General features: G+C 36.8%; 13 protein-coding genes and 2 non-coding genes across 19 annotated transcripts; 5 read left to right on the top strand and 10 right to left on the bottom strand.

Moving 5' to 3' along the window:
- Positions 1-28705: 28705 nt before the first annotated feature.
- On the bottom strand, positions 28706-32285 carry rabggtb (Rab geranylgeranyltransferase subunit beta). Its single transcript, XM_089131282.1, has 9 exons — positions 32261-32285; positions 31918-32025; positions 31590-31787; positions 31055-31160; positions 30902-30954; positions 30686-30796; positions 30472-30597; positions 29721-29870; positions 28706-29561 (listed from the first exon to the last, which is right to left on the bottom strand). The coding sequence occupies exons 3-9, from the start codon at positions 31758-31760 to the stop codon at positions 29421-29423; spliced, it is 858 nt and encodes a 285-aa protein (XP_088987408.1). The 5' UTR covers positions 31761-31787; positions 31918-32025; positions 32261-32285; the 3' UTR covers positions 28706-29420.
- A 694-nt stretch (positions 32286-32979) lies between these two features.
- Positions 32980-36800, bottom strand: acadm (acyl-CoA dehydrogenase medium chain). Its single transcript, XM_039676327.2, has 12 exons — positions 36655-36800; positions 36061-36163; positions 35868-35965; positions 35717-35786; positions 34905-35005; positions 34718-34798; positions 34485-34615; positions 34307-34415; positions 34035-34175; positions 33846-33941; positions 33482-33730; positions 32980-33399 (listed from the first exon to the last, which is right to left on the bottom strand). Exons 1-12 carry the CDS (start codon positions 36667-36669, stop codon positions 33328-33330), a joined length of 1266 nt encoding a protein of 421 aa, XP_039532261.1. The 5' UTR covers positions 36670-36800; the 3' UTR covers positions 32980-33327.
- Positions 36801-37247: 447 nt separating this feature from the next.
- hectd3 (HECT domain containing 3) lies at positions 37248-44940 on the top strand. The gene is made up of 21 exons (XM_039676325.2): positions 37248-37854; positions 38103-38263; positions 38691-38783; positions 39268-39403; positions 39530-39651; positions 40422-40535; positions 40824-40906; positions 41012-41177; positions 41266-41347; positions 41613-41795; positions 42361-42413; positions 42622-42686; positions 42756-42859; positions 43039-43152; positions 43257-43346; positions 43444-43650; positions 43797-43926; positions 44214-44288; positions 44385-44466; positions 44554-44625; positions 44722-44940. Exons 1-21 carry the CDS (start codon positions 37507-37509, stop codon positions 44804-44806), a joined length of 2565 nt encoding a protein of 854 aa, XP_039532259.1. The 5' UTR covers positions 37248-37506; the 3' UTR covers positions 44807-44940.
- Positions 44941-46209: 1269 nt separating this feature from the next.
- rps8a (ribosomal protein S8a) lies at positions 46210-48817 on the top strand. Its single transcript, XM_039677367.2, has 6 exons — positions 46210-46359; positions 47338-47444; positions 47672-47771; positions 47967-48142; positions 48346-48475; positions 48659-48817. Exons 1-6 carry the CDS (start codon positions 46356-46358, stop codon positions 48766-48768), a joined length of 627 nt encoding a protein of 208 aa, XP_039533301.1. The 5' UTR covers positions 46210-46355; the 3' UTR covers positions 48769-48817.
- On the top strand, positions 47495-47600 carry LOC120483285 (small nucleolar RNA SNORD46). The gene has a single exon (XR_005623577.2). It is a non-coding gene; the product is annotated as a small nucleolar RNA SNORD46 (small nucleolar RNA).
- LOC120483284 (small nucleolar RNA SNORD38) lies at positions 48193-48262 on the top strand. The gene has a single exon (XR_005623576.1). It is a non-coding gene; the product is annotated as a small nucleolar RNA SNORD38 (small nucleolar RNA).
- best4 (bestrophin 4) lies at positions 48658-53053 on the bottom strand. The gene is made up of 10 exons (XM_039677366.2): positions 53010-53053; positions 52777-52937; positions 52597-52691; positions 52280-52513; positions 51331-51485; positions 51170-51247; positions 50940-51089; positions 50771-50851; positions 50548-50684; positions 48658-50159 (listed from the first exon to the last, which is right to left on the bottom strand). The coding sequence occupies exons 2-10, from the start codon at positions 52926-52928 to the stop codon at positions 49874-49876; spliced, it is 1368 nt and encodes a 455-aa protein (XP_039533300.2). The 5' UTR covers positions 52929-52937; positions 53010-53053; the 3' UTR covers positions 48658-49873.
- Positions 53054-55462: 2409 nt separating this feature from the next.
- Positions 55463-60762, bottom strand: LOC120481631 (uncharacterized). The gene is made up of 2 exons (XM_039675374.2): positions 60647-60762; positions 55463-57953 (listed from the first exon to the last, which is right to left on the bottom strand). The coding sequence occupies exons 1-2, from the start codon at positions 60687-60689 to the stop codon at positions 56746-56748; spliced, it is 1251 nt and encodes a 416-aa protein (XP_039531308.2). The 5' UTR covers positions 60690-60762; the 3' UTR covers positions 55463-56745.
- A 1331-nt stretch (positions 60763-62093) lies between these two features.
- glis1a (GLIS family zinc finger 1a) lies at positions 62094-93559 on the bottom strand. The gene is made up of 10 exons (XM_039675677.2): positions 93340-93559; positions 82560-82660; positions 81447-82476; positions 78028-78189; positions 75581-75691; positions 74723-74867; positions 68011-68131; positions 63359-63495; positions 62631-62738; positions 62094-62552 (listed from the first exon to the last, which is right to left on the bottom strand). The coding sequence occupies exons 3-10, from the start codon at positions 82398-82400 to the stop codon at positions 62524-62526; spliced, it is 1767 nt and encodes a 588-aa protein (XP_039531611.2). The 5' UTR covers positions 82401-82476; positions 82560-82660; positions 93340-93559; the 3' UTR covers positions 62094-62523.
- Positions 93560-93955: 396 nt separating this feature from the next.
- Positions 93956-100960, bottom strand: ndc1 (NDC1 transmembrane nucleoporin). Of its 2 annotated transcripts, XM_039676498.2 has the most exons (18): positions 100803-100960; positions 100435-100555; positions 99955-100056; positions 99666-99840; positions 99188-99317; positions 98410-98518; positions 98267-98318; positions 98044-98176; positions 97858-97950; positions 97487-97568; positions 97242-97406; positions 96851-97111; positions 96163-96275; positions 95876-95926; positions 95206-95269; positions 95011-95111; positions 94754-94914; positions 93956-94608 (listed from the first exon to the last, which is right to left on the bottom strand). In XM_039676498.2, the coding sequence occupies exons 1-18, from the start codon at positions 100839-100841 to the stop codon at positions 94545-94547; spliced, it is 2016 nt and encodes a 671-aa protein (XP_039532432.2). In that variant the 5' UTR covers positions 100842-100960; the 3' UTR covers positions 93956-94544. The 2 variants fall into 2 exon arrangements, with proteins under 2 accessions (XP_039532432.2, XP_039532433.2); XM_039676499.2 differs by lacking the exon at positions 95876-95926.
- Positions 100961-101535: 575 nt separating this feature from the next.
- Positions 101536-102551, bottom strand: LOC120482311 (uncharacterized). Its single transcript, XM_039676503.2, has one exon. The coding sequence runs from the start codon at positions 102415-102417 to the stop codon at positions 101668-101670; it is 750 nt and encodes a 249-aa protein (XP_039532437.1). The 5' UTR covers positions 102418-102551; the 3' UTR covers positions 101536-101667.
- A 1447-nt stretch (positions 102552-103998) lies between these two features.
- Positions 103999-107684, bottom strand: yipf1 (Yip1 domain family, member 1). 2 transcript variants are annotated; one of them, XM_039676501.2, is made up of 10 exons: positions 107449-107684; positions 107276-107350; positions 106865-106915; positions 106542-106696; positions 106374-106454; positions 106201-106288; positions 105999-106115; positions 105229-105395; positions 104896-105078; positions 103999-104098 (listed from the first exon to the last, which is right to left on the bottom strand). In XM_039676501.2, exons 3-10 carry the CDS (start codon positions 106896-106898, stop codon positions 104012-104014), a joined length of 912 nt encoding a protein of 303 aa, XP_039532435.2. In that variant the 5' UTR covers positions 106899-106915; positions 107276-107350; positions 107449-107684; the 3' UTR covers positions 103999-104011. The 2 variants fall into 2 exon arrangements, with proteins under 2 accessions (XP_039532435.2, XP_039532436.2); XM_039676502.2 differs by having other exon boundaries at positions 107459-107577.
- A 118-nt stretch (positions 107685-107802) lies between these two features.
- On the top strand, positions 107803-110748 carry lrrc42 (leucine rich repeat containing 42). The gene is made up of 7 exons (XM_039676496.2): positions 107803-108407; positions 108981-109112; positions 109257-109375; positions 109753-109838; positions 109921-110034; positions 110161-110239; positions 110380-110748. The coding sequence occupies exons 1-7, from the start codon at positions 107974-107976 to the stop codon at positions 110646-110648; spliced, it is 1233 nt and encodes a 410-aa protein (XP_039532430.1). The 5' UTR covers positions 107803-107973; the 3' UTR covers positions 110649-110748.
- A 2775-nt stretch (positions 110749-113523) lies between these two features.
- On the bottom strand, positions 113524-117716 carry tmem59 (transmembrane protein 59). Its single transcript, XM_039676497.2, has 8 exons — positions 117484-117716; positions 117177-117282; positions 116979-117073; positions 116706-116858; positions 116257-116329; positions 114434-114566; positions 114234-114351; positions 113524-114145 (listed from the first exon to the last, which is right to left on the bottom strand). Exons 1-8 carry the CDS (start codon positions 117637-117639, stop codon positions 113990-113992), a joined length of 990 nt encoding a protein of 329 aa, XP_039532431.1. The 5' UTR covers positions 117640-117716; the 3' UTR covers positions 113524-113989.
- Positions 117717-118175: 459 nt separating this feature from the next.
- u2surp (U2 snRNP-associated SURP domain containing) lies at positions 118176-135047 on the bottom strand. Of its 3 annotated transcripts, none has more exons than XM_089131280.1 (26): positions 134901-135047; positions 133872-133970; positions 130919-131030; positions 129970-130091; positions 129804-129871; positions 128132-128220; positions 127899-127934; positions 127692-127774; positions 127438-127603; positions 124370-124581; positions 123759-123802; positions 122080-122184; positions 121692-121758; positions 121444-121610; positions 121148-121310; positions 120976-121055; positions 120796-120883; positions 120569-120706; positions 120296-120476; positions 120018-120092; positions 119865-119928; positions 119484-119640; positions 119290-119400; positions 119084-119205; positions 118818-119000; positions 118176-118695 (listed from the first exon to the last, which is right to left on the bottom strand). In XM_089131280.1, exons 1-26 carry the CDS (start codon positions 134943-134945, stop codon positions 118557-118559), a joined length of 2916 nt encoding a protein of 971 aa, XP_088987406.1. In that variant the 5' UTR covers positions 134946-135047; the 3' UTR covers positions 118176-118556. The 3 variants fall into 3 exon arrangements, with proteins under 3 accessions (XP_088987406.1, XP_039532429.2, XP_088987407.1); XM_039676495.2 differs by having other exon boundaries at positions 118818-118985; XM_089131281.1 differs by lacking the exon at positions 127899-127934.
- Between the last annotated feature and the right edge of the window lie 5140 nt (positions 135048-140187).

Here is a 140187-nt window from a genome sequence, read left to right as displayed (position 1 = left end):
AAGTGTCTCCAATCTTCTCAAAACTCTGAATTATGATAGAGGTTTCTGAGACTTTGACCTGAGTGCAAAAATGGATGATCTAGACCCTTCCAGAGCTGAGATATCAAAATTCAAAATTTCGACCCGAAAAAAAAAACGACAGTGTTACCCCTTTCGTTTTTTTTCATTTTTGGGTGAAAAATTAAGTGTCTCCAATCTTCTCAAAACTCTGAATTATGATAGAGGTTTCTGAGACTTTGACCTGAGTGCAAAAATGGATGATCTAGACCCTTCCAGAGCTGAGATATCAAACTTCAAAATTTCGACCCGAAAAAAAAAACGACAGTGTTACCCCTTTCGTTTTTTTTCATTTTTGGGCGAAAAATTAAGTTTCTCCAATCTTCTCAAAACTCTGGATTCTGATAGAGGGCTGTGAGACTTTGACCTGAGTGCAAAAATGGAGGCTCTAGACCCTTCCAGAGCTGAGATATCGAAACTCAAAATTTCGACCCGAAAAAAAACGACAGTGTTACCCCTTTCATTTTTTTTCATTTTTGGGCGAAAAATTAAGTTTCTCCAATCTTCTCAAAACTCTGGATTATGATAGAGGGCTGTGAGACTTTGACCTGAGTGCAAAAAATGATGATCTAGACCCTTCCAGAGCTGAGATATCAAAATTCAAATTTTCGACCCGAAAAAAAAACGACAGTGTTACCCCTTTCGTTTTTTTTTTCATTTTTGGGCGAAAAATTAAGTGTCTCCAATCTTCTCAAAACTCTGAATTATGATAGAGGGCTCTGAGACTTTGACCTGAGTGCAAAAATGGATGATCTAGACCCTTCCAGAGCTGAGATATCAAACTTCAAAATTTCGACCCAAAAAAAAAACGACAGTGTTACCCCTTTCGTTTTTTTTCATTTTTGGGTGAAAAATTAAGTTTCTCCAATCTTCTCAAAACTCTGGATTATGATAGAGGGCTCTGAGACTTTGACCTGAGTGCAAAAATGGATGATCTAGACCCTTCCAGAGCTGAGATATCAAACTTCAAAATTTCGACCCGAAAAAAAAACGACAGTGTTACCCCTTTCGTTTTTTTTCATTTTTGGGCGAAAAATTAAGTTTCTCCAATCTTCTCAAAACTCTGGATTCTGAGAGAGGGCTGTGAGACTTTGACCTGAGTGCAAAAATGGAGGCTCTAGACCCTTCCAGAGCTGAGATATCGAAACTCAAAATTTCGACCCGAAAAAAAAAACGACAGTGTTACCCCTTTCATTTTTTTTCATTTTTGGGTGAAAAATTAAGTTTCTCCAATCTTCTCAAAACTCTGGATTATGATAGAGGGCTCTGAGACTTTGACCTGAGTGCAAAAATGGAGGCTCTAGACCCTTCCAGAGCTGAGATATCGAAACTCAAAATTTCGACCCGAAAAAAAAACGACAGTGTTACCCCTTTCGTTTTTTTTTCATTTTTGGGTGAAAAATTAAGTTTCTCCAATCTTCTCAAAACTCTGGATTATGATAGAGGGCTCTGAGACTTTGACCTGAGTGCAAAAATGGATGATCTAGACCCTTCCAGAGCTGAGATATCAAACTTCAAAATTTCGACCCGAAAAAAAAACGACAGTGTTACCCCTTTCGTTTTTTTTCATTTTTGGGTGAAAAATTAAGTTTCTCCAATCTTCTCAAAACTCTGGATTCTGATAGAGGGCTGTGCAACTTTGACCTGAGTGCAAAAATGGATGATCTAGACCCTTCCAGAGGTGAGATATCAAACTTCAAAATTTCGACCCGAAAAAAAAACGACAGTGTTACCCCTTTCGTTTTTTTTCATTTTTGGGCGAAAAATTAAGTTTCTCCAATCTTCTCAAAACTCTGGATTCTAAAAGAGGACTGTGAGACTTTGACCTGAGTGCAAAAATGGATGATCTAGACCCTTCCAGAGCTGAGATATCAAAATTCAAAATTTCGACCCGAAAAAAAAAAACGACAGTGTTACCCCTTTCGTTTTTTTTCATTTTTGGGTGAAAGATTAAGTGTCTTCAATCTTCTCAAAACTCTGGATTCTGATAGAGGGCCACAAGACTTTGACCTGAGTGCAAAAATGGAGGCTCTAGACCCTTCCAGAGCTGAGATATCGAAATTCAAAATTTCGACCCGAAAAAAAAACGACAGTGTTACCCCTTTCGTTTTTTTTCATTTTTGGGTGAAAAATTAAGTTTCTCCAATCTTCTCAAAACTCTGGATTCTGATAGAGGGCTCTGTGACTTTGACCTGAGTGCAAAAATGGATGATCTAGACCCTTCCAGAGGTGAGATATCAAACTTCTAAATTTCGACCCGAAAAAAAAAAACGACAGTGTTACTTACCCCTTTCGTTTTTTTTCATTTTTGGGCGAAAAATTAAGTTTCTCCAATCTTATCAAAACTCTGGATTCTGATAGAGGACTGTGAGACTTTGACCTGAGTGCAAAAATGGATGATCTAGACCCTTCCAGAGCTGAGATATCAAAATTCAAAATTTCGACCCGAAAAAAAAAACGACAGTGTTACCCCTTTCGTTTTTTTTTTCATTTTTGGGTGAAAAATTAAGTGTCTCCAATCTTCTCAAAACTCTGAATTATGATAGAGGGCTCTGAGACTTTGACCTGAGTGCAAAAATGGATGATCTAGACCCTTCCAGAGCTGAGATATCAAACTTCAAAATTTCGACCCAAAAAAAAAACGACAGTGTTACCCCTTTCGTTTTTTTTCATTTTTGGGTGAAAAATTAAGTTTCTCCAATCTTCTCAAAACTCTGGATTATGATAGAGGGCTCTGAGACTTTGACCTGAGTGCAAAAATGGAGGCTCTAGACCCTTCCAGAGCTGAGATATCGAAACTCAAAATTTCGACCCGAAAAAAAAACGACAGTGTTACCCCTTTCATTTTTTTTCATTTTTGGGCGAAAAATTAAGTTTCTCCAATCTTCTCAAAACTCTGGATTATGATAGAGGGCTGTGAGACTTTGACCTGAGTGCAAAAAATGATGATCTAGACCCTTCCAGAGCTGAGATATCAAAATTCAAATTTTCGACCCGAAAAAAAAACGACAGTGTTACCCCTTTCGTTTTTTTTTCATTTTTGGGCGAAAAATTAAGTGTCTCCAATCTTCTCAAAACTCTGAATTATGATAGAGGGCTCTGAGACTTTGACCTGAGTGCAAAAATGGATGATCTAGACCCTTCCAGAGCTGAGATATCAAACTTCAAAATTTCGACCCAAAAAAAAAACGACAGTGTTACTTACCCCTTTCGTTTTTTTTCATTTTTGGGCGAAAAATTAAGTTTCTCCAATCTTCTCAAAACTCTGGATTCTGATAGAGGACTGTGAGACTTTGACCTGAGTGCAAAAATGGATGATCTAGACCCTTCCAGAGCTGAGATATCAAACTTCAAAATTTCGACCCGAAAAAAAAACGACAGTGTTACCCCTTTCGTTTTTTTTCATTTTTGGGCGAAAAATTAAGTTTCTCCAATCTTCTCAAAACTCTGGATTCTGATAGAGGGCTGTGAGACTTTGACCTGAGTGCAAAAATGGAGGCTCTAGACCCTTCCAGAGCTGAGATATCGAAACTCAAAATTTCGACCCGAAAAAAAAACGACAGTGTTACCCCTTTCATTTTTTTTCATTTTTGGGTGAAAAATTAAGTTTCTCCAATCTTCTCAAAACTCTGGATTATGATAGAGGGCTCTGAGACTTTGACCTGAGTGCAAAAATGGAGGCTCTAGACCCTTCCAGAGCTGAGATATCGAAACTCAAAATTTCGACCCGAAAAAAAAACGACAGTGTTACCCCTTTCGTTTTTTTTCATTTTTGGGTGAAAAATTAAGTTTCTCCAATCTTCTCAAAACTCTGGATTCTGATAGAGGGCTGTGCGACTTTGACCTGAGTGCAAAAATGGATGATCTAGACCCTTCCAGAGGTGAGATATCAAACTTCAAAATTTCGACCCGAAAAAAAAAACGACAGTGTTACCCCTTTCGTTTTTTTTCATTTTTGGGCGAAAAATTAAGTTTCTTCAATCTTCTCAAAACTCTGGATTCTAAAAGAGGACCGTGAGACTTTGACCTGAGTGCAAAAATGGATGATCTAGACCCTTCCAGAGCTGAGATATCAAAATTCAAAATTTCGACCCGAAAAAAAAAACGACAGTGTTACCCCTTTCGTTTTTTTTCATTTTTGGGTGAAAAATTAAGTTTCTCCAATCTTCTCAAAACTCTGGATTCTGATAGAGGGCTGTGCGACTTTGACCTGAGTGCAAAAATGGATGATCTAGACCCTTCCAGAGGTGAGATGTCAAACTTCAAAATTTCGACCCGAAAAAAAAAACGACAGTGTTACTTACCCCTTTCGTTTTTTTTCATTTTTGGGCGAAAAATTAAGTTTCTCCAATCTTCTCAAAACTCTGGATTCTGATAGAGGACTGTGAGACTTTGACCTGAGTGCAAAAATGGATGATCTAGACCCTTCCAGAGCTGAGATATCAAAATTCAAAATTTCGACCCGAAAAAAAAAACGACAGTGTTACCCCTTTCGTTTTTTTTCATTTTTGGGTGAAAAATTAAGTGTCTCCAATCTTCTCAAAACTCTGAATTATGATAGAGGGCTCTGAGACTTTGACCTGAGTGCAAAAATGGATGATCTAGACCCTTCCAGAGCTGAGATATCAAACTTCAAAATTTCGACCCAAAAAAAAACGACAGTGTTACCCCTTTCGTTTTTTTTCATTTTTGGGTGAAAAATTAAGTTTCTCCAATCTTCTCAAAACTCTGGATTATGATAGAGGGCTCTGAGACTTTGACCTGAGTGCAAAAATGGATGATCTAGACCCTTCCAGAGCTGAGATATCAAACTTCAAAATTTCGACCCGAAAAAAAAACCGACAGTGTTACCCCTTTCGTTTTTTTTCATTTTTGGGCGAAAAATTAAGTTTCTCCAATCTTCTCAAAACTCTGGATTCTTATAGAGGGCTGTGAGACTTTGACCTGAGTGCAAAAATGGAGGCTCTAGACCCTTCCAGAGCTGAGATATCGAAACTCAAAATTTCGACCCGAAAAAAAAACGACAGTGTTACCCCTTTCATTTTTTTTCATTTTTGGGCGAAAAATTAAGTGTCTTCAATCTTCTCAAAACTCTGGATTCTGATAGAGGGCCACAAGACTTTGACCTGAGTGCAAAAATGGAGGCTCTAGACCCTTCCAGAGCTGAGATATCGAAACTCAAAATTTCGACCCGAAAAAAAAACGACAGTGTTACCCCTTTCGTTTTTTTTCATTTTTGGGTGAAAAATTAAGTGTCTCCAATCTTCTCAAAACTCTGAATTATGATAGAGGTTTCTGAGACTTTGACCTGAGTGCAAAAATGGATGATCTAGACCCTTCCAGAGCTGAGATATCAAAATTCAAAATTTCGACCCGAAAAAAAAAACGACAGTGTTACCCCTTTCGTTTTTTTTCATTTTTGGGTGAAAAATTAAGTGTCTCCAATCTTCTCAAAACTCTGAATTATGATAGAGGTTTCTGAGACTTTGACCTGAGTGCAAAAATGGATGATCTAGACCCTTCCAGAGCTGAGATATCAAACTTCAAAATTTCGACCCGAAAAAAAAAACGACAGTGTTACCCCTTTCGTTTTTTTTCATTTTTGGGCGAAAAATTAAGTTTCTCCAATCTTCTCAAAACTCTGGATTCTGATAGAGGGCTGTGAGACTTTGACCTGAGTGCAAAAATGGAGGCTCTAGACCCTTCCAGAGCTGAGATATCGAAACTCAAAATTTCGACCCGAAAAAAAAACGACAGTGTTACCCCTTTCATTTTTTTTCATTTTTGGGCGAAAAATTAAGTTTCTCCAATCTTCTCAAAACTCTGGATTATGATAGAGGGCTGTGAGACTTTGACCTGAGTGCAAAAAATGATGATCTAGACCCTTCCAGAGCTGAGATATCAAAATTCAAATTTTCGACCCGAAAAAAAAACGACAGTGTTACCCCTTTCGTTTTTTTTTCATTTTTGGGCGAAAAATTAAGTGTCTCCAATCTTCTCAAAACTCTGAATTATGATAGAGGGCTCTGAGACTTTGACCTGAGTGCAAAAATGGATGATCTAGACCCTTCCAGAGCTGAGATATCAAACTTCAAAATTTCGACCCAAAAAAAAAACGACAGTGTTACCCCTTTCGTTTTTTTTCATTTTTGGGTGAAAAATTAAGTTTCTCCAATCTTCTCAAAACTCTGGATTATGATAGAGGGCTCTGAGACTTTGACCTGAGTGCAAAAATGGATGATCTAGACCCTTCCAGAGCTGAGATATCAAACTTCAAAATTTCGACCCGAAAAAAAAACGACAGTGTTACCCCTTTCGTTTTTTTTCATTTTTGGGCGAAAAATTAAGTTTCTCCAATCTTCTCAAAACTCTGGATTCTGAGAGAGGGCTGTGAGACTTTGACCTGAGTGCAAAAATGGAGGCTCTAGACCCTTCCAGAGCTGAGATATCGAAACTCAAAATTTCGACCCGAAAAAAAAAACGACAGTGTTACCCCTTTCATTTTTTTTCATTTTTGGGTGAAAAATTAAGTTTCTCCAATCTTCTCAAAACTCTGGATTATGATAGAGGGCTCTGAGACTTTGACCTGAGTGCAAAAATGGAGGCTCTAGACCCTTCCAGAGCTGAGATATCGAAACTCAAAATTTCGACCCGAAAAAAAACCGACAGTGTTACCCCTTTCGTTTTTTTTTCATTTTTGGGTGAAAAATTAAGTTTCTCCAATCTTCTCAAAACTCTGGATTATGATAGAGGGCTCTGAGACTTTGACCTGAGTGCAAAAATGGATGATCTAGACCCTTCCAGAGCTGAGATATCAAACTTCAAAATTTCGACCCGAAAAAAAAACGACAGTGTTACCCCTTTCGTTTTTTTTCATTTTTGGGTGAAAAATTAAGTTTCTCCAATCTTCTCAAAACTCTGGATTCTGATAGAGGGCTGTGCAACTTTGACCTGAGTGCAAAAATGGATGATCTAGACCCTTCCAGAGGTGAGATATCAAACTTCAAAATTTCGACCCGAAAAAAAAACGACAGTGTTACCCCTTTCGTTTTTTTTCATTTTTGGGCGAAAAATTAAGTTTCTCCAATCTTCTCAAAACTCTGGATTCTAAAAGAGGACTGTGAGACTTTGACCTGAGTGCAAAAATGGATGATCTAGACCCTTCCAGAGCTGAGATATCAAAATTCAAAATTTCGACCCGAAAAAAAAAAACGACAGTGTTACCCCTTTCGTTTTTTTTCATTTTTGGGTGAAAGATTAAGTGTCTTCAATCTTCTCAAAACTCTGGATTCTGATAGAGGGCCACAAGACTTTGACCTGAGTGCAAAAATGGAGGCTCTAGACCCTTCCAGAGCTGAGATATCGAAATTCAAAATTTCGACCCGAAAAAAAAAACGACAGTGTTACCCCTTTCGTTTTTTTTCATTTTTGGGTGAAAAATTAAGTTTCTCCAATCTTCTCAAAACTCTGGATTCTGATAGAGGGCTCTGTGACTTTGACCTGAGTGCAAAAATGGATGATCTAGACCCTTCCAGAGGTGAGATATCAAACTTCTAAATTTCGACCCGAAAAAAAAAAACGACAGTGTTACTTACCCCTTTCGTTTTTTTTCATTTTTGGGCGAAAAATTAAGTTTCTCCAATCTTCTCAAAACTCTGGATTCTGATAGAGGACTGTGAGACTTTGACCTGAGTGCAAAAATGGATGATCTAGACCCTTCCAGAGCTGAGATATCAAAATTCAAAATTTCGACCCGAAAAAAAAAACGACAGTGTTACCCCTTTCGTTTTTTTTTTCATTTTTGGGTGAAAAATTAAGTGTCTCCAATCTTCTCAAAACTCTGAATTATGATAGAGGGCTCTGAGACTTTGACCTGAGTGCAAAAATGGATGATCTAGACCCTTCCAGAGCTGAGATATCAAACTTCAAAATTTCGACCCAAAAAAAAAACGACAGTGTTACCCCTTTCGTTTTTTTTCATTTTTGGGTGAAAAATTAAGTTTCTCCAATCTTCTCAAAACTCTGGATTATGATAGAGGGCTCTGAGACTTTGACCTGAGTGCAAAAATGGAGGCTCTAGACCCTTCCAGAGCTGAGATATCGAAACTCAAAATTTCGACCCGAAAAAAAAACGACAGTGTTACCCCTTTCATTTTTTTTCATTTTTGGGCGAAAAATTAAGTTTCTCCAATCTTCTCAAAACTCTGGATTATGATAGAGGGCTGTGAGACTTTGACCTGAGTGCAAAAAATGATGATCTAGACCCTTCCAGAGCTGAGATATCAAAATTCAAATTTTCGACCCGAAAAAAAAACGACAGTGTTACCCCTTTCGTTTTTTTTTCATTTTTGGGCGAAAAATTAAGTGTCTCCAATCTTCTCAAAACTCTGAATTATGATAGAGGGCTCTGAGACTTTGACCTGAGTGCAAAAATGGATGATCTAGACCCTTCCAGAGCTGAGATATCAAACTTCAAAATTTCGACCCAAAAAAAAAACGACAGTGTTACCCCTTTCGTTTTTTTTCATTTTTGGGTGAAAAATTAAGTTTCTCCAATCTTCTCAAAACTCTGGATTATGATAGAGGGCTCTGAGACTTTGACCTGAGTGCAAAAATGGATGATCTAGACCCTTCCAGAGCTGAGATATCAAACTTCAAAATTTCGACCCGAAAAAAAAACGACAGTGTTACCCCTTTCGTTTTTTTTCATTTTTGGGCGAAAAATTAAGTTTCTCCAATCTTCTCAAAACTCTGGATTCTGATAGAGGGCTGTGAGACTTTGACCTGAGTGCAAAAATGGAGGCTCTAGACCCTTCCAGAGCTGAGATATCGAAACTCAAAATTTCGACCCGAAAAAAAAACGACAGTGTTACCCCTTTCATTTTTTTTCATTTTTGGGTGAAAAATTAAGTTTCTCCAATCTTCTCAAAACTCTGGATTATGATAGAGGGCTCTGAGACTTTGACCTGAGTGCAAAAATGGAGGCTCTAGACCCTTCCAGAGCTGAGATATCGAAACTCAAAATTTCGACCCGAAAAAAAAACGACAGTGTTACCCCTTTCGTTTTTTTTCATTTTTGGGTGAAAAATTAAGTTTCTCCAATCTTCTCAAAACTCTGGATTCTGATAGAGGGCTGTGCGACTTTGACCTGAGTGCAAAAATGGATGATCTAGACCCTTCCAGAGGTGAGATATCAAACTTCAAAATTTCGACCCGAAAAAAAAAACGACAGTGTTACCCCTTTCGTTTTTTTTCATTTTTGGGCGAAAAATTAAGTTTCTCCAATCTTCTCAAAACTCTGGATTCTAAAAGAGGACCGTGAGACTTTGACCTGAGTGCAAAAATGGATGATCTAGACCCTTCCAGAGCTGAGATATCAAAATTCAAAATTTCGACCCGAAAAAAAAAACGACAGTGTTACCCCTTTCGTTTTTTTTCATTTTTGGGTGAAAAATTAAGTTTCTCCAATCTTCTCAAAACTCTGGATTATGATAGAGGGCTCTGAGACTTTGACCTGAGTGCAAAAATGGATGATCTAGACCCTTCCAGAGCTGAGATATCAAACTTCAAAATTTCGACCCGAAAAAAAAACCGACAGTGTTACCCCTTTCGTTTTTTTTCATTTTTGGGCGAAAAATTAAGTTTCTCCAATCTTCTCAAAACTCTGGATTCTGATAGAGGTTTCTGAGACTTTGACCTGAGTGCAAAAATGGATGATCTAGACCCTTCCAGAGCTGAGATATCAAACTTCAAAATTTCGACCCGAAAAAAAAAACGACAGTGTTACCCCTTTCGTTTTTTTTCATTTTTGGGCGAAAAATTAAGTTTCTCCAATCTTCTCAAAACTCTGGATTCTGATAGAGGGCTGTGAGACTTTGACCTGAGTGCAAAAATGGAGGCTCTAGACCCTTCCAGAGCTGAGATATCGAAACTCAAAATTTCGACCCGAAAAAAAAAACGACAGTGTTACCCCTTTCATTTTTTTTCATTTTTGGGCGAAAAATTAAGTTTCTCCAATCTTCTCAAAACTCTGGATTATGATAGAGGGCTGTGAGACTTTGACCTGAGTGCAAAAAATGATGATCTAGACCCTTCCAGAGCTGAGATATCAAAATTCAAATTTTAGACCCGAAAAAAAAACGACAGTGTTACCCCTTTCGTTTTTTTTTCATTTTTGGGCGAAAAATTAAGTGTCTCCAATCTTCTCAAAACTCTGAATTATGATAGAGGGCTCTGAGACTTTGACCTGAGTGCAAAAATGGATGATCTAGACCCTTCCAGAGCTGAGATATCAAACTTCAAAATTTCGACCCAAAAAAAAAACGACAGTGTTACCCCTTTCGTTTTTTTTCATTTTTGGGTGAAAAATTAAGTTTCTCCAATCTTCTCAAAACTCTGGATTATGATAGAGGGCTCTGAGACTTTGACCTGAGTGCAAAAATGGATGATCTAGACCCTTCCAGAGCTGAGATATCAAACTTCAAAATTTCGACCCGAAAAAAAAACGACAGTGTTACCCCTTTCGTTTTTTTTCATTTTTGGGCGAAAAATTAAGTTTCTCCAATCTTCTCAAAACTCTGGATTCTGAGAGAGGGCTGTGAGACTTTGACCTGAGTGCAAAAATTGAGGCTCTAGACCCTTCCAGAGCTGAGATATCGAAACTCAAAATTTCGACCCGAAAAAAAAACGACAGTGTTACCCCTTTCGTTTTTTTTCATTTTTGGGTGAAAAATTAAGTTTCTCCAATCTTCTCAAAACTCTGGATTCTGATAGAGGGCTGTGCGACTTTGACCTGAGTGCAAAAATGGATGATCTAGACCCTTCCAGAGGTGAGATATCAAACTTCAAAATTTCGACCCGAAAAAAAAAACGACAGTGTTACCCCTTTCGTTTTTTTTCATTTTTGGGCGAAAAATTAAGTTTCTCCAATCTTCTCAAAACTTTGGATTCTAAAAGAGGACCGTGAGACTTTGACCTGAGTGCAAAAATGGATGATCTAGACCCTTCCAGAGCTGAGATATCAAAATTCAAAATTTCGACCCGAAAAAAAAAACGACAGTGTTACCCCTTTCGTTTTTTTTCATTTTTGGGTGAAAAATTAAGTTTCTCCAATCTTCTCAAAACTCTGGATTATGATAGAGGGCTCTGAGACTTTGACCTGAGTGCAAAAATGGATGATCTAGACCCTTCCAGAGCTGAGATATCAAACTTCAAAATTTCGACCCGAAAAAAAAACCGACAGTGTTACCCCTTTCGTTTTTTTTCATTTTTGGGCGAAAAATTAAGTTTCTCCAATCTTCTCAAAACTCTGGATTCTGATAGAGGTTTCTGAGACTTTGACCTGAGTGCAAAAATGGATGATCTAGACCCTTCCAGAGCTGAGATATCAAACTTCAAAATTTCGACCCGAAAAAAAAAACGACAGTGTTACCCCTTTCGTTTTTTTTCATTTTTGGGCGAAAAATTAAGTTTCTCCAATCTTCTCAAAACTCTGGATTCTGATAGAGGGCTGTGAGACTTTGACCTGAGTGCAAAAATGGAGGCTCTAGACCCTTCCAGAGCTGAGATATCGAAACTCAAAATTTCGACCCGAAAAAAAAAACGACAGTGTTACCCCTTTCATTTTTTTTCATTTTTGGGCGAAAAATTAAGTTTCTCCAATCTTCTCAAAACTCTGGATTATGATAGAGGGCTGTGAGACTTTGACCTGAGTGCAAAAAATGATGATCTAGACCCTTCCAGAGCTGAGATATCAAAATTCAAATTTTCGACCCGAAAAAAAAACGACAGTGTTACCCCTTTCGTTTTTTTTTCATTTTTGGGCGAAAAATTAAGTGTCTCCAATCTTCTCAAAACTCTGAATTATGATAGAGGGCTCTGAGACTTTGACCTGAGTGCAAAAATGGATGATCTAGACCCTTCCAGAGCTGAGATATCAAACTTCAAAATTTCGACCCAAAAAAAAAACGACAGTGTTACCCCTTTCGTTTTTTTTCATTTTTGGGTGAAAAATTAAGTTTCTCCAATCTTCTCAAAACTCTGGATTATGATAGAGGGCTCTGAGACTTTGACCTGAGTGCAAAAATGGATGATCTAGACCCTTCCAGAGCTGAGATATCAAACTTCAAAATTTCGACCCGAAAAAAAAACGACAGTGTTACCCCTTTCGTTTTTTTTCATTTTTGGGCGAAAAATTAAGTTTCTCCAATCTTCTCAAAACTCTGGATTCTGAGAGAGGGCTGTGAGACTTTGACCTGAGTGCAAAAATTGAGGCTCTAGACCCTTCCAGAGCTGAGATATCGAAACTCAAAATTTCGACCCGAAAAAAAAAACGACAGTGTTACCCCTTTCATTTTTTTTCATTTTTGGGTGAAAAATTAAGTTTCTCCAATCTTCTCAAAACTCTGGATTATGATAGAGGGCTCTGAGACTTTGACCTGAGTGCAAAAATGGAGGCTCTAGACCCTTCCAGAGCTGAGATATCGAAACTCAAAATTTCGACCCGAAAAAAAACCGACAGTGTTACCCCTTTCGTTTTTTTTCATTTTTGGGTGAAAAATTAAGTTTCTCCAATCTTCTCAAAACTCTGGATTATGATAGAGGGCTCTGAGACTTTGACCTGAGTGCAAAAATGGATGATCTAGACCCTTCCAGAGCTGAGATATCAAACTTCAAAATTTCGACCCGAAAAAAAAACGACAGTGTTACCCCTTTCGTTTTTTTTCATTTTTGGGTGAAAAATTAAGTTTCTCCAATCTTCTCAAAACTCTGGATTCTGATAGAGGGCTGTGCAACTTTGACCTGAGTGCAAAAATGGATGATCTAGACCCTTCCAGAGGTGAGATATCAAACTTCAAAATTTCGACCCGAAAAAAAAAACGACAGTGTTACCCCTTTCGTTTTTTTTCATTTTTGGGCGAAAAATTAAGTTTCTCCAATCTTCTCAAAACTCTGGATTCTAAAAGAGGACTGTGAGACTTTGACCTGAGTGCAAAAATGGATGATCTAGACCCTTCCAGAGCTGAGATATCAAAATTCAAAATTTCGACCCGAAAAAAAAAACGACAGTGTTACCCCTTTCGTTTTTTTTCATTTTTGGGTGAAAGATTAAGTGTCTCCAATCTTCTCAAAACTCTGAATTATGATAGAGGGCTCTGAGACTTTGACCTGAGTGCAAAAATGGATGATCTAGACCCTTCCAGAGCTGAGATATCAAACTTCAAAATTTCGACCCAAAAAAAAAACGACAGTGTTACCCCTTTCGTTTTTTTTTCATTTTTGGGTGAAAAATTAAGTTTCTCCAATCTTCTCAAAACTCTGGATTATGATAGAGGGCTCTGAGACTTTGACCTGAGTGCAAAAATGGATGATCTAGACCCTTCCAGAGCTGAGATATCAAACTTCAAAATTTCGACCCGAAAAAAAAAACGACAGTGTTACCCCTTTCGTTTTTTTTCATTTTTGGGTGAAAAATTAAGTTTCTCCAATCTTCTCAAAACTCTGGATTCTGATAGAGGGCTCTGTGACTTTGACCTGAGTGCAAAAATGGATGATCTAGACCCTTCCAGAGGTGAGATATCAAACTTCTAAATTTCGACCCGAAAAAAAAAAACGACAGTGTTACTTACCCCTTTCGTTTTTTTTCATTTTTGGGCGAAAAATTAAGTTTCTCCAATCTTCTCAAAACTCTGGATTCTGATAGAGGACTGTGAGACTTTGACCTGAGTGCAAAAATGGATGATCTAGACCCTTCCAGAGCTGAGATATCAAAATTCAAAATTTCGACCCGAAAAAAAAAACGACAGTGTTACCCCTTTCGTTTTTTTTTTCATTTTTGGGTGAAAAATTAAGTGTCTCCAATCTTCTCAAAACTCTGAATTATGATAGAGGGCTCTGAGACTTTGACCTGAGTGCAAAAATGGATGATCTAGACCCTTCCAGAGCTGAGATATCAAACTTCAAAATTTCGACCCAAAAAAAAAACGACAGTGTTACCCCTTTCGTTTTTTTTCATTTTTGGGTGAAAAATTAAGTTTCTCCAATCTTCTCAAAACTCTGGATTATGATAGAGGGCTCTGAGACTTTGACCTGAGTGCAAAAATGGATGATCTAGACCCTTCCAGAGCTGAGATATCAAACTTCAAAATTTCGACCCGAAAAAAAAAACGACAGTGTTACCCCTTTCGTTTTTTTTCATTTTTGGGCGAAAAATTAAGTTGCTCCAATCTTCTCAAAACTCTGGATTCTGATAGAGGGCTGTGAGACTTTGACCTGAGTGCAAAAATGGAGGCTCTAGACCCTTCCAGAGCTGAGATATCGAAACTCAAAATTTCGACCCGAAAAAAATACGACAGTGTTACCCCTTTCATTTTTTTTCATTTTTGGGCGAAAAATTAAGTGTCTTCAATCTTCTCAAAACTCTGGATTCTGATAGAGGGCCACAAGACTTTGACCTGAGTGCAAAAATGGAGGTTCTAGACCCTTCCAGAGCTGAGATATCGAAACTCAAAATTTCGACCCGAAAAAAAAAACGACAGTGTTACCCCTTTCGTTTTTTTTCATTTTTGGGTGAAAAATTAAGTTTCTCCAATCTTCTCAAAACTCTGGATTATGATAGAGGGCTCTGAGACTTTGACCTGAGTGCAAAAATGGATGATCTAGACCCTTCCAGAGCTGAGATATCAAACTTCAAAATTTCGACCCGAAAAAAAAACGACAGTGTTACCCCTTTCGTTTTTTTTTCATTTTTGGGTGAAAAATTAAGTGTCTCCAATCTTCTCAAAACTCTGAATTATGATAGAGGTTTCTGAGACTTTGACCTGAGTGCAAAAATGGATGATCTAGACCCTTCCAGAGCTGAGATATCAAACTTCAAAATTTCGACCCGAAAAAAAAAACGACAGTGTTACCCCTTTCGTTTTTTTTCATTTTTGGGCGAAAAATTAAGTTTCTCCAATCTTCTCAAAACTCTGGATTCTGATAGAGGGCTGTGAGACTTTGACCTGAGTGCAAAAATGGAGGCTCTAGACCCTTCCAGAGCTGAGATATCGAAACTCAAAATTTCGACCCGAAAAAAAAACGACAGTGTTACCCCTTTCATTTTTTTTCATTTTTGGGCGAAAAATTAAGTTTCTCCAATCTTCTCAAAACTCTGGATTATGATAGAGGGCTGTGAGACTTTGACCTGAGTGCAAAAAATGATGATCTAGACCCTTCCAGAGCTGAGATATCAAAATTCAAATTTTCGACCCGAAAAAAAAACGACAGTGTTACCCCTTTCGTTTTTTTTTCATTTTTGGGCGAAAAATTAAGTGTCTCCAATCTTCTCAAAACTCTGAATTATGATAGAGGGCTCTGAGACTTTGACCTGAGTGCAAAAATGGAGGCTCTAGACCCTTCCAGAGCTGAGATATCGAAACTCAAAATTTCGACCCGAAAAAAAAAACGACAGTGTTACCCCTTTCATTTTTTTTCATTTTTGGGTGAAAAATTAAGTTTCTCCAATCTTCTCAAAACTCTGGATTATGATAGAGGGCTCTGAGACTTTGACCTGAGTGCAAAAATGGAGGCTCTAGACCCTTCCAGAGCTGAGATATCGAAACTCAAAATTTCGACCCGAAAAAAAACCGACAGTGTTACCCCTTTCGTTTTTTTCATTTTTGGGTGAAAAATTAAGTTTCTCCAATCTTCTCAAAACTCTGGATTATGATAGAGGGCTCTGAGACTTTGACCTGAGTGCAAAAATGGATGATCTAGACCCTTCCAGAGCTGAGATATCAAACTTGAAAATTTCGACCCGAAAAAAAAACGACAGTGTTACCCCTTTCGTTTTTTTTCATTTTTGGGTGAAAAATTAAGTTTCTCCAATCTTCTCAAAACTCTGGATTCTGATAGAGGGCTGTGCAACTTTGACCTGAGTGCAAAAATGGATGATCTAGACCCTTCCAGAGGTGAGATATCAAACTTCAAAATTTCGACCCGAAAAAAAAAACGACAGTGTTACCCCTTTCGTTTTTTTTCATTTTTGGGCGAAAAATTAAGTTTCTCCAATCTTCTCAAAACTCTGGATTCTAAAAGAGGACTGTGAGACTTTGACCTGAGTGCAAAAATGGATGATCTAGACCCTTCCAGAGCTGAGATATCAAAATTCAAAATTTCGACCCGAAAAAAAAAACGACAGTGTTACCCCTTTCGTTTTTTTTCATTTTTGGGTGAAAGATTAAGTGTCTCCAATCTTCTCAAAACTCTGAATTATGATAGAGGGCTCTGAGACTTTGACCTGAGTGCAAAAATGGATGATCTAGACCCTTCCAGAGCTGAGATATCAAACTTCAAAATTTCGACCCAAAAAAAAAACGACAGTGTTACCCCTTTCGTTTTTTTTCATTTTTGGGTGAAAAATTAAGTTTCTCCAATCTTCTCAAAACTCTGGATTATGATAGAGGGCTCTGAGACTTTGACCTGAGTGCAAAAATGGATGATCTAGACCCTTCCAGAGCTGAGATATCAAACTTCAAAATTTCGACCCGAAAAAAAAAACGACAGTGTTACCCCTTTCGTTTTTTTTCATTTTTGGGTGAAAAATTAAGTTTCTCCAATCTTCTCAAAACTCTGGATTCTGATAGAGGACTGTGAGACTTTGACCTGAGTGCAAAAATGGATGATCTAGACCCTTCCAGAGCTGAGATATCAAACTTCAAAATTTCGACCCAAAAAAAAAACGACAGTGTTACCCCTTTCGTTTTTTTTCATTTTTGGGTGAAAAATTAAGTTTCTCCAATCTTCTCAAAACTCTGGATTATGATAGAGGGCTCTGAGACTTTGACCTGAGTGCAAAAATGGATGATCTAGACCCTTCCAGAGCTGAGATATCAAACTTCAAAATTTCGACCCGAAAAAAAAACGACAGTGTTACCCCTTTCGTTTTTTTTCATTTTTGGGCGAAAAATTAAGTTTCTCCAATCTTCTCAAAACTCTGGATTCTGATAGAGGGCTGTGAGACTTTGACCTGAGTGCAAAAATTGAGGCTCTAGACCCTTCCAGAGCTGAGATATCGAAACTCAAAATTTCGACCCGAAAAAAAAACGACAGTGTTACCCCTTTCATTTTTTTTCATTTTTGGGCGAAAAATTAAGTGTCTTCAATCTTCTCAAAACTCTGGATTCTGATAGAGGGCCACAAGACTTTGACCTGAGTGCAAAAATGGAGGCTCTAGACCCTTCCAGAGCTGAGATATCGAAACTCAAAATTTCGACCCGAAAAAAAAACGACAGTGTTACCCCTTTCGTTTTTTTTCATTTTTGGGTGAAAAATTAAGTTTCTCCAATCTTCTCAAAACTCTGGATTATGATAGAGGGCTCTGAGACTTTGACCTGAGTGCAAAAATGGATGATCTAGACCCTTCCAGAGCTGAGATATCAAACTTCAAAATTTCGACCCGAAAAAAAAACGACAGTGTTACCCCTTTCGTTTTTTTTTCATTTTTGGGTGAAAAATTAAGTGTCTCCAATCTTCTCAAAACTCTGAATTATGATAGAGGTTTCTGAGACTTTGACCTGAGTGCAAAAATGGATGATCTAGACCCTTCCAGAGCTGAGATATCAAACTTCAAAATTTCGACCCGAAAAAAAAACGACAGTGTTACCCCTTTCGTTTTTTTTCATTTTTGGGCGAAAAATTAAGTTTCTCCAATCTTCTCAAAACTCTGGATTCTGATAGAGGGCTGTGAGACTTTGACCTGAGTGCAAAAATGGAGGCTCTAGACCCTTCCAGAGCTGAGATATCGAAACTCAAAATTTCGACCCGAAAAAAAAAAAACGACAGTGTTACCCCTTTCATTTTTTTTCATTTTTGGGCGAAAAATTAAGTGTCTCCAATCTTCTCAAAACTCTGGATTCTGATAGAGGGCCACGAGACTTTGACCTGAGTGCAAAAATGGAGGCTCTAGACCCTTCCAGAGCTGAGATATCGAAACTCAAAATTTCGACCCGAAAAAAAAAACGACAGTGTTACCCCTTTCGTTTTTTTTCATTTTTGGGTGAAAAATTAAGTTTCTCCAATCTTCTCAAAACTCTGCATTATGATAGAGGGCTCTGAGACTTTGACCTGAGTGCAAAAATGGATGATCTAGACCCTTCCAGAGCTGAGATATCAAACTTCAAGATTTCGACCCGAAAAAAAAAACGACAGTGTTACCCCTTTCGTTTTTTTTCATTTTTGGGCGAAAAATTAAGTTTCTCCAATCTTCTCAAAACTCTGGATTCTGATAGAGGGCTGTGCGACTTTGACCTGAGTGCAATAATGGATGATCTAGACCCTTCCAGAGCTGAGATATCAAAATTCAAAATTTCGACCCGAAAAAAAAAAGACAGTGTTACCCCTTTCGTTTTTTTTCATTTTTGGGTGAAAAATTAAGTTTCTCCAATCTTCTCAAAACTCTGGATTATGATAGAGGGCTCTGAGACTTTGACCTGAGTGCAAAAATGGATGATCTAGACCCTTCCAGAGCTGAGATATCAAACTTCAAAATTTCGACCCGAAAAAAAAAACGACAGTGTTACCCCTTTCGTTTTTTTTTTCATTTTTGGGCGAAAAATTAAGTTTCTCCAATCTTCTCAAAACTCTGGATTCTGATAGAGGGCTGTGAGACTTTGACCTGAGTGCAAAAATGGATGATCTAGACCCTTCCAGAGCTGAGATATCAAAATTCAAAATTTCGACCCGAAAAAAAAAACGACAGTGTTACCCCTTTCGGTTTTTTTTTCATTTTTGGGCGAAAAAATTAAGTGTCTCCAATCTTCTCAAAACTCTGAATTATGATAGAGGGCTTTGAGACTTTGACCTGAGTGCAAAAATGGATGATCTAGACCCTTCCAGAGCTGAGATATCAAACTTCAAAATTTCGACCCAAAAAAAAAACGACAGTGTTACCCCTTTCGTTTTTTTTTTTCATTTTTGGGTGAAAAATTAAGTTTCTCAAATCTTCTCAAAACTCTGGATTATGATAGAGGGCTCTGAGACTTTGACCTGAGTGCAAAAATGGATGATCTAGACCCTTCCAGAGCTGAGATATCAAACTTCAAAATTTCGTTCCGAAAAAAAACGACAGTGTTACCCCTTTCGTTTTTTTTCATTTTTGGGCGAGAAATTAAGTTTCTCCAATCTTCTCAAAACTCTGGATTCTGATAGAGCGCTGTGAGACTTTGACCTGAGTGCAAAAATGGATGATCTAGACCCTTTCAGAGCTGAGATATCAAAATTCAAAATTTCGACCCGAAAAAAAAAAACGACAGTGTCACCCCTTTCGTTTTTTTTTCATTTTTGGGCGAAAAATTAAGTGTCTCCAATCTTCTCAAAACTCTGAATTATGATAGAGGGCTCTGAGACTTTGACCTGAGTGCAAAAATGGATGATCTAGACCCTTCCAGAGCTGAGATATCAAACTTCAAAATTTCGACCCGAAAAAAAAAACGACAGTGTTACCCCTTTCGTTTTTTTTTCATTTTTGGGTGAAAAATTAAGTTTCTCCAATCTTCTCAAAACTCTGGATTCTGATAGAGGGCTGTGAGACTTTGACCTGAGTGCAAAAATGGATGATCTAGACCCTTCCAGAGCTGAGATATCAAAATTCAAAATTTCGACCCGAAAAAAAAAAAAACGACAGTGTTACCCCTTTCGTTTTTTTTTTCATTTTTGGGAGAAAAATTAAGTTTCTCCAATCTTCTCAAAACTCTGGATTCTGATAGAGGGCTGTGAGACTTTGACCTGAGTGCAAAAATGGAGGCTCTAGACCCTTCCAGAGCTGAGATATCGAAACTCAAAATTTCGACCCGAAAAAAAAAAAAAAACGACAGTGTTACCCCTTTCGTTTTTTTTTCATTTTTGGGTGAAAAATTAAGTTTCTCCAATCTTCTCAAAACTCTGGATTATGATAGAGGGCTCTGAGACTTTGACCTGAGTGCAAAAATGGATGATCTAGACCCTTCCAGAGCTGAGATATCAAACTTCAAAATTTCGACCCGAAAAAAAAAACGACAGTGTTACCCCTATCGTTTTTTTTTTCATTTTTGGGCGAAAAATTAAGTTTCTCCAATCTTCTCAAAACTCTGGATTCTGATAGAGGGCTGTGAGACTTTGACCTGAGTGCAAAAATGGATGATCTAGACCCTTCCAGAGCTGAGATATCAAACTTCAAAATTTCGACCCAAAAAAAAAAACGACAGTGTTACCCCTTTCGTTTTTTTTTTCATTTTTGGGTGAAAAATTAAGTTTCTCCAATCTTCTCAAAACTCTGGATTATGATAGAGGGCTCTGAGACTTTGACCTGAGTGCAAAAATGGATGATCTAGACCCTTCCAGAGCTGAGATATCAAACTTCAAAATTTCGACCCGAAAAAAAAACGACAGTGTTACCCCTTTCGTTTTTTTTTTCATTTTTGGGCGAAAAATTAAGTTTCTCCAATCTTCTCAAAACTCTGGATTCTGATAGAGCGCTGTGAGACTTTGACCTGAGTGCAAAAATGGATGATCTAGACCCTTCCAGAGCTGAGATATCAAAATTCAAAATTTCGACCCGAAAAAAAAAACGACAGTGTCACCCCTTTCGTTTTTTTTTTCATTTTTGGGCGAAAAATTAAGTGTCTCCAATCTTCTCAAAACTCTGAATTATGATAGAGGGCTCTGAGACTTTGACCTGAGTGCAAAAATGGATGATCTAGACCCTTCCAGAGCTGAGATATCAAACTTCAAAATTTCGACCCGAAAAAAAAACGACAGTGTTACCCCTTTCGTTTTTTTTCATTTTTGGGCGAAAAATTAAGTTTCTCCAATCTACTCAAAACTCTGGATTCTGATAGAGGGCTCTGAGACTTTGACCTGAGTGCAAAAATGGATGATCTAGACCCTTCCAGAGCTGAGATATCGAAACTCAAAATTTCGACCCGAAAAAAAAACGACAGTGTTACCCCTTTCATTTTTTTTCATTTTTGGGCGAAAAATTAAGTGTCTCCAATCTTCTCAAAACTCTGGATTCTGATAGAGGGCCATAAGACTTAGACCTGAGTGCAAAAATGGAGGCTCTAGACCCTTCCAGAGCTGAGATATCGTAACTCACAATTTCGACCAGAAAAAAAAACGACAGTGGTACCCCTTACGTTTTTTTTTTTCGGGCGAAAAATTAATTATCCCCAATCTTCGCAAAACTCTGGATTCTGATAGAGGGCAATGAGACTTAGTCCTGAGTGCAAAAATGGAGGCTCTAGACCCTTCCAGAGCTGAGATATCGAAACTCAAAATTTCGACCAGAGCTGAGATATTGAGATTTTTATAGTGGCATAAATGCTACGTGAGATCTCAATATCTCAGCTCTGGGAGGGTCTAGAGACTCCATTTTTGCACTCAGGTCTAAGTCTCATGGCCCTCTATCAGAATCCAGAGTTTTGAGAAGATTGGAGAAACTTATTTTTTTGCACCAAAAAAAACCAGAAAGGGGTAGTACCACTGTCGTTTTTTTTTTTTTTTTTGGGGTCGACATTTTGAGTTTCTCTGATCTTTTTGAAACTCTGGATTCTGATAAAGGGCCATGAGACTTAGACCTGAGTGCAAAAATGGAGGCTCTAGACTCTTCCAAAGCTGAGATATTGAGATTTTTATAGTGGCATAAATGCTATGTGGGATCTCAATGTCTCAGCTCTGGAAGGGTCTAGAGACTCCATTTTTGCACTCAGGTCTAAGTCTCATGGCCCACTATCAGAATCCAGAGTTTTGAGAAGATTGGAGAAACTTATTTTTTCGCACCAAAAAAAAAAACAAAAAACGAAAGGGCTACCACTGTCGTTTTTTTTTTTTTTTGGGTCGAAATTTGAGTTTCTCTGATCTTCTTGAAACTCTCTATTCCGATAGAGGGCCAAGAGACTTAGACCTGAGTGCAAAAATGAAAAAAAAAACGAAAGGGGTACCACTGTCCTTTTTTTTTGGGGGGGGGGGGGGGGGGGGGGGGGGGGCGAAATTTGAATTCTGATAAACGGCCATGAGACTTAGACCTGAGTGCAAAAATGGAGGCTCTAGACTCTTCCAAAGCTGAGATATTGAGATTTTTATAGTGGCATAAATGCTACGTGGGATCTCAATATCTCAGCTCTGGAAGGGTCTAGAGACTCAATTTTTGCACTCAGGACTAAGTCTCATTACCCTGTATTAGAATCCAGAGTTTTGAGAAGATTGGAGAAACATATTTTTTCGCACCGAAGAAAAAAAAACGAAAGGGGTACCACTGTCGTTTTTTTTGGGGGGTCGAAATTTTGAGTTACTCTGATCTTCTTGAAACTCTCTATTCCGATAGAGGGCCAAGAGAATTAGACCTGAGTGCAAAAATGGAGGCTCTAGACCCTTCCAAAGCTGAGATATTGAGATTTTTATAGTGGCATAAATGCCACGTGGGATCTCAATAGCTCAGCTCTGGAAGGGTCTTGAGACTCCATTTTTGCACTCGGGTATAAGTCTCATGGCCCTCTATCAGAATCCAGAGTTTTGAGAAGATTGTAGAATTTTATTTTTTCACACCGAAAAAAAAAACCGAAGGGGTACCACTGTCGTTTTTTTTGGGGGGGTCGAAATTTTGAGTTTCTCTGATCTTCTTGAAACTCTGGATTCTGATAAAGGGCCATGAGATTTAAAAAAAACGAAAGGGGTACCACTGTCGTTTTTTTGGGGGGGTTGAAATTTGAGTTTCTCTGATCTTCTTGAAACTCTCTATTCCGATAGAGGGCCAAGAGACTTAGACCTGAGTGCAAAAATGGAGGCTCTAGATCCTTCCAAAGCTGAGATATTGAGATTTTTATAATGGCATAAATGCTACGTGAGATCTCAATATCTCAGCTCTGGAAGGGTCTAGAGACTCCATTTTTGCACCCAGGTCTAAGTCTCATGGCCCTCTATCAGAATCCAGAGTTTTGAGAAGATTGGAGAAACTTACTTTTTCGCACTGAAAAAGGAAACGAAAGGGATACCACTGTCGTTTTTTTTTTTTGGGGGGGGGGGGGGGGGGTCGAAATTTGAGTTTCTCTGATCTTCTTGAAACTCTCTATTCCGATAGAGGGCCAAGAGACTTAGACCTGAGTGCAAAAAAGGAGGCTCTAGACTCTTTCAAAGCTGAGATATTGAGATTTTTATTGTGGCATAAATGCTACGTGGGATCTCAATATCTCAGCTCTGGAAGGGTCTAGAGACTCCATTTTTGCACTCAGGTCTAAGTCTCATGGCCCTCTATCAGAATCCAGAGTTTCAAGAAGATTGGAGAAACTTATTTTTTCCCACCGAAAAAAAAAAAATAACGAAAGGGGTACCACTGTCGGTTTTTTTTTTTTTGGGTCGAAATTTGATTTTCTCTGATCTTCTTGAAACTCTGGATTCCGATAGAGGGCCATGAGACTTAGACCTGAGTGCAAAAATGGAGGCTCTAGACCCTTCCAGATTTGAGATATTGATATTTTTATAATGGCATAAATGCTACGTGAGATCTCAATATCTCAGCTCTGGAAGGGTCTAGAGACTCCATTTTTGCACTCAGGTCTAAGTCTCATGGCCCTCTATCAGAATCCAGAGTTTCAAGAAGATCAGAGAAACTCAAATTTCGACCCCCCCCCCCCCCCAAAAAAAAACGGTAGTTAGTGGTACCCCTTTCGTTTTTGTTTTTTTTCGGTGGGAAAAAATAAGTTTCTCTGATCTTCTTGAAACTCTGGATTCTGATAGAGGGCCATGAGACTTAGACTTTTTATTTTTGGGTGAACTATCCCTTTAAAGGGAAGCTTTTAGCCCTGCTGTATAATTTTGGATTATTTTGTCCAATGTCCTGAAAGACCACCCTCAGGAAACCTCTTACCTAGACCATGAAAAACATGATGAAACATGTTTAATACTTTAGCAGAAGCTATTCAGCTTATTTAACAGACATTTAAGATGTGATTGCTTTGACGCGGTGTTTTTGGATGCGGGACGGATGGAATGAGTCATGGTCATACATGACTTGACATTCAGGCGGGTGTCTGCTGATACCGGCTCTAGGCTTTGGCCTGGATGCTCATCCAACTATTAGGTGAGAGATCAGTAGCTTGGCTGGGCTCAGAAAAGTGAATGTCCTATCTGAATATTTTATGCAATGTAGACTATGATAAAAAATAGATGCGCTAGAAAAGCATCAGTGCAGGATTTGCACACTTGGAGATGGTGCTGCAGATGCAAACCAAACCGCCAGTTTGAGGCGGATATTAGAGGCATTCAGAATGATTATTACTGATGATTAAAATGGCTTGTATAAATGGTGAGTAAAAGATTTATGACTCATATTCGGTCTGTGTCACAGCATGATGCGCCATTTGTTTTATGCTGTCATTTTTAATAATAATTTTAGATAATTTTAATGAAATGTTAGACTCAATATGAGCAACACAACATGTGTGTTACATGCTGATTTGCCCATGAAAAATAGACGTTTGCTGCCCCCTTGTGAATAACACCTTTTATTACCCTTGGTCTGTTGAGTGTTTTCTCCATGTTTGTATTGTCATTCATGCTACATATAAAGCTAATCTCACGCAGAGCTTTACTTTTGATTCATATTTCAAGTATTCAAAGGAATAGTCAACCCAAAAATGGAAATTTTGTCATCATTTACTCACCCTCATGTATTTCCCAACCTGCACATTTCTTTCTTCTGGTGAACACAAAATGGGATATTTTGAAGAATGTTGATAACCAAAGAGTTTCAGTTTCTATTGACTAACTTTACAATTTTTGTCCATGTAATGGAAGGCGATGGAAACCAAAAAAATCTGTTATCAACCTCCTTCAAAATAGCAGCAGAATATATAACATCATTTACTCACATAAGGGTGAGTAAATGACAGAATAGTATTTTTGGATGGACTATTTCCTTTTAACCAATGTCAATGTCATATGCCTCTATCTCTGCGGCACATACAGTCTCCAACAGTTCCCTAAGGTACAACACAATTACACACGTCTCAAGGCTCCAGAACAGTCATTACATGTTGAATCTGTCTGAGGCATGAGTTCTTTGAAAGCGAGAAAAGCGAACACATCGAGAATTGAACATCTACAGAGAGCACACTTCAAAAACTATTATGAAATGAAAAGGTTTGTGGATGAGTGAGAAATTCTGTGCAGAGATCACAGGAGATCAATGTTTTTGATCAACAAAGAAATACAAGAGCTTCAAAAGACCTTGATGGACATAAACCTGATAAGCGGATATTGTCATGAAGCCTGCACTGCTCATCTGAGATCAGTGAGTATTGCCTTTTCAACTTGTAAAGAATCCAAGAAAGAAAACACATGTGGTAATATTGACTTCAATGCTAAAAGCGGTGACTCAGTAAAGTCCAAACGCTTGTTTAGCCAGAAGCATGATGGTTTGGGTGATGAAACGTCTGTTGATTGTGAAAGAGATCTGTAAGAAGTCAAAAAGCATAAATTGACTCAAAAATCCAACGCTAATACTTACATTTCACCACATAAGGATGTAAAAAAACAATGATTACATAAAAGCCCCATAGCCCCATTGTCCCATGTTGAGATCTTCTTAAGGGAATGCAGTGAAAAAGATGAGGATAAAAGTGATGGATGTCCTCAGAAGAGTTTGACGAAGAACCCTTCATATATCGCAGAGACAGATCTGAAGAACAGTTCCTTGACTCCAAGACATTTCACCCTTGACAGAAGAGCAAAACAAGTGCATCAAAGACGACCAAAAGTCACTTCACAAGAGTCCTGCTCCAGGAGTGAGGAACCCTTTGCTTGAACACCATTGTTGTTTTATGGGTGTACAGCATCAAGACCAAGACTGCAAGTCATAGTCAAGATGCTTACAAAATAAAGATGGCATGGACAATAGCCCAAGTCAGATATCTAAAGCAGCCATTAAGCACGGTCTTGATCTGCTCATCAAAGAATACAATCATTCTCAAAATGCTGATATGGTGAGCAAAAACGAGCAGAGGGGTTTGCATGAAAAGGTGTCTAACTTTCTGTCAGACCTTTCAGAGTTCAAGTGTGACACGTAACATTCTGTAGTTCTTCTGTTTGACTTTAAATAAACAGCACATAAAGACCCAGAGAACACGGGTCAGATAACGATGATAACCTTCATCCTAAAGAAGAGTAATCCGTTCCTTGTTTTATAGGCTATGGGGTCTTGAATAAACAATTGATTGGTAAATCTTTCCACACTATTACATGAAACTCACTCATCTTCTGAGAGATTCAATTCTTTACTATCGGATTCACACTTCATGGACGGATAGGCATAATGCCCTACATTCATGTAATCAATAGAGGCATCAATATCATTCTGCAATGTTTCCAGGCATTAAAAAGAAGCACAGACATGAAAAATATGTACTTGTTTTATCAGACACCTTGAAAAAGGTGTCTGAGAGAGAGCCTGTTGTTAATGGGATGTCTTTCCAGTTGGCTTGTTTTTCTTATTATAACACTATTATATGCAGAGCTGGGGTTTTTTTTCCTCTAGTGGATGAATAAAATGGTTCAAACAAAAGACAGTGTTTGAAGATTATGTAGGCAAGTGTACTGATTTCACTGTGTCTTATTAATTTATCATAATCAAGTAAATCTCATATTCATAAAGCAAGCCAAATATTTACAGGTGAGTAAACATTAGCTATGAATTACCTCCAGTGCAAACTTATATCAATAGAGAAACCTAACAGGGTAATGCATTTTAAGCACATCTTTGTATCCCTGTCACATAAACCAGTGGTTCTAAACCTTTCTGACTCTTTCCAAGAGACTTTTTTGAAGGGGATCCTAAGTTGATTTATATCTCATCTACTTTATTGTATTATTGTACTTTTTTAGTTTAATGTAATATTACAAATATAGTTCAGTTTAATGTAATATTTATTTTTAGTTTTTTGTAGGATGTAAATTAAGATTTTTCTAATCCTTATTTGCATTACATACAATTTGTTTTTTTTGTTTTTACATACAGCAACACAATTGCATTTAGTCAACTACCCAGAGGCCTTTATCCAAATTGACTTACAAACAAGGAATAGTACAGCAAGTGATTCATCACAAAGATGAAAAATACAAAGTTTCCGTCATTGCTTACAGTAGCATAAGCTAGACAAGGGAGACATAAAAGGAAAAGGAAATTGTACATAATCAACTGCATGAATGTATCTAAGCAAATAGGAAATTGCTTTTATTGTCACAAAGTGACAAAAGGTAATGTGGAGGTTGAACAAGCAGTGGCAAGGATTTCAATTGTGATCTGAGAAATGTACCAAAGCAATTGAGAGAAACTGATAACTAAAATAAAAAAAGTTAGCCTTATTGAGAATCACTATTCCAAACGCCTTATGAGCAAATGCTTAAACTTATTAGACTTGTAGTGTGTTAATAAAATCAATACCCAGTTTTTGTTACTTTGTAACAAAAATGACTTATGAATTACATGTTTTTTTTCCTGAAAAAAAAAAAAGATTAAATTTAAAACGGTTCCTGATGCTTTTGGTGTTATGGTTTCTTAAGTGTTAAAACTGATCCAAATGCCTTTATAAAACTAACAGAGGCAGTAAAGGGTGTTGTGTAACCGCAACAGTGCCAAGAGACAGCAGTGACATGTGGCACATCTCTTGCAGTCACACTCTGAACAGGTTGTAATGAGAGCCAGTGGGGTTTCGGCGTAGCCTAACAGCCCTTGGGTTTGTTTCTGCATATCAGTCAGGGATCTTTAGATTGCTGCTCTCCTGATGATTTCACACACTCTGAATTGATTGCCTCTTCACTTTTCCAACTACGTGTTCATGTACTTGAAAGTTATAGAGATTTTTTTTTCTGAATACAAATTTAAAAGCACTGTGTAAAAATCCTATTTTTAACTGAATATTAGAAAATACAACATCATAAGAAAATGTGTGACATTGAAAGCATGATTGACTAAAACTGGCAATCAATCGCTGAAAGGTGTTTAGATTAGATTAGATATTCTCTCAAATGTTTGCTTTCACTTTAGACATAGCCTGTTTATGTAAACATTGTGTGTATTTAACAGTATTAGCATAATAAGACTCGAGAGATAACTTAGTCCAGTATTCAGGCGCTGTTTGACAGACTTCTAGTGCCTGTGAGCGTCGGGGGGTATGCGGTCAGGAAAGCGCACGTTAGAACAGCGCATCAGCGCGTGAATTAAATGTTTAACCGGCAAGGCTTACGCAAATAATGAACTTTTGTGAATTGCAGTGTCCCGTACCTATTCCTTAACGTGTGATCATGTGTAGGCTACGTCGCGTTGTACAGTTGAGAGACGGAGGCGCCAGAACTGAACTGATAGAATGCACTGTAACACGATACTACGATATTTCTTCAAAAGCAGATCGTGGAAACATTTTAATCGTCCACGATTAAAAATCGTCATATCGCACACCCCTAGTTTAGATTATACAAATTTTTAACCTACAGTGCGCAAAGAAATGTACAAGCACTACTGAGGAACATCACGTAACAGCAGGCCACCGAAATCTCTTCTCAATCTATGTCAGAAGCTTTAGGGGTGATGAACATCAACAGATTAACACCTGACAATCAATTATCCAAAATTACACCAATGAAACAAAATCAGTTGAGTTTTTATTAACATCACATTTATTCCATCCCACACCACAGGTATGTTCACACACTGGCATCAATACCAGAACAAAAGAATAATTCATTCATACCACAACAGCAAAACTATCTCCCAAATCAGTTGCAAACCAAACACAACTTTTAAAATGGTCGCACAATAGTTCTCATCAATGCTTTAGGGATGTGATGACCAACAAAACCTTGACGACTGGTGTGAACAAACTACAGTAAGAGAATATGGATATTAAATTATTTTCTTATGCATGAAAAGTATGATGTAACATATGTAAATGGTAGTTTTGCACACTCACTTTGAAAAAGCCATCAGAGATGAGTGAGTGATCTCTCCCCTCATTGACTAAAGGCTTGTGATACAAAAAAATGACCTGCTGAATTAGTCATATAAATAAAGTTATGTTTCTATACACAGTGAAAGCTGTAATAATATCAGATGTACCTCTTCAACCAGCATCTTTAAAGAAAGAAAGCCGTAAGTTCTGTAATATTGTGGCTACATGGTGACCAGAATAAATCTCTGAACAAAAGCACACAATGTTTTTCTAAAATCCTTGGTCCCTCTAAGAGGTGAGCCGATCGTTAGTTGTGGATGAGAGCTTTCCATGGTTTGCTCGTTTTAAAACAAGGCTAGTGGTGCAGGTGAAGGAGAAGTGTAAAACGGCCATGCTGAAAATGTTAACTTAGCTCAGCAAGTCTGGTTGGAGGCCAATCCTCTGAAGCACATCCTCGGGCATGCAAAACACAGGGTTCACCGGTTTGATCTGCTCATCTCCCAGCAAAGACAGACCAGCCACACCAAACAGTGTGTGGAAAGGATCCACCTGGACAGAAAGACGAATGAAAAATATAGATTTTACTCATAACAACGAACTGCAGAGACTGATAAGATCTGTTTAAATAATGGTAAGTCCTATAGAAAAAACAAGCAAAATATTTACGCATATGCAACATCTCTGTGTGACAAACTCCATAGAGCTTACCATGTCTCCAGGCCTGTCAGCGAACCCTCCGGTCTCTTCATCCTGGCAAGCAAGAATAAAATTGCGCAGTTTCGATTTGTCAATCCAGTGAATTCTGCCAATGATCTTCAAAGACGCAAGAACCCACCAGGAGTAGCAGACATCAGGCAGCTGAAATTAGGAAAAAAAAAAAAAAAAAAAAAAATCAGCCACAGTTGTATTTGCTCTTTCAGATATAACATATAGTATCTAGGACATAGTTGTGAAAATGTCATTATTTTCTATTTTGTTTATTTATTTGGACAATTTCAGTTTAGTTTTAAGGTGTACAAATAAATTTAATTTAATTGATTAAAAAATATATATATTTTAATTATTTTTATTTAGTTTCAATAGGCTATAAGGTTCGATTTTAATAATTTTATAACACCACAAATTGTACTCAATTCAACTTTATTTCCAGACTAAAGAAACTATAGAAAATAAACAATAACAGATGATACAAAATACAATATGACACAAAACACTTACAATTACACCATAATACACTATATATATATGATCTCACAACAATGACTGGATGAGATGCTCTCTTCCTGAGCATAATGATAGTCAAAAATCTGATTAAATCATACTTTCCAAAATTGATAGAAAATATGACAACAAATGTCATTTCATCTGTAATACCATTTAGTTTTTATTCTTTTAACACTTTTATATTATATCAATTTAAGTTATTTTTCATGAATACCTAGATCACAAAACATCTTACCTTCTCTGGTCTCCCATTCAGGCCTCCTGATGGCAACTGTCTTTCACAGAGCCACCAGCCCAACAGATCTGCATTTACTTGATGAAGCTGCCCAGTGACGGACAAGAAACCTGTGCAGCAGTAAATCTGAAAACAGGATGAGAAAAATATGACTGAGAGACAGATCGTCACTTAAAAATACACTAAAAGGGCATAACAACCACAAATATCTCACCTGACCAGCATGAGACTCTGAACCAGGCCTACAACCAAACCCACCATCAAAGTTCATACAGGACAGCACAAACTCAACGGCCTTGTCCATGTTGATAGCATCCAACTTGCCCTACAGAGAAATTAGTCTTGTTATATGCATTAAAGGTCCTCAAAGGTTGCAGGAAACACCATAAAAGGCAATTGAATATAATATTTAATGCAAAAGAATTCAGACCAGTAGTGCCAATGTTGCAACCGCACAAAAGGAAAACCGTGTATCTATTTCACCTGTTAAGGAAAAAAAACAGGCCTTCATGTAGTCGTGTACCATTGATTTAAATGTTGCTTATTTAACTAAAGACAGAAAAAAATATATATATAAATGCACCCCATTTGTCCCCGGCGAACGAGCCGTCCTCTTGCTGAAGTCCTCTAACATAGTCCACCACTTTGTCCACATCAATGACATTAATGCAATCATACAAGGACAGGATCTAAATAAATAAATAAATAAATAAATTATTCCCCCCATGAATTTCCACTTCTGTGTAGTAATTTTTGTACAGCCATTTATTAATCATTACGGTGGCCTTGTATGGAATATTGCAGCATTTATTAGAAATAATCTGTTCAATTCGTTCTTTAAAAAAAAAGAAAAAGTATGAGCCCTTGTAATATTTAATCAAAATAACTCCCTCTCCCTCTTGCAGCGAAATCTCTTCTCTTCTCTGACGATGTGTTTACTGGCGTGAGGGGAGGACAACCTGTCACTCACATGAGATCATCCAATAGCAAACCAACGATCTAATCAATTCCTGATAGACAAAATCAACGCCCCACATTTTTTCACTTGAAAGAAATTTCCCTTGGATATGTCACACACTATAGAAGACAATGGCAACTTCTTGCCGATTCCTGCTGACCTGTACAGCACTGAGGGTATAGAGGAGATGAGGGTCGTGGCCGATGCTGGCGCTGATGCCTCCACAGTCGTGCTGGCAGGACTTGATGAAGTCTATGATCTCCTCACGGTTCATTCGCGAGAGCTGACCCATCAGGTCCATTACTGTCAGACCCCAGTAGATGCCACTCATTCTCAAGTACTCTGACAGTGTGTACTCCTGCAAGAGCCAGAGTGAAATTCATGGGAATTAACATCCAATTTAGTTAATTTATTGAAGGGCAAACATTGTGTGTGTGTGTGTGTGTGTGTGTGTGTGTGTGTGTGTATTTCATAAGCCATCAACTTACATAATCATCCTTCTTGGAGCCATAGGCTGCAATATAGTCTGCATGCTTGTCTAGGAAGAGAGTGTTTGGAGCATCAGGTTTAATGATCACGTCTTTAACCTGGGTTCCCTGAAAGAAAATATGTCACTTTTTGATAATTAGCTCAAAAACTGCAGTCTGGTGGTACATTCCTTTTAGCTCAAACTGTAAACTGTGCTGAATGGACTGGGCGGATGACATGACATGCTGCAATCGTCTTTTAATGTGCGCTGTTTTCTTCACAATCGCATGCCCTTTCTTTATGGTGGAAACATCATTTGAAACCCAATTAAATAACTATAAAAGCGAAGTAGTGTGTGTTTACATTACCATCCTGGCGAAGATGTAAGAGAGGACTACAGGCGTACTTCAGCAGTCACACATATTATACATCATCACATTACTCGCCATTTCTACGGGTGCTCGTGAAGGACAAAAAACATACTGGTGACGTTATGCGATTCTGCATTCGCTTCTTCTAAACAGACGTTTATTTTTAGTCATTGTCACAAAGTAGAGAAAGCAAGATAGGTTGTCTTTAACATTTTTTCTCCAGATTATTGTCACAACCTGAACAACATATATTGTTATTATGCTGAACTAGTTTTATGATCCGTTTTTATAGTTTATTTATTTATAAGGAGGTTGCAATGCTGTTAGCAAAATTGTAGACGTTTATATACAACTTAAAATAGTAATTTGTGGGATTCATACCTTTTTCTAATATTATAAAAATTCAGAAAAAAATGCAAAATGCAGTTAACAAAACAATTTATTATTTTTAAGCATTTTTTCTATAGCAAAACAAAACTCCTATCTATCTATCTATATTGCAATAGTAAGTAATTTGATTTTTTACAAGTAATGTTTTTTTTTTTTACTTGTTTACACAAAAACGTCTTAAATTTTCACTATGGGGTAAATCATTAGGTCACACGAGAAATGTAGAACCCAGCTAAATATCACTTTTTAATTTTGTAATTAAAATGTAAATAACACAGTATCTTCTACTAGCCACAATCATTTGGGCATGAAAAGACACACTTTTTCAAAGCATATTTTTATTTTTAGGACATAATCAGTTAAAAAAAAAATCAGAAAAAGTTCTGTAACCATGTTACATTGTTCAGCTTAACATTTGTTAGGAAGAAATATTTGATGTTAAGCTCTGCAAAGCAGTTTAACATTTGATCAACTTGTTTAACGCTACAAGCACAAAGACGGCAAGGCATGCTGATATGACATAAGGCAAAGTGAGTTCTGTGTAGGCAATTTACAATCTATTAGATACAATCCTGAGATCTATTGATCAAATACATCATCATGTGCAAACGATGCTAAACCAAACGATTAACTCATGGCATGGAAGTCCTGGCATGGAAGTTTACATGTTCACTGTTTGAATCTCCCAAGATGTTCTCTTGAGATGATGAGCCTTTGGATTTGAGCAGTCCCTTCGTAAATCTGTGGATTCAGACAATAAGCCATTAATCAAATTTTAGCATCTTCAGAAATTAACAAATTAATAAAGGTCTACAATCCTTACCTGGTAAATCTTAGCATCCCTCATCAGCTTCTCCACAGGATATTCGGTATTGAAACCGTTCCCACCAAAGATCTGGACGGCGTCAGTGGCACACTGGTTTGCAATATCTCCAGCAAAAGCCTTGGCAATCGAAGCATAGTAGGTGTTCCTGCGGCCCTCATCCACTTCCCAAGCTGCTCTCTGATAGGCCATCCTGGCAAGCTCCACTTTCATGGCCATTTCAGCCAGAAGGAATGACACTGCCTGGTGCTGGGGGTCAGAAAACAGAAGCAGTTTATTCATACCAAAGAATTAAGTAGATTTATTTTACAATTTACTGTATTAACTTCATAGTATCAGTTGAGGTTGTCAAACATATTCCTACCTCAGCAATAAATTTGCCAAAAGTCTTTCTTTCCAAAGCATACTTTGTGGCCTCTTCCAATGCTCTTTGTGCAAGTCCCACGGCACCAGCAGCCACCTAAAAAGCATCAAGATGTGGTTAACATGGCATTATGAATAAGCAAAATGCAATTTGTTAGAAGTCCAATAATATCTGCAAAAGGACACTAACTGGTGGTCTGGTCTTGTCAAAGGCACCCATGGCAATCTTGAAGCCAGCTCCTTCTCCAATCAAAACATTCTCCTTTGGGATTCTTACATCCTCAAACGTGATGCCCCTGGTGTCTGAGCATCTCTGGCCCATGTTCAGTTCCTGTTAAACAGGAGAATGTAGACATAAGCAAATAGTGCAAAATCTCAAAGTGGTATTAATAGTGTTTATAGGGTTAGTTCACCCAAAACTTTAAAAATTATTGTCATACTGCGGTTGTCAGCAGCACTTACCTTTCTGCCAGGATGGACTCCTGGGGTGTCAGCTTCAACAATAAAGCCTGTGAAAGCCTTGCTAGCAGGACATTTGGGATCAGAATCTGTGCGGGCCAGCAGGAAGTACCTTTAAATGCAAACAAAAAGGTTTATAATTGACTCAAAAACAGTTATGAATCTAAAGCAGTTCACCTACCAGTTCGCTTTTCCTCCATTGGTGATCCACATTTTCTGACCATTGACCACATACTCGTCTCCTTTCTTCACAGCCCGGGTCTTTATCGCAGCCACATCAGAGCCTGCTCCCGGCTCCGTCACACAGTACGCCTGTCAACACGGTCACATGCAAAAGCGTGTATCTATGTACTTAATATTGCTATGGGAAAGCTTCATAAATATTGATGATTAGAAACATTATGATAAACTTACACACATTAGAGGTTCTTCTGTCATTCTGCCCAAATATTTCTTCTTCTGGGCATCATTACCAGCAATTATAACTGGCATTTGCTGCATGGGAAATATTACTATTTATATAATTAATTTAATAATATAATATTATAATATAATAAAATTAATCAAATCACACTCAAAAATAAGGTCCTATTTTACTTACTCCCAGAGAGTTTGCCTCAATGGCTGTCTGTACACCAGTGCAACCAAAGGCCAGCTCCTCTGTGATGAGACAGGCATCAAATATGCCCAGACCCATTCCACCTGGAACATATTGCAATATCCAACATGGTCAGAATTAAAAGAATAGTTGTCCTCATGTTGATCCAAACTCCTCAGACTTAAATTAAAGAACAACCTAGGTATTTCACTTTTATATAAAAAAGGAGGCCTGAGGCTGCCAAGGTCTATAAAAGCAGGGGTAGATGCCTTGGACCCCCAAATATTTTCATCCTCAAGCAAGGGACACCCATCCTAAGATTTAAAAGGCATCTATATAGTTTCTTGGATACTTAATTTGTAATATGAAATATATTTTTTTAATAATGTAAAAATATTATCTGGAAAATGTTTTGTTTCTATTAAGTTACATTATTAAAAATCTACTCATAGTACTGTAATGTGCATTTATTTATTCAATCAATTGCTTATTTTAAAATTTCAGAGACCCCCTAGCATCCCCAAATACCACTATGAAAACCCCTGCCATAAAAGTAATATAAAACGGGTTCCGTTTGACTTTCTGGATGCATTTCAGCTAATTTCATCTTAAATGTCAGGATGTTCTTTACACAAAGTGTTCATATGGCTTTAGACATATGGACTACTTTATGATATATGGTATAACTGCATTGAAATAGCAAAAACTGTTTTGTTTGGTTTGGATTTGGAATGACATGAAGGCGAGTAAATGATGACAGAATGATAATTTTGGGCATAGGTCACTCAATAATGCTAGGACCTTAAAGTACCTACCACAGTCCTCAGGAATATGTCCATTCATTAGACCCAGCTCCCATGCTCTCTTAATGAGAGGAACTGGATACTACCAGGAGGAAATCACAGATTACAATTTTTGCAAATCATAATATGTATTGTGGTGGAAAGATAGACTTAAATAACTTACTTCACCACTTCTATCATAGGATGGGGCAGCTGGGACAATCTCCTCTCGCGCAAACTTTCTTGCTACCTCCTGGAACTCTTTCTGCTGGTCAGTTAATTCTGTTAAATTTGAGGAATAGTGTTGAGATGGTGTAATGGTGCCTTGACATTTGTGAAAACAGAGTGAGCAGAAAGAACATTATGATCATACATACCAAAGCTGAAGCCGCCATTCAAGCTGCCAGTCGCTGCTTTGGCACTAGCTTGAGGGCCAGAACTCTGAAATCTGAGTCCAGCCCGAACACCTGCCCTCAAAACCTGTTGAACAATGATTAAATATAGGTCATTACAAATGTCTGCACTGACCTGACAATTTTAAGTTATACCACGGTAAATTTACGTCATACAAATAATCCACAATTTAACCTATACAATAGAATTGCATTTTAATCAGTAACGTTACAGTATGCCAGGCACTTTGATTATAGTCAAGATTACAAAAATCCAAGGGAAACTACGAGCAGGAGAAGAGCAACAAACAATAAAAAATCACATTAATTAATAGACTTATCACATTTGTGAAAACTTCATTATCCCAGATGTAATGATATTATCTCTTAACTGCGTAGTTAAGTTAGCAGCTGTTCGTCGAATTCAGCTAAGCTTATCTATCAGCCTTGCGTTAGGCTAACGTTAGCTAGCTCTCAAATTCACCAGATAATTAGACTTGAAACGAATAAAATGGCATTCATATGCAAAATAGTTACAAAACTGTTCGCAAATACGTCAAGAGAAATACGTGTATATACCTTGTTAAAAAGCATCACTATTTCTCAGCTGCAGCAGCTCAGATCCTTCAATGCCCTTACAATGTCCACCAAACAAAATCATGAAGTGCCAACCAATCAACGACCTCTGTTTTATCACGTGATAAAGCACCGTCGCTCTAGTGACTTTTGCCCTACTTTTGTTATAAAACCTCAAAGATGATAAAAATATTTGATGTTTTTATGAAGATTTTTTAATCCTTAAGACTATTATTGAAACTGGGGAAAATCGTGTCCTCAATTATAGTATTAATATTATGTTAAAGAAATAACCTTCAACCATCTTTTCTGTATTTAATACGACATCAAGTCATCAATTAATTTATTCATATACTTGATAAATAAAGTTGTTTTAATGAGATAAATACAATTGTATGTAAATACCATGTATAGAGGGATTGGATAGAATGAGACACCAGCCAATCTTAATTAAATTATTTAAATAATCCTAATGCTTATTTAAAAGGTAGGTTTTAAAATGTTATGACTTTAAATGAATAAGAAAAATAATAAACCAAAATGAGTGGAGTCAGTCTTTCCATTAGGGGGGACGTAAACACACACATGGGCGGGTCGCCCTTTAGACCGGTGACATAGCTGTCTTGACAGATGCCAGTAAACGTAGCTTTGGCGCTAGTAAAAATGCTTAACTGCATCTAGTCTTCTGTCGTACTGTTCGTTTATTACATCGGATCTCAATAAAAGTGGGGAGACAGGTAACCAAAAATATGACAAGCATATGCGAGTGTAATGCTTGCTGACGGCGGAACTGCTCAGTTTTGACACATCCTCAGAGATAGCTTTTCGGCTAGCGCACTCAAACTTGAGGAGGGAATGTCTCCGGACGTCAACTCCAACATCCTCCTGGGGAGAATACGCTTTTTAAACAAATGCATTGAATGTTTCCGAAAGAGTGAACATCTGCCGGAGTCCCTGTGTTACGTGCCGAAAGAGGTTTGCTACAAAATCTGTAAGGATTCGTCGTCGGGCTCCGTTTCCGCGTCCTCGTCAACAGCTGGCAACTCGGGGGGCAAAAGCGTTGTGTCGGTGAGGGAGAGCCCGCATCAGGCGCCACACAAGAAATCATGCAAGTGCAACATCGAGCCCAAGAAATCGACATGTATACGGACAACAGGGGAGGAGTACTGCAACGGCCATGGCCTGTGGGTCAAAATAAGCAAGGTAACGTTAGAACATTTATATGAATTATTAGGTGTTGCCTGGAACTGGTGTCAGACGTTATTCTTATTGATCTGCTGTATCATTATTGATATCAGCATACACGGGGCTTCCTGGTTCATGACGTCACTGCTTGTAATCTGTTGGTGTGGCTCCCGGAATCTTCCACTCTTCAGCTCAATGGACATTCAAATGAGAGTCAGCCTGTTTTGTTTGTCCCTCTGATTGTTTGAGTGCTCTGTCCATCACAGGAGCAGCTGGAGGAGTATTGTGCTGGTCTGGATATAGAGGAGGGCTGGATCCTGGTGTGTAAACACACAGAAGGTGGAGACCGACTTGTGCCTGTGGAATCTCCCGAAACCATCAGCCGCCAACAGCAGCTCTTTGGCTATGACCACAAGCCTTGTAGCAGGTTTGTACATTTTTACATGTCCAACATTCTCTCTTTCCCTGATCCATGTAAACTTACACTTTGAATCTTCAAATTGTGAGCACAATTTTGACATTCAAAAGTACATTTAATTATTTAAAGATAATTGGTTGTATTTGTAATAATATTTCACAATGTTACTGTTTATTTTATCAACAAAAAATTAGCCTTAGTGGTCAAAAGAGACTTTAAAGTAACACTTCAATCAACTATTATAAAATAAGCTGCCATTCAAATTTAACTTGGAAGTCTGGCATATTCAGTTTAGTTGCGGCTCAGTACTTGAATTGACTGAAATACATGTGTGAACATATAAAACTGTTGATAGTAAAAAAAATAAAATAAAAAAAAAATCTGATGATTCAACAGATATATAAATAACCAGCATTTTTCCTTAATGGCTTTGTAGGTGGGAGCAGGTGGTGGATGTGGAAAACTCCTTACACATGGGTGCCAAACCCAGGGTTGCCGAGCCGGACGAGGCAGCTGTTCAAAAGCTGAGGTGAATTGATGCTCTGACACAAAATATTTTAAAATGGCAAAACAATTCTCTATAATATAATTAAACAAACCTCTCTGTGATATTTCCTGTTTTAGTCTAATTAATATTTTCTAATAATAATAATAAGCAAGCAGTTAAGAAGTTTTGTCCAAATATTTATAGGAGTAATCAAATATATGCCCAAAAATATGTGTGTGTGTGTGTGTGTGTGTGTGTGTGTGTGTGTGTGTGTGTGTGTGTGTGTGTGTGTGTTTTTATATATATATATATATATAATTTTTTTAATGAGCCTTTTTTCTTCATATGCTATTTTAGAAAATTAAAAACATACTTTTGTAGAAACTTTTGTACTTTTGAGGTGTATTCAAGTAAAATTTTTAGAAAAACTAAAATAATTGAATAAATGAGTAGATCCATACATCATGTTATTGACACAGATGTGCCCTAATTCTGTGAGGGACTTTATGCAATCTCTGTCTTCAAGGTATGTCCCTCCTACATGGATGTTTGAATGTGATGAGGACCTTGTACACTACTTTTATGACCACATTGGGAAAGAAGATGAGAATCTTGGCAGTGTGAAGCAATGCGTGACCAGCATTGATGTGTCTTCTAGTTCGGTATGTGAGGGCTAAGTATCATTTTGTGTAATAGTGGAGGGCAGAGTGCTGTGAGTGAACATATCAGATGTTGTTGTCGAGTTCTAAGTAGTAGTACTAGTAGTAAATGAGTTTTTATGTTTGAAGGAGGACCCCAGTGGTGGTGCAAGCTGCCTGACAGATGGAGACACTGAGACATTCTGGGAGAGCGATGGCATGCAGGGACAGCACTGGATCCGTCTGCACATGAAGAGAGGCACTGTGGTCAAGTAAGGCCCCGTCCACACTACTGCGTTTTCGTTTAAAAACGGAGACCTTTTGCTACGTTTGCACCTCCCGTCCACACTAAAACGGGAAAAACGAAGACCTAAAACGGAGAAGTTTAGAAACGCTGCAGCTGCATTTTGCGTTTTGAATCTCCGGAGGGTGTTTTAGTGTAGACGAGACAAAACGGAGGACTTCAGAAACGCTGACGCAGAGGCTGACGCTCGGCTCTATGATTGGGTGTATCAGTCATGACGTATCCTTCCCTGATTCGTCATTCACTGTTTGGCACGCGCATGCCTAGTGTTGGTGAATGGTCACGTGATCCGCGTTTTCAGTCGTTTTAATGTGGACGGAGATCATTTCTAATACGCAAATAAAACGCTGGTGTGGACGGTGATCGTATTCGTTTTACTTCTCCGTTTTTAAACGAAAACGCAGTGGTGTGGACTGGGCCTAAGTCATGGCTGATTTGCTAGTCACTCTAATTATCATGGACTTTGTTCACAATGCACTCAAACCTGGTTTGGTTATCAAATTTGAACCTTTGACACTGACTGTCTGAAATCAGAGTTTGCTCAGACCATGTTGTCAGTATTCGGTGTGTCTACATCATATGAAATCCGATCTAATCGTATTCCAAGAATCTGATTTTTATTGTATTTGAACATCATGTCATGTGTTTGTAAACATCATATTTGATCTGAATGTATTTGAGTCCGATTATAAACTCTGAACATAAAAACATAAATTATTTTATTTTCTCTTCCTTTAGCAAACTGATATTAACAGTGGACTCAACAGATGATAACTACATGCCCAAAAGAGTGACTGTATATGGTGGAGAGGGAGATAATCTCAAGAAATACAGTGATGTAACAATAGATGAGTAAGTAATTTTTATTATTTAAAGCCTACCAAACGTTTTTGGTGCAATGTTTTGTTTGGAAAGTGTGCTTGGGATATTTTAATTTTTCTTAAATGTCTTTTTGTTATCTAATTCAACTTTCATATATTTTATGTGTGGTTTAAAAGTCCACTTTTTGGGGCCAGTTATCATTTTATATGTACAGTATATGCTCATGCTATATTAGTAGCATCATTTTCAAGTTAAAAATATGTAGAAGATATATACAGTTTTGAATATTGCAACAGTATGGCTTTATTTCTCTCATAGCAACTTAATAGGAGAGGTTTGTGTTCTGGAGGACATGACATCACATTTGCCTGTCATAGAGATCAGGATTGAGGAATGCAGAGGTAAGATTAATCTTACATGACATGCTGTCATCTGAAAGACAAAGCCAGACTCATTACTGTTCATCTCGATTCCTAAATATTTCTTGTCATGATATTTTGCCGTAGATGAGGGAATTGATGTACGGATCAGGGGTCTAAAGATCAAATCATCTTGCGAGCGTGACTTGGGCCTCAACGCAGATGTGTTCCAGTCTCCTAACCTAGTGCGCTACCCGAGATTGGAGGGCACCCCTCCTGATGTCCTCTATCGCCGTGCTCTGGTCATTCAGAGGTAACACCCAGCAATATGTGATTTAGTAAGGCCTAAATGTGAGCTTTTGTCAACTCTCAGTATTGTTTTTTTTTTTTTATGTGTCTAGGTTCATCACACTCCTGGACAGTCTATTGCCACATATGGTGCCTGCATGGGACTACAGCCTTGGAACATTCAACCAGATCAAAGTTTGTACTCTTTTCTAAGACAAGTGTGTCTCGTTTGTATATCAGAAGTTTAAACGGGCAAGGTTTTAAATCGCATGCAAATAATAAACTTTCGTGATGATGAAAAAACGAGATGATAATCAAAAAAAGCTGTAACCGATAAAATGTGCAGCATGAGACAAATGTTGGAGACATTTTAAATACTCACAATCTAATATTAGCATATCGCACAACCCATGCCAAACTGTTCTTTAACTCTTTCCTCAAACTTTTTGCTGTTCTGTAGTGCATAAAGCAGTTTCTGCTGTTGTCCAAGCGTCGCTCTGCCCTCATCACCCAGTGCCTGAAGGACTCCGAGACCAGTAAGCCTAACTTCATGCCCCGCCTTTACATCAACCGTCGCCTTGCTATGGAACACCGTGACAACCCCACTCTGGACTCCACGTGTAAAAATGCTGTCTTCACTCAGGTAGTCCACAAAACGTGCCAATATATGTACAAAATGTATTTGTTCTGTGTTTGCCTTGCTTATATACTACCGTTTTTGTTTTTTAAGAAACGAGTGCTGCATTCAGCAAAACCCTTTTAAAATGTCACTAAAGATTTCTTTCAAATAAATGCTGTGCGTTTGAACATTCTATTCATCAAATATTCATGAAAAATTGTTTCCACAAAAGTATTAAACAGCTATTTTCAACATTGACAGGAATTAGAAATGTTTCTTGAGCAGAGAATCATCATATTAGAATGATTTCTGAAGGATCATGTGACACTGAAGACTGGAGAAATGATGCTGAAAATTCAGCTTCGCCATTACAGAAATAGCTGCATAGCTTTTTTTAATATATTGAAATAGAAAACAGTTATTTTTGTTGTATTGTTATACAATGTTTACAATACTACCATTTGTACTGTATTTTTAATCAAACAAATGCAGCCTTGGTGAGAATAAGAGACTTAAATATCGTACAGAGATCAAAAGACACCCCAGTCTTTTGAATAGTAATGTTTATAATTTTATTGTCATTATGTAGGTGTATGAGGGTCTGAAGCCGTCTGACAAGTATGAAAAAACTCTGGACTACAGGTAGTCTCTCTCTCTCTTTCTTTCTATATCTGGTGAAATCACAGAAGTTACTGGAATTTACTGTATTTAATGTTTTTAAATGATCAAAATGCTCCAAAAAATACTAATTCTAATAAACAATCACTTAATTATACTTTATACACACAAATATACATATATATATATATATATATATATATAACTATATATAACTTCTTCTATATTACAGGTGGCCAGCACGATATGACCAGTGGTGGGAGTGTAAATTCATTGCAGAAGGCATCATCGATCAAGGTCATAGAGTGATAAACTTATTTCACATGAAATAAAACAGTATCCTCACCTGAGAATTCTTTCTAGCAGGCGGTGGATTTCGAGACAGCCTGGCAGACATGTCGGAAGAGCTTTGTCCCAGCTCATCGGAGTGCCCCGTACCACTTCCATTCTTCACTCGAACCTCCAACCAAGTAACAAACAAGTTATTGCATGCACTGTCCTTTTCTTTCTGTAAAATCATACATAAATGTATTGTTTTAATTATTTTTTTACCCTGCTGTATTCCATTGCAATGTAGTTGACTCTAATGTAACTGACAAGGTAGTTATGAACCTCTCTTTATATAAAGATGAAACTGTTTTTGGATTAGGGAGCTGGAGAGGCCAGAGACTTCTATGTGCCAAATCCTTCATGCAGAGAATTCCACAAGTTTGAGTGGATTGGGCAACTAATGGGCGCAGCTCTTCGTGGAAAAGACTTTCTGGTCAGTTTTGTTGTGTAATTGCAGTGGGACCTTAGTATTCATTTAAAGTTAGCTTTCCTTGGTCATTTGGTAGACAAAGGGATTTCATAACATTTATTCTTTAGGTTCTGGCTTTGCCAGGGCTGGTGTGGAAGCAGCTGATTGGAGAAACAGTCAGCTGGACGAAAGATTTTCCTGCAGTAGATTCAGTGCTGGTAAGAAGCCCATAAATCTCTCCTGCAGTCTTTTCTTGGCATCTTGGTGCTGACTACTGGAATCAATGGAACTGACTGAACTGATGCTGTTTCTTAGGTGAAGTTGTTGGAGGCTATGGAGCATATGGACATGGACACATTTGACTTTAAGTTCGGCCAGGAGCTCGTGTACACCACACCCCTGAGTGACGGGCGGCTGGTGGAGCTGATTCCAGGAGGAAGTGGAGTGGTGGTCCGGTATGAGGATCGCATGGAGTTCATACGCCTAGTACAGAAATCGAGACTAGAAGAGAGCCGGGAACAGGTAAAAAGAAGAGAAAGAAAAAGTCTGTTTAAACTATTGCATTTAGAATTAACAGAAAAAAAAACAAAATCCTTTTTGAGGACGTACTAAGCATATGTTTGTCCATCAGTCCATTAAATCCAAGCTGTGATCCTGCACTATTACAGGTAGCTGCCATGCAGGCAGGACTGGTGAAAGTGGTGCCGCAAGCTGTGCTCGATCTCCTGACATGGCAGGAAGTGGAGAAGAAAGTGTGTGGAGACCCAGAGATCACAGTGGAGGCCCTTAAACGCCTCAGTGAGTCATACAGCAGCTGACATGAGCATTAAATAATTGATATTCTCTGCCTCAGCATGAATTCTCGAAGGCACTGAACCGAATATTGGATGAAAGTATTACAGCTCTGTACAGCAATCATTCACAACTAGTTTTACTTCAGGACCCAAGTTTTATATTGAATCTGAATTGAGTGTTTTGCTAGAATTTTATCAAATGTTTGTTAATGTAATGGAAATTTTCTTATATATTACATTAAATTACTTGCATTTTATATATATATATATTTATATATTATTTTCTATCAGCACGTTATGAGGACTTGGAACAAACAGATGTCCGAGTGCAGTACTTATGGGAAGCCCTTATGAACTTCACCAATGGTTAGTAAGATTCCTTATCGTGCGTGAAACAACTGTTTCTAGTAATTTGCAAAAGTACTTACATTTCTCATGTTGATTTATTTACACTTTTGCCAGAGGATCGTAGCAGGTTTTTGAGGTTTGTGACTGGCAGAAGTCGTCTTCCTGCTCCAATTTACATCTTCCCAGACAAACAAGGGTAAATAGTAAAAAAAAGAACAAGAGATGTTCATTTAGGTAATGTTTAGGTTGTGATCTGAATAAACAAGTGCATTTTTTTTTCAAGGTCCGAAACCACAGATGCACTTCCTCAATCTTCCACATGTTCCAGTACCCTTTATCTACCCAAATACCCAAGGTGTGTTTATGTAATATAATAGTTGATGATTTCGCAATAACTGAATAAAAAGTTATTTCCTTTTTTGACTGCATTTTAAATGTGTTTAATCCACAGTGCTAAAGTTTGTGAAGAGAAGCTTCGCTATGCTGCATATAACTGTGTGGCTATTGACACAGACATGAGCCCTTGGGAGGAGTGACCTGATTTTGCCATGTTTACTAATTTTACACAGCAGGGTTTTGGCATAAATTAACTGTAGCACCGTGCACATGACCATGTCTACACTTTTGCCAATTACATCTGTACAGTATAAATAAATATGTTATAAACAACTCCTGGTTTGCAGTTCTTTCAAGCTTATTAATTAAACATTGAAATTGTGGGAAAATCGACAGTGACCACTCATGACAATTTCGATGTAGGATTTTGTATTTTCTTATGTAATATAAATATTATTATTTTTTTACAAAACATATTTACCAGTATAACAATTTTAAATATTGAACTGAAAAAAATATTTTATTTTGTAATGTCCCCCTTTTGCTTTACTGACAGCAGCACTGAAGCTACATGAACTTTAAGAACGCCATGATCCAACAGAACAGCTTGTGCTTCAATTGAAGTCTGAACATCTGACAGATGCTCACATGAGAAATGTCATATTTGAAAGATGAAATAGTCCAGAATCAAATTTCTTAGTTTTACTAAGAAGTTTACTTAGTAGTTTTAGTAGGGGTGGGGGATGGCACAGTGGATAAGAGTAAGACACATGCCTTTGGTGTGAGAGCCGCGGGTTCGAATCCACTGTGAGACACCAATGTGTCCCTGAGCAAGACACTTAACCCCTAGTTGCTCCAGAGGCGTGCGACCTCTGACATATATAGCAATTGTAAGTTGCTTAGGATAAAAGCTTTGGCTAAATGTAAATATAAAGCCTAAAACTTTTAGGAAAAAAAAGTTGACTAACTTTATTAAAAATCCTAATTCTGACACTATGTGTTCATTAGCTTTGTCCCCATATATTTACTAAAAGTCACCATGTGTTCAAGCCATCAATGTTTAGTAAAGAGAATGTTGTTTCAAGGCCAGACATCCGTTACTGACATATTTTCATAGGCTACTCTTCTCAAAAGAACATTGCTTATGATTGTTTGCAAAAACAGATACATACAAATACTTTTATATACACAAATATAAATACTTAAGAGTGAAACCTAGGTTTGGTATATTTCACAAGTTAAGTTTATTTCCTGTACAAAATAAGACTTATGGTAGAATATATAGGATTTACAAGAAATAATTTTTTTTTTTTTTGCACTTAATCCTACTGATCGAATGCAAAAGGATATGATGTTGTTTCCAATGTGTTCAATAAAATTATTGTAACAATTTGTTCAATAAAAACAAACTTTCATGTAGACTAAGTAAAACACATGATTTAGCGAAATAGTATTACACCATGTTGCACGCCTGATTCACTGCATAAGTCCAGTAGTTCTATGACCTTGAGTGCAGCAAATTAGTGAGAAAATATATATGTAGAGCATGGTTATAAATTATGTTTCTATGTATAAAAACACGAGAAATGCTCGGAGTTATGGCCTACTAACGCGTGGTGGCAGTCAAGTGTTTTTCGATTGAACCCAAAGAGCTACTCTCGCGATTTCTCCAGTATTTCTCGCGATATGTGTTTGCTTGAAACCCGCCCATGAGCCTTTGCTAACCCTCTTTCTAGCCGGCGCCTGAGAATGGGTACGTGTTTTCAGATTCTCATCGCTGGGACAATCCGTCATCATCTGATCTATCCGATTATGCTTTTGTCTAAACTCGTTCTCTGCTAAATCACAAAGGTAGATTTAAAGCAATACAGGCGCAAATTAGACAATGCAATGCTTTTGGTTGAGATATTTTAGCGAGAAAATACAGGAAAGTGACTGGAGCCATTGCACAAGATGGCTGCGCTCGTTCGGAATATTCTCTCAACCTGGGTTTAGGGTGTAGTTAAGGTTGTAGTTCTATGCCGAGACTTGTACAATGCGGATTTATTCTTTGATAAAGGATCTTCGTTTTTCAAAGTAACATTTAGTTGAGAAACCAGTTAACAAGACAGGCTAAACGGTCAGAAGATGCATGTGTTCAATCACTGGAGGCTGCATGGTCCTCTAACGTGACCTGAAAGTTAGATTTGGGTAACGTTATTTTGTAAATCTTAACTAGATGTCGTTTTCTTCATATTGCCCGTCTTAATGGGATGCCGCTTTTACCTACGTTATTTTGGTGGGTAGTTAAGTTAGAGCTAAAGACGCCCAAGCTGTTAGCTTACTGCTAATATTATGTGCCTTTTGACTGTAGTTTTTGAGATCACCAGATTGTGTTCTTAAAGGGCGCAGTTAAGCAAAAAATGAAACCTACCGTATTCTATTACGTTATTACAAGCCTGTATTTCTTCCATAGAGCACGAAAGGGGATTTTTAGGCAGGATGACCAAGTTGTGTTCTGTGAAGAAAGTCATACAGGTGTGCAACGACATGAGGGTCCGTAATTGAAAAGAATTCAGCTTCCTGTTTTAGTTTTACTTTTAAACTTGAGTGTACATGATGAATCCAATTGCGGAATCCGATTTTACATGCGGATAACACCTTGGAGAACTGAACACTCATGCGTGCGATAGAAGTGATTTCTGATTTCTTGAATTTGTTTGTAATCCATCTTAATCTCTTTCCACTTAAGGTATCTCAAGGGACAACTGGCACAAACGCCGTAAAACCGGTGGCAAACGCAAGCCCGTCCACAAGAAAAGGAAATATGAGCTCGGGCGTCCTCCTGCAAACACCAAGGTAAACCTAGCTTAAATATGTGTTACTATCAGAAAGTATCTCTTCATGCCAATGTGAATGATGTAAACACGTCCTTAGGTTGGTCATTTTTGGCCGTTTTGGTCAAAGTCTTTGACCTTCCGATGTTAGGATTAGTCATAGTTACTCTGACACATAGCTGAACTCAAAGTATGTTTTCATGGATCTTTGTTACTTTTATTTCAACATATTTTTGTGCCTCTTCATAGATTGGACCTCGCCGCATTCACACAATAAGAGTCCGTGGTGGGAACAAGAAATACCGTGCCTTGAGGCTTGATGTGGGCAACTTCTCATGGGGCTCAGAATGTAAGTGTATAGCCTAAGCGTGTGGTGCTGCTTAAACAGGTGTAGCTCTTTCAATGAAGATAAACTGTCCAGTTCTGCTACTGAATGTTTATGATGGATAACATTGTTCTAACTCTGAGAAAGATCAATTTAGTCTTTCATTTTTGTTGGGCGTTTAGTTTCAGGCTGTTTTAATGTTTTTAATGACATTTTTAGGCTGTACCCGCAAAACCAGGATCATTGATGTGGTCTACAATGCCTCAAACAATGAGCTGGTGAGAACCAAGACCCTGGTGAAGAACTGTGTGGTCCTTGTGGACAGCACTCCTTACAGACAGTGGTATGAGTCTCACTACGCCCTCCCACTTGGCAGGAAGAAGGGTGCCAAGCTGGTAAATCCAATCAAATTTCTTAATTCAGTTTTTTTTTTTAAGTGATTGTCTTTCTTTGATGATAACATTTGTCAGTTCTGCTACTGAAAGAGAGTGATGCAGTATTAGATTCTGAGGAAGGCTTGTAGTTCATAAACCCTCTTTAATATTAAAATGCACAACGTATCAGCATAATTCTAATTGTGTTTGATTTGTGTATCCAGACCCCTGAGGAAGAGGAGATCCTGAACAAAAAGAGGTCGAAAAAGGTCCAAAAGAAGTTTGACGTGCGCAGAAAGACCAGCAAAATCAGTCCTCTGTTGGAGGAGCAGTTCTTGCAGGGGAAGCTTCTTGGTAAGTTTTGTTAAAAGGTCTTCAAGTGATACTTATGTGTGATCATGATGAAACTTTAACCAGTTCTGCTACTGAGACAACAGTGCTGAGGTTCATACCATTTCTGATACCCATTGAAATAAGTTGACTGCACCAACACTACCCTTCAGTTTAAGTATTTAACCTAAGCTTGTTTCTCTGCAGCCTGCATTGCCTCAAGACCAGGACAGTGTGGCAGGGCTGATGGCTACATCATCGAGGGCAAAGAACTGGAGTTTTACCTGAGGAAGATTAAAGCCAAGAAAGGCAAATAAATGTACAGCTCTGTTTGATACGACCATTAAAGAGAATCTCCCAACTCTGCATGTCTCTGCTGTTGTCATTTCATGCAACACAGTTTTGTCTTTGCCAAGAGGAGACTCGGTCCCTAATGATATCTTGCAATTTTTGCTGGCGTATATTGACATGGCAAGTAAAATGACTCATCTTGCATTTTATTAAAAGGAGGATTGAGAAAGTTAAGCAGCTAGCCTTGTACTGCATTAACTGGTTGTAAACTCCTAGAAAAACCACAAGTGTTGAATGTGTTCTTTTAAATTTACTGTTTGAAAGTAGTCTGCAATACTTGTGTACATTTCTTGATTATCCAAATTGTTTAGTAGTTTACCACATGCATACTGTGATTGGCAGGCCTTGCAGAGTAAAAAAACTTCTAGCTTTTTTTTGTGTGTTTTATTAGATCTGCTCAACTTCAAAATATTCTGAATTCAAGAAAGAACTCCACTACTTTTAGGATTGAAAATACATTTATTTACCTAGGTTAATTTACACATTTAAAATTTGAAGCTGTAATTATCAACCAGACAGCAATGTTGTTGGCCCACATCTTGTGTGTGGAATCCACTGGATGTGGGCAGACACTGTTGCTGTGTGGTTAGGGCAGGGCTTTATAAATTTACTTTGATAAAAGTTGTTAATTTAACACTGGAAAAGTCGAAGTACATAATTGTTAAACCTTAAGGGTTTTAAAAGTTTTTTTTTTAAATGAAGTTATTCATGCTCACTGCAAGGCTGATCATTACAATTTAAAATAAGTTTTCTGTTTATAACTTTTTGATTTATAATTTGCTTGTGATGTTGAAGCTTAGGTTTCACCATTAATGGTACTAAAGAAATATCAATGTTGAAAGATTGATATTTTAGTGAAAATGTTTGTTCTAACATCTCTTTACTGTTACTTTTATGCAATTTAATGGATCATTGATGAATAAATGAATTGATTCTTTTAAAAAATCTTACTGACCTAGAACTTTTGAACAGTAGTGTATATTTGTCAAAAGTGCAAGAAGGGACGACGGTTGAAATATTGTTGCAAGCCAAGTACATAATGTGCGACAAGTCAAATCTGAGCAGATTTATCTATGGGTCAAGGTTTGCTGGTCCTGTAGTTTCAGATGACCCCAAGAGTTTTTCCTGGCGGACTTGTTGAATGGTCATGGTCTGTTGCTGTGGTGATTGGAAGGTCCTGGAAGGCTGATCGTGTCTAAAGTGCTCTCCCTTACACATAGACCTGCAGCAAAGACATAACTGCTGCAAGCTCTTGCTCTTTTGCTTTTTTACTTTGTGTGTAGTTGGCCACACGTTGATGGCAAGCATTTGTGTCTTAGGGGTTGGTACAGATTCCTCATTATCATCTTCAAGTATCCTGATAAATATAGAATTACAAAAGTCAATAATGTAAGAAGACTTTTAGTAAATCATATTTTCAAGGATTTGATGCATAAATACTGACAACAGTGGTTTCATATCATATATCAGTTTCCAGTTGCTGAAAGCTGCTCTTCAGTACCTGTTTTTGTTTAACATGACTTTATTTAATCGCTCACTAAGAACCTACTAATTTATTGGGTTTGATAACAGTTAACATTTACAGTTAAACAACTTGGCAATCCATTTGATTATTCCACAGCAAGTTAAGTTACCAACCGACTTCACGTGATTTTTTTTATGTTTTTCCCTACATACCATTCTGCCCATTTGATATTTACAAATTTGAAGTATTTATGAATTTTAAATAGGTTTCAGTTACCCACCTCATGTCATGTGTAGAACCCATGAAGACAGGTTTCATAGTAGCTAGTGGATATGAAGGACCATTATCCACCCAGTATTTGTCCTTCTCAAGAGGAGGAAGATTTTGATGCATGTCATCTACAGCTAGCATAGAAACCTGTATAAAATAAACAATTTCCATGAGTGGTTATGATCAAACATGTGTCCTTTGAAATGCAGCAGGGTATTTATCAATTTACTGACCTGAATGTTTCTATCTATGAGTTGGTTGGTTTCAAAATCATCGTCGTCTTCTCCAAATGGGTTGATGATAAGTTCACCTACCTTTAGGAATGAATGCACCCTTGATTTTAGAGAGATTGAATCAGTTTTGTAGAAAATAAATTTCCTATTTGCATGCTACCCATAGTACCTTTAACCAGCCCGCGTAAAAGAAGAACTCCAGTAGGGTGAAAATTGGGACATACAAGTCCACAACCTTCTCCTCAGGTTTCTCAGGTTTCACAAACTGCCGCCCAATTAAGCAAAATGTAAAGAAGGAGTAGACAGCCACAGTCACTACCTGCATCCAAACAGAAGTGAGATGACCTGAGGTTAATACTGTAAGCTAAACCCATGAAAAATCTGTGAGATGATCTTCACCTGTGTGTAGACCAAGGGAATGCTGATCCAGTCATAGTGAAAGAGCATACTGCATTTTGACCTGTAGTTGTTCAGCTCCTGACAAAGAGGAAGAAAGTATAACAAATTAGTGTGCTTTTATTGTGCATATGCATTATCTTGACATGTTTAAACACACTTACATCCATAAGCAGTCGCAAGGCTATATCATCTTTCACACGCCCTTCTTTTCTTGCGTGTGATGCCAGGTTTGCAAACCATGCAAGTGGCATCCAGTATTTGTTAAAGTCAGAGTACAGATGGTTTAGTTTCTTGAGCTCCTCTGCAGTCATGAATCCTGCAAAATAGATAATAATAAGAGGATTTCAACCTTTTAGAGGCCATGAGAACACCCACCAAAAAAGATCATCCTTGCAAGCGACACCCATAAAATTCAAAAGGGAACTATGCTCACGGATAAAGACCGATTTAAAGAAATTTTCTGAAAATATTTCATATTTGGGTAGCGCTTCCTTTTACAGTCCAGTTACCCATGTAAATACTATGTACTTATTTTAGTAACTACAATTACTGGGTAATAACTAGTGCTAACCCTGAACCTACCCCAGTTCCATGTACTTACCTTATATTAGCCAGTACTTTCTAGGTAAGTACACTGTAAGTACTGTACTGTAAAAGGAAGCATAACCCATATTTGTTCAGTTAGGCTACAGTTTTACTTACTCTAGTACTGAACTGTTTTATTTATGATCTATTTCAATCACATTTGTATTGTTTCCTTATTTGAACCTAATTTCTAATATGTATTTATTAATCTATTCAATATGAATCTAATATTTATTATTTATTTTATTATTTTTATTATTTATTACAATTAATTAATAATTAATAAATGAATGATTTTTTTTAAATTATTCATCTAATTCATTTTAGTTATTAATTTTAATATATTTTATACTGTTTTTCTCTAAACTTTTTCCTCACGGGTCCTTGAACCCCAGTTTGAAAACCCCCTGCACCGTATACAAACAATGTTCACTTCATTTGTTATGATGAAGATGGAAAACGCCTTAAAAGTACTTCAATTCAAATTCCTCCAAAAACATTATCAGATGGGAATTTAGATCTTACCTGCCTCCACAATGTCCTCCAGGGTTGGGAATCTCTTGCGTACTCGTGTACTGATGGAGCGCAGGATGAGGACCGATGACAGGTTTGCGTATCTCATCAGAGTTCTCCTCAGCAGACGGCCTCTTTCATCTGTGCCATGGACATTCCCGGATACCACCATCATCAGGTTATCTGGCAGGGGAAAGCTTGTGTATTGACCCCACCAGCGTTGAAACGCCTGTGTGACATAGAACCCTAACAAAGTCCACAGACCAGTTCAACTTGTTACAAGGAATCCAAGAAAGTTATGTTACTGTGGTCAGAACTTTTATGCTCACCAAGAACAAATGACATAGGGATGAGTTTAGCAAACTTGTTGCAATGACGTGCAAGTCGCTCAAACATCTCCTGTTGTTCGATATTGAGGACACACCTAAGATGCAACAAAGACTGATCACCTTCTTATGATAGATTATTGTAAAAGTGGATTATCAGAATGATTGGAAATGTCACAATACCTGTATATAACACTGATGAAGCTGTACAGTAAGCAGAAGACCATGAATTCTCTGTATATGAGCTTGTAAATGCTTCCTTTCCATCGGAAGAGTAACTTTGAGAAGCCTCCAAACTTAGCATCGGCCACCTTTACCGTGTAGGATACCGTCATGGTGGAATTCTAAGGAAAAGCCAAGGAATTTAGAAGTCATCAGTTCTGTCACTAGAACAGTAATTTCTTTTTTGTTCTTACCTCAAGCGCTTTTAAGCCCGTCTTCTTTCAGAGAGAAAAAAAACACACACCTCTTGCTTTCACCTTTATATCGGTCTTTAATGTGGACCTATCAATCCATCTTGTGATTTATGGTTTGGGAACATAGTTTAAAAGAATGTGTTTGTGGTCAATGTCAGTTTCACACAGGTCTCATTATGAATGATTACTCTTGAAAACACACAGTAAAGGTCAAATTTATGACTAGGTATTTATCACTTGATTGTGTATTTTCTAAATTATCTTTTGATCAAAATCTTGTTCTTTGTTTATAATAGTTTTTTAGTAAACAAACAAAAAAAAAAGCTTGTGCAAGCCTCAAACTCCATGTCTGGGGAGAATTGTTGGGAATCCCACTGTATAGGAAACCATGTTCTCTGGTGCATGTTAATATTCATTTTAAACAGCAAGTATAACATAATCTAGGAATTCTTGGTTACAGCATATAAAACCTGAATTCTCTGAAAGGCAATATTTACTAAGCTATAAATTCTCTTTTATATCACTGCTGTAAAAGCATTCTCTTGTGAACTGCACATCGACAAACACACCCAAAAGAACAGTGATTGTAAAACCAGTATTGCTTTACATCCATCCAAACATACTAAGAGAGAAGGTCCATGTCTCATCCGCTCATTTGATTTCCAATTTGAAATGAAATAAGCAGAAATGAGAAAACGGCACCTTTATTTGTTTTTTGTTTTTTCGTTTAATCAAAAAAAAATGCAACTTAATAATTAATATTTAGAATTAAAATTTTCCAAAATTTAAGTTGGCCCAACTCAATTTAAATTGTTAAAAATTAAGTTGCCCTAACTCAATAATTAATACTTAGAATTTAAATTTTCTAAAGTGAGTTAGGCCAACTCAATTTTGAAAAAAAAAATACTTTTTTAACTTTTTTTTCAATTTAAATTATTCAAATTAAATTGGCCTAACGCAATTAAAGTTGGCATAACTCGATAATTAATATTTAGAATTAAAAATTACCTAAATTTAGTTGGCACAAATAAATTTAAATTGTTGAAAAAATAATTAATATTTAGAATTAAAAATTACCTAAATTGAGTTGGCCCAACTAAATTTTAAATTGTTGAAAATTAAGTTGGCCCAACTCAATTTAAATTTTCCAAAATTAAGTTGACCCAGCTCAAAAATTCTTATTTAGAACTATTTTTTTTTCCAAAACCGAGTTAGCCCAACGCAATTTAAATTGTTCAAAATTAAGTTGGCTCAACTCAATAATTAATATTTAGAATAAAAAAACTTCCAAAGTTAAGTTGGCCAAACTCAATCAATATTGAGTTGGCCCAACTTAATTTACATTGTTCAAAATGTCAAACATCTATACATAGTCTAAGATCAAAATGTTAATGTCTTCCATAGATCTTATGAGTTGTTATGAACTATATCTTTAATCAAAACACAATAAAAAAAACAGCAACACATTTTTATGATCAAATTTACTATTAATAAGATGGGTGACCCAATGGGTGGTGTGAGGGGTGACCAACACTAGGGGGCGCTAGACAATAATTAAAAGAGAAAGAAAGTACACGGCGGGAGACCATAGAGGGAGACCCCATCATAGTGTTGGAAATTCCAGTTCACTTCATTCGCAGAACACACATTTCCTCCCTAGTTAAATACACCTAACACTTGATCAGATACATTTAATAAGGCGAGAAGAATCAAGATAAACGTTCCTTTTAGTTCCTTTAAATGTAAAATAGATACATCAAGACATTAGGCCTAGTCAAACAATTCCTAAGCTAACTGTCACTGAATTAGAAAAAACTGTAATTGATGAAAAATGTTTGCTCTTAAAGGACATTACATGCATTTTCATTATTCAAACAAACATCTATTTTGAAGAGGCATTTTAGTTTGCTTATTTTATTTCTTTATTTTTGTGTGCGTGAAATATGGCCCTTTCGATAATAACTAAATTAACTGTCTTTGTAAAACTATTACATGTAGTTTGCTAAGCAATTATAAATTGTATTATGGTATGGTCATAATTGCAATGATGGTTTAAATAAAATAATGCTTCTAAATAAAAGAAGCTTTTGTTCTTGAATCTTAGAGATATAATCTTGAGTGCTTTAAAATAGAGATTCACACAAAATTCAGCAGGACAGGTATATAGTCACACAAAATGCAACAGGGCAGGTATTTAGATGCCATTAGAGCGCTGCAGGTTTTACTGGGACTGAGTAACCCAATGCTATAATTACAAACTCCCACACAGGAGGAAATCAGAGCTAGCTTTTTATTACTGTTGAGTGATTTCAGCCACTAATGAATAGGCTGGGTCATTATGGGGACACAAAAGCAGATAAATGGCATCTTGTAAAGGCCAGTGTGAGACTCTGGAAGGGCTCATATACTTACTCCCTTAGGACTCAGTAAAATGAACAAATTCCACTTAAAAATTACGTGAAAAAGCATTTATTCGAAGCCAAGAATGAAATACAATTTACTATTTTCAGGATTCTTTGTTAATGCCAGATCATATTAAAATCATACAGAATGGCATATATCCAGTGTAACTCATGTATCCAAGATTACAAAAAAACATTTTGTTTATTTTGTATGTCATTATCTGTCGTTTTCCCATTTGAGCTATTTTGTAAATATGAGATTGGCAGTGTTATTTTAATATAGGCCTATTATTACAATATTCATTAATACACACAAAAAAAAGTAACCCCCTTTTTTCAAATAAACAAATTTTAATCGTGTAGTAAACTTCAATCAAATTTTAAATTTTCCCTTAATTTTTTAATAATTTTAGTTTTAGTTAACAATAAAAAAAATCATTTTATAGGTAAAAGTTGAGTTTTTTTGGTGTAGGCTACTTACTCGACCTCTTTTTCTTTTATTTAGTCTTTGCACTGAAATCTGCTTTGTTAAATTTTACTTGCTGATTCAGCCTGAAATTATCTGAAAGCCACTTCATTTGATCAGTATATAGCTGTTTCTGTTGATTTGATTATGCACTTTTTTAACTTGCAAAGAGTGAATTAATTATTTACAAGGCCAAAAATAATGATTACATCAGGTGTGGCCAGATACAAGCTAGATACTATTGCATAAATGATCACTGTTTTTAACACACACACACACACACACTCACACACATATAATGTAGAAACAAAAACAGTACGCCTTCATACTTCTGTGAGAAATGGTCCATCATACATACAATTTTAACAAAGTATTGTTTTGATTTATAGTTACCATAGCAGATTTGGTTGCTAATGATATGGGCCAGAGGCTGGACTGTGGTTCTGTCTAACATTCTCTTGTTCCTCTTCATAATATGATATATAAATGATATATGTGACACGAAATCCATCGTTCATTGACACTAAACACGGTAACTGAATTTGAACCAAAGTAATATTTCAATAACAATAAAAACTTCCCATCTAAATTACAGTAGAATACGAAGATATACAAATCTCAATATAACGCAAATATCCAGGCGACAGCTATATGATAGCTTATCTTGACAACAGACTGATTGAGTCTGCAAACGGCTTCGCTTGACACTTTCTCAGTACAGTAATTAATTCACGGCGTATGCAAAAGTTATGGTTTCGCACTGGTGCAGTGACTTCCTTTATCACCAACGTCATGAACGATCATGAACATCAATGACACAAAACTCCAGTGTACTTAAAAGTATTTCAACCAAACGCAGCATTTCATGTCACGAGAGGTCCACACTTTCATACTCTCCGTGATCGGAGTCTTCGATTTCAATCCCAGGAACCAGGCTGTAGTATTCAGTGGACTGGGTCAAGTATGCCTTCTCCCGATCGGCTGAGTCCTTCATCACCTCACTCACGCTCACCGTGTCCAGGTCCTGCTTTCCCACGGTCCCTTCTGTGGAGCAAGTGGACGGCGGAGGAGCCAGCGAGTCCACAGAGCCCAGTTTGACCTCCACCTCCTCATAAATATCCCGAGTGCTGTCTAACAGGGTGGACGAGGGCTGAAGCATCAGCTGGTTCTTCAGTATGACCTCCTTTCCTCTGTCGACAGACACTGCTGACTCCTCAGTGGGCAGTTTGGCATGTGGCCACCGTCCGTTGCAATGGGAGTTGTTGGCTCTTTTGCGAGTTGCACTGAACGAGGTGGTCTCTTTCTTCTTCTTTTTCTTCTTCTTCTCTCTGCCACAGCACCAGCACAGCACCAAGCTGAGGAGGAGCAGCAAGGGAAGCAGGATGAAAAGAGCGGTCAGGTTGGGCAAATGACACACGTCACTAGTCGGCAAAGACCAAAGCGTCCGCCCTGCAAGATTTTGAGGAGAGGCACAGGTCAGATTCCCTACGAGGTCCTGAAGGCTGCTGGAGTTGTCATGCAGACCACCTTGAAGCCCCTTCCACAGCGAGCATGTACAGTCCCAGGGGTTTCCAACGAGCTCCAGATGCTGTAGCGACGGCTTAAGCGCTGAATGAGGCAGAGCGCTCAGCTGGTTCCATCCCAGAATCAGCACCCGCAGTTTGTCAGAGTTCTGCAGAAATCCCTCGGGCAGATCCTTCAGACGATTCACTCCCAAATCCAGCACTTCCAAACTGTAAGCTTTACCGAGGAAGTCAGCTGGGAGAGATGTCAGACTGTTCTGACTGAGATACAGCTCTCTCAGTGAACTGACAGCATCACCGACCTCACTGTGATCAATGTGACTGATATTACAGTTAGTCAGGTCCAGAACCTGCAGGTGTGTATGTGACAAAAAAGCCGACCAAGACACCTGGTTGAATGTGGATCCTGAGAAGTTCAAGCAGCATGTGTCATTGGGTACCTTAGATGGAAAGTCAGACAAAATGCTGGCCGCTGGGCACCCACACCCACCAGTGCTTCCTTCAGTCACACACAGCATTTGGAGAATCCCCAACCCGCATAAAAACACAAGCCCTGCAAAAAGAAAAACAAACAAGGATTAGACACAATTTCAGACTTGTAATAAAACAGTGCATTTCTGTACCACTTGTGGCACCACATGGAATGAAAAAAATAATGATGGTTTCCAAGGACACTCCTATACATTAATCTACAGCCCATTCTCACCCCCAAGGCGTCACTTAACTGACACCTTGGGAAGCATTTGGACATGCTTCAATATCTGACGCTTTAGGCGCTCTTTAGCGTCAGTTAGATGACGCCCTAGGATCGCGTGTACCCTACCCCCACCCCACACCTAAACCTAACCGCGTCCTCTAACTGACGCTTTCCTTTAGCGTCAGTTAGATGACGCCGTAGGATCGCGCGCCTAAAACGTCAAATATTGAAGCATGGTCAAAGGTGACGCCTTGGGGTGAGAATGCTTTGTAATCTAAACATGTACAAATGCTCAAAAAATCCCTATGATATCATATTTATGCATTTTACTCATTTTTTTCATTCTGTTCTATTTAAAATCCTGGTGCCATTCAATTTGTTGAGAAGAATTCTGGCACTTACCCACTTAACCCAACCTTTAAAATGTTAAATTGAATACAAATTTTGTCATTACTTGAAAAAGGACAGTTTAATGCTCTCTAATTATACATCTTCAGAGTGAAATATACTATGCAAGCCAATTCTCTCTCTTTCTGTTATGTTCTAGCTTGACCTCCAGGGATCTGCTTGCTCAGGTTGAGCAGAGAGGTGAGGATCTCATGTGTATAGCAACACTCAGGGCTTCGGCACTGTTGTCATTAGTGTGGGAGTTGGCATGGTGACGAGGTGAGTCTGGGATCAGGAGTCCACGCTTCACGGAGAAACATCTTATCTGGCAACCATGCAGGTCATGGTTGGTTGGGAACTGAACAAATATATCACACACACATCCTATGATGGCTGAGGTGCAAGACAATAAGTGCTTTCCTGTTCACGTTCATTAAACAGAAGTGAAACAATCATAAATGATAACACTGATTATGGACAGCAATCACTGCATCTAACAATATATCCTAAAGAATTAATGCATTTAGGTTTTTTACTACTGCAGTTGTAAAAAAAAAAAAAAAAAGCATTGTTTCACTAATAAAAGTAAAAACATAGGATACTTTTTTGGCTACTTTTTTTGTATTATTAGTAAATGTTTTTATGAGTAGTTTCAGAATCTTTAAGAACTTTACTCCAGTCTCTTTTTCCCTGCTGTGCAGAGGACTGTACATGTTTTGTTCCCTCACAAGTATAGGCCTGGCATCAGACTTTCCTGATGTAAACAATGGAAGTGGAATGTGCAAACCCCCTGACAACACAGACTATCCACATCAGGAACGAGAGCTAGGGAACCAGGCCAATCCAGCCCTGCATTCACTAGTGCTGAAACATTTCATTTAGTTAGTAACAGTATCATCGACAGCTATTTGCTAACACAACACCAGCCCTGGATTTTCTCACTGAAATTATAAAGCATGCAAAAATGTCAAACATCATAAATGTAGATGTATTTAATACAGAAAATCATCTAATATGAGTAAATCTTATAATGAAGTAATGGTAATAGAGTAGCACAATTGAGAGATTTGCAGATGTAATATAATATGTCCAAACCCACATTAAGTCCTTCATGACGTGCCCTAATTATTATTGTTTTTTATTTTTATTTTAAGCACTTTTTGGCTTAAGTTCAGCCTACAAAGCAATCACTTATAATTGGATCTAAGCATCAGATAAGTGATAATCTCTCACTTACATGCACACAGGTTTGTTTTCCTATGATGGCTTTCTATTGACTATTGTTTTATACTGAGCTAATGATATTTTCTATCCTAAGCCAAACCATCACAGAAACCTGTCTTGTGGTCTTGTCTCATTGTAGAAAAAACTATCCCAAACAGACACGCAAACAACTAGATCCTTCCAGCCATAAGTTGTTGTTTTTTTAAACTTAATGTTGAAACAAATCCGGTCTTTGTGTTTCCCTGCTGTTATTTCATATATTAGTGGATGTAGCTAGTCCTCAAACAATAAGCTCACTTGTAAATATGAACTTGATATTTAGGCCAGCAATAATAACCAATAATAAAGAAAAACTGACTGTTTTCTAAAATTATGACCGTTTTTGTGACTGATTAAGTTATCAATATTGTGCAAGGGAGATCAATTCTGTGAGGTTAAAGGTACAGGCCTATTTGGAGTACAAGGTTTATTCCAATTATTAAAAGAGAGTCTTGTTACATATGACATGCATGCAAAAAAGGTTTTTTACTAATGTGTGAACGATGAGATATATATTCCTAAACCTATCCTACATGATCTCATGGCAGAACAATGCGCGGTGTTACACCCAGCCCAGCACTTTCCTCTCAGATAGCGGATCTTTTCCTCAAGCGCAAGCGCAACTTCACAATGTGTCTGATTAACACTGACAAAACAGCAACAATAAGTCAATAAAAAACACAATAAAAGTATATCAGCAAAGCAGAAACGGTCGACATAAGACGTTTCTAATTCATACATTTTTCTTTTTTATTATTGAACACAAACCAACCTCTCTATGTCCAGTCCACCACCATCTGTTACCGGAGCAATTCTAACTTTACTAAAATCCACTCGCGCAAATATAGGATGCGTGCAATAGTAACAGAACAACGGTAAAATGTTAAAGTGACGCTTACCTTCACTTGTCATAATTGTGCTGATGGTATAACTGTCATGCATTCAGATGAGCGCTAGAGCAGCAGTATGTCCCATCGCGTCTCTACTGTACAGTCAGTGTGTGTGTGTATGCGTGTGTGTGTGTGTGAGCGCTGGGTGTGTCCTCATCCACACAACACCGGATGGAATGTGGAAATTTTGCTTCCTCTGTCTGATGCAGAGGAAAGTGTGTGAAACAGAGTGAGAGGGAAACGTACCTGCAGGGGAGACTTCCCTCAGTGTCTGAGTTTGAGGGGTGTATTTGGAGGGTGATGGGGCTATTGAAAAGACCTATTCCCTTTACATGAAACTATATTCTTTTCAAGAGCATTTCAAACAGTAACCAGAAGAGTTGGGTAAAAGTCCACAAAATAGTGTGCTAAGAAGCTCGCGAGAAATTGCGTTCGCCTGATGTGGTAACCATAGCAACATCAACACGCTGCTTGCGCTCTTTCTGTAAAATCAGAATGAATACTTTTATATCCAGTGGCGTAGGTTTGATTTTGAAATTGGTGTGGACGGGGACATCAATGTATAAATATATTTTAAGTTTTTATCGAAATTATTGCTATAGGGATATAGGCTAGCCAACCAGTGTCACTGGATATTGGCAGGGACACCCTGATTCCCAACTTTAGAATAATATATAAGAATAATATAAATACCCAAAGAGTTGGTAGGCTGATTTTGTTTTCCGTTTTTTGGAGTTCTGCCTTTGACTAGGCTGTAGCCTATGGCCCGGTTTTACATCACGCTCAAAACAACCCGCATAGGCCTAATTATAAAAGTCCGACCAATTATAAAACAATTAATTTGCAGAAAGCACATCTACATAAAAACCCGATGACATTATATTTCCAAAGCACAAACAAAACTTAAAAAGCTAAAGAAAGTTATAAAGTTATAATTGCTGTAATTATAATATAGAATGATAATCATTAGGCCTATAGGCTATAGCCAAGTATTAATTTTGCATCTTTGTGCCCCCGCCAAGATATTTATTATTATTATTATTTATTTAGATATGATAGGCTACTGTTATTCATTGCTATAACTAACGTAATAAATGATATTTAAATTAGGCCTAGTTTTTTTTTTTTTTTTTTTGACCAATGAACTAAGAAATGACCCCGGTTTTCATTTCAGAAAGCTGGCCACCTTTTTATTAGCTAAAAGAACGAGTAAGAGGACGAGATTTTTAGGAGTTATTCGAGTTAACCACAAGATGGAAGCATTCTACTAGTAATAGGCCTACTTCCTTCTGTTAGCCTGTGGAGATTGATAGATAGACGGACGCCGGACAGACATACAGACAGACAGACAGGCAGATAGACAGATAGACAGATAGATAGACAGACAGACAGACAGACAGACAGACAGACAGACAGGTTGAACGAAAAACAGACAGACAGATTTTTTTTCCCTCTGTGATTTATTTGAAAAGGAATGATTCATCATATGATGTGATACTGGCATCACACATGAAACTAATGTTTGAAAATACAGCAAAACATAAAGAATGTGTCATGTTACCAACTCAATGTAAACAGCATATCTCTTAACATTCTCTGTGTACACTCAGAAATTTACAGTGTCTGTTCAGCATCAAAGCATAAGGCTCCATCATCATCATCATCATCATCATCACCAGTGCCCATGCCAAGGAGTTTCTTTTTTTCTCTGACTCAATGCTCAAGGAATCTTTCAGTGGATGTTGCTCTCATTCCTACGCTACTGCTCTCAGGTGCAGTGGGTCAAATGTTTGTCTCAAGTCTATAGAGAGCAGATCTGAACCGTGGCAGTGTTCATATTGATCCTGACCGGAGCATGACAGCGAGCAGGGGCGATTCCCACTCACCTACCGTATGTCCTGAGTTAGGCTGTAGCCTGTCAACAAAGAACGAGTTTTGAAGAACTGAACCAGGGATGAAGGTTAGGAGCTGACTGATTTAAACTGACACTTACCAGAAGAGTTTATACAAGTAAAAGGAAATCCATTTTGGTCAAAATTATGCAGATCATCTCTTTCATTACTGGAAATGTGCTCAACACGATTAAAAGTGCCCCGAAAAACTAGACAAAGACACAGAAAGTATCGAATTAGCTAAATACATTGTATTTAATTCTTTTTTTTACATAGTAGTTTGTATTTCACCAATTAAAAAGAACAAACATCTTTTTAAAATTAAATCACCTCAATATTTCATTAAAGGATTTATGAAGCATCCTAAAAACTCACATTTTGTTTACAAAGGGATCTTAACATGCACATGGATCCGATTAAATTATCTAATTTAGTGGTTTTTGAGCTGTCGTTGAACACTGATTTAACAGAGCCAGATTTTAATCATTGCCACTTGTTATTATTAACTAACCACATAGACAATAGGAAACAAGTCAAACCAACTATAAATCTTTAACAGCAACAATGTCCCTCTTCATGAAATGCTCTGAATTCCCGTAAATGAAGGCCTTCCTGAAACAGGCTGTAAAATCAGTTGAAACAAGGTTTTTGTCCCAGACTTACTTTGCTGACTAACGCTGCTGCGTTTTGTAAAGTTAATGCATATTCCAGCATTGGTGCCAACAAGTTGTCAGTTTGCGGAAATATCAAGACTATAACAACCAGCGGAGTGAAGAATGCCTTTCACCAATTTTTAGCTAATGAAGGTAATACAGAATAGCTTTCTTACCGTGCTGATTTATTGGTACTTCATTAAACATCTGGTTGAGTTTTTGATGTGGGTTTAGGAAGGAGCTGTGTTTCTCAGAGACCAACTGGAGCTCATTGGTACCACTGAGGTTGATTCCACAAACCAGTGGAGAAAGTCTGAAAACACAGCATTTGCTTTTAAATTCATGCATGCATGTATAAATGACCTTCAAATTATTACATTTCAAGTCTCATGATTCATTTTTGCATGAATCGAATCATTATTCTTTATATATCAAATATAGAGTGTATCAAGAACAAAAAAATGCATTTATTAAGAATAAAACATATAACATGTATTTATTTTATTGTTATCGATTTAACATTTAGCTATTCATTCTAATGCATTTCAAATTTTGCCAAGAACTGCTTGGAAAAAAAAAAGTCATTAAAGATTGTCATGACATTAAGGCCCTGTTTACACAAGAACGCTCGCAGGTGAAAACTTAAAAATATTTTATCGGATGTGCATTTCGTTTACACGGCGATGGCATTTTGGGGCTTAAAAACGCAAAAAAGTGAAACGTGAAAAAGTGAACCCTCCAGAGTGGAAAATCTTAGGCTATGTTTACACGGAAACGATTCGGAAGAGGAAACGCTGCGTGCGCTTATTCTGCGTTTAGACGAGCGTTTTTAGTGGGAAATCCGTGTGCATATGGTGACGCAAAAGTGTGTGAAATTCAATGTAGTATGCACTCCAGGCGGCTAGGTGGCAATGTGAAGCACTGCCACACAACAACACCAACGCGTATTTCGCGTATTGCACGCGTATTTCCCACCCAAAACGCTGCCTAAACGAGCATTTTGCGTTTTCTCTTCAGAACCATTTCCGTGTAAACATAGCCTAAAACAAATAGTTCACATGCAGTACAAACTAAGAGGGATGAGCATGTCTAATACTACATGAATCCAGTTAGAGTTCAGTAACCAATTAAATAATGTTTTATTTCTAACTCATTCCTCTTGAGAGCCCAGCATAGGCTTTAACTCAGAGGGACTCACAGATAGCCTGCAAAGAAGTATCATTTAAATTATGTGGTCCCTTGCAGAGAGGCCAGAGGGTGTTCGGCCCAAGCATCTTTTGGAAGATCTTCAGTGTTATTCATCAACAAGAGTCTTTTGTCAATATATCTCACATCAGCATAAATAGAGCCACAACCATCCAAGACGTCATATAACAGACCATACGTCAACATCCTCCTTTTTAAGGTACCCTTAAACGTCGGTTAGATGACGTTATCGGATCCTAACCCTACTCCAGACCTAAACCTACCCCGTCACCTAACCGACGTTAAAGATAAAGCGTCAGTTGTATGAACATAAGGACTGTATTCTTTGGTTTTACTCATTGTGATGGATGATTAGGGGAATTTGGCCTTTGTGTTTCCTCATATTTCTAATTCCTGTGAAACAAGAAATCATAGTAAGACAATTTCATGTCACTCTGGAATGCTAAACAAAAGTAAATATTAATGGGAATATACTTAGTTATTTTACTCATAATTTTTTGAGGGGTGCCAATAATTGTGGCCACCCTGTTTTTGGTGAAAAACATTTCATAATGTGATTTCCCCCCCATTTTCAATGATTTTACTTCAATTTAGATTTTTGTGCATTATTTTTTTTAATAACAGATCAAAAGGATAAACAATGCAGGTTTATTTTTTACAGCCATCTTTGATCATATTTAATTTTTATTTTATGCTGTAATCTTTATTTTGTTATAAAATATTTTAACTTATTAACATTTAATTTTCTCAATTTTATTAATTGAATAATATTCATTATTATTTACTGCTTTAATTTATTTAATATGTTGACAACGTTTTGTGTACAGGACCACAAGTCTAAGAAAATAAAATCAGGGAAAAAAAATTCAGTTCAATTTGATTGTTTTAATAGACAAAAATTTGAGTTTGATGTTCTTGAATGATTTGAAAGTAGCTTCAATTTACCCACCACTAACAAAATTGTATCTACATTAAACTTAATTCAATTTGGATTTTAAAAACTTCAAAAGCAATGGGTCAAATGAACACAGAATGAGACGGCCATCCATCCATCCATCCATCCATCCATCATGTTATTGGTCTGTGTTGCTGTGTCCAGTCACAGAGTATAAGAGAAAGATAAGTGCTCTGTGTGTGTTTGCAAGCGGGAAGGGGTTGCCCTGCAGCAATACTCATGTGTTTGGAGCAGAGGGCCGAGTCCCAATAGAGCGGCTGTCAGCACAAAACTCAGAAAACAGTTCCACTCGCTATATTTTTACAGTGAACCTCTCTATATGCATTAATCACAGCCAGCTGCCTGTACGCACCCTTAGGCTGGAATGAGTGGAATCTTTCATGCAGCGTTTAAAAATCCCAATTTACCCATCACATTGATCCTCCTCTTAGTTGACAGTGCGTTACTTTCAGCAAGCACACTGTGAAAGACTTACTTAAAGACTTTATAACATATCCTGTCATGTTTGAGGAGGTCATTAAATAAGTTAATGAAATAACTCAACTTTACAGGGCAGGAACTTTCATCTTGGAAAAGATTTTATGGATCAAACAGTCCTCCTTTTAAACATAAAAGTTATTACTATTATCAAACATTGATAATCTACTAACTACTACAGGCTCTGACTACTAAAGGAGCTCTAAAAGCACCAAGGCTGGATTTATTAGAAATAAAGTAAAAATATGAATAGTGTTTAAATGTTGTCATTCCTGTTACTGAAAACTGGAGTGAAGGCTGCTGAAAATTCATTTTTGCTATGTCACATGATCCTTACATGCCATATTATATGTTGTAATTATATATATATATATATATATATATATATAAAACACCAGTTTACTGTTCAAAAATTCTTTTCATTATCAGTGATGAAAACAACTGTGCTGCCTAACATTTTGTGGAAACTGTGATACAAATTTCAGGATTTTTATTCTTTTTTTATTGAACGTTCAAGAGAACAGCATTTATTTGGAATATAAATATTTTGTAACAATGTAATTACTACTTTTGATCAATTTCATGCATCTTTGATGAATAAAAGTATCTTTTCTTTTCAATGGTATTAAGGAAAAGTTTATATTTTAGAGCTTATGAAAGTTTTCCACAATTTAAATAACTTTTTAACCTACTTTTTAGTAGTTAATTTTAAATGATGGTGTGAAATGATGTATACATTTACAAAAAGTGTGATGTCATAAAACTGCATGCATATCAATTACTGTATAAAATCATGTGGAAAATGCTCAAATAGTTTTAGATGAAGTAAAGCTGGTCAAACTGCAGGACATCATCATTTCACCATATATCTTAATGCAAACATAAATCAAAATGAATTATCTTTTTGGCAGGAAGATCTAATGGCTAATAATGTTTTAAAAGAAAGTCCATCAACATACACACAAAATCAACCACAAGTCACTCAAAATCTCACATTTCATAACAGGGTTTTGAAATAACAAAAATACTCAGTAAGCAAAGTCTCCTAAATGCTTATTTTTTGCCAAACGAAACACATTTTGCAATGGGATCAGATTCGTCTGACGGGAGTTAGAAAAATGATTTAGTTATAAAATGTTTAATATAATTTAAAATGTGCTTTCTTGGGATCACAAACCCAAGTCTTCAATATTTCTGTCACATAGTCAATGGTAGGTTAGCCAGCAACAAATAGTGTGCAGGAAGTGTAGGTTCTGCTGATATGTTTTGTTGTTTGATAAAACACATTTCCTGTTTACAGACACAGAGTTTGTTGCACAGTGTTTTTGTCACATCACCTCAAGAGTGATTGTTGTTTACATACATCAAGTCATGGCATGTGTTCCCTTTCCGGAAAAGTCTGGATAAGCAAACGTTCAGAAACAAACACTGCCTGTTTGTGGTGAGTGACAACATAAAAAATATGTTTTTAAAAAAAAAAAACAACAATGAAGAAAAATGAAATGACAAGAAGAATTATTAAAGCCTTTTACGCAAGACATAGTAGTGACCACAACAGTGACAAAAATTGCAAAAAATCCCTGTGATCTCTGAATTGTCCATATGATTGTATAAAGATCTTAATGCAAGACATCCAGATTAGATCAAATCCCTTCACAATCGGCACATATTTGCGTGACAGCACAACAGTAATATTGAGATAAAAAGGTCATGGGTTAACTGTGTTGTAAAAAAGACCCATGCGAAAGCATAATGATCACATTTTTCTACTGAAGAAACATGTGTTGCCACACATCATAATGTCTTCGTTCTCAGGGCAGGGATGATTTGCTCCCATCTCATCGGCTGTGCTTTTTTAATGTTTCTCATTATAAGCACATGTTGCTAACTGCTGTGGTTGACGCATATATATGCACAGCAGATGGAGTCTTTCAGTCAGTGACAAATAGCCAATTAGACTCAAGAAAAATTGTCCCCATATGTATCAGAGAAGCAAACTGTCCATGCTTTAAGTTTGCAAAAATGTATATTATGTTCTGAGGCAGTGGCATTACTAGGATGCCATTATGGGGTGGCCAAATAATATTTGCCACCGAAATGTCCACTATCATCACAATGGAAAATAGTGCACTCAAAAACATGGGTATCACTTTGTTCACAAAAGAACCATCAAAGATTGCTGATCCTCACCTTGTCTGATTGAGCTTGTTATTGTGCAGATGGTTTTGAAGGTTGATGCTTCTGTGCTCCAGAGTTACACTGGAGGTTCCAGAGAAGACTCTGCTACACGATTCATCCTCTTCCGAGAATGCTGTAAACCAACGGGAACGATTAATGTGATCTCTATACAGTTGCATCACGGTTGTTCCTTCAAGACAGCAAAGCAATTCAATGGAGAAAGTCTTTTGCAATCAGATTTCAATATGAACTCAGACAACACTGAGAATAATAAGAAATATTTCTTGAGCAACAAATCAGACTGAAAAATCAGCTTTGACATCACAGGAATAAATTCTACATTCAAATATATCAAAATAGAGAACAGTTATTTTAAATTGTATTAAAGGGATAGTTCACTTTGAAATTAATGTTTTAGCTTACCTCAAGTGCATCCAAGATGTAGGCATCTTTGTTTCTGCAGTAGTTTCAATTTTGATATTTTTAGGTTAAACCATTCTTGTCTGTCAGTCATATAATGCAGGTCTATGGTCACCACCTCAAAGAGCATGCACAGAGAAGTCTAAATTAAACATGATTTAATGAATCATAAATGTAAGTACACATTGATGGCCTAAGACACGAAACGAGCGGTTTGTGTGAGAAAACTAACAGTATTTATATCATTTTTACCTCTTGTAAATCTGAGGGCGTGGGAACTTCGATCTGCGCAAGCGCCGGAAAGCACCGGAAGTGATCTCTCACGCGTGTACGTCACTCATTGTTTACACAGAGATTTCAAAAGTCTTACTCTTTACTTTAAAGATCTAAACATATTTAGATATACAAGAAAATCGCAATGGAAGACGATTTCGATATATCAACAGACAACGTTGATTTTTTTTTCCCGCAACCACGCGAGTGATCACTTCCGGTGCTTTCCGCCGCTTATGCAGACCGAAGCGCTCGCGCCTTCAGATTACTGGGACGTGGCTGTGGTTACAAGAAGTAAAAACAATATAAATACTGTTCATTTTCCCACACAAACCGCTCGTTTCGCGTCTTAGGCCATCAATGTGTACTTACAATTACGAGTCATTAAATCATGCTTAATTTGGACTTCTCTGTGCATGCTCTTTGAGGTGGTGACCATAGACCTGCATTATATGACTGACAGACAAGAACGGTTTGACCTAAAAATATCAAAATTGAAACTACTGTGGAAACAAAGAGACCTACATCTTGGATGTCCTTGAGGTAAGCTAAAATTTTTAACCAAAAATGAATTTCAAAGTGAAATATCCCTTTAATATTTCACAATTCCCAAAATGGGAATGGCTACGTCTTTCAGGAGAAGCTTTTGTGCATGTAGCCTGCTTTGTATTCTCTTCTGAAAGCTGTTCTCGGTAAAATGTATAGCGCACAGACAAATGTTGAAGTTGTATTGTTCAGAAACAGTGTTAAAAATACATTTTATCCACTCAAAGTTCGTTATCTGCTGGTGGTCCCAGGATCCAGGTGCAAAAAGTGGGGTGAACGTGCATTTGCAGTAGCGGGGCCGAAACTATGGAATGCGCTGCCTCTGGAACTACGCGCCATCAGGGAGCTGCCCTTGTTCAAGGCCAGGTTGAAGCACCATCTTTTTAGATCAGCTTTTGACACTGGACTGACAGCTGATTAGCAAAATGATTTTATAGAAGTGTTTTTTTATTTTTTTTTATTTTTTTTTTTATTGTGTTTAATGTTGTTGTTGTTTCTTTTTCTCTGTCCAGCGCTTTGATCAACGCATGGTTGTTGTAAAGCGCTATATAAATAAAAAATTGATTGATTGATTGATTGGTTATCCTAAGGCAAAAAAATTTCCGGTGTGTAAAAAAAAAAAACACGCTTCATCTTTTCTAGTGCAGTTAAACTTTTTTGCATATTCCGTGGGCACGGATTATTTAAATGAGGAAGAACATTATGACTTCATAAGATCCAGAAAAAGTGCATTTCAGTCCAAATGACCCAGTCGTTGTGGTTCTTGAAAAGTGTATTCTGTTAAATAAAGTATCCCTTTGGATCGGATTTTAAGCTACCTTGCAAATCTTTTTATGCTCAAACAGCAACATTACACACTAACTAAAGTTGAAAAAGTTAAAAAGCATAATAGGACCCCTTTAAATGTGTACTGTAATATAAATAATCACATGATTTGTTGTAACTGGGTAAAATCTTGCTAAAAGTCACAACATTACCATTTAATTCACTCTTAGAACACGCGTCAAATTTTACAAAAAATGTGTTGTCCCTGAGCTGATTCAGCACATGTGTTAAAATTTAACACATTGTGTGTTGTTAACACATGTTGTGTAAAAAACAACACATAATGTGTGAAATTTTAACACATGTGATCTGATCTGATCTAAACATTTGATCTTATTTCTTCCTGAATGATCAAGGTCAGAAATCATGTAATATTCAGTTTGGCTTGTTGATGTTAAACTTCTTTCACAGTTATTCTTCATTCGAAACACAGAGTTGCTTCTTTCTTATTAAGTATAGAATTAGATTACTAAAATATCAGTGGCTTCTGTCTGCGAATCACATCATTTATAAAAGTCGTCTAAGGCAATTAGTGTGCACTGCCCTCATGGATTTTCACTTCAGGTGTTGACTGAAAGAGCCCTGCGCTGTCTGACAGCTTCTTGACTTAGTATCAAGCATCTGATGGAAAAACAGCTGGAATGGAAAAGATCCTGGAGTGTGAGAGACATGGATGTGGTAGCCGTTTGCCCAAGGAGCGAGCCCAGTGACTGCACAATGGTCTTTTGAGCTTGTCGGAACGGCTGATGTCAGAAATAGTACGTTGTGTAAATGATGGGCATAGGGAAATGAGGAAGGGAGTGGACGGGGCTCTGAGCACATTCTCCACTGACCTGAAAGAGAACTGACCTGAGAAACGTATATCCGTGCAAATATTTCAGCAGTTATTATGTCCCGTATTTCTGTCGTCTAATTCAGCGTTTCCAATCATTTATGAAGTAATGATTCTTGTGGTTTGATTCTTTCTCTTGGTCGAATTGGCCAATCGTGTTAGCAAAAATGTTCTTAAACGATTTGCATTCGTTTGGAACACGCTCCCACTGAATCATCTGAAGCCATTTCTCAGAACAAACAGAGCTGTTTATCATTTGTTTTCATATGTAAACATGCACTAAATGGTTGTTTTTGACAATTCTGTTGCTTTTAGCAGTTTTCAGTTTTAAAAAAGACTTAAAATGCATCTATACTGTAGACGTTGCTGTCACAACCTTAGATGAATCTATAGTCACCCATGCATCTTACTTTAGTCTTAAGTAGTAATGACTAATATTATGTTTAGTTTAATACTATTATACTATATTTAGTTTTAAAATATTCGAATTTTGCATTTTAATAAAAATAAAAGTATATAAGTAGAAGTATTTTGACTTTTTTACGTATTCATATTTTTATTTTAAACATATTTTTTGGGGGAAAGTTGCTGTACATTGATACAATTATAGCTTCAAATTTTCTCAACTGCAAATTCAGAATTCTAAAATTGAGAACTCCGAAATTCTAATTATTCAAAAACTAGGCTACAGTTTAAGGTTCTGTGTTTCAAAAATTTTGGACAAATAATTGTCAGAGAATTGTAAAATACAATACAGCACAGGGGCCGTATTCACAAAGAGTACTCCTAAATTGCACTAAAATATTTTAGCTAGGAGTTTTCTCTTAAATTTTGTTCACAACGCCTTTCAGACCTATTCTTAGTAAGGAAAAATTACAACTCCTAAAATAAGAGTGAGTCTTCATTGCTATGGATGACGTCAATTCTCATCCACGAGCTTCCTCGCAATGATCACAGTGATTGGTTGTTAGATGACAGGGCCATCATGCGGAACATAACACAGATGCAACAAATCATAAAATTATGACATCTAAATATGTCTGTGTTCTACCCAAAATAATAATAGTAATGTCATCGAAATGCATGTATAATGACATGTTTGTGCAGGCCCCGGTGAAGTGTAATTCTAAAAAGGCAGAGAGAGAGAGAAAAGTTGTGAATTCAATTAAATTAAAGTAGCCTAATACCCCAATGAAAACCACCACTTGCTTAATAATGAAAAAAAAAAAAAAAACGACACTCTCATTAACACTTGCTTGGTTAATTGACATCCTATTAGTCTAAATAGACTACTTAAAGCAAGGAAATGTTGCTCCTATTGAAATAATGTAAATGTAATAGTTGAATGCCGGTGGATTATGAACTCGCCAAAACGGAAAAGAAAGCCCAACTGGATGCAGGATCAGTTACTGCTGCTAGCCCAGTTGGTGCTGTTTAAAACATAATAAAAGGGAAATTCGGCACTGGGATATCAAGCAAAACTAAGCGTGAGACATGGCATGGGAGAGGATTTGTTTGCAGATGCAGATCAATGCAGCATCCCTGCTTGTGTCGCGGACCCCGGGCGACTGCGAGAGGTGTTGGTATGCGCTACACTCTTTGTGAATAGGTCTTAGTGAGTTAGGAGTCCTGTCGACTTCTTTTAAGCCGTCCCAGACTTAGGTGCTACTTTTAGGGATAACATGCTTTGTGAATAACTCTTAGTGAACAAAATTAGGAGTCCTAAAGTTAGGAGTGACATGCCCATTATTTTTAGGAGTTGCTCCTTAATTCGCCAGTTAGGAGCTACTGTTAGCTAGGGTTGGGTATCGAGAATCGAGTATCGATTGGAACCGGGACTAGCTTTTCGTTTTTCCCGGAATCGTTCAAAAGTTAAAATTTCGATTCCTAGTTTCGATATTCACAGTGCGCTGAGCGGAAGAAGAAACTGCTGAACAACACCAACGAAGAAGCGTCTACCGGAAGTGTTGGCATAACCACGCGAGTCGAACATGAGTACCTTACGTCGGCGATCCAAAGTGTGGCTTCACTTTTCTAAAAATAACGAAATCTCGGCAAAATGCTAAATTTGTGACAAAAGGAGTATTTTTACAGAAGGAGTATTTCCTTCAGAAAGGCCGTTGGTTAGCAAGGTTAGCTAAACTTTTTTGACCCTGCCTCTTAGAAGAATCGGAATCGAGAATCGTTAGGAACCAGAATCGAAACAAGGAATCGGAATCAGAATCGTTCAAATTCAAACGATACCCAACCCTACTGTTAGCCTTAAAATTCTTTGTGAATACGGCCCAAGAATAAAATGTATAAAAAATATAAAGAATAAAAAAGAACCCGGGAAGCTTTCTGGGGAAGCTGGTTAGTTAGGATGCCAAGAAGACCCGAGACCAAGACAAGACCAAGACTTTTAGGGGCCGAGAGGAGGACAAGACCAAGACCGAGGGAGGGCGAGACCGAGTCAAGACCAAGACCAGCGCCCCACACTACATGACACAATAAAATGTGAAACATGATCAAAAGAGATTGAACTGAAATCTTCTCAGATTGATCTGAAAGATCCACATTCCCATAAAAACAGAGATATTTAACACTAGAAGTGCCAGAATTCCAAAACTACTAGAACGGCCACAAACGGTCATTTTGACCGTTAGATTCAAAACAGTGTTTATTTCTTTGACGAATAATTTTCGTAATTATTTTCGTCAACCACATTTTTTCAAAGACGGAAACGAGACGATAACTAAATAAAAACTAGGTTTGAATGACAAAAACTATGACGAAAATGTTAGATAGTGACGATATGCGAAGCGGTCAATAGGCTAATAATAATAATAGGACTAGCAGAACTAGTGAACAGCCCATGCAGCAAAACAAACAGCGCAGGACAGGGCAGCAGAGCTCACCAGGATCATCCGATATGAATTGAACATCTGGATCCACCGTGTCTGATGATAGCAGCCGTCTCTTTTTCCTTGATGTGAACTCTGACTCTGAATCACTCTCTGATGATATATAGCCTATAACGCAAGTATTGATAACTGTTGTCTGGTTTTGTTTGCTTATTTCTGATCAACAACTAATGTAGAAATTATTATAAAGCAAACACCACTACAGAGGTGACCGGACGGACCTTTCTGTTGACAGTTGAGAGAGAGACCACGATCAACCGCGGGATATTTAACAAAAAAAATATCGCGAAATTCAGTGCGGTCAATATGACCGTCTATGGCCGAAATAGGTAAATATGTTAATTTGTTTTGTTTTGCCTTACGTTTACGTAACTTAATTTATATGAAAATCATTTTAAATGAAAATACAGACAATTTTAGGAAAAGTCAGGTACCAGCAGGATTTTATTATTTTTTTCAACAAAGTTATTGTAGATATAAAATTCAAAACGGTCAAAATGACCGTTGTGGCCGTTCTAGTGTTAACACTCGAGGCGCCGCGTCTGAGGATGAACGACTTCAAGCCGAATCTGTCCGAGCTTGTACGTCTCACACAGTCAGAGTGTAAAAATAGGGGATATTTTACGGGAAAATACTTAAACGGGAAAACAGCGGGAAAAGAGCTAAAATAGATGAGAAACCTGGAAAAAAACGGGAGAGTTGACAGCTATGCTTGTCTGATCTTGAAAAAAAAAATCCAGAGTCCTCAATGTCCGAGAACAAAAGCGGTCGAGTCCGAGACGAGACCATTAAAAAGTACCGAGTACTACAACACTACTATCAGGCACACTTTGCTTTCTTCAGTTATACAGCACAAACTGGAAAATGCCTCTCAGGCCTTCCATAGCAAAAAGCCCAATGCAGCATTGCCCACAAGCACACCTACCAGTAAAGCCTTCCTGATGAATCTTAGTGAGGGAGCTGGGGCACCTGTAGTTTGGGCTGTGTACTGAAGGAGTAGAGCCATGGAGATGCTGCAAGCCAAGGCGCACATCCACAACTTCCTGCTCCACCTTATTGCCTAGCTGGACCTGTCAAGATAAAGAAAACATATAGAATATACTCTGATGTCCCAATCTGAAACACAATCGGTCATGACCAGCACTAGAATCTGTCCTGCTGTGACATGGATTTGGCTCACCCAAAGTCAAAAAGAAAATCAGAGTGTGAAAACTAATTTAAAAACCATGAAATTAAATAAAAGATGAAATCATTTTTTCTGTTTCAAAGTATCACATTTCCCGCATTTTGCCTTTGTAGAGTAGTACCGCTCATAACGTTTTTGCAAGGATCTATGGCTTGACTGTGAGGCTGAGAAAACTTTCTGTTGTTGATTCATTGAAGCATTCAGTGGAGCTGGTGAGCATGTTTGCTATTTGCATGTCACATCTGGCCTCTTGAGGAAAAGAACTGCACTGGTTATTAACTGTATTACGGGAACACATGTGTTCTTGTTTAGAATGCCAAAGCCATGGGAATACACAAAGATCTCCTTCATTCTCTTTTGTTTGGAAAGCAGGAACAGCCCATAAAACAATAGGCATTTTCATCAAAGGTCTCTGAGATGACAATTACTGATGAAGTTAATGCAATAAACAATGACATAATTTATCAGGTAATTAAGTTAATCTAACTAGATGTGCGTGTGTGTGCATATATTGTTTTTAGGTTATTACGTTATGGAGCGAGGGTGAGCTTGTTACAAGAGTCTCTCGATACAAAAACAAACACTTGAAACTGTTACCTTGTCCTGTGCCTGCAGGGATTTGGTGGAGTGGACCTTGACGTGTTTGCGCAACGAGCTGGGGTCGGTGTAACGTTTGGTGCATCCTGGGAGCTGACATGCATAGGGTTTCTATGAAGAGCGTCACATAAAATAATAAAGCAAGAGGCACAGAAGAAGAGATAAGGAGAAATGAGTCATTCATTTGCTTAATTCAATGATTTGTGAACAATGAACTGATGAAGAAGGAAAATATAAAATAGCAAGAAATATTTGCAAATTATAAATTCTTAATTTATAAATATTATTATATATTTTAGAGTGGTCAAATCCCATGACATTTTGCAACCTGAACTAACCTTGGATTGTCATATGGGTATGCAGGGGCCATCATATAATTTCCGGTTTTACATTGTTGTTTTTTTTTTTGTCCTGCTTGTTGAACCACATGACTTTAATTTGATGAAAAAAAGGTTTTTACATATTAATAATATGACAAAATAATAACAACAAATAAAGTTTCACTGCTTTAAAATAATAATATTAATAATAATAAACAAAGTACTGTTCAAAGGTGTTTTTGACCCGTAAGATTTTTTTTTTCTAAAAGAAATGAATACATTTATCAACAAGGAATATTAAATTGATCAAAAGTGACAGTAAAACTTTTATAATTGTTCAAACTATTTACATTTTTAATAAATGCTGCTTAGAACAACAATTAATGTATGAAATAAGCAATGTGGGCAGTGTTTGCGCATTAAGGCACCTCACAAAACTGATTTCGTCAGCGTAACAGTTTAATGACATTCAGCAAAATAGAGAGAGCTATGGTGAGAACTAAACAAATATTTAATTACTAATGTAGTTCTTTGTTTGGTCATATACAAACTGACCAACCGCGCGAGTGGTATTTACGACAGTAACGTTAAATATAAGTACTCCACAGCGACTCTAGGGGTCGTTGTTTAACAAAAACGGAATTCCTGCATAGTGTGCCTTTAAAATAGAAAATAGTTATTTTCAATTGTAACATTTCACAATTTTACTGTTTTTACTGTATTTATTATAAAATAAATCCAGCCTTAGTTTTTACATAAGAGACTTATGTAAAAACATTAAAAAAAATCGACAAACATTTGAACCGTAGTCTATATCCCAAACTAGTTAAGGTTTTCTTTTGAATGATTTAATTCTTTCAATTAAGGCTTTTTCTTCATTATATTAACAGTTGAAAACACATTTTGTTGTTTTTGACTTTATGCAGCAAAATTAAGTTTAATCCCAAAATTAAAAATACACATTATGATATGAAAATTAATAAATACTTAACCTTGTGAACTCAAAAAATGGGACAGGTCATGACTTTTCAAAAAAAAAAAGTTTTCAGATTCTTCACATGACAACATCAAACAAACCCTCCACAGGCTGATACACATCTGTGCACTTCAAATATTAACCACACATAAGCTACAAAAATTCTGAAAGCAGCACAGACTAATCAATAATGTTGTCTCTTTAGCAATGCACTTCTTGCATCATATGTTTTAGCTGCACATTTAGAGGGCGAGAAGAAAAATAAATGCTTTATTGGATAACTTTCCCAAGGTCTGCATTACTAATACAGAGTGACATAATGATAACAGCCCTAAACAATCCCCTTCACAGATGTGCTCCACTCATCTAAGTGACGAATTATGATTTTTGCACGGTTAGCACATGCAATTAGAAGTGCCATCAAAACCTTACTGACAGCAGCGAATGAAACCACCCTGTTTTGAATAAATCAGCTCTGTTGACTTAAATGCACAGAGGAAACAGATATCACTTGCAAGCTGGTTATTACAGCTTTACAGGCGGGCATAAAGAGATGTGCAGCCAGAGCTAGTCACTGAAGTCATTAAAGTAAGAAGAGACCTCTCCACTGTTCCAAACTATAATTACTTTCTCTGAATTGAGTGTAAATAAAACCCTGTTATTTTAGGGGGACTACTATGTCTGGAAAAAGTGACAAGTAAGCTTTCAACGCTTGTTTGTTTTCATTATTGGTGTGTATACCTTTTCAGACTGTGTAACACACATAACTGAGTATATATTCATGATGAAACATATCCATAAATATACAGTTGGGTCTTGGTTTGGTTTGTTAAATTACTGACCTAAATAATTGAGTTGTAATATATATATATATATATATACTATACCTAAAGGGATTATTAGGAACACCATACTAATACTGTGTTTGACCCCCTTTCGCCTTAAGAACTGCCTTAATTCTACGTGGCATTGATTCAACAAGGTATATATTAGTGACCTAATAAATATTAATAGTTAATTACTAAAAAGCTTATAAGCACATATTACACAAGCTTATTCTGAAAAAAATATAACACAAGCCTATTTTTGCTGTGCATTTTTTTATGTGTTTTTTTAAAACCTGATAGAGCAGTAAGAACTATAATGCATACCGTGTCCAGGTGTGTGCGCTGGTGTTTGGCGCGATCACTAGAGTTGCTGAAGGCCTTGAAACAACTGGGATGCTGGCATATGTATGGCTTCTCTCCGGTGTGGCTGCGAAGGTGGATCTTCAGGTTCTCCAGACGGGAAAATGCCTTACTGCAGCCTTGAAACTGTAAGACAGCACCCATTCACACAGATATATGAAGAAACAAGTCATCACAAATATCTGCAGGTCCTTCACTGTATGAGAATGTACAGTACATATACATGCAACTATGACTTATAGTCAGTGGCAGAGGGCACAACATGCTTTTCATGTAAGCTGGAATTAATATTAATTAGAGGATGATATTAAACAGAAGGCAGATGGTTTTGGTGAAACTATTTGTCACTTAATGCCATTCCTAAAAAAAAAATAAAAAAAAAACATTTTCCATGTCTTTTTTTTAACACTCAAAATGATACCCGTGTTGAAACAGAAAATGCTTTTGCCACAGGGACAGTTATGTAACGGTAGTCCACCCAAAAATGAAAACCCTGGCATAATTCACTCACCCTCATGTTGTAACAAACCCGTATGACTGACTTTCTTCCATGGAACACAAAAAGAGAACCTCTGAAGAATGTTGCTACTAAATTCGTGCGACTTCTATTTGTGAGCAAGTTCTTCTGAAAAGACTGAAATTTAAGCCATTATTTACTCAAACATCATTCAATTTCATTGTATTAGCATTAGCTGTTCAAGTTATAGCAATAATTAATTTAGTGTTCCACAGAACATTAGACAGCAAGAAGAAAGAAAGTCATACGGGTTTCGAAAGTCAAGCTTTAACTGCTTTCAGTTGAAATAAATAATAGATCTCAAGCCACATAAAACTGTAAAAGGTTCCTTTAGTTGGGAATTGCAAAAAGTGCCATTTGTGTTGTCAATTCATGCACATTTATGTTCTGAAGATCCACACACAAGCACATGCCACTCGACAAAGTTTATTAAACAGACATGTTTAAAGTTGGTTCCTGTTAGAACAACGCTCTGCTAAGATGTTTGAGTTGGAGAGAGGCCAGCGAGGGAGTCAGTAATAAGCCTGGCAGATTCAAGGTGGCAGCCGCAGTCATGCAGACTTTTGGTTGGAGCAATTCTGCAAAATTATAAAACACATTTTGGCGGTCACAGGTGTGATGTCATGATGAGGTTATATGAAAAATGAAAAGGGTTTCATTGAGCATCCTTATATCTATGCATTTCTAACTAAAATATAAATTGGGTTGAAGTTTACATTTATTAATTTAGCAGGCATATTTATCCAAACTAAATACACTTTTGGTGAATTACACTTACAAATGAGTTGCAAATGTAAAAAAGCAATCATCTCTGTCTACGAGACAATTTCCGCATGTATAATATACTCTTACTTTTTAAAAATGTTTGATCTTGATAACATAGTATTAAAAAAGTAAATACATTTACAAATAACATGAATGTTCACTTTATATTGACAGCTATGCTGTGTACAAAAAATGTAGACCTATTTTAAAAACCACAAGGTTACATATTATAATAATCCACCTACAGTGTAAAAATCTGAATATAGTTTCCAAATTATAGTCCTTAGGCCTCCACAGTTTAAAGAGAAAATAAAGCAAATAAAAACACAAAATAAATATATCTATAAACACCAAAAAAAAAATAAAAAATATATATCCCATGGCTATCTTACATCACTAAAAAGAAACACATTTTATGTGGCTCATTGTGAAGGAAATGAAACACAGCTTCATTAAAGTGGTGAATTATTAAAGTTTATCCCTGCCAACAATAATATATTTGAGCATGTAGGCTAATAGACTATAACACATAATGCAGTAACTGTTAGCAGTTATATCCATGTATTATATATATATATATATATATATATATATATATATCAGCAAATCCCTCTGCAAAAATAAGAGATGGAATAGTATTAAATAAAATTCTTGTTCTTATAATTCAAAATCAGCTAACAGAGCCTAAGGAAACAGAGCAAGGAAAGAGATGTTTGGCTGTTCCCTCACATTGCATGAGGGGACTCACAAGTCACACTTGTTGACCTAAAGAACAATTAGAAAATTAAGTTACAAAAAAATCTTAGTCTAATCTTCTTCAAAGTTATCCTGGAATGAGTTGGTTAAATTGATCATTGCATGATATCAGACTTCAAGCATCTCTCACGAAGGCAATTTGTATGTAAACTATAAACAATTCTAAAATGTCTAAATCTCTCAAATCTGCAATGCATCCATCTTTGGGGGTGATGAGAGATTGATTCCACATGTCAGTATTTCACAAATGTCTTACTTCAAAGAATTGGCATGGTTTTAAAGAAAAATTTCCTGAACTTTTCCTGATTGATACAAATATTAGTAAAACAACACCGCAGTCAGAGTCTGGCACAATTTTATACTTGTGTAAGTAAGCAAAAAAGGGTTAAAAAAAAAAAGACATCAGAAAATTATGTTTATGCAGCTCACCAAATATCATTTATAAATTTCTATTAATTTTATCTAAGATTTTAACCTTATTAGCAACTGTTGTAATAAGGATAAAAATAGCATAAATCAGTTTGAATAATAATAGCATGGTAGATCTAGTTTGGGACAAAATGTTTGTTTGTAGGTGTCGATAAATTCAGCTTTTCAATGAAAAACTTTTATCTTTGATTGATTACTTTGGTAACAGGGTTGAATATTTTAGCTCAAAAAAATAAGTCAACGCTACAGTTTAGCCACTTTTCCACCATCAGGCTGAACGATTCTAAGAACGTTAAGGGACAGTTCCAGTTATATTTCCACTTAAGCTCGGTTCGGTCTGTTCTCGGCTAACCGGGCTGTTAGAATGCATGTAGTAACGTTGCGACTCAGGATTGGTCACTTGTCTTGTCTGGCTGCAGGCAGTGACGGGGAAGTTACTTTTAAAAAGTAGTGCAACTCATTACTCGTTACTTTTTTTAAAAAAAAGTAATCCGTTACTTTACTTAGTTACCACATATGGAAAGTAACTTTTTACGTTACTCGTTACTTTTACGTTGCTTGACTTTGGTCAGAACCCAATATCTGTTCCTAAATGAAATAAAGGCCTACACAAAGTTCTACTATGCATAATGCCATATATAATGCCACAAATGCATAATGCATTTATAAAAAAAAAAAATTTATGAAGAAATGCCAGTTAATGGATAGGCATATGCATGGGCGACGTAATGGGGCAGTTAAGCAATGAGAGCGGTTTGGCCTGACCATAGCTTTTGTGTAAAAACCATGAAAATGGAATTAGATTGTTAAAATGCTCAAGATGATGTTTGTGGAATTTTGGGAAATTTTTTTGTATGCTCTGTTCATGCAAGGGCAAATATGCATGTATACGGCAAAAATAAATAAATAAACTCACCGTGCATTTATTGGGCTTCTCACCAGAATGGACTCTCATGTGAATGAGCAGTTTGTATCGAGCATTGAAGGGCTTGTGCTGACGGACACATCCTCCCCAGAAGCAGGTAAATTCCTCCCCTTTTCGCTGATCTATGTGAACTTTCTCTATGTGTCTCACCAGTTCTTCCTTCTGTCCATAGGTAGCCCTACAATCCATCCATTTACATGGCTGTTCTTCCCTCAGGTGTCCATTCATTCCGTCAACTCTAGGTATCCCACTCAGTGCCAAACCATTCTTGAACTGCTGCTGTGTGGGATACTCTTCAGCATTACGGTGCTGGGTTTGTTCCTTGGCTGTGTCCGAGTCAGCGCAGAGATATTGAAGCAGTTCTTCCTTGTGTAGAAGCTTCTTGTTACAAAGAGGTTCTTGCTTAGACTTGGAATACAAACATCCTTCTGGAGATTTCTCCTGTGGCGTGCAACTGTAGAGAAGGTCCTGGGCCTCAGGTGGACCGCAGAAAGTTGAGAAAGATGGAGAAGTCAAACATAGCTCTGACATTGAGCCAGATGAGTGGCTGGAGGAAGGGGAAGAGAAGGATGGAGAAAAGGTACTGAAAGAAGACATGGAAAGAGAAGAGCAGAATAAGGAAGGGGACAATGGGTCGCTAACGTGTGATAGGTTATCTCCAACCGAGTGATTGCAGGATGAATCACTCTTAACCCCGCTGAAATACGACACAATGGCACTTTCTGTGGAACAGACCAAATCGACATCATCTGTTCTTATCGACACAGGTGACTCAGACAAGCTGCACATCTTCAGACCTTCCAGGTGAATTGCTTGATTTAAAGAGGAAAGGTACTTTTCATCACTGTTAACCAGGCCACACTGTTCCAGCTGTGCAACCGCTGGGCTGAGACCAGCAGGCCTCATGATGTTCTTCAAGTTACTTTCCCTCTGAATGTAGATCATCAAACGGCCACTGTAGAAATGATTCAGGGGTCTCACAAATGTTTTTTAAGTAGTGATGCACCTGTGATGATGCAACCTGTAAAAAACATCAGAAAAATTAATGCATTTGGACAGCGAATTCAAACAAGAGATATCAGATCAAGTGTGTTCGTGGAAGACCTCAAGAGGAACTGGTGCATGTTGAAGCAGAGTTTGGTGGTTCCATCTTCTACACTCAGAATGCAAAGCGCTGTTCAACCCCTTTCACCAGTCACTATTTACTACAAAGGGAAAACAATTTTAGGGTAATAATTATAATTAATATAATAATTACAATTACCAGGTAAACAAGAAAAGATCACATCCTCAAACTACTGTTCAAGTTGTTTTTGAAATGAAATTACTACTTTTATTAAGCAAAGATACACTCAATTTATCAAAAGTGACCGTAAAAGACATTTATAATTTTACAAGAGATTTCTATTTCAAATAAATCCCGTTCCTCATCAAAGAACCCTGAAAAAAAATATCCACAAAAATATTAAACAGCACAACCTTTTTCAACATTGATAATAATTAGAAACATTTCTTGAGCAGCAAATCATGATATTAGAATGATTTGCAAAGGATCATGTGAAGAAAGTTTTGCCTTCCCATCACAGTGATGCATTACATTTTTAAACATATTCACATAGAAAAGTATTATTTCAAACTGTAATATTTTTTACAGTATTTTTAATCAAATAAATGCACCCTTAATGAGCATAAGATACTTCAAACATTAAAAAAATATATTACAAACCCCAAATGGTAGTGTACATTTTTCTCTTTCTATTTTTTTTAGAAACCTGAATTGACAATCTATCAATTTACTGCCATTTCTCCTTACAGTAAATGTTTTCTGTAAATGAAAAGAGATGTAGTGATGGGTCACAGTGATTTTCTCTTAGAGAATGAGTGGAAATAAATAAATGTAATTTGCAAATCATAAATGATTAAATGTCATATATGCAAAATAGATATTATACTTAAATCTGATAAGCCCAATTTAGTATTACAGATCCTAATATAACAAAATTAACATATTTGAGTAATTCTGTGCTCACAATGACAGCGATTAAATAGGTGGAGATCACAGAGTCTTCAGCCATCACACGGTCTCGCATAGTAACAAGAAAATAAACCATTTTTCATTGTGAATCTCAGTCAGTGTGAACTTCCTTTTAAAACTAGTCGTAACTGTACAAGAATGCCTATGTCATGGCAGCTCATCTTAATGGATGATGCCACCTCACCTAGCTCCACAGGGCAAGGGGTGACGTACACGACCACTGAGATCAGAATCACATGGCAGAATGCATTAGTAGCCAATGTGGTTAAATAAAAAAACAACTCTGTCACTCTTCTCATGTATTGGACTTGGTCATGGTGTTTGTTTTGCTTCTCTTTGAGTGTGAAAGTTGTTCAGACACACTGGCCCAGTAAAGAGAAACAGAGAGACATTTGTGCCCAGGCAGGTTGGTTGAAACCTCTGGCAGTAAAAGATATAGAGATCTGGTAATGCAGATATATTCTTCTAATGTACCACATCCCTGAGCTAATGAGAAGCAGACCTGGAACAGTGGGGAATGGTCTTCAAAAGGTCTCGCTGTCCAACAGTTGAACTACTGTGCTGAGTTCATGCACGCTTTAACACGCCGCACATATTCGATCAAGTGATCCAGTGATGTGCTGCCATAATTGGGCTGGCAAGAGGATTTTGCTGCCCCTTTGAATAAACACGTCAAAAGGGCTTAGTATTCAAAATCCTTTTCTAAAATTCTATTAATACTATTGTAAATGAGTATAAATGTTTATGTACAATATCTTAAGTTTATCAATTACTCTTGCTAATCGTTTTCACTTTTCTAAGTCAGTTTAAGTTTACAAGCAGCACTGCCTTACAGAATGTGTCATTTAAATGGAAACATTTAGCAATGGTTTTCTCTTGCAGCATAAGTGGCGAGGAATCTAATTAGCTAAATTTAATGGTGACTAAATGTCTGACAGACTATCATAAATAAATAAATATATTATACTTACTATAACTCTGATAACTACAACTCACATCTAAGAATTACAATTTATGACTACATGAATAAACAAAATAAAATAAAGACACACAAATTAAAGAACAATAAATAAAATTGGACACTTATTTAGCAAAATTGTTGTGAATTTCCATGGTTCTTTGCAACAATGTGATCGGTTATATCCACAAAAAAATAAAGAAAACAAATGCGCATAATATTTGTAATGATTACTTCAATGAGCTCATTGTTTCTGCTTAAAATGAATACATGATGTTAGCTAACTGAGTGATTTGATATGTGCACTTCTGAAATACATTACTTGGACACAGTCACCTCTGATAAAAGATCACTAAAATATAATGTAGACATGCATTTTCTGTAAATATGCTTTTGAATATGTATTGTGAAAAGACGAGCTATAAATAGGAATTGAATAATAAAATAAGAAATCTCAAATAAGATTTACTGGACACACAGCATCTTCACCTTTTGCACAATAAATCTTTTTATCAGATTCCTTTATCAGAATAATTTATTAAAATTCCTTCCAACCAAGTGTTAGGAGGAGGAAATTAAACACCTCAGCTAAATTCAATTTTCTACAAGACATTCAATGGTATTTAAAGGAATGTTGTATCATTCACTATAATATTTTATTATCATTCATTTTAAGAATGATGCTGAATGAAATAACCTGCAAAACAACTGGCTTAAAAACTAAGTTTTGAAGGAAACGTCAACAAATTCATAAGACTGAGAACCACATGATTTCATTTAAGGAATTCTCTCTTTTATAACCACAGATTGCTAAACACAGCTGTGTAAGTTGACTGGAAAATTAATAATTATTAGTTTTCATTTTCAGGGTACTTCTATGCTAGAACAAACATTATGATCACATTATAAAATGTGTCATGGCACGACAGAATCATTAAACAAATGAAAATTATGTTTTCATTTGCTTGCTTTCTTTTTTATAATGTGGTGTAATGTTGTGTAAATTATGGGACAAACTTGTGGCTGGGATGTTTATTGTCTACAGAACGGCTAAAGGTGACATAAAGGTTTAGTTCACCCAAAAATGAAAATTATGTCATTAATGACTTACCCTCATGTCGGTCCAAGCCCATAAGACCTCCGTTCATCTTCAGAACACAGTTAGGATATTTTAGATTTCTGTCCCTCCATTGAAAATGTGTGAACGGTATACTGTCCTTGTCCAGAAAGGAAATAAAGACATCATCACAGTAGTCCATGTGACATCAGTGGGTTAGTTAGAATGTTTTGAAGCATCGGAAATACATTTTGGTCAAAAAATAACAAAAACTACGACTTTATTAAACATTGTATTCTCCTCTCTTGGTAACCAGAGAACACGTCTGCAGCGTCTTACACCACCAGCGTCACTGCGGACAATGGTGGGACAGAAAACTCTCGGACTAAATCTAAAATATCTCAAACCGTGTTCCGAAGATGAACGGGGGGTCTTATGGGCTTGGACCGACATGAGTCATTATGACATAATTTTCATTTTGGGGTGAACTAACCCTTTAAACAAATCTGCTTTGTAATTGCTCTTATTTATTAGTTCGCAGCAGGTGCCAGGCAGCTGTTAACAGAACAGAGGGAAAAGACATAATTAACTGTGATGTTAAGGTTTGGAAAGTATTTTGTCATTTTCAACTCTGCCACTTTCAGCAAGCGAGACATCTTTGAAGTGAATTCAAGGACATGATTCCAGCTAAACTATCAGTACTAGCTCTACCAGACACCAGGCCTGCATGGCCTTGAAGGGAGGAATAATACCACTTACCAAATTTACATTTACATGTATTGCAGATACTTACATTTAAAGAGACTTACAAATGAGAAACATCACAAGCAGTACTAATTTATTCTACAAAAGCCAACATTACTTGGTAAGTTTCAATATATATTTCAAGAATAAGAAGCTATAGCAAAAAAACAACAACAAACAATTGTAATACAAAAGATTGATTTATAATAGGATTTTGTTTTTACTACAATAGCAAATAATTGATAATTCTTGCCTGCGAAGCAAAGGAGTGCAGTTCAAACTCCTCACTAGCAAGTTACTAATCCAGTAAATGCAATGCAAGATACTACAGAGATACTACATTTTGCTTTTAAAATGTTCTGTATCTTCATACACGTCCAACTTAAGTTATCACCATAATTAACACTGAAAAAGTTAAATCAATGCATAATAAAGGACTAATCTAATTATATTAGGGCCAACAAGAAAAGCCTTTCTATGTGTCTCTCTTTAGTATTTACTACTCTATTCTATGAAAAAACATTTATGCATGTCAACTTGCAAGTATTCATTATGAAAAATTTTCAATGACTATGTTTAATCTGCTGTGACAAAATACAGACAGTTATTTTATTCTATCTAAAATATCACTTTCTCATCCAAACCCCTGAAATCGGTCATAATGCTCTTACAAATCATTACCCACATCACACATCATCATTAAATATTCTTTGTAAAGTTGGTTATGTCAGTTGTGTGTGTTACACATATAGATATATAGAGCTTTAATTTCATTTGTTACTAAACCGCGGCCACTGTAACTTTATCTGCGGGTGTTGTTGTTGGACAGTGTAACAAAAAACAAGTGATTTATACAAAGTCACATTTTGTAATATTGGCTTTGTTTTATCTTTGTAATATGGATTATTTTCTCATCCAGTTATTTTATATATCTTTATGGATTATTTCTATATCCAGAAATGCCTTTGCTGCTGATGTTCATGCACGATTTTTCGTTACTTTATGTTTGTTTCTTGCATTAAAGTGGAAGGGATGACTGGCGCTTAAACTGACACTACAGCGATCCGTCACTTCACATGTATTGTTTGAATTTTGTGATAAAAGGACAGAATTTAAAAGCTTAGAAGTAACAAAGCACAAAGCTTTTTGTTATTATTGGATGGAAGGGGAGCTAAATAATGTTAAGTATTGGGAAAAACTACAGACCTGGCAACCTTGGCTTGAACAGGTGATTAAATAGGGATTGCGCATAATTTTACTCATTCCCCCAGATATTGTGCTCACAGCAAAAGTGATCTTAAACAGTCAAATACACACAAAATAATATCAAAATGCTGATACATATATATATGGAGGCCATATTGTGGCGCCAGGAAGTACAATTTTTCTTTTATAGTAATGGAAGATGTCTGGATACGAGGACTTGTATCCAGACAATGAACAATAAAGAACAATATAAAATGATCCTGCCATCTCACATTACGACTGTTATTAAAGTACTGACGGAAGGACGCATCACTGAAGAACTAAAGTTGACCGCACAGCCACCTCGTCAGTCCAAACATTTACAAGCAAGTGCAAATCTGTGAGAAAACTCAGCTGAACTCTGAAGCCAGGAAATTCCACTGAAATGACAGTGGTTGAATCCAAACCACCAGACATGGACAGAGCTTCTCTACGGTATATGGTGGGCGGACAGTACGTGGAGCCAGTACTTACACTCTCCATGCATCTGCCAACGGCCTGCCGTTTAAGGAGACTAGACATCTTTAAATTAAATCATTTCTCAATAAAACTATTCTGGTTCTGGTTGAGTAAATGTCTACGATTGTGGATTTACAAAATTAAATGTTTAAATGAGGAGTAACTTGAGACCTGAAAAGCAACAAACAAATGAAAAACAATTTAATGTAAAGCAATATTCCGGGTGAAATATAAGTTAAGTAGCATAAATTTGCATTTTTGGTATAATGTTGATTTTACCAACAAACAAAAAAAAAATCCCTAAAAATAAAGAAAAGAAATCCCTCATGTTCTTAAATGTTAGAATGAAAAGGAAAATCCAACCAAATAGGATGAACTGAAAATCGAATGAGGAATATAGGAAAAATATACAGGAATGGATTGCATCGTTGTGATTTGATAACCACTGAAATCATTTCATGTGAGTGACAAGTTGCTACTCATCTGGCCAATGGACATCGTTTTTGCCCAGTCCTCGCACAATTATACACATCATCAAAGAAGAGATGTCATAGTAAGGGGGAGGGCAAGTTTTTGATGAAAGATGATTTGAATAAATATTATGGACAGATATATAAAAAAATTGATGTGAGTGGATAAATCACTTGTAAAAAAACACAGCAACATTCCATAAAAAAAGAACTGTTAGTAAATGTTATTCCTTTGTGACTTAAAATACAAATAAATCGAGGTAATGGTAATTACATTGGAAGTGCACTGTAAAAATATGGTTGAATATATGGTAAAAAAAAAAAAAAATAGCAGTGGTTGCCAGAAATTTACAGTAAAAACGGTGACAGTATTTCACGTATTACAGGATGACGTACTGGTTCCTGTATATTTTATTTTCAACTTATATTTATATAATCTGAAGAAAAACACAATTATATAAACTACTTTCAAATTACCATGCTCTCCACCCTCATATCCCCCTGAGACGTGAGATTTATGTATTTTTTGTCAGAGAAAAAAATCCTCCGATGACGCAAAAAAATCGCCATTTTGGTCATTGGAGGATTTTTTCACCAGAGTCTAAAGACTACAGTTAGTAGAAGGGGTTATCCCGCATGTTTTCAACCCACCCATAGAGCTCACTCACAGAATGTACACATAGTGTCAGCCATCTTTTTTTTGGAAACTAAGCTAACAGGCTTTGCCGAGTAGTAGGGGTTACCATCCTCTTTTTCCAGGACATGTCCGGCCGTCGATGTCCGGGATTCAGCTTTTGCTTTCTGCAGTCGCCATTCATTGTTTACATGCACACCTTTTGTTTCAATCTAACTGAATTCAGCCTGATTGGTGAATCTGAATGTAGTGTTTACATGAACGCTAAACAATCGGTTGATGTGTGTTTTAACATTGAAGAGAAAATTCCCGCTCCTCCTTGAGAGATACGAGATCGATGCGTTTCACAGGTGTCACTCAACGGTAATCACACCACCGGCCTCGCGTTGTTCTCCCGCGGCCATCAGTCTCATCCTGCTCGCCACAGTAAATATATTGAATGGCGACTGTAGAGCACAAAAACTGAATCCCGGACATTTTGGGCGACCTCGAAATCCCGGGCAGACTCATCACGGAGACTCACCTAGACTTGTTGTTTAACTACTGCGATCGGTTACCGATAGGTGTGGCCTCCTAGGGCAGCGAAGCAAGTGCATTCTGGGATGTTGTCTTTAATCCACATAAGCCAAAAATACATTTTCTGGCTTTTCTCAGTCTAGAAAGCTCCAAATTCAAATATAATTTTACAGTTCTTCTACATAAATGAGCCATTTTAAATACACATTCATCTTTCCAGACATGAAGTATCCCTTTAACCAAATAACAGAAAATGTAACACAAAACACTCTTGTGTACCCCTACTGATAATTAAATAAGAAAAACTGGTATATATAATACAACACAGTGTCACACAGGGATATTTGGGATTTTCCCCCCCGTAATTCAGTTAGATGACGCCCTAGGATCGCGTGTACCCTACCCCCACCCCACACCTAAACCTAACCGCGTCCTCTAAGAGACGCTTTCCTTTAGCGTCAGTTAAATGGCGCCGTAGGATCGCGTCATGTAAGTGACGCTAAAGGGCGCCTAAAACGTCAAATATTGAAGCATGGTCAAAGGTGACGCGTTGGGGTGAGAATGCGTTGATATATAGTGTCCCATCTGTAGCTCCAGTATTAACAGTAGCCCTGCACGCCTCTGTTAAAACTCCTCAGCCATCCCATCCTGTATTTCCAATCAGGTTTCCAAACCTCAGCCCCTTTAACTTTTAGTGCAAATAAACCTTTGAAATGTAAATGTGATCACTCTCTCAAGGATGTAGAGAAAGAAACTGCATAAAAAGACAAATCTGAGCTTCACCAATAAAACACACCACACGAATAAAACTGCGTTCAGAAGTGAAACGTTTGGGGCTTGTTGCAGTGAAAATATATAATGATCACCACAGTGTTCTTGTTGGTCTCAGATCACATTACCCAGCATTCCATAAAAGTTTATGGAATCTTGGCTTTTAGGCATGATGGCCCAATATGTGAGGTCGGTTCTTTTTAAGCCACAGTCAAAGGGAAACTTAAAGTCCTATTTTACTGTCCCTGTCAACACGATCATCATCACATTCAATTAACTTTAAGAGCAAACTAAAACCACAGTAATACAAGTAGCATGAGCACTATAATGCTTTCAAGACATCTACATGGACATGAAACTAGAATATGACACTCACTGAAGCCTTTGTTTAAGTTAACTTTCTGGAGTATTAAATGGCCAATAAAAATAACTTGTCACTGTAGTGATTTACAGCACTACAACAAGAGTACCACAGAATCATCACAGAGAATCCAGAGACACTGTGAATGGATATGGCAACACTTCAGCATTCAGCACAGTTTATACACTAACAAAAATTTAACACGGCAGCAACAAAGGTTGTGAAGAAGAGCCAGTCAACCATTAGTCCTGCACTCCATATAAAAATCAAGATAATATCTCATCTTGTTACAGCACAATATATTTGTATCAAATAAACTGTAACCATCACCCATAAGTTTACAAGTCTCCAACACTGTGGTCAAGTCAAAACTTTCTTTTGTCTAGTCTTTTGTCTTTTGTCTAATTCAGCTCAAGTCTTATGCATTTCAAAGCCAAAACTAAAGTAAGTCTTGCTCATTTTTCACAAGATTTAAATATCTTTAAGTACGTTTTCTCTGTGCTGTATATGGGGGTATTTTACAAACTCTCTCACAGGACGATAAATGTAATAAATGTATTGAAAAATAGTAGTACTAAGTAGTTTACATGTGTATTTGGCATATATTTTATCCAAAGTGACTTAAATTGCATTCAACACGCTATACACAAGATATAACTCCCAAGGGATCGAACCCATGACCTTGGCGATGATACTGCCACAGGTTTAAGCATTTTTTTTCTCCCCGTTGTGGATATTGTCATGAGGCCATATAACATTTTAATGACAAATTCAATTTGACAGCCAAAGTCAAAACCAACCACATGATAGTATAAAGTAATGTTATCCCATACAGCTAAGTGGTTTCTTAAGTTTGATCATTAATCTGCTATGTCATGTTTATGGCAGGTTGTGTTGTCTTAGTAATGTCAAGTTGTCATTACCAAGACACGGACAGGTTATGATGTATTGGTTTATGTCAAGTTGTCATAACAAAGGCTAATCAAATGTCATATTTGCATTAAAATTGTCATAATTGAGCGAATGACACTTAATGACAGTTGTCATAAACATGCATAGAACCTTCTTCATATTCATGATGTGTGTCATGTCATGATTGTGAAGGTGTCATGTCAGTTTTATGCACACCCCTTCAAATAAAGTGTTACCATATATATTTATATAATAAACAGCGAATAGGAGAAAAACAATTAAAAATAGGAATTACCTAAATTTAGATCAACTTCAACTAGACCACATAAAGGATGAAACGCAAACCAAATCCATTTACAAATTTGACGACAATAGGAACTTTTTTTTAAATGTGACAGCCTTTACAGCCCATTATTTTATTTAATAACTACATTAATAAAGTCTTTATGAGAAGAACTTTTTCCAGCTCCTGGTAAATGTAGCACCTTCAGCTTTCCATTTATGTCTACTATTTTTATTGCACACGAAGCAAGTAAAATGATCCTGTGCTTGACAGTTACATTGTGAAACTATGAATTGGATTTCACATTAAACCGATCTATTGTTCAATTTCTGTTATAGTTAAACACAAAATTAACTGTTGCTGCTCAACTTTCATTCTTTTCTTTCAATAAAAGTGGCAATTTCCTAAAATGTCTACAGAGAAAGGCATGAATCAATCCACCATCATAAGAGTTAGACATTTTCTTAAAATAAAAATATAAACGACTTGGGTTTTTCCTCCAATTTACAGAGGTTTTAAGCAATCAAACATTGTAAGTCATCATCATAAACCTTTAATGAGTTTAATTCTAAAGAAATATTTATCCAAACTGAACCCCTAAGATGGACCAGTAGTGGGATGAATTCAAGTCCTCATAAAAAAATAGCCTACATTATACAAAAAGGAAAAGAGCTAGAATAGAGTTTTGGTCAGTGGGAAACAAAAGCTCTTGAAAGAGACAGAAAAGTCAATAACCTAAACCATTTCATCATGTATTTAATTAACAAAATAGCCAAGGGCAGCAGAAGAAGATTGCAGCAGTTTTTCCATTATGTGCACGTTTCTATTAATTGCATGCTAAATTCAAAACAACTGGATATCAAAATACGTTAATCATAAAAACCTTACCCTTTTTATTTCCCCAATATCTCGCTCTCTTTTAAGAAACTCTTAAGGTCAAGAGAGATAATTTCTCAGATGAAAACTGTCATTTGCTTAACCACATAAACGTGACATATTTCATTTGTGGGTGATCCCATCCCTTTTGTAGTTTCCTGAAGTCTTAACTCTTACATAAACTTTACTTCATAAATTGTCTGTAATATGACCAAGAATGAAATCAAGTTTGTGTTTAGTAAGAAATATTAGCGGATTGTGAGTACAACCAAGCCAATCACAAGGCTGAACCTGCAATATTTTACAGGATCGAGTCTCATGTTTATCTAAAAATAAGGAAAAGAGAAACACGTTTTGCAAGTAGACGCCACACCAAAGATCATGCTCATCTTCAGTATGTGCAACAACATATTAACAAAACGATCAACTGAAATAATTTTTCATTAGCCAAAATAGCTAGTAGATAGTATTACTACTATACTTTTATGGCTTAACATTGATGTCGATTAACAAAAACAAGTTCAGAGATAGCTTAGTGTTGTTTTCATGCACGGTGAACTTACCCGAAGTCGAATCACTGTTGGTCCACTGCTGCAGAAACGACACTGTGGAAGACTCATCCATCCATCCTTCCTAGAATGAAGACCAACCCCATAACCCTGAATTTGTTTCATCTCTTCCTCTAAAAAGGGGGCTGAGAATGAAACATAACTGCCTTCTTGTTCTTAAAGCGTGTAAAACAATAATGTAACTGTCATAGACAGTCAGTCACACATCATTCGAGAGATATCCGCGTTATGGTATTATTGATTTAACGGAACAGACTTCTGCAGGCGACTCATATTTACGCACTTACTAACTTTTAAACAAGAAATTATTTCTTGAAACCCATACTTATCACAGATGACGTTAAAGAAATCATTATGAAAACGTCAATGTTTGGTTTTACAAATGAACGTGTGGAGATCTAATTAAAAATAATAATAATAATATCTAGAAATTACCCTGCATGAACGTTTATATAATATTGAGAGATAAAACCCAATTATAATTAACTACATTACACTAAATTATGAAATGTAATATTATACCTGATGTGCAGCGCAGAATACAAACAGTGACATCTGCAGTATAATCGGAGAAACTGGGCATTTAGAATAATCTGCTAAATTTACCAGATTCACATTTTAGAAAATTTTATTTAATTACATTAAAGTAAATATTTGATATTTAACCAAATAACCCAATCGAGTGACCTCTTGGCAAACAAATACCATGTAAACCAGATTAATAAATGGAGCATAGTGAAAATGTAATGAAAATTTACCATTTTCCAGAGTACTGTTAAAAAAACATCACAAACATAGAATGTGAACAATAAATGATTTGAATGGTATGTGTTGACCCATCACTCAAGGTAGCATACTAAAATCGAAATGAAGTGATGACTTCTTAAACATTTCCTTAAATCCCCACCATGACTTTGAAGTCCACCATATTTAAACTCTCGTCACATTCTAGTACACAAGTACATATACACAGACAAAATTGCCAGGTTATGGAATGGTGTATGAAAGATGTAAATGTTAAAGTTAATGGGATTTCAAGGGGAAAGACTGTTCAGCAATATACTTTAGAAGGCATTGAGTGATGCACAGTGCTAATCCCCCATATATTAGACATTTCAAAGCAGCACATTGTCTCTTTTTCCTCCTGACACAAATGTATACAGTCACAGACATCTGAGAGGACGAGGTTGTGTGGTGCACTATTCCTTGAATTCCAAGAACTGTTGAAGCCTTTTTCTATGTTCTGATGAAATATTCACAGCACTGTAAACAAAGAAAATAAACAATACGATTTAGCATAAACATGCACCACTGCATTGTAAAAAAAGGAAGATAAAGATTTTTATTAAATACAGCAGGTTCAAGTCTACCCTGTTTACGTTTCGCAACAATGTTTGATGCAACTTACTTCAAGTGCTCTCCAAAAGTGGTAGTTATCTTATAGATGGCCGTCTTTAGAGCAGCCCTCAGTGCAAACCTAAGAGTTTTGTAAGAGGAATCACCCATACTCCAGACTGTCCTTGCGGGTTTGCTGGAAGCATGTGGCAGTTTGAAGTGTCTGTCAACAGCCTAGAATTAATAAGTAAGATGAATCAGACTGTCTCCATTTGAATTCATAGGCTCATCACTTTTATCACTTTAATGTCCAAAAATGACTTGTTTTACCTCTAACAAGACTACTAAACAGCTAAGAATACTAGGTAATGTAGTCTGCACCACTCCAAACTGATCCTCGGAGAAAGAGGCTGCCACCAGATGAGAGAGTCCTAACAAATAGAAATAACAAAAGACTAAATAAATCATTCAAACAAATAAGCATGCAAGATGGCATCTCTTAAAAATGAATCACTAATTTCTGACCTTGGAGAGCCCAGATATGAGCCTGGCTGTCAGCAAACAGAGCTTGGCTAGAGGCTTCTGGAAGCTGTTCAATAGAAGAAACTTTTTAATGTGGAGAAAGCATGATTCAGATACCCATACATCTTAGGTACAAAGCATAAAAAAGTAAAATGCTAAAAGGCTTGTGCATTATAAATGTGAATGTAATTATATTGAGTCTGAAATCAATTTGATGCATGCAAGGTGGTGTATAAAAACACACTGTATAAACTGATTCAAATGATTTGGAAGCCCTTCACCTGACAATCTCAGTGAGAGAAACAACACCAGACTAAACCCCAACATACAGACCCAGTTTAACTACAGTTACTCTAATAATGGTATTATAATGGATGGATAAGGGTTAAACTGATTTTGCCAAAAGTAAAATTTTTAAAAGAATAAACTCTACTGTAATTTGCCATGCTTTTATTTAAAACTGTGTGTAAACTGGGTCACTATAATCTAGCATTACAACTGACCTACAGAACTAGAAGGACAGGGGAGACTAATGGTGTTAGTGTTAATTTAAACATGGGCAGAATCTAGACACATGCATTAATGATTCCTGCATCTAAAAATCTGTTGTGGGGACATGCAACATGCCGTTGCAGACAGATCCTCCATTCAAGTAATGCATGCTTAACCTTACCTTGTTAAATAAATACACTATCAGCACCCGCTTTGCCAAAAAGCTTTTAACCTGGGCAGAACAATTGAGAGTATGACAGGAACATGAGTTAACAGGTGTCTCTAGGCCATGTCACGGTATCACACTGTAACGTGAACTGGCTTCTTTTTTTTTTCCAGCAACCGAACTGGACACTCAAAAGCTTGTCAGTTCAGTTCCTATGGATACACACACACTTGGAAACCAAGAAAACCCTATGAAATAAAGGCTTCATTTACAGGTCAGTTGGAATTAGATGAAGATTCTACCTGTTCTCTCCTGTTTTGCATCCATTGGGTCAGGAAGCTCGGTTTCTGATTGGCTGCAGGAGGACTAGGAACAGTGGCTGGGGAGGCCAGAGGACTGCCATTGGTTTGTGAATCTAAAATGAAAAAGAAATAAGCTAGGTTATATCACAGTATGATAGAGAATTATTGTCCTCAAGTGTGTTAAATTTGTTTTTGGCTTCTCAAAACGTCCACAGAACCACATGAACTCCAATAACATGACACTTAAATACATTATATAATACCTTTAAATCTTTATAACAAATCCTATGTAATATATTTTTTTCATTTGGTCAAATAATGAATAAGATAAATAAAGAATACCATTTTTTTAATTTAAGTTCACTCATATAATTTATGATGAATTTATGGAATTGAAATTTAAAATGTTAATATTTAATTATAATTCAATATGAATTCATTTTTTTTAACTTTATTTTAATTATCTATTTAACAATGAAAATAATATAAATAATAATTATTTTTATTGTTAAATAATAGCTAATTAACAAATAAAGGTATAGGTCCATAATGATTTTATTTTAAAAAATATATATAATTACCATTATTATATTTTAAGAGTTGTTTATACATACATATCTTCCCAAGGTTACATATTGCTTGAATAATTTGATAATTTATTGAGATAGTTTTAGTTAATCTGCCTCACCTGTGGAGGCACTCCAAAGTTTGGGGCCCCTCCTCATGACGTGGGGGCTTTGTACAGTACCAAAAAAGGGAGACTGGGGTTCCTGTTGCCCAACCAGGCGTCGGATAGCAGGAGAAGAGAAAGGGCTGTCCACGTCTGGGGTGAAAGGATCCGTCAGAGCACTGTGAGCACCCCCCATCGATGACTTGAAGACTGAACCAGGGGTCCTTAGTGGGACACCGAGTCGAGGAGTCTCAAGAATGTCCTCTGTTCCTGACATCACTACAGATGAAAGGAAAAAATTAAAATCCCCCTCACTGGAGAGGTTTGATTCCTCTAACATGTCACTAAGGGCAGTGCTGGACTCACTGGTCATTTTTGACCCTGTTGGATTTTATCCAAGCGGCCTTACCTGAGCTGCTTGAAGAGGCTGATCTGGTGTCACTGCTGGCAGATTGAGATTTGACTCGGCCATTAGAGGCAACCGCATCCTGATGAGCCACCAGTCTTTGTGTCAGCTCACTCAGCAAAGACAGACATTCCTTACTGATGGCATTCCAGTTGTGAGGGTGACCACCTTCATGTACAGATTACATTAGTTTACCAGTGATGAAAAGGAGCAAGTTTAGAGTTCTTTCAAAAGTTTTTAATTTGTACCTGGCTGACTCAGACTGAAGACTTCCAGTCTACGTGAGAGAGAATGTTGCGATAACAAAGCCAGGTCTTGCAGAGCCAAAAACTGTGAAAGACAGTTAATCAGTTAAGGACCTATAAAATCTGCAAACAAGCATCAATAATGACAATGACAAAACAACAAAATAGCAAAATTAGATGGCAACTTTGATTATTTTACTGAGGTTGTCCTTACAAAAAGAAATATTCAAAAGATAATTATAGTTTGCAAAAAAACATTTACATTCACAATATAAATTCCGAAAACTTAATTTGTTATTTATTTCCATTGACCCTGGAAACTTGAGTTTTCCTGAAAACTAATAAAAAAAATAAAAATAAATAAATAAACTGACCTTCATGACTGAAGTGTTCTTCTCAGCCAGGACTTTGGGCAGACACTGCTCTGCATCCTCAGTAAATGTGGACTGCACTGGAAAACTGTAGGCCTGAAGATGCACAACAAGCCATAAGAATCATTTACAAAACAGGTACTTGTGTATTGACATTTGCTTTGATATCCAAGAATCATATCTCTGTACCTCTATGGCATAAATCCTGAAGAGAAGCACAGTGAGGTACCAGGTTAAGTACAGGAAAGTGCCACTGATCGCCAGGTGGTAGAAGAGGGAGAAGTCTAGAAGTCCAGTCAATGTATCTAGTGGTTGGAGAGAACTAAAGTAGAAAAAGTGATATAAAGACTCAAGAGTGATTTTACTAACATTAAATATTCCGGTTTTGGTAGACTGTGGTTCCAAATCTGACCTGTCTATCTGTAGATTAAGCGTGCTGGCGATCCAGGTCTTGGGAACATAACCTAAAGAAGTTAAAACAACATTTTAAAGAAAATCTGACAGGAAAATAGATGAATTTTAGAGTATGCATCTCTGATCATCAATGTAACTTACCAAAAAAGAAATAGAGAGCAGCAAAATTCCTGGCTGAATATAAGGATTGAATAACACTGCACTTCACCACCGTTGGTAGACAGCTCTTGAACCGGGGATATTTGTATTGCTTCATCACCAATGTGGGAGAGACAAAGAAGTTTTGCATTGATAACTTATTATTGGAAGCATTAATGATTCAGCTAATTCTTATTCAAAAGACTTTTGCAACTATTTTTAATGAATATGAGACAATAGTAACAGTGATAGACTGATATATATCCAAGGCTAATATTTGGTAATTTTTTTAAATAACCAGCATTGGCTGAAACATTTTTCCATTTGGCTGAAAAGTCTCATAAAAAGGACTTTTATTTTGACAGTGTTGTGAACCTAGTGCCCTTCTCACAGACAGAACTGTCAAACAACAACTGTAAATTAAGATTCATTAAACTTTGTCTCAGAGGCAAATGATTTATTTTCACTTACTATAGCAAAACTGCATTTATATAATTTAAACAAGTGCTTTAATGTCTAATAAATAATTGGATTACAGAATCTAAAGTTAAAAAAAAATTTTTGCAAAAATTTATTTCTAAATATTTGACTAAATATTATGTAAACTCAATCTCAATTTAATGGCAACAATTGTTATGCAAGTGTTAATTACAATCTTTAAATAAAATAGTCTGATACATATGTCTTATTGGCCATCCCGCTCTCTAATATATATATATATATATATATATACATACATACACACATATACATATACTACTCTGAATAGACAAATACTTACTTGTATGGGTTGAAAGGACACATAGTATATATTTTGAACCACTCCCAAAAAACTATGACTGTATCCCATGAAGGCCCCAGCCAGGAGAAGAAAGAGATGATACTCATTCAGACAGGTCACAAATTCACCACTAGAAAAGCCCACAATAAAATAAAGGTCATTCCAGTTATTGGTAGAAATTGCAGAGAGTAACAAAAACACCTGTCATTAAAAACCAAGCACAGACAGAGAATGCATTTCATTTGCAATGTAGAGGTGTGCTTGGCCTATATTAAGGTATGAATGACCTCAGGTAATTTTGAGATAAGATTACACAGTGTTAATTAAAACAACTTAAGATATCTGTTTGTGTGTCAATCTCTTCGTCTGGGGAAAAGAAAGAGCCGCAGCGCCTAGAATACAATTATTGAAAGATGATCCTCTGAGCATGTCGAAGGATCAGTGAATGTGTGACGAACAGAATCTGGTCATAACCCACCTCTCACTTTGCTTGCAGGGAGTGCCTAGAGTGCTGTAGCGTCCACCGATGGTAACAGAAGCACACCACATTACCAGCATGCCCATGGAGCAATAGACCAAAGAATGGACACACTGTCGTGGGTGGAGCACTGCCCCCAGAAGAGCCATACGTGAACACCGAATGGAAGGAACCACTTAGAGAAACAAAGAGTGAGATAAATAATCAGCTTAAAATGTAATTCAATACAAAAATTACAAATCATTTTGCACATTAATGAAAGACAAATCTATTTAGTCAATTTACTCACAAGTGTAGAACTCCAGGTTGAAAAAGCCAATCATCAGAACCACTCCACACAGTATGACAAGGGAAAAGATGGTGGTTGAGGCCGTAAGAAGACTTATGCATTCTGAAAGCAATGTTTGAGATGGTGACTAAAGGTAATTTACATATGAACCATATAAAGCTGCCCCTCCAAATTACTGGCATGATAAAAACATTTCAAAACATTTCTTTTTTCATACAATATGGTACATAAATGCCTGCTAGATCAAATATGATACAAAACAAAATGCATTTAACTTAAAATTAAATATATATATATATATATATATATATATATATATATATATATATATATATGTTTAGCACATTGTGTATTTGACTGTTCCTTGAGGTAAGAACTACAGCTTACAAAAATAATGAATTCACACTCAAGCACGTCTCGTTATCCGTAACTTGTAATTATGCAGTTTGCAAAATGACATTTTCTTGCTCTTTTCCTCACCTGAAATCCATTGGATGGGATGAAACAGGCTAAATCTACTCAAGAGCACAAAGACTGCAGTTGACACTGGCAAGAGAAGCACTGACCATGCAATACTCGCCATCGCCCTCCATATTACAACCTGAAAATAAAGATGAGAATTTGGTTTTGTTGAGGCACATTTCATACACCTTCACAAACACAATCTTTTTGCGATTATAATTTTAAAAGTTAACTCTAATTCGTTGCAAATAACTAATAAAGTGTAATACTCTATCAATGTATCATAGAAACAGACACGAGAACACACAAAACTACAAACCAAAGTTGGTTGGTTAAGTTACCGTACACAGTTCTTTAAATACTCTTTATATTTAACCAGTCCTTACCTTTTTTATAAACCAAGAGTTCTGTTTGAGCGAAAACATTTTGTCATGCTTGTTTCAGTTCTGTATCACTTGAGTAAAATCCATATCAACATGGCAAAAGTGAAGATAGTACCCGCGCCACACATTCGAAGGACCTCATAAGGACCGTTGCTGCGAGTGCGTCCGACTTACTGCCTGAGTACAATCACACTTAAAGGGATAGTTCACCCAAAATTTAAATTGTGTCATTATTTACTAACATCTCATGTAGTTCCAGACCTGTATGACTTACGTTTTTCTGTGGAACATAAAAAAAAATCTAATAAATATCTGAGAATTGAGCTCATATTCCATAATGGAAGTCAATGGTAACAAAAACTGTTTGGTGATTATCAACATTCTTGAAAATATCGCCTTTTGTATTCTGCAGAGAAATAAATAAATCATACAGATTTGGAACAACATGAGGGTAAATGATGACATTTTGGCTAGATTTCCCCTTTAAACAATGTAATTCTACGCAAATTAATTACTTAATTGATTTTAAGATATAGCGGAGCATATTTTTGATCATTATAAATTAATTACATATTGAACACTTGCCCTATTAATTAGCCTACATTATACTAATTAAATAGAGGGAAGCAGAATAAAAATGAATACATTTTATATTTAATGTTAAACAGTAATCCATTATACACAAAAGTTGTGAGCATTACATCAAACAGCAATCTAAAAATGTAATAATGAACCAACACATAAGAAATAACTGGTAACTGTCTTCAAATAATGTATGTTTTTTCTTAATTTTTTTTTTAAACAACATATGTGTTTTATAGTATTATTTACAGCAGCCTAATGCGAAAAGATGTTTCATGAGACAATGTCAGTTGTGTATTCCTTTCGCTTCATTCTGAATTAACGCATTTTTCTCTCGATGAGTGCCGTTTGCTAACGTGATGCTGCGTCTCTCCAGATTAGTTCTGCTTTTGTCAAACTCTCGGCGGGTCTTGGTCTCAAACGCATTGGTGGGTAATATCTGGGTTGAACTGATGGACATCTCCGTCTGGATGCCTTTATGCACCACCGGCTTTTGTCCGGGTCTCTGTGGTATTGCGGGCAGGGAGAGCTGTTCCCGCTGAGCCTTCTTGTCCTCCCAGAGCTTCAGAAGACGACGCTGGTTGTTTGTCATGTCCTTCAGGTTCTGTTGCAGGGAATGGACCTGGTCTTCCAGAAGAGTCTTTGAGGTGACAGTGTTGGCCAGTTCAGAGGTTAGTTCATCAATGGTAAAACTTAGCTTTCCCGCTTTTTCAACCAGTGAACTGCACTCGCGCTCCTTCTCATGTAGGTCGTTGATTATATCCTTGGTGGTTTTACCGTGAAATTTGGGACTGGACTCTAAACCAATTTCAGCCCTCAGAATCTTCACTTGTTTCCGCAGCTCCTTGTTGTCCATTGTTAATTGCTTGAGTTTCTGTTTGAGCGCTTCGGTTGATCTCATTCGAGACTCATGTTGTCTCATTTTCTCTCTCATCACATTCTCGCGGTGCAAAGCATCGTCTCTTTCCTTACGGCACTTTTCCAGAAGCTTTGAAGTTTCGTATTTGGACACCTTTTCCGCTTTCCCAGCCATCATTCATTTGCAGTCTTAAATGCAATATTGAATGTTCCTTGATACAGGTGGTCAGGTCAAAGTCTCTTTAAATAGGGTTTCCATTTGCAGGTCATTAAAATAACAATGTCAGCAGATCTGTGAATTGAGAAATAAAGCCTCCTTATTTTTAATCCACGGTGTAAAGGGAAACAGTGACTTGTGAAGCTGACATTCTTCCACAAAGGTTATAGGTTTGGGAGGCAGCTTCGGTGTAACTCTAAGCTAAGGCTAGAATGACCATTAATTAGGACACACACACCACACATTGGCACCGTTTCAAGTGACACAAAATTTCTATTTTGTTAATTTGGAAAATGTAGCTCAGCCATTTCATATTGCTAGTGCCAATTTAAATTTTTTTTATATCTAATTAATCTATTGACAGTGATGAATGAAGGTTAAAAGTGCACTGCTGATGGTACTCGGAGATATATGAAACTTTGCGCTGTATCAAATCCTGACATCAAAGACAAGATAGATGTTATCTATGACAATAAACCTTTGTTTGTGAATCTTGATGATGCTCAGAATGAAATTCTACGATCTGCAGTTCTGCACCAAAACCAGTTGGCTCTCAATATCACAATCAATCATTAAGACTGTACAAATGGAAAAACAAAACTTTATACAGTTAGCATATACTCGCCACTTTGTTCTGTATTTATATACATTTGATTTTAAATGCGGAAAAACTACTAAATATTTATTACAACATGACATCTTGGAATTCGTTTGTTTGTCTACAAGTATCTTGTTCAAAGAAAAGAAATTTGTTACAAATATATAATACAAAAAAAAACCCTAAAGAAAACAATGGCCATCGTAGAGACCTTAAAGTTTGTAAAATATTTAAATAAACACCAGCTTTGACTTCCAACCTCATTATAATTTAAATATGTAATCAGTTTATGTAAGTATTGTGTTATTAAGTACATTTATAGATTATTTTATTTTTCCATGCCTTTTGTCTGCTGACACTGTAGTGTTTGTAAGTGTTAAAACATTTTAAGTGCATGTACATGTCTCAAAGTGGTAGAAACAGGAGAGTGACCCTTTTGAAAACCATCTGAATCTCAATTATCACATAAATATTTAAACAACAGCTACAGTATATACACATCCTCTGCTTTGTAACAGTAACGTGTCTGAACCTCAAATCAGAAATCTTCAGACATGTTGTAGATGATTATCTCAAGGTTTGGCTGCTGACCTACTAACCTAAACCCATCAAAATTAAAACTTCACCTTTACAGAATATAAAATGAAGAAATCCAGACAGCCCACAATCTAATTATCAAGATACCTGATTCTCTCTAATAAGGCAAGAGGAGAAGCTGCAATTACAGAAGAATAACAGTCTCTCAAGGAGCACATATGCACAGGAAGTCCTGTCTAATGCTAACATCTTACCAAATGCAATGTCCTGTTTTCCCATTAGCAACTACAATCAAATGACTTGGCTCATTTAAAAGCGCTGTCATTTCTATACCATTTCATCATTATTAAAACAGTTCAGCAGTCAGAGCACATGAGAGTACCACATCATCACTGAAGCCAGGGCTGTTGTTCAGTTTGCCTATGTGGATGATAAAGCGCTGGTCGTTTTCAATGGCTCATTGTGATCCTCTGATGGATCCATCTCGTATGTACTGAAGAAACATGCCTGAAAAAAAGAGAGAGGACACAAATCTTTCAGACTTTGACAGCACTTTTGTTCCTTAAACTCTGCTAACATGGCATTCCCTAATTAAATGAATGTAATTGAAGGCACATGATAGCAAGGATATGGTTCTGCTCACAAACTGGCACGTTTCCAAGCCAGTCAATGACTATTGCCAGTGTTTCCAAGAACACACCCCTCCACTGGGAAAACACATTTGACACCAACCCTGTTTGATCGCTACAAAAAGCAGAGCCGGGGTTCTGATGCTGAGCTGCTACAGCAACAAACTTTACTGTTATGAAATAACAGCATTTTTGGAACACTCAAAACATACAATTTTAATCAAGTTAAGTTTATTCCAGAGTACATAATCATATGCATTCATATTATGGATGCAGTCATATTAAAACACATATAAGCCAGTACTTATGTTACAGCCAATTTTACAATTCTATAATATATTGTCTAAATAAATTAAATATATATATTTTTTTAAAAATGCTACCATTAAGACACTACAACATTATTATTTATAGTATGAAGGATGAGATTATTTTGAGATTTGCAAAAGATATGTTAAAGATTAAACATTATTAATAAATTATTAGGGTCTTAAAATAGAACAGCGAAGGTAATCTACAATGTTAAAATAGGGAAAACTAAATACCTGATATGGACTGACACTGCTTAATTAAATGTTGTGCATCATGAATATGTATATAATGTAATATATATATTCTTTTCTTTTTTTTTAAAACTCACATTTGTAATGTATAAGAATTCTTGAAAAAAGGTACCTTGCAACCAACTGCAAGTAAGACGTGAAGAATCACGATGGTGGCTATAATGGCTACGGTAATCCTTGGTTTATCATCCCTGATGGCTGGCCAGAAAGTCATTACCAGCACAGATCCTGAGAGACACAAAGCTACCACGATGGAGAACCACCTCAGCCTTTCACTTGGTATTATCCACAGTATCTGTTATTCACAAAGGCACACAAACAAGTAAATAAACTGTTACACTGTATCTGTAAAATAATAACAGAAAATCCTATTAACTATATATGTTAATTATGCACAGGTGAATGCATATCATATTAATGCATCTTTTATGATTGTACTACTCACCACAGCGGGAATGTAGATGGAGAGTGAGTAACCATAGACACAAACTATTTGCATGAAGGAGTAGGACACCAGGCTTGTGATCTTCCTATTTCGCCAGGTGAGAAAACCCCATAGAGCTGAAGGCACTAACCATGCATAGCTGTAGATTGCTGTGGCTGCCATGGTTACTGGAAAACAATCACCAAAACAGGGTCATTTTTTTTAAGGGTGAGTACAAAGGGTCTATTTTGTTTGGGTCATTTTGGTAATATTCTTTCTCTATTCTTTTTTTTTTTTTTTTTTGAGTTATTCACAGCATGCATACTACACTACTGTTCACATGTTTGGTGTCATTTAGAGAGAAATTAATACTTTTATCCCACAAGGATGCAAGAAATTGATCAGAATTGAGAATTAAGACACTTTTAATACTACAAAAGATTTCTATTTCAAATAAATGCTGTACAAATAAATAAATATTGTACAAATAATAAGCAGCAAATCTTTTTTTTCCCAACATCGATAAATTAAGAAATGTTTTTTGAGCAGCAAATAAGCGTATAACATATTTCAAAAACATAAAAAAAAAGACTTTCCAAACCCCAAACTTTGAAATAGTAGTATATATCAAAATATTTCATCTTAAACATTAATGTGTCATATGTCATTTCTTAATTTCAGTTAAAAATGTAACAGTGTATGTTTTTGTTACAGTTAAAACTCTAGAAAATGCTGTTCATTTTCCTGGTCATAACACAATATTATTTCAAACAACATAGCATATCTCTAACCTTTACTGAAGTCTGGCACATATTTGAACTTTGGCTGACCGTGGTGCACCAGAAAACTGGAGATGTTTCCACTAATAGCGATGGCGAAAACAAGAGTTGCACAGATCCAGAAAGGTCCTAGAATGAGAACATATTCAAGTTAATCAACTTCTTTCTCTTTGCTCTAATTTTAATCAATACATTTTAGTTTGATTTAGCTTACCATACAGGTCCGGGTTACTTCTTAAATAGACCTCGACAAAGTTTTTCCCAGGCCAAGGCAGAATTGAACCAACTATTCTGTTCTTTACCTATAAATAAACAAACAGGTACCTATAAATATTTCTGTCTTGTCTTGACAACACATTATAGCATATTAGCATACCGCTGGCTGACCTGATGGCTGTCCACATCGAATAATGTTTGGTAGAACTCAAACGTCCAGAAAGGTGCACTCTTTTTTTCACCTGACAGAAGCTGTGCGACAAAGCAACATATATTTTGAGTCAATACCTCATTTGGGGAAACGAAGATGTCAGATTTTCGTGATTGTGTTCCACTTACCTCAGTTTGGTCATTGCTGTCCAGTGGATCAATCTCTTCTTCTTCAGGGGCAGCTCCAGTAGCTCTACGTTGTTTTCGTGATTTGATGGGGTCATCAATGGTCACTGTTGTGGAACCTTGTTTACTTTCAAAGAATCCTTGGTCATCTTCAAATTCTAGCAAAATATTGAAAATATTTTTGTAAGTTTTTCAAGAACAATATCCTATTTAAAATGATGCTAAATGAACAGTTTTCATTCATAAATAAATAGAGTCATTATTTATTTGGGGTGACATTTTTAGGATTGTTTTTTTCAAATATTGTTAAATGTCTGTGGACTCACCTTGAAATTGCAGATGAAAATCAGTATTTGCCATCACAGGTCTATTGTGCTCTGTGAATAAAGGCAATCAATAAAAGACTGATAAGTACCCAAGCTTTAGTTTATGTTGTTGCTACTAGGCTGTTAAAGGGATAGTTAACCCAAACTGACGATACTAATTCAGTTTTAAATCAGACTTTCTATTCAGTGGAACACAAAGGAATATATTGGGCAATGGGCATAATGTGAGGGACTGACAGCCTCAGACACCATTTACTTTCACTGCATCTTCTTTCCATACAATAAATGCAAATAATGACTGAGGCTCTCAATATTCCTAGCATTTATCAATTTTACAACTATTTTGTTCCTCGGAAGAGTAGTACGTGATGAAAAAAAAAATGGCAGAACTTTAAATTAAGATTTACGTACCACATGAACCATAGACGACTTACTGCTGTAACTAAAGTGTCCTGATCACGTATAGCAGGAGAGACACTGCACAACCTGTTGACAATCAGACGTATGCGGATATTATACACCAGCAACAGAAAACTACAGTTAGAACGTAACAAATCGGGTTAAGAAGTTAGTCTCTCAAATACCTTTACATACATGTAACCATAACAAAACAAGACTTCTAATGTTGTCGTCGTGTTAAATAAACTTCTTGAAGTTTTTCAGGAGCATAAACTTTGCTTTGAAGTTGTGGTAATAGAAACGCGGAAATAAATAATCACAGTGATGCGTAGCAAATTAAAAGTTGCCCATAATGATGCCTTTCAATTTATTTCTAAACCTGGTGTTTTTCACCTTGTGGTTCAGTGAAAACATATTTTTTGAGTTATAAGGCACAGTAGGAAAATAATGAAGTTAACTAACAGTTATCTTCGAAGTACAATGCGAGTTTAAATACTATAGTGTAAACAGTTCAGTAAAGACTTTTATTTTGGAATGCTCGTGAAACTCGACACAGAGGAGGGATGTAACTTCAACAGCCCGTCGCTTTTAAATCTCTTTACGATTTCCAAACTTATCGGTATTTCCGGCAGTATACTATTGAATTTAAGAAGACACCCGGATATTTTGGACATTAAACTCTCGGTTTGTGTCGAGAGGTGGTAAGGAGGATGTATTTAAGCGAGGACTGCGGCGCTGTGTATGTCAGGGAGAAAGGAGAACTGCGATATGTCAGTGCAGACAAGAATGATGCTCCGCAGCACAGACTCTTCAACAGAGACTTCTCTTTTCAACTTTGCATCGACACTTTACCCTCCGCCAGCCACACAAAGAGAAGAGACCACTTCATATTTACCTACAACAAGGAGGGGAGTCTGCGGTACTCGGTGAAGTCTTTATTTGACATATCATTACAGTTCATCGCTGATCACATTGAGCATGTGGAATCGCTTGTCGGCTTTCCCGAGCAAATGGCTGATAAGTTGTTCTCGGCCGCCGAAGAGAGACACAAATTCACTGAGCCACAAACTGCACCCAGGGCACTGCAGGTCTTCTGTGAGGCCTACGGAGAACTAGTGCTGAAATCCCTGTGTTTAAGAAACAGGTGAGAATTAAGTATAAAAAAACCCCCCCGAAAAAACGGCCAATCAACTTTTGAATGCCACGGACCCCAAAAATCCCCCATCCTCAAATTTCAAAGCCACATATTTAGTTATTTTCATGTATAAAGGCCAAATTTAAATTGTGAAATATATATATATATATATATATATATATATATATATATATATATGTGTGTATCTAAATATCTATATATGTCTTAATTATTAATTAAACTCGTTTTACTAATTTAGTACTGTACTGTTAGATGCATTATAATTTATTTGCTAACTTATTTGCCTATTTTCTGATTTTAATGTAATTTTATATATATATATATCTTTAATTTATTTTTAAAATAATTATTTTAATTATTTAAATACTTACACTGTTTTTCTCACTCCTTTGCTGCCCCCACTTTGAAAACCCCTGAAGTAAACAACATTATGACGGTCTCAAAAACCTAATGAATGAAAACCTAATGAAGGTTTAGAGACATCCAAAATACTGCCTAGGTAATCCTATTTACCCATTATAATCAGAAATAGCATTTACAGCAGTGTTATTATCTTTTCAGGTCCCTTTTGATACCTGAAAGGTTGGAGGAGATCAGACAGTTTCAGAGTCTGGAGTGCCTGGACCTCTATGGATGTAGATTGGGTGACAACCATGAGGTTTTTAAATACATAACATCTGAAGCTCTGGCTAGGTATGGATAACACATAATTGTGTACATTGTATAAATAAAACGAACATTATAAATGATCGCTGGGCGTTCAATTTGTTCTAGCTTGTCATGAATAGTAAAATCGCTTTCTTTTTTCCCCCCTTACATTTCCCTTTTTTCCTGTAGTCTTGTGAAACTTTTCATGGGTGCAAACTGCCTTTCTGATGCTGGCCTTCAGAGGCTGACTGCACCGGTGAGGGTTATGAAGAAAGGCCTAGAAAACCTGCAGCTTTTGGACCTCTCTGGTTAGTTCATGTATTTGTATAGTCAGACACTACCTTTCAAAAGTTTGGAGTCAGTAATATTTTTTGAAAGAAATACTTTTTTTTTCTTTCACCATTTCTGATCCTCCTAGATCCTCCTAAATATTACACAATGCACATTTACATTGATTAAAAGTGACAGTAAATACATTTATAAGGCTACAAAAGATTTCTGTTCCAAATAAATGCTGTTCTTTTAATAAAAAGTATCATGGTTTCCTCAAAAATATGAAGCTGAAAGAAATGTCCCTAAACTTTTGAAAAGTAGTGTTAAATAAATATTTTCAAGTGTTTTATGCACAATCAAACATAATTTCATGCTAATTTACACTCTTGTACTTTGGTTTATTTCTTAACAGAGAATCACATCACCGAGAAAGGTCTTGGATATCTAACATGCTTTAAAGCACTACAGAAACTAGACATATCTAGGACGAATGTGACGGTAACACAATTAAAAATATAACATCTATGAGTTTCATGAAATTGGTATGAACTGCTGAAGTTTTAAATGAGGTCTTTTTTAGGTGAATGCGTCTTTGAAAGGATTCTTCAGAATGAAGATGAGAATGGTCCTCTCAGAGACCCCTTTGAAAGAGTTTGGACACTCGGATTGCAACACAGAAGGCTGGGCTGAACAGGTAACATACATCAGGTTATATAGTATCCATGATGGATGGGTAATGTTGAATGTTAAGTTGTGGTGGTAGAGGTTTTATACTGTGGCCTGCGTCTTTGTATAAAATTCTATTTTGTTTTTAAATCAGGTAATAAACCAATGGGAAATTACAGCTTCAGAAGTACCAAAGAAAGACTCCAAACCAAGAACAAATGCTCTCCGTTTCTGTGAGTTTATTCTTTTTAGCTACATGTTCACTTTATCACACATTATTATATAATATTAATAAATAATTATATTAGTAAAAAAAAACTAATATGAATAATAATAATTTGTATATTGTAATGATTTTCATTTTGTTCTGTAGATGGAAGAGAAAAGTTTGTTCGAGAAACATTGAACTCCTGGTCTGGGACAAGTGCCACCACAAACAAAGACAAAGTTGTGCCAGTTCACTTTTATACGGTTGATCTCTGTGGCCCGAGCTCAACAGCAGAACACAACACGCATGCATCAGCACACAAGGGAAAGAAGAGGAGACTATCAGAGGAAGAACAAAGTTCAACTCCTGTCGCAAAGCGCCAATCCTTCTCTGCTTTGTCTGCGGAGGACTTAGATCTGTTAAACAGCTATTGAGTGGACTCACACATGTATACAGTGCATTCCTCTGTGAGGAACGTGACACTGAAATGCTTTTAGGTTGGATTATTTACAATTAAAAACAGCTTGCTTTTTATTTTTGTACTGTAAACTTTTATTTTCTCTGACAAATTGACTGGCTGCCAATCATGGGTATATTTATACAAAATCATTGAGTAAATCACTGAAAGTCGCCATGAAACGGAAGTTGCGTTAGTCTTCTCTTAATTGCGGCATAACCATGTGCAAAGGCTTCTCGAACAAGAAAAATATATATATATAGGGCGGGACTTGATTTTGTCCATGGGGAATAGAGTGGTGCAGGGATGACATATTTATGTAGGCCAACCCAGAAAGTAGCATCAACCTGGTTCCCTCATCAATTGGCTATTGGATTATTATAGAAAAAAAATTCTGTGCATTCATTTTAAAACAAGATGTGCATGGATAGATCATGTATAACAAATAGTGCAATATTCCAGAAAAATAAGTATTATTATATTTTAAATAATGTTGGTATCCAAACAGTTGATGGTAGCCATCGACTCTGGAAGAATGAAGAAACAAATTCATACAGGTTTGGAACAACTTGAGGGTGAGTAAATGATAACAGAATTTTAATTTTTGGGTGAATTATCCATTTAAAGCTGGAATACACTACACAACTTTTACAATCTGAACAGGTTTCAATATAATCTGCTAATATAAAAATAGGATCAGGTTTTAAAATACACTGACTAAAAATGGACTACCAAAAACACTACCAGATTTTCAAGATGTTCTGAACACAACAAATTCCCATAGAAACATGTCTGAGAATGATGTCGTAATTTTCTGTGAAATCTGTCAACTCAAAACTGAACACTGGCACTGAGTTTTGGAAACTAGCATTGATTCGTCCAGATTTTAAATAAGGGCAAAAATTTGGACCAAAGTTGTGTAGTGTATTCCAGCCTTAAAATAACAAATTTCAAAACAGGACAAACGGTAGTGTGAACACATGCCCAGAGTCAATGCTTTCAGACAGTACATCTGACCTCAAAAACAAAACAAATTGTCCAATAATCTATTTTAGTACATTACTTTAATTTCAGAAATCTTGGCATTTTTAGCCTCTGATGCAGATGTATTCATTAGACCAGTCAAAACAGTGCAGTTTAATATTTTTTTAAGTCTCAAATGCCCACCAAGGATAAATTTATTTGATCAATTATAATGTGAAATTACAATTTGCAGTGTTTTCTATATTCCTTATTAATAATGTTGAAAACAGTTGTGCTGATTCATATATATATATATATATATATATATATATATAGTGGAAACCATTTCTCAGGAGTCTTTGATGAATAGAAAGTTCAAAACAACGGCATTTTTGTTTTTGTTTTTGAAAAAGGTAGTTGTATTTAACATAATAGCTTAAAATAGTATTTAGGCTTGATAAATTTACATTCTGTCAAGAGAAGGAACTCAATTAGAGAAGTATGTCTTACTTTCCTTTTCAGTTTCATTTCTCTCTGAAGTTGGGTTATCAGATTATCTCAATATGAAAAGTAACACTAATTATCAAATAAATTCTATTGGTTGAAAAATAGAATGTATAATATTTCCAAGCAATACAGAAGAATAGATAACATTCCTTACCCAATTAACTGTCAGTAAAGCGTTATGTAGGCTAATTTCCTCACCTAAGGTTTTATTTTTGAAGCATTTATAAAAATAAAACAATATACTATTATTGCATCTGATATTAAAAATTTGCTCCTCAGAAGGCTAGGGGGAAATTCTAGAATCCCTTGTCTCTGCGGTATATGCTTTTGAGTTATTTGATGAGTGATTTACATATACAGTATGGTGTACATTCAAGTTATTAATTAATGATCAATATTTTTCCTCAATACATTATTTGAGTGTGATTGCCAAAATGTATTCTTGACTGAGGGTCTGGCCCATGCCAGGAATGCAATGCTTGTTCATTTAGCCCGGCTTCCAGAGATGAAACATGTTTTGTTTGAAAAAGGTCAACAACATGTGTTAATATATCAGTTCTTCTAGCTTACTGTGCCAACTAAGTCACAAGGATCATTGGAAACAATAGTTTAAGTGACCATTTCTTAGTATTTATTTTACAGTTCTATAATAAAGTGTCCTCTCATTGAGACAAAAAAATGGGAAGAGTCTCCTGTTTATAGCCCGACCAAATTCAACCTTGAAGGAGCGATGTGTGTGTTGGTTAGTATTATTGGTAACAGGTTAAGGAACAGGTTAACAAGTGGCATTATTGGTAATTGACTGACTTGTTTTCTTCAACATGTTGGCGCCTAGATACAGAGTCTTTTGACCTCGGAGGGACACTTGTACATAACTCAGAGTCCTGGTGGAAGCCATATGTGCTACTGCCTATCAGCCCATGTGTGGAAATTGACTGTTTATCTATTTCTTAGCCAATCAAATCATTCAACCCTAAGCAATGACATAGCTTAGATCTTGGTGTAGGATGTCATTGCTGTGACCTTTGTAACTGTAAGGAATGGCCTACAAACTCGAGTCTTAATGCTGACGAAACTACAAACTATCTTGAGTAAAATCTTCAATTGAATGCACTCCTGACTTGACTGTCTTCATTCATCTTATCTTGTTCTGGGTCTTTAATTGTATTATCCCCTTACAATAGCAACATCAACACTTGTGCATTATCTTTGTTTCCGGAGTTCACATGCCCACACTAACAAAAATCTTACCAATTTTAACTAATCTAAACAAATGACAGAATCCACACCAAAAACTATGCTACTGCAATTACAAAGGATACGCACACTAGATTTTGATCAGTGTCTATTACAACAGTAAAATATACAAAATAGGAACCAAACACTTTTTATAGGTCTGTTTATTAATATCAAGATGGCAAATCTGAGGTTGTAAAATATTTTCATTTAGGCTTTCATGACCCTTTGAAGGTTCAAGAAATGTTCACCCACTGCCACTGAAGCATAAATCAAAATAGTGATGAAATGAAAATGTCATTGTTAAACACGCATACCTCAAATTTTTTTCATAGTCAAGTTATTGATCACACCGAGAACGCTAAAAAAAAAGGAAAACCTTCATTTTTACAAATGGGTAGTACCCTGGAAAACTGAGATCCTACAGAGCTTTCATTCTGATAGGTAATGCCTTTAAAGTGCCAAAACATCAACACAATATATTCCCCATAGTCCACGCTTATCAAATTTGAAAAAAGAGAAACCCCTAGTAAATGAGTTAGAGCAATAACCACAACTTTAAAAGAGAAAACCAAATCTATGAGACCCCAATTCCTTTGGATGTTAGACTGACTAAATGTTAGACTGATCCAGATTGACCTTTGATGGAAGGGGTCCCGCTTCCTCTTGCTCCACCCCAGGAGATCTGATGATCACAAGAGAAGACTGCAGATAAGGGGTCAGTTTCGGGTTCTTCATGTACTCCATATCCCCATTTATGCTTAGCTTCTGTTGAAAGGAGGAGAATGTGTGGAACAGTTGGTTAAATGGGTTTGACTGCGAAATGTAATTGGCTAAGAAACGTGAAGCAGTTTACCTCAGCAGGGACATACTGTTCAACAGCAGTGGACACTGTGGCACAACAGATCCAGATCAGAACAAAGACAGACAGAACCAGAGTAGTGGTCAGGATCCAGCTAGGCAACCACGGGTTCCTACCAGTACACAAGATCATGATGGTTTATATTCAACAAGGCCAACAGATTGTGAATAATAAGAGATCAAGATGTGCCCAACCTTGAAAGGCAGTTGAAGAGCTTGTAATCATCATCAGAGTTGCTTCCATCAATGAACATGTCTCTGTCTCTCTCCTGAATGGAGCTCCTTGGGTAGTCTTTATAGACAGGGCTTTTCATCCCCTGATCTACAACTATCAAAAAAACAAGGGGTGCTATATTCGTATTGTGATCTTAAAACTTTTATTAGCCCTGTAAAGTATAATAAATAACAGCCAGACAAATCTAAACTTTACTTAACCTTTAGACAATGTATAAAAAAAGTTTTTTTTTTTGTTTTTGTTGAGAATCAGATTTAAAAACATCAGGCTTTTCCCACTCATATATTATGATATAGGAGAAAATGTAGCTTCTACTTCAGGAAAAATAAAATAAAATAAAAACTTATTCAGAGGCCCAAAATGCTGATAAATTAACAAATAAAAGTTCCTCAGATATCTGTTGTATCATATTTTATACAATAACTAAATAAATATATATTTGGATAATTAAGTTAAGCAAAGGGTTTGTATACATGACAACGATGTACAAAAAACTGAAAAGTTTAAGTAAAGCTAAGGGTAACATTTATGACAACTGTACTAAAAACGGGAAAGTTTTTACTTTTTGTTTTTCGTGTACAGACGGCAATATTGTCAAAATGATCCCTGTTCACACTGATCCACAAAAATGATTGGCAATGTTATTTTGTAAAAACTACAAGCCTATAGACTGAACACGTAATATGCATGTGCATGAGGTCATCGTTTTCACAAATTTTGAAATATTGCTAATATAAAAGTTATAAAAATCATTGAAGATTTCACAGCAAAGAGATATCTGTTCCAGGACCTGAAGGGGGCTTTCTATCAATGATCGATCAATCAGATGACAGAAGACATGTAGCTTGTGTGCAACAAGTTTTGATCATATTGATAAATCAGAGGCCTTAAAACTGCTGCCTTATATGGTTATGAGAAGAATGCTAAGAGGGTGTAGTGGAAAGTGACACATTTAAATCAGGGCCTTTGCTGGCCAATCATGGCTGTCATTACATACTTCATTACATCATTTCTTAATGGTGCAGTCTGTAATTTCTGTGACACTGTGAACTGCAACATTTTCTAAAAGGTTTCACAAATCAGGTTTCATTTTTAATTTAATTTTGGACCTCATCATTTTGAATTAAAATGCCATAACTGGATCTTCTAGATATAGCATTGTGGACTTTTCTCCATTACATATTACGCATTTTCAATGATTTAGTCAGATTAAGCTCCATCCCTTTCTTACAATCGACAGTGATCTCGCATTCAGATCTGGCTCTGTCCAAGCAACAAACGATGCATTTAACCATGTCCCTGACCTACATTTTTGTTTTCTTTCCTGAAAATCTATTTCACTCCGATGTACATGACAATCCAAAAGAAAGGGTCTGCTAATTCTGTTACATTGTGACTTTAAACTAGTATGATATTATCCCTTGAATTCTCAGAGAAGTCTTAGATTAAGCAGGATTAGGCCTTAGTTCTATTAATTAATTAAATAGCTTTTTAAAAACGTCCCTTAGAAAACAGTACTGGTGTGCATCTTGAGACAAAACAATGGACCTGATATATTAAGATGCATACATGTAGGTTTCAGGTAAAACAGCTCAAACATGCATTTTAGTCTGGGACAGGGTTTATGCCTTGTCTGTGAAACCGGGGGTAAATAGCAAGAATGTTTGAGCTGTTTTACCTGAAAGCAACCTGTCTGAAAGCAAATAAAACGGTTATGAAGTGTGACACTTTCCACATCTTGCTTATTAATCAGAGCAGAAAGCGTGTAATGTGCAGTGCTCACAAGTGCTCTGTGATTCTTCAGTCTCGTCTGTCTGGAATTCAAACTGAGGGATAAACTGAATTTGTGGCTCAGACTAGAAAAGAGTGAAGAGCAAATATTGATCATTGGCACACAGAAATAAGCTTTACTACTTTATTCCAGAGATGCCCAAACTTTTAATATGAAGGGCTAAAAATCTAAATGGATTACAGGCAGGTGGCTTAAAAATAAAGGAGAACATTATATTCAACTATATTAAAATTTAATTTAAAAATAATCAAATTCACGTATATTACGTGTATTAACTATTTCAATACAAAAAAATACAAATAAAAATAAACAAATAGTTTAGAAATTAAGATGCTATAATGGTTTGGGCATATCTGCTTTATACACTTGTACCTCCTAAAGAATACAGTCTAAATATATATATTTTTAAAAAGTTTAATATAACATCACCACCACGTTACCTGGAAAATGACTACTTTGCCATCATCTGCCTGGAGATAAAATGTCCAGGATGAGGTGATAAAGCTGTGGGCTTGGCTCATCATATCTTCCCAGAAACCCCTCACCAAAGTCAGCGGGTATAGGAGATGTATTCTGGGCATCATCATCAACAACTTCGTACCCGGAAAAAAAAGAAGAAACATATAGTGACTCCAAAAAGCACCCTGGTTACATGCAATTAGAATTGCTCATGAAATGACTATGAGCATCCAAAGCTATTATGTTCTTCACACCTGCTCCATCCTTTGTTCTGCAAATGGCTGTTGGCTCTGGCATCCGAGATTGCACGCGTATCGCTCATCTGATTGGCTGTAGGCTTCACGACAGGCTGCAGGAAGTCAAACACACACAACTGGCTATAACAAAAATACCCTTTTTATCAACAGAGCAAAGCGAACCCTTTAAGGATTCAGACAATACTTTAATATTACCTGACTCGCATTCAGATTGGGTTTCGTTGAGATCCCTGCTGTCACCCACAAACTGACAGATGGAGAAGAGACGGCACCCTCTCTGACAGGCGTACAGGGCCTCCTCCTACAACATAAACAAACAGGCCACAAAAAAAATACCAGTTCCGCTTAGAACGTTGTTATTGCTGTTCGAATTATAGAACTTTACAAACAAAAGCTACAATGCACAAGCTCCTAATAAGACAAACTAATGAATGGTTGAAAATGTCATTTGCTTTTCTTTGTTCGTAAACAAAAAGAAACTGGTTAAATGTCTCGCACTCACCCGTGGATAAGTGTGCAAACTGTAAGTCATTTGACATGTTTTATGACAAGACGCAGTGTTTCCCAAAACACCATCGAAGACCTCGGAAGATGCCGAAGAGCTCGTAAATATGCAGCAAAAGCTTATCAAAATCCCGCAGGACTTTATAGCACTCATTTTTGTGAACGACCAAACAACAACGACTAAAAGATTCTTCCTTGTTTTGTGCAACGTTACTTGCCGAAATGTCGCGAGAACAAGTTGCAACGCAAATGCACTTCCTAGTTACAAAGGCGCAAGCGCCGTGAAGGCACTTCATGAGCATGGGGGACCGCGGGAAAACAATGTTACAACACTGTAAAAATGTTAAAAATAATATTAATTTATACTAACTAAAAAGTTTATTAAAATATAGATTCGAAGTAAGAATTTAAATATAAATATAATTCTAATTTAGAATAGAATTAAACGCATGCAAATGTAATTGAAACTAAATATTTTCCCCATATTATATTTATATTCGTTTTTATATTACCTCCCTCCCCTCTTGAGAAACAATGCTCATATTTGGTCATCTAAAAGATTTGAAACCTCTGGTTTAGAATTAAACGTTAAAAAATAGCTTGCAATTGGTTCGTCATTTAAATACACTACTTTAATGTTTATTTGGGATCAAATACTAAGAGCAAATACTAAGACATTTCAGAGAGAAGTCACATAAATTGTCTTTATTGAAAACCAAACATCTATACAACTGAAACTTACACTATTTTAATTTAAGTCAGTTTCAAGGGATCTAAAAACGATGACAAAAAAAAAAAAGAAAGAAAGAAAACATAATAAGACAATAGTGTTGAAGGAAGATTGCCCCAACCACTGCAGTTATTTTCTTTTCGGACATTTGGAACATCAAATGAAGCTCCTAAATGACATTATAAAACACCCAATAGATGACCCTTGAACACTGTTCTTGTGCCACTGTGAGTGAGCTTCAAAACAAGGATGGTTTAAAGAGGGAATGTCCCTCACACTGATTTACAGGACAAATTTGAGGCACAAAAGACAATCCAGGCATATTTTCATAGCCAGAAGTCTCAGTGTTTGCTTTTTTTGGATTTCTTGTGAGAACGGTGAGGTGATCGTGACCGAGATCTGGATTTCTTTGAGGATTTTTTAGGCGTTCTTGATCTGGACCTACGCGACCTCTTGGGTGTTCTTGGGGGTGAAGGAGACCTAAAATCATTTTTAAAAATGAGACCAATTATTACATTTAGCTTGTAATGCTTGTAATGACAACACAACACACGTGATTGATTTTATGCTGTGACGTTGAAGAGATGAAATCATTAGTTTACCTTTTAGAAGACTTGCGGTTACTGTCTCTCGGAGAGTCTTTATAAGACAATCGAGAGCTGTCCTTCGTATAGGATCTATCAGAGCGCTCTGATCGTGGTGAGGGCGACCTGCCGCGCCTACTGCTGCTACTTCGGGTGGGGCTGGGGGAGGGACTGTGTCTCCGTTTTCTGTAAATAAACAATCTTAAATGCATTGAGTTCTCCATTTCTGAAAGACATTTACTCATTTGCTGAAAGAGTTTCAGGGTCTTATGCAGGGATCTTACTTTTCTTTTCTGCCTGGTGTGGAGTCATCTTTGTCCTTCTCTTTGTGGGACACATCAGCTTTCTCTTTGTCTTTTCTTTCTTTTTCTTTCTCTTTGTCTTTCTCTGTCTCTTTCTCCTTCTCCTGAACAATGCCCCCAAAAAATATGGTTTCAAACAAAATGGAAGGACTAAAATGAATGTCAAAAACAATTAAGCTGATACTAACCCGCTGTAGTAACTTGTCCCGGTAAAGCTCTACTTGCTCTTGAATACTCTGTCCAGATTTTTTGGGTCGTTTTCCAGATTCAAGCTCGTCTTGAAACTTCATGACTTTAAGCTGTAACACAGACAAAGAAAAACATGATGGGATCAAGAATATGAAGCATTATGTTTAGTACACTTATTAGCATTTAGGTATACCTCAATTTCTCGAAGTTTGGCACGTTTCTCTTCGCTCATCTCAAAAAATTTAGCAGACTTTGAATCATATTCTTCTCTAACAGGATTACTGTAGGACTGCTGCTCTGCAGCACTGGAACCTCTGAGAGAGTCTTTACTTTCAGCTTCACGTGTTGAACTATGACAAGAAAGTGAAAATTAGATCAAAACTGTATGGCAAATGTATTGGTGATTTTTGTGATTACTATAAGACATTTTAGAAATCATTTAATAGAGATTAAATTTTTAAATTGAGCTCAACAAGAAAACATTATCAGTACAGACATTTCTAACACGTTTGCATTTGATTATACATTTAATAATCATGAGTTTCCCAAGCCTAGTAGAACTAGGAAAATGTACCTTGATTTACTTTTCTCAGATTCATCAGGCAGATCAAAGATTTCCCATTTTGACGTGGTTACAGCTAAAAATAGAAAAAAAATCTATTTCATGATGTGCACAGGAGGTGGTAACTAAGGTTTCGATGATATGATAAATGTAATCTGAACCAACCTTGAGCTTCCAAAGCAGCACCATCCACTGCCTCCCATTTTGACGGAGCGACCTTAAAACCTGGTTTTTGATCAACTAAAGAAGAAAAAAAAAAATAGAATTTTTTTCCAAAACAAATTTCTTTTAGAACATCTGCCATGACATTTAGAAATTCTAATGTAACTGTAAAGTATATTCCTTTCGATATTGGAATAAGGTGATGTGTTAAGTCTATTAAGTGTGAGTTGAGTGTATGAAAGGTAAAATAAATAAATAAACAATGTTGTCAGCATTCTTACAAGGAATACCATCCAGATCATCATCTGTTCCCTTGATGGGCATTCCATCCAGGTCATCGAGTGGTGCGCCATCAATTGGCGCTCCATCGATGGGCATGCCGTCCACATCATCGAAAGGAGCGCCGTCCAGCTCCTCTTCCACAATAGGAGCACCATCAATGTCCTCAGTCCTTTCTGGCAGCTAAGTAAAAACGCAATAAAAACGCAATAAACGCACTTATCATTGACATTATATGAGTCATAACTCAATTAGTCAATCTCTACCAAACTAACCTCTGGCACCAGTTCTTCAATCTCCTTTTCAGGATCGAGACTTACGAGTCCCAGGAAAATGTTTTGAAGTTTAATCAGGAACGGATCAGGATACACTGCCCAGTCTTCCCATGCACGGAAACAGGACATTACTCGTTGCTGTGAGGACCAAAATTGAGAAACGTCAAATCCAGATTCTAACTATTATAAAACCAGTATGGGTTAAAAATTTGAGCCGAATGGCGTACCTTAAAATTCTCTGATTGTAAGTGGCCCTGTATCGTCTTATAAGTGGCATTTAGGTCCGAAAAAATCTGACAAAGTTTTGTTTCAAAGCTATAAAAGAATAAAAGACAAACACATTTAAAAAAAAGGCAAACAAGAACTAATAACTTGATAGCGCACTTAAAAATAATTGTAAAACTTACAATTTTCTGTAATAAGAGGCATTAGCAACTTTTGCTGAGGAGTTATACAGCACATCTGACACCAAATATAACCTTGCAATCTGAGGGAGGACAGAAATGCAGATGTAAACAAAAGAGATAAACGAAACAAATCAATCATAATTGGCAATCTTAATTCTACAGTAGAAGTAACCTTCTTTGGCAGAGGTGTTTTAAGTATGGACAGAGACTCAGCAATGCATTCCACTATTTCCTCAGCAGCATCGGCATGCGTGAGGCAGAAAAACATGCCGTCAGCTATGTCGCTCCTCCTTGGAGTGAGACCTCGGAGTAACTCTTCCAGTTTATCCCTCTCGCTGCAGCAGACGAGAGTATTTAGTACACACAACCAACAATACTGAAAACAACCAAAATCCTGGTAGCTCCACACTATAAGAATTCAAGATCTCCATAGATTCCATTAAGACAGATTTCAATACGAAGACATACTCGTCTTTCAAGGTGCCCTTCTTGCCACTTTCTTCATCATCGTCATCATCGCGCTCCTCCTCTTCAGGAGTGCCATGTAAATAAGGGTTGAGAGGCGGTGGTCGCCAGAAAGATCCGTTCTTAAACATTCTGAAGTCTTCTGTTTTCCATTTTGTTGGAGATTCGCCCTATGAGTGGACATTTTGAAATTTCATGTCTGGACATTTCAATAACTTTTTGACAAAATCCAGAAAATAAATAAGACTAACCTGTAATATGGTGTATAACTTCCACCGGTAATAAACATGAGCTGGACTTTGATTTTCAAATAAAAATCTGTTGAAACACAAATAAATTCTGTCTTATTTCAATTACTCAAGATCTTTTCTTCCATATTGTGACTTATGTCTGACCGAAACACTGAATTATTGGAAAAAAAATTAGGGTGGGGGTTTCTATTAATTGATTGCAGATTGGATGGAGGCAGAAAGGGGCAGAGTTTTAGCAGACGATGACTGGAGAAGTCTGTCATTTTACTGGGAGATCCAGTTATGACATTTTATTTTAAATGAAAAAGTCAAATAGTTTCTAAAACATGCATTTGCAAAATAGATGGCCATTTCAAAAAAGAATCCTCATTTATAAAAATGCACTAACCTGTACAGTGGATTATTGATCTCTCTGTTCATGATCATGGCTTCAAACATGGGACCCTCACGCACAACAAACTCGATCATTCGATGGATGAGAGAGAGCAAATTCCTACGAGAAAAACACAGTTAAAGCGAAACAGATTCAGCGCCATCAACAGCCACACCTACACAAATGCTACATTATGACATTTTGATGAAATGCAACATCCTTGCACTTACTATCCATGAGTCAATTGACATGTTTGTGTTTTTAACATTAAAACTGACTGGCAGTCTAACAGCTTGTAACACTCAAAACATTTCAAGCCTCTCTACATCTACATCTGAGTCTCAGCCATAGCATTCTGCCCTTGCAACTTATAAATGGACGTGCTAATGAGATACTAAATGTGAGGCCGAGTGTCAGTGATTTTTCTTGCTTATTGACAATAGACAAGTGTGGATGGAGAGGGACAAAATCATGTAAGCACTTTAGAGTCAGTTAAGATATAGGGACAACAATTGGCTTCCTGACTGGCTCGTGAAGTGGCCGATAAAATCAAGAGATGATGTTTTTCAAATGTATTGAAACACAAATCACAAGTATTGGAGCCGATCATACCAATGTCAGGCAATCATTCTGTATACTTTCCCCAATCCATCCTGTGACGCTTTTCTGGTCCCTCGCTGCTGCAGACAGTTCAACTTGTGCTGCTCACCAAGGCCAATGTCAAAGGTCACTGAGACTATGGGGATTGGGTGTTGCTTTTGTGCCATGATACTGGGGCAGTTAAAGTGAGCAATAGCCAGAGGGTTGTTTTTTGTGTAACTGTCAGGTGAATGTGTATTGTGTAGTGTTTTAGTTGCTAAATTAGTAGTGCTGTAAAGAATAACATCTGATGTAGTGTGTCTGATTAAACCTGAACCCCTCAAAATCGAGTGGAACAACCGGTCAAGCATGCCATAACGCTAAAACCTGGAACAGTTCTGTCTAAAAGGAGGCTCTACAAACAACAAACAGCAGTCATTCAAAATGTTTACAGTTTGAAAGTTTGAGGCTGGTTAGATTTTTTAATGTTGTTGAAAGAAGTTTCTTACGCAAGACAAAGTAAAAGAGTAACATTATGAAATAAAGTTATTTGAAATTGTATTTCTATTTAAATTTATTTTTTAATTAATTCCTGTGATGGCAAAGTTGACTTTTCATCATCATTACTCCAGTCTTCAGAGTCATGTCATGCTTCAGAAATCATTTTGATATGTTGATGTACTGCTTAAGAATCACTTATAACCAATGCTAAAAAACGTTGTTTTTTTTAAAATGGAAACCACATTTTCTTTAGTATTCTTTGACAACTAGGTTAAACAAACAACATTTATTCAAAACAAAAATTGCTGCAACGTTATAAAAGTATTTCTCACTATTGACTGACCTCAAACTTTTGAACAGAAATGTGTCAACCAAAACAATAAGCCCACAGAACTCTCTGTACTGCAGTATGATGCAAACCCTTTGTAGAGAAATGCAATGCATGTGTGTGATTTGTACTGTTAGTAGCTGCTCCTGATTTTCATGCAAGGCCTCAACTATTGCTCACTCAAACCAGCCTCTGGTAGCATGGATATGGCCAATCTTTAAATCTACAGAGATGGGATAAGTTCTCTACATTTCATAAGAATTTGGAAAAAAAGAAAAACATGTACCTTTCTGTTGGGATAACCACTTTGACTATGGCTTGCGACAGAGTCTGGATATGAAGTCACATCAGATAATAAACATAGAATATATGTGAGTATTGTTAAAAAGAAACAGGCATAACACTAAATGCAACATATACTCCTACAACAACAAACGTGTTCTACGGTGTCAGTTTTAAGACTTGACTGAACACATTCCTTAGAAAAAGAGGCAGTGAAATCATACACAATCTACATTCATAATATATATTTTTAAAAAGTCTCTACATTTCTTTCAAGCAGACAGTTTCAAAGGAGAACAGTTTTAGCTTAACTTGCATTCAAAACCTTTAAAATCTCTTGTGCAATGTCAATAAGTAATCTACACTCCAAAACACTTACCGGTACAATCAGCATGGTACACGCATAACATAATTTATAGGATTTTAGTCAAATTGCACAATTCTATAAACAAAAACTTTTTAAAAAGAGCTAGATGTCTGCTAAAAATGTCTGCACCTCTTTCACACACAAAAATAAAATGCATATAAACAAACATTACTAAGAAAGTGTTTTACCCTAACTACATTTATGACCATGCTAACCAAAATCTTTTTGTCCCACGTATGCCAAGTTACCTTCTCAAACTCCTCTTTGCACTTCGGAGGGGGGGGCATTGAAGCGTTGGGGTTCTTCAGCCTCTCTTTTGGCTGGGCATTGAAGGGCAGTCCGGAGGGTGGAGGTGGGAGGGTGTGCTCCATCATTGAAGGTGGAATGTATATTGGGTGAGGAGGAATTGGTACACCTTTGCCCCATCCCAGTTTCATTTCAAAATTCATTATCATTTTGCCTGAAATGATCAGAATTTGCCAAATTATTCATTAGTTCCAAGAGGGAAACAAACAAAGTCATTAAATAGAATGATAGATTTTAGTGGTTGACCGATTCAAATTTTTGATGGCCAATGCCGAAATCTTAAGCCACTTCTTTCCACCATTGAGATGAACGGTTCTAAGAGTGGTGAGGAATAGTTATAGATATATCCATTTGAGTTTGGTTTGGCCAGGCACAATTTCTCAGCCTGGAATTCTTGGTCAGCTAACCGTGCTGGTAGAATGCATGTTTTGACGTCGCCACTCAGGATTGATCACTTGTCTGTTGCCAGTTTCTCTGTAGCTGGCCAAGCTTGCTATTTGAGCGAAGTAAACAAGTTAATAATAGAAATATCCGATCATCCTCCATAACACGGTGGCTATTTACATCTCATACTGTCTGTAAACGCTTGCGTTATCAAGGCAACAACTGATGCATTTGTATTACATTTCAAAAAGCTCCGTTGTCAGCCCCAGTGAAAACTAAACCATATCTGTCCGGCTGGGCCGGATTGGCACGGATGGAACAGTAAAGCAACAAGAATGGTTTGGCCAATTGGTGGAAAAGAGGCTTTAGAGAGAAGGGTGGCCAATATAAAGCTGATATAGGCCTATATATATCATTTCACAATTTAAAGGAACACTCCGACTTTTTGGGACTTTAGCCTATTCACCTTACCCCCCAGAGTTAGATAAGTCCATACATACCTTTTTCATCTCCGTGCGTGCTATAAGTCTGTTTGACGCACCCACCGCTAGCCTAGCTTAGCACAAAGACTGGATGTGAATGGTTGCAGCTTTCATACTAATCCAAATGAGTGACAAAATAACGCAAACGTTTTCCTATTTACATGTTTTGGTTTGTATAGTCACAGAGTGTGCAAATATCAAGGCCATATGAGACACAGACATCTTTTGACCGTATAAATACTATATTTTCTGAAGGCGAAGCACTGCTACTTGGGCGGAGTGATAACAATCACCTGAGACGCACCGTGACGAGGAGCAGAGAGTTCGCTTCGCTCAGCGTTGGAATAAAGAGTCAGCAATTACTAACGTTAGATAGAAAAGCATAGTTTATCATGGGTGTTTGCTTTATTGTATGAGCTGTGACAATAAACAGGGGAGACCAGGTAATACAGTACCATGTTTCATTGATTTCCAACCAAAAACGCACCCAGATTTATAAATATCACATGAATAAATAATTATTATTACAGGAATCAATATATTTTAAATGCAATTTATTAGCTGAACCAAATGTATTCAACAGTAGCCTATATAATATACAGTATTGCATTACTATAGGATAGAATAAGGGGAAAGTAATAGCACAAATTGTTTTTGCACAATGAACTCACAGCCTATCGTACCCTTTTGCACGCTCAAGTTCGTTATTTCCATGGTTATTTCAAATTTAGGCTACTAGGCGCGCCGCGCGCAGGGTGCAAGTTCAACGCGGTTATTGCGCTCGTTTTTTTCCCCAAGCGCGTCCGCACCGCATCAAGATAAAAACATATTCATACCCTAATCATATAATAGTGTCACTAACGTTACATTAGCTCTGGCTAATAGCACAGTTACAGTAGGTCATCTAAAAACATAACGGAACACTTACCTCAGCCGCAGGTGATCTTGTCCTGTCTGTGCTATCGATGGAATGGCCGTATCCTTCAGCACATTATGGTCCGTGTGGCAAATTCCATTTTTTCAAAATAGTCGTCCTCATTGAAATGTACCGAGCAAACATAATGTCCCTTGATAATCTTAGGTGTGTTTGGATAAATATCCAGAGTAGCCTAAGTTAGCCATTTCTTCATCCAGTCAGCGTTTTTAGTTGGAATTCTGTGAAACATGGTATTACCTCCCCTGTTTACAGTCGCAGCTATTTACAATAGAGCGAAAACCCATGACTCTAAACTACGCTTTTACTATTTATAAATTGCTGACTCTATTACCCAAACACTGAGTGAACTCTCCGCTCCTCACCACGGCGTGTCTCAGGTGATGCGGTTATTACTCCGTCAAAGTAGCAGTGCTTCGCCTTCAGAGAATAGTTCCCAGGTTTTATACGGTTAAAAGATGTCTGTGTCTCATTTGACTTTGTTATTTGTACATTATGTGACTATACAAATCACAACATGTAAATAGGAAAACGTTTGCGTTATTTTGCCACTCATTTGGATTAGTATGAAAGCTGCAACCAGTCACATCCAGTCTTTGTGCTAAGCTAGGCTAGCGGTGGGTGCGTCAAACAGACTTATAGCACGCACGGAGATGAAAAAGGTATGTATGGACTTATCTAACTCTGGGGGGTAAGGTGAATAGGCTAAAGTCCCAAAAAGTCGGAGTGTTCCTTTAAAGATAGTAAATAACAAGCACAATTTCTGCAATTATATGTAATTATTTTACATAATATTTAGTCAAATTAATTTGAAGAAAATTTGGGGAAAAAATGATAAATTTAACAAAATAAACAGATTTATGCTTCATATAGCAACTTCTTGATTCTGTAATCCTATAAGAATTTCTCACAAAAAAGTATTTGCTGAATGCCACCAGTACATATTTAAAAAATCTAAATCAATATACCATTTGCCTTTTTAATTATTAGACAGACATTTTAAACACAGGCAACTAATAGAGGAGGAGAACGGGAGCTCCTGCTAAGGTGCTGTGTTGTTAGAACTGTCATAATAAAAGTCCCACTTCCAACACTTCTCGGCCAAATAAGAAACCTTATTTGCCGATGTGAAAAAAAGGAGCAAAATAGCATCCAATGCATCATGTTATATTGGTTGACCACTAATAGATCTAAATAAGAATATATTTACCATTTAAATTTTTAAGTGCGCGTTCAGCATCTCTTCTCGTCATGAAGGCTACAAAACCACAATTCCTTTCTCTGGCCCTCTCCTCATCAGTTCTGGGCCACATAATTTTGACACTGGCTAATGGACCATAGCGACCGAATTCCTGACAGAGCATCTCCTCGTTCATCTGGAGGGTGAAAGAGCAGTTTTAGAATGAAAATTGTGCTTGAGACGTTACTTAACAATAAATCACCAGGGGAAAAAAGATCAGCTACCTGAGGATTTATGTTCCCCAAATACAGATTTGTAGTTGTAGGATCACCAACGTCATGAGAGCCAGGAGCTGAATCATCCAAGACTGAAAAAAAAGAGAAAAAGAGGCTTCGAATAACAACTGACATTTTACCATCCCTTCTTTCATGATGGGATAACATAAACAGCAAAAAGGCCACTGCATTACACAGTATATAAAACAAAATTACCACTGGACGGACGGTTTCTTCGTGAAGAACCATCCGCTAAAAGCAGAAGAAAAGCAGTGTGAATTTTGTTTCCTGAATCTGAAAGTGTATACACTGCTGAATTGTGGCAGGGGCCGAGACGTGGAGGGGGGGGGGGGGGGGGGGGGGGGGCACAAACTTGACTGGGTCTGACACCATGTGTGAACATAGGGTGAAACTGACTGTTTTGATGGGAAAAAAAAACAAGAACTTACAGGATCGCTTTCCTTCCATTGTGGGAAGAGGCTCAAAACGACTGACTCGGCCCTTCAACCTGTGACGCTCATCGCGCTCCTCCTGTATCCTACAAAAAAAAAAGCATAGCATTACATTTGAGATCATCATATTAATGGTGCTGTCATAAGTTAAAGCTGCAGTTCACAGGTTTTCCTCTGTCTTCATGTGTGTTTGAAATCTTCACGGAATGATCAACTTTAAGGAAGTTTTAATTCGACACTGCACAGTGCGGATGAATCCAATGTTTGAGAAGAGTGTGCAGCTGTCAGTCACCGCACTGGTGTGAATATTGCCATTCAGAATAACATATTATTCTTTTTGGAAATATGAGCAACATAAGAATTTTCACCAGAAAATGTCATCTGAGCAAGTAATTTCCACTTTTGTTCTGGTTCTGACATTGTAGTAAATCTAAATCGCTTTGACGCAAAACCGTGCAAATTACTTTGTTCTCAAATTATTTATGTTACCAAGGTCAGCATTGTGTGACTTCATGTAATGTCCTCCCAATATGTATCCTTGTTAATCATATCAAGTGCAGTGAGAAAAGGCTATAAGGCTGAATCCTAATTCACCCCTTGGGACACTACCCCTTGTTTTCGAGTGTACCCCATGGCCCTTAAAACGGAGTTACAAAGGCCAAGGGGTTGAAATATTCCCCTACGAAATGGAACAAGCCTTCATGAACCCGATACGTCATCAGTCGTCGGCGATGGCTCTGCCGTTACAGAGTTTGTACAGGATTTTGACAACAACTGATAATCAGCGCAGCTGCTCTTAACTTTGAATAAACATGATGATTATAACATCCCTTCCTCGAAATGTATGTCTTTTCTGATCGGAAAGGTAATTTATTATACCATTACTTAATTTAAAAGACTATAGTGCTATTATAAGAGTAAATAAAGTGCGTGGTGGAATCATCTGGCGCTAAATTTAAATGTTTAACCGTTTGCGATCCATCTCGCTGGTGATTTCCGATGCATTCCGCGAACTTTTCTCTTAGCCCTCCGTTTGGAGTGTGCCTCTGAAAAATATCCGTTTCGAGGGCTATGTAGCCCTACCTCTTCGCCCTACCCCTCGATCTCAACAAGAATCGGGACACCCTACCCCTAGATGTGAACGCGCAAAACGGAGGGGTAGGAATAAGGGGTAGGGCCAAGGGGTGAACTGGAATTGAGCCTAAATCTTCACCTCCAACATCCTCACATGCAATATAGCCTACTAGCCGAGACTCCTTTATGTGTACAGATGTGACGTAATGACTCAATATAGCCTACTAGCTGACTCTTTTTTTATGTGTACAGGTGTGACATAATGACTCAATATAGCCTATTAGCCAAGACTCAAGACACATGTGTACAGATGTGACGTAAAGACTCGATATAGCCTACTAGCCGAGACTCCTTTATGTGTACAGATGTGACGTAATGACGCAAAGACATGCTTGAATCTCCCGCTGAAATCCACCAGTACCACTGGAATTAAAAACATTATTTCAAGCTTTCCCTTTTGAATCGAGCTAAGGCAAGCAGATAGTTTTGAACATTGGCTGGTTATGTATTTTCTCAAATATGTATTTTAGATCATTTTTAACCCCCCAAAAAGCTACCATCTGCAGCTTTAAATAAAAGTGCAAAGAACACCTACTGTTTCAGTTCTTCTTTGAAGAGTTCAAGGTTGCTTTTCTTCTTTTCTTTATCCCCCTTCTTCGATGCCTAGGCAATATAATAGAAAAAGAACAGGTAAATAAAACAAAATAGCTTTTTTTGTTTTTGTTTTTATAAAGAAGGTCAAAAGAAAATAAATGACTCACATTGCGTTTATCTATTGTTAAAAACTGTGGTGGAGTATCCAATGGTAAAAAACTTTTAGCCTCCAAAATTCTTGACTTCGGTTTGTAGAGCTTTCCTTTTTTTTCATCGACTGCCGCTTCCTCTGTAATGGATATGCAATACATATTAAAGCAGGGACAATTAAGTAATGTACATAAAAAATACCATTTTGCATAATTTGAAAGAAAAGGCAAAGTAATTTCAAATATTATTTAAAAAAAGTTTGGAATTTTGGAAATTATTTTTTAGATTCCTAATTTTACAACACTAAATCATAAAATTTCCATTTCAAATGAATTCTGTTCTTTTGATCTTTCAATCTTTCAATGAATATTAGAAAAATATCTATCATGGTTTTAAAAACATTGTTAATAAAAAAAATTATTCTTGAGCAATCAATCAGCATTTTAGAATGATCATTTTCCAGTAATTCCAAACATTGCGACGCAGATGACACATCGTGTGATCAAATACACACAACTTGTTAACACTTCACAGCGCCACCCAGTGCATTTAATTATAACAGCGAGTTAGTACTTGGGATTTACCATGGATTCACTGCATTTACGGCCTGCATTTAAGCAACGTAGTAAAATTTGAATAGTATTTTATTTTTCGAATAATAATTACAGATCGAATAGTCGCGCACAACCCTAATTAATAGTGACATATGTAGAAATTATTCTTTCAACAGACGCGACTGGATAAGTGTGTCCTTTCTTTTGTGAAATAAACCTAACAGTGTCATGCTAAATCACTTTATTTCTGTGTGACTGATGTGCAATTTTGATCAATGTATAATTTTTTTAAATTTATACCATTTTCTTGATGGTTGTATTGAGGACTCCAAATAATGAAGAAAAAACCTTGATCTCAAATAAAGAGTTCAAACTTATGGTCACTGCAGCAACATCCAAATGATAATCCTACCTTTTGTGGCATTAGCAATCCCACCCCGTACAAACGTCTTCACTTTTCCTTCACCTCCCTCAAACGCAGCAAGAAATTCTTCGTAGATCTCCGCAGCTGCCCTTTCATCCTCCTGTGAAAAAAATCACAGATTGCAAAAGTGGAATAATGTGAATAAAGTGGAATTATGTTAAACTTGTGAGATTTATTGGGCTGTAACAGTTACCAATGCATTTATGTTCTGCATTGATAATACTGATTTTTGGTCTAACTGGAATATGTACTATGTACTATCAATTGTGCTATTGTGAATATGAACAAGATAACTGACTATAATGCAGTGAAATTCTAAATTTCAAAAATTATTTAGAATATTGATACACTAAGAAAAGTGCCAGAGAGTAATTTTCCCTGAAGATTGACAAGACTGGGAAGTATTTTTGCAAATCAGTGTCCTTATAGGAAATCAGTAAAATGCAAGTCAGTTAATACTGAATTTTGCATCTTGAAGGGATAAATCACCCTAAGATGAAAATTAAGTCATCGTTTACGCACTCAGGAGTTGTCTAAAAAAAAAAAAACAGTCCCACTTGGCTCGTACATATAATAGCAGTGAATATGGCGGCGACCAGTATCAAGATTTTTTTTTTTTATTAATTTTATTTTTTTTAAAGATGAAAAAGTATCACAGAATGATCCCTTGTGACACACACAGTACATTCCAAGTGTTTTTTTGGGGGGTATACGGTAGTATGCAAATCGAAATGTAATGTATTATTTAAACAAAAATCCTGACCTTGGCTGCTGGTCTTTGTGCACAGTTACGAGACAAGCGCATTCGTGAGACTCTGTTAGCACTGCAGTTCACTCCTTCTCGCCCAGAGAAGGCACACAAGTTTAAGAAATCTAGATTACCAAAAACACGACATGAAATACAACCGTTGTGCCGCCTTCTCTGAGGGGAATATATCTGTTGTGTTCGTAATAACAGCAAGTTACTGCATTCACATCTGTCAACTGTCATTCTGACTGTCATCTGACTGACAAATGGCGCTTTTCCACTGCATAGTACGGTACGGTTCGGCTCAGTACGCTTCGACTCGGCGCGGAACAGTTCGGATCGCTTTTCGTTTCCACCGCAGTAGTACCCCTTCAAAGTGTGTGGGACTGATCGATATTTGCGCGCGCCTCTACTGCCATGACATCATCTTAAAAGCACCACATTTTCAAACCCACAACACAGGAACAATGGAGACTATCGAGGGGATGGTGTTCCTGATTCTCGGTATGTGGTTGTTTTTAACGGCTAGACGGAAAAATTTGTTTAAAATGAGGCTGATGGCAGCAAAACAAAAATACTGCTAAAAAAGAGTCTCGTGTCGCAAATCCAATGACGCTAGTAGTGACGCAGGGAATGACGATTCTGTCTGACCAATCAGTGATCTGCAGTGTTTCACGTCACATTTTAGTACCCGTACGGTACGCTTGGAACCTCAACAGACCAGGTACCATTTAAAGCGACCTGAAGCGAACCGTACTGTACCGTACCATGCAGTGGAAAAGCACCACAAGTGAGACGTACCGAACCGAACCGTACTATGCAGTGGAAAAGCGCCTAAACAAAGATTTCAACTCAGTGAAGAAAGTACACATACTTTTTTGGGATTTCAAGGAGTTGCATTTCATGTCACATTTTAATTCATCTTGATTTCTCTCAACTTGTGTGCTTTTTCTGGGACCGTTGGAGTGAAATGCGGCACTAATAAGAGTCTCACAAAAGTGCAGTTAAGACCAACGACAGGATTTTTGTAAAAGTTACGTAACTTTTGGAACAGAACTGCATGCGTTTAGCAGAAGAACATTGCTACTTCTCTCTGTTTGGCTATGACGATTTCGGTTTGTTTTTCACCAAACCCTATGTTATACCCCCCTGAACACCTGGAATATACAACACGTCGTATCAGATGATTCTGTTGTTTTGTTTTTTTTTTAACGCTTGAGGCTGGTCGATATTCATTGCCATTAAATGGACGAATGTGAGCAGGACACATTTTTTATTCTCCTTTTGTGGTCCATAAAAGAAAGAAGGGCACACTGCATTAGAACAACACCAGGTAATTGAATAAATGATGACTTAAAGCGATGATTCACCCTAACATTAAAATTAAGACTGGAAATGGAACACACTAAAATCTTAAAATCTAAGCAGATTATGAAATATAAGGTAGAGAAATCAATTACTAAATGACTGAGAATCACACACGATCAGAATTTCAAGTTGTTCTGAATTTATAAAAAAATATATATATATATTCAGCCATACCAGAATTAGCTACAAGGTAAATTTCATCTGTCGTCCCTGGGCAGGAAAACATGAGGCCCTTTCACACTAGGATAAGGAGATTCTACGAATTTGGCATTAGACGATGTCTATGACGATGACATCGGGAAAGGGAGGGGGATTCGTAATATTCTCATTAGCCTACATCTCATCAGCAATTTCGATTTTGGCACGCTCTGCAGCAGCTGAGCACTAAGAGCGAATGTACAGTGTTGTGACATAACTGCCAGATTCAAACGTGAGTGTTTGGGGGGACACATGATGTTTAGCCGATGCTGCATGATACTGTCCATCGGTCCAATCCTCTTTCAAACATATTTGATCTATGACTGCTAGTTGCCAGAGGCAGTCTGCAGGTTTTGGGCAGTCGGAGTTAACAGATTTCACTGAAAGTAAATGTACGATTGGGCACAGCTTTATTTTTTAGCTTTAGGCTATGAAACCGTCCAGAGGATTCAACCATGTTTGATATTTTGAGATGATTTTAAAACACATATTTTTAATTGATATGCAGTTCCTAGCAATGATCTGCACATTTCTGTGAATTCTCAGAATGACTTGAACTCTAGTAGCGTGTGATCCTTAGTCATTTAATGTAAGGAATTAGTCTGGTATTGGACCTCATCTACTTACCTTTTTCTTGAGTTCATCCTGCTCTTTCTTACTTAATGTTCTTTTAGCAACCGCCATCTTGCCGATACTAAAGGCCTTTAACTTACTTTCCAATAAAGCCTGCATGAAAATATGACAATATTTAATTATACAAGTCAGTAATGACATCCCCTTCCTTAATACATAGTCAAAGACCTTTACTTTTCATGCCTAGGGAAAAAATAGATGTTAGTGCATTCCTCATATACTAAAAACAAAACTGCACAAAGGAAAGGGGAAAAGGGAAGGAAATTAATGTCTATCTATCTTTACCAATGATTTGTTTAGCTTATGTGAAGTAAATATGCAATTATATTTTCATATATAGATGTGCACTTTGCAGTAACGTTAATAACCAATCACTGAAAACATCAGGACAGATGAGCTGGTGTGGCTATAACACAGATAAATATGTTTATAGCACTATATCAGCTGTGTATCCCTTTACTGTTGACCCTATCACGTGGCTATTACTAGTAAAGACGAAAATTATCACGTTAGCTCGTCAAAGCAAAAGGAGCAATATAGCACAACTTTGAACGCGTAAATAAGATATTCACAGCGCTATATCAAGCCCATCTTCTCTATATAGTAGTATAGCGTCCATCTATTAATGTAATACAGTAACGTTAACTAATTAATGCAAAGATGCGTTCGTGTTAGCTCTGTCAGCACACAATAAACACAAATTACATTACTTCATGATATGTGGTGGTGTAACGTTAGGTGAAGAGAATAAAAAACATAACAGGGTCAAATGCAGCATGTATGGCAAATAGATTTTACCCCGGGAATTTTTATTATTAAAACAAATCTGTGCAGCCGCCGGTTTCTAGCTGCTAACTACACTGCTAGCGAGCTAGCATCACAACCGAGCAACTCAATGGACCCTTTTCGTATCACAGAGCGCCACACCACTGAGTAAAACGCAATATTATTTCGCTTTTCTTGTCATAAACAAGAATGGTCGGCTTTAACATACTGAGGTGAAGTGGAAAAGTCATGAAATACCTTAGAGTTGGCTTTCTGCGCCCCACCTGGCGTTTTGTCCGCCATTTTGCCCGACACTGTGCAAGCGCGTGAAGCGCGTTCACTCTCCCAGTGTGAACGAGTCCATTTGACGTGACGGTGAAGACTGATCAGTCATGTTAATGTCCTGGTCCTGGCATAGGCCTATGTGCACAATCTGTAAAGTGTATTACGTGAAGTGTTATTGATGCACTAGACATTGAAATGTCACATGATGCAATTTTTAAACAATTGTTTTTGTACCAATGCAATGTACCAAGGCTAATTTACTCTGACCATTTGTTGGTTTTCTGGTAAAAGACTCTCTTGCTTGTTTTACGATGTTTCAAACTGTTTCAAGCTGGTCTCACATCCTGGTCAAGCTGGCAAAGCTGGTTTCACTCATTGACAAGCTGCCTTTACCCTTACCAGATGAAAGCCCGACCAAGATAACACCAGCCTTTACCCATACGAATGCCACCTTCTGTGCTAAACTGGCTTGCAAAGACAGACAAAGACAAGGCTATATAAGCTATGGGTCAATCAATATAATTTTTGCCAGTGTAAATTATTTTTTATTATAAGGCCTATCCAAACTTTCAGTGAAGTGTTTAGTTCCAGCAGATTCTTGCAATATGCATAAAGTAAAATCTACTCAAATATGGAAGTTCTGACCCACTCAGTATGCTACTCTAAAAAAGTTATTAACTACTAGTTAATTACATCTTTAAAATTGTGCCCAAATAATGTACTTCTCTCTAAATGTATTACATTACTTACATTATACTGTAATCCCATATCAACCTCAAACAGTTGAACAAAGCAAGGATAGACATGAAACAGCACTTTTAATTCTTTCAAATAATATAATGTTGCATAAATTATTCTTGAACTGACAAATGCATTTAAAGGGGAAAAATTACATTATTTTAACATTAGATGTTCATTTTGATACAATTGTCTATGTTTCTATAGTCTATACAGAATATCAGAAAATATCAGAAAAAAATATATCAGATATCAGAAAAATTAAGTGTTGTCATTTACTTTACTTTTTCAAAGGAAAAAGTAATTAAGTTGCAGTAATTAATTGCGTAGAAATGATTTACACACTGGACCCACTTTAGCACCCAGTATCAAAGACGTCTCTGATGCAGCACTTTGCAGTGATTGACATTCATTATTTATTGTTTATAATTTTGTATTTTCACTAATGTCATGCATATATGTTTTTTTTTTATTATAGCCTACAAACATTTTACAATTCTGCAACTTAAATGGTGCAAATGAATAATTTGACTCCAGATAAATTAAATGTGATTTTTGTAAGAATAATGATAATAAGAAGCATAAAAAGAAACAGCATGAATTCATCAACCCTAGAAATGAATATGCTGAATTGCTGACATGAAATTACTCCTTATGCAGTAAATTTCACATATCAAAACAGAAGCATGAAGAGTGTTCGCAAGGACTCCAATAAAGCTGATCATATTAGTAATCTTTGTTAAACAGCTTGAAAAGGTACACAATTTTCATATTCAAGCAAATACTTTATTTGGTAAAGTAAAATTGTATTTGAGGTGACAAGGCATTTTTTTTACAACACAACTTCAGGATAACCAGATTTCAACCAGTTTAAAACTATGTATTAGACAACAATGCACTGTCAAAAAAAATGAAAGAAAAAAAAAACATTTTGAATTTATGGTAGATAAACACTTAAAAATTATTTATACAATTGAAAAACGTAAGCCTGTCAGAAACCTTAAATAAACAAAAATAAAAAAGAAGGATGACCTTTGATTGACCTGTAGATGTGTTGACCATGGTGCTCAACATTAAAAAAATATCAGCCAGAGTCTGTATTTTGTTTGAAATTTCACAAAATTGTGAATACTTATGACCATGTGAAAGTATGCCAATGCAAACAGAGATGATGGAAGAGCTTTTTGTTAAGGTTCTAGAAATCTACCGGTCTGATGAACATTGCAAGTAGGCTTAGTGTACAAGGAATACAACATAAACATATTAAAAGAAACACTAGTCAACAAAAAGTCACAGCAAAAAAAAAAAAGCTTTAGATTTTTGAAGAATTTGTGGCTCCACTCTTGGCATTCACCGCGTGCCTTAATTGAAATGCATTAAATCAAGGTCCACTGTGAACACGTAAAGTGAGAGCCAAAGTGCAAAAAGAGATTCTTGAATTGATGACCAGCTGAGCCTGTTTTAGATTTAGGAGACTTGCACCACAGGCCAGACAAATCGGATTCTAGTACCAGCAGGTGTATTTATTCAAAAGCACACTTTAAGGCCTATTTGTGAATCTCATCTTGGTAATGCTGAATATTTCCTTATGCGGTGTGCCTGCTGAAAGCCTACTGGAAGCCTGTGTTCTGATGGACAAAGCACTGACACAGCCGTAGGCAATGCATTCAGAATGCCTGCACATCCAGCAAATACAACTTTCCATCCCTGTGACCTAAAGCATCAAAATCAGAACAGTTAAACTATGGCAAACAGGCATATTAAAAAATTAAATACACAGAATATCGTCGAACATTATACTAGACAACACTCGCAAATTAAGCCAAAAATGCCTCATATGTAACATTACATTAGAAGAAAAAAGGATATTGATCCTAAATATTTTAAAATAATAATTAAATCTAACCAAAATACGCAGAACATTCATAAGATTATTGTTATTTAATCCCATTGTAGTAGGGAGGCAGCATCCGCTTAATACCCTGCATCAACCCACAAGGGTGGATGAGACGGATTTGTTATCCACGTTAATTTTAGGATTTAACTGTTCATGTACATACCTCCGCAAAGCCATGAAAACGTGTTCATATTGCAGCGTAATATTAAAGAGAACTTTCAAATTAATGACGAGCCAACGACGACATATAAATATGGAAACTGCGCCGAGCGCTACTTTGCAAGGGAGGCGCGTGACGTCACCATGCAGACAGATGTTCAATCCCTGCGTCCTTGAGTTTACAGTTAGCTATCAGGCTATGTTAGCCAACAAATGACGTGCCAAACGACTGATTGATTGATGTTATAAAATGTGAAATATACATTTTGGGAAGATGACAAACAGACACATTAAAGCGTGACTGTAAAAAAAAAAAAAAAAAAAAAAAAAAAATCATACAATGAGGTTTCTGAGGAGTGGGTTTGCATAGCCATAGAATATTCCCTAATCTGGACCCTTTTCACAGACTGAGATGACGTGCTGTAACGGTCATCAACATTGTAAATAGCTAAAGTTTTTTTTAATATTTTCATTTAAAAAAGTAAATTTATAATAGCTTACTATAATTTAGGTCTATTATGTTACATTTGCAAATTACATTGCACGCTGTTGTGAGGGTGTTCTAATAAAGCAGCTGATGATAAAGTTAACATCTTTCTCTCTTCTGACTGCAATTATCAATATGTCTTTATTTTTTTCATGTTTTTGAAAGTAGTGAAAACACTCGTGTTGAGTTTTCCCTTTGCTATTTGAGCAAACCAGAACACCAAAAATAAATTTAATGAAGTCTCTGTCATGCAACGCTATAGATTGGTACAGGTATGACATCACTTTGTAGGCCAAAACATAGACATGCCCTTCGTCTCATGTCCATACTTTTTTACAGTTTGTGGTCCATACTATCCATGCTAAACAGTAGGCTACGTGAGATTAACCCTTTAAGGGGCAAGCATAAATAATTTTGATGGAAAAATGATTCACTGCTATTTTTGTAGGCTATGTATCTAGACTAAAATGACAGAGTTCATGCATTTTTTTCAAAATATGACCTATAGTTTCTAAGTTACACTCTGTATCTCCCGAGATACATTGCCCATTTAGGGTTACATTTAGCTTTTTTTTTTTTATAGTTCATATGACAACTTTTAAAACATTTATTGAACAATTAATTAGCTACAATTTTCATATTATCCATACAACATTAGAAAAATTGGAAAAAAACTGAACTTTTTCTCCCAAGATGCATTGCCTATGTAGGATATACATTTAATATTTCATAACTTTTTAAACAGTTCATGTGCCGATTTTTAAAACACCTTTTTCCTGTTTTGTTTTTTTAACTCTACCATCTTCGCTGTGGTGCCCCACAACACAACAGATATATTCTATGGGCAATGGAAGCTGACAAAACAGTTGCGAGCATTTTGTCCAGTGACCAGGCAAAGCCTCACTTTGCACTTCTGACACATGATGGATATCTGCCCATCCTGGCACATCCAAAACCTTTATCCCATTCAATATCTGTAGAGAACAGGCCTCAAAACATGAGAATATCTGTGAGTGATCAGCCCTGGCAAATACCCTTATATGGGCAATGTATCCCCCGGGATACAAACATTCAATGCCTGATAATCAAAGTTGTGAGAAGATTATTTTGAAAATATCAACACGAACATGTAAAACTACCCTTAAAAAATTACTTTCTAAAACAAAATCACTCTAAAATATCATAATCGTGAAAAATATTAAAACACTTTGCTCATGGCCAGTGCCTTTGTCCACGTATGCTGCCATTTTGGAGTTTGATACAAATATTTGGAATGTTATAGCAAAAAGTCACATGACCTTATCACATGACCCATCACCCCATCAGTGTTTCTCATCAACTGCAACCAAATAATGCCCCTCCCCCCATAGCCCCTCCCCCTACAGCCTGTTAAATGTCTGTATCCCCCAAGATACAGAAACTCTTTAAGGGTTAAAATAAGTGTGTCCCAAAGCATAGTTGGCTATATGTTGAAAAGAGTCAATGCCAGAAGTCCCAGGATGGTCAATGGATGTGTTTGAGTTGTTTCATTAAAAAAAAATAAAAAAAATACGCCTTATCAATATATAATAGTTTGTGGTGGGGTAAATTAAAAGCAATATGTGCAACACTAGGTTGGTGTTGACACCACAATCGTGTTGCGTTGGTATGGAGCTGCCTAATGTAGGCTACATGAAGTAGACTCGCTCCCTTGGTCAAAAGCGAAGGAGGAATGGTCTGTCCATATAAACTTCCCTTGTCCACTTCACGAAGTGGAATGCACTTCAAAATGACAACAGGGATTCCCCCGATGGGAAATGCCTATAGGGAAGTTCACAAATGTGTGCATGAGTGCGTGTTTAAAAGTGGGCTGGAACCATGGCTGGAACGCAACCGATCTGGCACACTCTAAAGGCTATATTGCGCTTTGGAGGGGGAACTACAGTACAAACATCAGGAAAAACTGTTAAAAAACTACAAAAGATGGACGGTCGGGTTTA

This window comes from Pimephales promelas, chromosome 5, assembly GCF_988280905.1.
Source record: "Pimephales promelas chromosome 5, fPimPro1.hap1.1, whole genome shotgun sequence".
Lineage (NCBI taxonomy): Eukaryota > Metazoa > Chordata > Actinopteri > Cypriniformes > Leuciscidae > Pimephales > Pimephales promelas.
Note: the sequence above shows the minus strand (reverse complement) of the source record. Positions and strands in the feature narration are given on the sequence as shown.

What these genes read in the sequence shown, in the direction of transcription:
- hectd3 (XM_039676325.2), top strand. Translation starts at nt 37,507, where the DNA reads ATGTCTCCGGACGTCAACTCCAACATCCTCCTGGGGAGAATACGCTTT. An exon ending in CCTTATGAACTTCACCAATG is followed by an intron (nt 44,289 to 44,384) that starts GTTAGTAAGATT and finishes CACTTTTGCCAG; the next exon opens with AGGATCGTAGCAGGTTTTTG. An exon ending in ATCTTCCCAGACAAACAAGG is followed by an intron (nt 44,467 to 44,553) that starts GTAAATAGTAAA and finishes TTTTTTTTCAAG; the next exon opens with GTCCGAAACCACAGATGCAC.
- rps8a (XM_039677367.2), top strand. An exon ending in GGAAGAAGGGTGCCAAGCTG is followed by an intron (nt 48,143 to 48,345) that starts GTAAATCCAATC and finishes TTGTGTATCCAG; the next exon opens with ACCCCTGAGGAAGAGGAGAT. An exon ending in CTTGCAGGGGAAGCTTCTTG is followed by an intron (nt 48,476 to 48,658) that starts GTAAGTTTTGTT and finishes GTTTCTCTGCAG; the next exon opens with CCTGCATTGCCTCAAGACCA.
- lrrc42 (XM_039676496.2), top strand. Translation starts at nt 107,974, where the DNA reads ATGTATTTAAGCGAGGACTGCGGCGCTGTGTATGTCAGGGAGAAAGGA. An exon ending in TATCTAGGACGAATGTGACG is followed by an intron (nt 109,839 to 109,920) that starts GTAACACAATTA and finishes GGTCTTTTTTAG; the next exon opens with GTGAATGCGTCTTTGAAAGG. An exon ending in CAGAAGGCTGGGCTGAACAG is followed by an intron (nt 110,035 to 110,160) that starts GTAACATACATC and finishes TTTTTAAATCAG; the next exon opens with GTAATAAACCAATGGGAAAT.
- LOC120482311 (XM_039676503.2), bottom strand. Translation starts at nt 102,417, where the DNA reads ATGATGGCTGGGAAAGCGGAAAAGGTGTCCAAATACGAAACTTCAAAG.
- glis1a (XM_039675677.2), bottom strand. Translation starts at nt 82,400, where the DNA reads ATGATCTACATTCAGAGGGAAAGTAACTTGAAGAACATCATGAGGCCT. An exon ending in AGCGCACACACCTGGACACG is followed by an intron (nt 75,692 to 78,027) that starts GTATGCATTATA and finishes CGCTCTTCATAG; the next exon opens with AAACCCTATGCATGTCAGCT. An exon ending in AGTACCAATAAATCAGCACG is followed by an intron (nt 62,739 to 63,358) that starts GTAAGAAAGCTA and finishes GTCTTTGTCTAG; the next exon opens with TTTTTCGGGGCACTTTTAAT.
- rabggtb (XM_089131282.1), bottom strand. Translation starts at nt 31,760, where the DNA reads ATGAGTGGCATCTACTGGGGTCTGACAGTAATGGACCTGATGGGTCAG. An exon ending in ATACCCTCAGTGCTGTACAG is followed by an intron (nt 31,161 to 31,589) that starts GTCAGCAGGAAT and finishes TTATTTATTTAG; the next exon opens with ATCCTGTCCTTGTATGATTG. An exon ending in TGAATGGGAGACCAGAGAAG is followed by an intron (nt 29,871 to 30,471) that starts GTAAGATGTTTT and finishes TCCTAATTTCAG; the next exon opens with CTGCCTGATGTCTGCTACTC.
- best4 (XM_039677366.2), bottom strand. Translation starts at nt 52,928, where the DNA reads ATGACGGTATCCTACACGGTAAAGGTGGCCGATGCTAAGTTTGGAGGC. An exon ending in GGAGGACATTGTGGAGGCAG is followed by an intron (nt 51,486 to 52,279) that starts GTAAGATCTAAA and finishes TCTATTTTGCAG; the next exon opens with GATTCATGACTGCAGAGGAG. An exon ending in TTTACGCGGGCTGGTTAAAG is followed by an intron (nt 50,852 to 50,939) that starts GTACTATGGGTA and finishes TCATTCCTAAAG; the next exon opens with GTAGGTGAACTTATCATCAA.
- ndc1 (XM_039676498.2), bottom strand. Translation starts at nt 100,841, where the DNA reads ATGTTTTCGCTCAAACAGAACTCTTGGTTTATAAAAAAG. An exon ending in CTTAATCTACAGATAGACAG is followed by an intron (nt 98,177 to 98,266) that starts GTCAGATTTGGA and finishes TTTCTACTTTAG; the next exon opens with TTCTCTCCAACCACTAGATA. An exon ending in GTTTAGTAGTCTTGTTAGAG is followed by an intron (nt 94,915 to 95,010) that starts GTAAAACAAGTC and finishes TATTAATTCTAG; the next exon opens with GCTGTTGACAGACACTTCAA.
- yipf1 (XM_039676501.2), bottom strand. Translation starts at nt 106,898, where the DNA reads ATGGCAAATACTGATTTTCATCTGCAATTTCAAG. An exon ending in TCGATGTGGACAGCCATCAG is followed by an intron (nt 106,289 to 106,373) that starts GTCAGCCAGCGG and finishes GTTTATTTATAG; the next exon opens with GTAAAGAACAGAATAGTTGG. An exon ending in TACTTGCAGTTGGTTGCAAG is followed by an intron (nt 104,099 to 104,895) that starts GTACCTTTTTTC and finishes TCTTTTTTTCAG; the next exon opens with GCATGTTTCTTCAGTACATA.
- tmem59 (XM_039676497.2), bottom strand. Translation starts at nt 117,639, where the DNA reads ATGAGTGCTATAAAGTCCTGCGGGATTTTGATAAGCTTTTGCTGCATA. An exon ending in GTTTGCACACTTATCCACGG is followed by an intron (nt 117,283 to 117,483) that starts GTGAGTGCGAGA and finishes TTTATGTTGTAG; the next exon opens with GAGGAGGCCCTGTACGCCTG. An exon ending in CAGAACAAAGGATGGAGCAG is followed by an intron (nt 116,859 to 116,978) that starts GTGTGAAGAACA and finishes CCGGGTACGAAG; the next exon opens with TTGTTGATGATGATGCCCAG.
- acadm (XM_039676327.2), bottom strand. An exon ending in TTGAGGCAAACTCTCTGGGA is followed by an intron (nt 34,799 to 34,904) that starts GTAAGTAAAATA and finishes TTTCCCATGCAG; the next exon opens with CAAATGCCAGTTATAATTGC. An exon ending in AATGGAGGAAAAGCGAACTG is followed by an intron (nt 34,416 to 34,484) that starts GTAGGTGAACTG and finishes TTGCATTTAAAG; the next exon opens with GTACTTCCTGCTGGCCCGCA.
- LOC120481631 (XM_039675374.2), bottom strand. Translation starts at nt 60,689, where the DNA reads ATGCATGACAGTTATACCATCAGCACAATTATGACAAGTGAAG. An exon ending in CACAATTATGACAAGTGAAG is followed by an intron (nt 57,954 to 60,646) that starts GTAAGCGTCACT and finishes TTCTTTTTGCAG; the next exon opens with GGCTTGTGTTTTTATGCGGG.
- u2surp (XM_089131280.1), bottom strand. Translation starts at nt 134,945, where the DNA reads ATGGCGGACAAAACGCCAGGTGGGGCGCAGAAAGCCAACTCTAAG. An exon ending in AAGGGCACCTTGAAAGACGA is followed by an intron (nt 121,311 to 121,443) that starts GTATGTCTTCGT and finishes CGTCTGCTGCAG; the next exon opens with CGAGAGGGATAAACTGGAAG. An exon ending in TGCTGCTTTGGAAGCTCAAG is followed by an intron (nt 119,929 to 120,017) that starts GTTGGTTCAGAT and finishes TTCTATTTTTAG; the next exon opens with CTGTAACCACGTCAAAATGG.